Here is a 116,109-nt window from a genome sequence, read left to right as displayed (position 1 = left end):
AGAGGTGGCTGGGAGCCCCCAGGCAAATTAAAGGGTCCAGGGCTCTGGCCGCCACGGAGCTCCGGGCCCTTTAAATCCCGCTCACAGCTCCGGCGGCAGGGCTGGGGCCGGGATTTAAAGGACTCTGGGCTCTTCGCAGTGGCAGGGAGCTCTGAGCCCTTTAAATCCCGGCCCCAGCCCTGCTGCCAGAGCTGCGGGCGGAATTTAAAGGGCTCGGAGCTCCCCACCACTGCGGGGAGCCCAGAGCCCATTTAATCCTGGCCGCGGAAGCCAGTGCGATCCAGCACAGATGGACTGGACCGGCTTACTTTCACCTATGGGGGAGGGACACTTGAACTGCCTGGCAATTGATAGCCTACTGGGCAGCAGCCACACAGGAAACTTAGGGGGGCTGCCAGCCCACCCTGGTTCCAAGCCCCCACCAGCTAGCTCCAACGGGCTGCTCTTCCTGCAAGCAGTGGACAAAGCAGGCAGCTGCCAAACAACGTTATAAGGGAGCATTGCACAACTTTGAATGAGCATGTTCCCTAACTGATCAGCGACATAACTTTAACCAGACGACGTTAAGTGTGGAGTTACTGTAGTCCACATATGCATCCGAAGAAGTGGGCTGTAGTCCACGAAAGCTTATGCTCTAATAAATTTGTTAGTCTCTAAGGATATATGCATCCGAAGAAGTGGGCTGTAGTCCACGAAAGCTTATGCTCTAATAAATTTGTTAGTCTCTAAGGTGCCACAAGTACTCCTGTTCTTCTTTCTGTAGTCCACATAGGGGCAGTCCCTTTTCAGATGTCCTGAGCCCCCACATTGATAAACAATTTGGCAGTTTGTGGGTGGGGTCTCCTTCCTCTTTTCTTCTCCAGCACTTTGTAGTCAGTAGTTCCCCATCTTTCCTCCCCAGGTCATGTTCTTTAAATGAACATGTTGTTTTACTCGGGACACCAGCTTCCATGAACTCAGTGAATTTAACAGTGGCTTCCAGAATAGTGGGTTAATGCCTCCATGCCCAAGACCTAGTGATTTTGGGGAGGCACTGCAAAAGCTGTTCCAAAATAATGAAATCCATCATCTCCCCAATTCCTTAGTCACCTGGCCTCAGCCACCCAGTGATCCATCCAATCCAATAATTTGTGCAAAGCCCCTAGGTCTTGTCCCCTGTGCCCCCCTTGCTGTCTAAAATTCTGGCTTTATCCATCTGCTGACAGACCCATCTGATCTAAAATGGCTGCCTTTATGGTATCATAATCTGAGGCTTGTTCATTGCACAGCACCCTATAAACAGCTTGTTTCTCAGGAGAGATTGATAGGGAGCCCATACTTTATAATCCAAAAGGCAGGGAAAACATTAACCAGAAGGCATCGGGGTCAGGCATATGGCCCATTTTGCACAGCCCTGTGACCGTCGCCCACTTATCACTCCCTATCATGGGACTCCCCAGCTTCTCCAAGAGTTGTTACTGCACCTGCGACTGGCCTGCAATAAATTGCAGTAGGCTTTGTTGCTGGTCTGCTTTGTTTGCTTCCCCAATGCCTGTTGTCCCCGTACCTGCCTGTGATGAATGACTGCAATTAATAACGCACCGTGCCACCCCATGTTTGCTACCCCTGGCCGATTATAACTATCATATTGATAACAATCGATGCTAACTGGGCCAATCCCCCGCTGTTGTAACAGCTCCTCGGGTCCCCGCCTATGTCCCATCTCCCCTGAGCAACTGCGCAATCACCCGCCAGGGGGGCGGCTGCAGACTCCACGTGGTCTAGCGGAGGTCAATGACCGAGGGTTACAGAAGGGGGCGGGGCTACGGCCGCGCGGCGCTCACCCCCCTCCCCCCCCCCTCCTTGGCGGCCGCTGGCGGAAAAACGGCGTCGCTCGCTCCTGGCCCCGCCCTCTCACGAGAGGCGCTTCAGCCAATCGGGCTCGCGCTCCGGGAGGCGGGGGCGCGCGCGGGTCTTTCAAGCGGCACGAGGCGGTGACGCGACCGGGAGGGGATTCGCCCCTCCCCCTTCCCGCGAGCGCTTTAAACTTAAGGCCCCTGATGCCTCCTACCGGCCGCCAGTCAGTGCTGCGCGCGGAGAGGAAGCTCGGCTCGGCTCGGCTCAGCGCGCGCCCACCCCCAGGTAAAGGGACGGGGGCTGCCCCTTCTCCCCCTTCAGGCGGGACTGGCCCTGCCCCCGTCAGGTACTGGGGTGGGGTGGGGCTGCCCCCCTCAGGGGATGGGGGGCGATGGCGGGGCTGCCCCTGCCCCCCTCAGGGGATGGGGGGCGATGGCGGGGCTGCCCCTGCCCCCCTCAGGGGATGGGGGGCGATGGCGGGGCTGCCCCTGCCCCCCTCAGGGGATGGGGGGCGATGGGGCTGGCCCCCCAGGGACGGAGCTGCCTCCTGGGGGGCGATGGCGGGGCTGCCCCTGCTCTCAGGCACTGGGGCGGGATGTGACTGGCCCCGCAGGTGGGGCGGTGATGGAGGAAGGAGCTGCTCTTCCCTCCCCCCTCAGGTACGGCTGGTGATGGAGAAGCTGCTCTCCCCCCCCCCCCCCCCGGAGGATGGGCTGGTCGGGGAGACGCGGGGGGGGGGGGGTCCCTGCTCCCTTCCTCTCCTCTCGTGGGCAGGAGTTGGGGCGGGGGCAGCGTGCGGGGCTCTGGTGACCCCCCGCCCCGCCCGGGTGTAGCCCGAGGGGCTGAGACGTGCCGCGGGCGGGAAGCTGTGCAGCGGCGAGCGCTGCCCCCCCCAGCCCTGCCTGGTCGCTACGGCTCTACAAAGGCTTGGCTCGGAGCGGGGCTGGCGAGGCAGGTGCCTCGCCTCCCCCAGCGGAGTCAGGGCGTTGGCGGGCAGACACTTCCCCCGTGCGCTCGGGGCGGGATGGAAAAGCGCTGTAGCCGTGCCACGTGGTCGGGGGTCGGGGGGGGGGGGGGGGGCTGACCTCCTCTGGGGCTCTTGAGGGTTTGTGTGTCTAATGGGAGAACGAGAAATTTCTATTTTCTCTTTTGTTTCCCTTCTTCCCCCAATGGCGCAAACAGTGAGCGTTTGGCAGCTTATTAGGCGTGCCCTACACTTGTTCTGAAGGTACAAGCTCTCCTAGCTACAAGAACAGTAGTCTGTAGCCTTACAGTTGAAACCTGCCAGGATGTTTGCCGTTGGCACAGGTTTATAAGCTTCTAGACCTTTGTTTTGTTGACATTTTCTTATGCAAATATTAAAACAAAGCTATGCCCGGGTGAGGTCGAATAACTTATGTGGCTCAGGTGTCGCTCTAAAGGTGTGACACCGTTGTTTAAAAGGACTTTATGTATTTCTCTAATGGCTGAACTAAACTCTAAAATCTTAATGTATCCCATAGTCATAATTGGTACTGACCTCATCAAATGTGATATTGGATCAGATTTGGAAAATTCAGTCTGTTTTTAAAATGGAGGGTTAGCAATGGTAACTGACCAATGCTGAGGAAGTTCCTGCTCCAAAAATGGTGTAGGTTAGGGGTAGGCAATCTGTGGCACGCATGCCGAAGGTGGCTTGTGAGCTGATTTTCAGTGGCACTCACACTGGCCCAGGTTGTGGCCACTGGTCCAGAGGGCTCTGCATTTTAATTTAATTTTAAATGAGGCTTCTTAAACATTTTAAAAACCTTATTTACTTTACATACAACAATAGTTTAGTTATATTAGACCTATAGAAAAAGACCTTCTAAAAACGTTAAAATGTATTACTGGCACTCAAACTTAAATTAGAGTGCATAAATGAAGACTTGGCACACCACTTCTGAAAGATTGCCAACCCCTGAGGTAGGTTGTGCTTTGTATATGTTATACCCTTTCTTCTGTAGCTGTCTTGTGAAAACTATTGCCAGTATACTTAAAAAGTTGCACCAGTTTCTGAAGTTCAACTGCCTATTTCTAGTTCTGGATGAAAATGTGTTGAGCTTTGTTAGTCCCTAGAGGAGAGATCTCATCTGCCTATATTAAAGCTAAATAGATATTGTTTCATGTTAAAGAATCACCAGTAGACTTCCTGCCACATACATAGCTTCCTGTGGAAAAAGCTGATGGCTATAAACAGTGCTTCATATGTTCATCAGTATTAAACTGTTATCAGTGTTTGTTTCCTTCTGTGTGAGTAACTCATGGTACTTCTGCTGTCTGCCTCTTCAGGAAGAAGTGCACTTGTGACATCTACAACAGGTTAATGTTCTCTGATAACATTTAGTCTCCAGAAACTGAATGAATAAGCTTATCATGTGACACAGTGATGACTTGTAAGATGTCTATTGGCTGAAATAATCAGGTTACACTTGCATGATGCTGCAGAAGGCGCCTGCAGTGTTAGTCATTTCAGCACTGTTTTCCTAAAATTGGTACAAGACTTCAGAACATTCTGCAACAACCATAAATAGTTCATTCCAGTATTTTACCAGGAGTTTTGAAATGTCCTCTGTGCATTCAGTAACAAACTCCACGTTTTTCTAAACTATTATTTGGCAGCTAAATCCAGATGTCAAGGAGGATCACTATATAGAATGTTCACAGTACTAGCTAACTCAGGGTTTCTGAATTTTTCATGATGTGGCTCCCCTCATAATTGTGCCGTAGGGAACACCACCCCTTCTGTTTTGTGGTAACATGGACTGCCATCTCTGCCAGTAACTATAATAAAACATCCCTGGGGCAAATATAGAAACTGCTATTCTAACATTGTTCTGTGTAAGCAAGGTGGCTTAGCAGATGATTACAAAGGAAGTCGGAAACCTGTGACTATGCAGTCTCAACAGATCACTAGTGTTCCATGGACCACAACTGTTGATTTAGATTATTTATGAGAGATTAGACTTATAAATTAAAGCTAAAAACTAAAGTTAAATGAGAAAAAGGAATCTTATCTTAACCAGCTCCTACTAATTAATTTAACTGCAGTGTAGCCTTAACTAGTGAACAAAAATTACTACACTTGCAGTGATGGCTCACCAAATTTCACTGGTTGGGAGTTCAGGCTGCATATCTAGCCAGTTCCCCTTGTGTTCTGGATATCTGCAGTAAATTCTGTCCTTTTCAACCTATAGTTCTCATGTACAATAAATGTATGCATTTTTCAATACAGAATCTTTGGGAGAGTAGGCAGAGAGAACAGAGGCTTTAGCATCTGGTCAGAAGTCCATTGGGAATTCTGGCACCCAAAAGGGATAAATAAATTTCAAGTTCCTGTTTTGGGCAGGAATAAAGGAGATTAAATTTTTAGAGGGGGGAAGAGAGGTTTACATCTATTACTCTTCCCTAAGCAGCAACTAGTTGCCTACCTATATTTCCCCATCTCATAATCTATAATTACTGTTTAGTAGAAACTGAAATGATCAGTAGTGAAATAGCTTAAGATTACCTTAAAGACTCAGTAGGGGGTACCATTGACTTGAAATTCAGTTAGTTTAAAAATTCAGGTTAAAGGGATAGTCTTGAATACTACACCAACATACTATGGTGGTCCTCAACTTTTGTGGTTTTAAAATTACAGCTTCATGCTTCAAAAAGTTGCTTCTGAGGGTGGGGGGAAACCCCATTCAAACAAAAAGGGAAACTGACCGTATAGTCAAATTTAGGTTCCCCTGTCTAATGTGCTGTCAAATGCACAAACTGAAAATAGCCTACTGGTAAAGCTGTGCTGGTAGGGAATTTTACCAAAGTTTCCCATGTAGATGCTGTCTCTTTAACGTGAACCTTAGCTTTTCAAATATAATTATGTTGAAATGTCAACTATAATTATGGTCACAAAACAATCTGTTTGACACCCCTGCTGTAAATCAACAAAACCTTTGAGAGAGAGAGAGATAGTGAGGAAGCTGTAGTAACTGTCACACTATTTCCCATATGTCATGAAATTGCAGGAAAAATCATCTGAAATCCATGCTTCCCTTCCTCCACCCATTAGGGTCACGTTCACGAAAACAAAGGCTTACTTAACTTCCTCTAATTCAGTGCCTTCTGCACAAGGCGATCAAGAGTTAAAATCATAAACCTAAAGTACTTCTGCACTAGTAACAAAATGTAATCTGAAACCTCTATTCCCTGCCTTTTGTTAAGGTACAGCCTGCTCTAAACCTTAAGGCCAAATTAATTTTAATACAATCACCAAATAGTCCCTTTCTTGTTCAAATAGTACAGTCTCTGAAGTGGTGTTCCTGAAATATTATCCATACTAAAGTTCCAATACTTAGACTAAGAGACATCAGTTAGCTTCTCTCAGCCAAAACTGAACCGATTTGCTGAAATTACCTGTCTGGTGCAGCTACAATTGTGTGTGTTCAAATTGTTTCAGAATTATTTCTGGGGTACTTCTTAAAGTTAGACTTTCTGCTCCAGCATCCAGTGTTGTAGCTGTGTCAATCCCAGGATATTAAGAGAGACTCTCCCCTACCTAGTCCCAGGCCACATTGGGGTCCTGACTCTCAATTTGAGAACCCCTGACTTACACTGCCCTAAACATCAGTGTGGACCACGCTATATCAGCAGGAAAGCTGCTACTGCCTCTCACGGAGGTGGATTTATTATGCCAATGGGAGAACTCTCTCATCTGCATAGAGCAGGGGTGGCCAGACTTACTGACTCTGAGCCACCTACAACCATCTTCAGAAGTTTGAGAACCAGGGCACACCAGCCAAGGCTTAGGGCTTCAGCTTCATGGGCGACACCTGATGGGTCTTCAGCCTCGCTCCTGCTGAAGCCCTGAGCCCCAGTAGGTGTGCCCTGTGGGGCAGAAGCCCTGAGACTCCCACTCCCTGCTGGGCAGAAGTCCCTACCTCGTCACCTCACTGAAAAGCAGAGGTCCCAACCTGCTCCCCCGATCTGGTAGGTGGGGGGTCGGGGTCTGCAAGCCGCACTTTAATGGTAAAAGAGCCACATGTGGCTATGAGCCACAGTTTGGCCACCCCTGGCATAGAGCATCTTCACCAGATGCACTACAGCTGCACTGATGCTGATGTAGCACTTAGTGTAGACACCCCCCTAAGCGATGCAAGTTTCAGTGCTGTAAAGTGGCAGCGTAGACCCTGCTACAGCACTGGAGCCATTCCCCTTGCAGAGGTGGCTTTATTACAGCGTCGGCAGAGCTCTCTCCCAGTGCTGGAGCTGCGACTACATAGCCACGTTAAAGCGCTCGGCAGCGCTTTAACATCATCTGTGTAGACAGCCTAGAGCTGGGAAACTTAATCCAAGTGACACAGCTAAATACAAGGTGGACCATAAGCATGAGTAGTTAACACATTTCAAGGGACTATACAAGGTGAAAAAGTGACTTGTTAACACTCTTCCAGTCAGAGGTGGGGCAGCAAAGTAAGTAGACTATTGAACCATAAATCCAGCCTTGACAACTGTGACCCATGGCCAGAAAGGGTTAAACATCCTGCAAAATGAATAACCCACAGAAGACATGTGAGGAGATATTTGTGTATTTACAGATGTATGAGTAGGGTGGACAATGTGATCAACAGTCCCTGTCTATGCTGTATTCTGATAATTCAGAGGTCAAAAAAATCCTATCATGTAAATGGATTGTAAACATGGGATATCTCTGTATTTATCTCTTTGAAATGCACTGTGAATGGCCTTATGTTAATTTGTATAGCTAAGTACTGGTGATGGACCTCCTTCAAAGTCATCCCAATTACCTTTTGTTCCCTGAGGAATTCCAACTTGTTAAGACATGAAATTGTATGAAAGATCCTTGGGTCCTGATTCTGTCATCTCAGATCTACTTAGACTTCATCAGGGGAAGTTTGAGTCGCAAGACTGAGGTCCCAGTTATGCTGGTACACCCTGAATGTGAGATTTGGATGTTGGACTATGAACTGAATTCTAAAGGAACTCTTTGCAACTACAAAGCACAGCATCTCTGCTGTGAATCTGAAACTCAATGAATTGAACTCATGTCTGTATGTATATTGATCTTTTAACCATACTCTTGTTGTTTTAATACATTTTAGTTTCTGTAATAAGAATTACAGAAATTTTCCATCACATTTGTCGTGGGGGGCCTGAGGCTGGATCATTTTAAGGGAACTGTTTGGACTTCTGAGTAACCATTAACGTAATAAAGAGGCTGTCTGTGCTGGTTTGGTGAATCTAAGTATTGGAATATCCACTAGCTTTTGGGGGATTGTCTGCCCCATTCTTTGCAATTCACCATAATTGAGTGACCACAGCTGGCTCCCCACTAGGACCCCGGTAACAGTGGTATAGTTGTGCTTAGATACATACTACGTACCACAGGTTAAGTGGGCTTTTGGATCCGAACCACACGCTCGTCAAAATTTAATTTTGATATTGGAGAGTTTAATGGTTAAAAATCAGTGAGTGACCCATGATCAAGATCCTGACAGGAAAAAGCCTCAAAACTGTGCTTACAGAGAGGGTTGTATTTTAAACAAAAGGCCCCAGAGCAGGAACTGAAAAATCTGTTAATTGCCAGTGATAAGGAAGCAGACCCAGTGAAAATGCTTGCGGTGAGAAACCAGCAGCTAGAACTTGAACAAAAGCAAAAAAAAAAAAAAAAGGCTGATACGGAAGGAGAAGCTGCTGAGAAAGAACGCCTCTGTTTTGAACATGAACAAAAAAAGGCATATATTTGATCGCAGGAACTAGAAGCTAAGGCAAAAGTGGACAGACTTAAGCTCCAGTTCAAGAGAATAAAGGAACAGGAACTGTATTATACTGAAACCAGTTCCTCTCCCCAACCAATATGGGGATAGAATCTATCCAGTTTGTGACAATATTGGTATGTTTGACTGTGTGTGCGTGTAAAACCAAATTTACCCCAACACTGCCCCTTTTATGTAAATACTTTTACTGTGAGCTCAGGTGAAGGTAACCCCATAACTTGTGCAAAAAATGTAAAAGTCAATAGTAAAAGCTGTTTAGGGCAAATAACAAGAGTGCTGTTAAAAGTTGTAAAAACAGATTTTGTCAGAGGAAGATGATTTACCAAATCAGTGTGAATACTGTAATCCTCTGGGTTTACTTTTAAGTGTGCCTTTTAACCAGAATCCATATTGAATAGGATGGTGTTAAACATTAGGCAATAGAGTCCTTACACCAGCTATAACTTAATTTGATTGGGGATGATATTAAAACTTTGTTCAGTCAAGTTGACGACATAAACCAGTCACAGGAAAGAAATAATCCTGAACCTGTGTCTATTAAGGGCAAGGATTTGCCTAGGGAGGGTTTCTCCAAACGTTTGTCCGAGGAAGATGTGCAAAGAAGCAGTGTATATGTGGAAAAAATTCCTACATGTCTGTCTGGTATCTCAGAAGTGAATCTGGCATTAGATAAGGAAATGTTTCTCTAAAGCAGATTAAAGTTGGTGATCAGGTTAAAGCCCTAACTGAGGAAGGAAAGGGTACAGTGATGGATTGTTGACCAGGTTAGTGGAACACAAGTACCCCCATACCTTACGTGTTACCAGTGTGGAGAATTGTGACAGTGAAGGATACAATTAAAGCCCAGGAAGGAAGTGGTCCTAAGTTTGTGTCTGCTAGGGATGATATTGCAACTAGGTTGTATCCAGTTGTCATAATAGCTCCCAGAGACCAAGCAATTCTGGTGCTTCTATTTTGCCTTTTGCTAGTGTGTTGCTGGGTAAAGATATGACAACCTTGTCTGATCAGGGTGATGTGATATAGCTACGGCACAAGGAAATCATGAAGGTAATTTGACTGTTACCTACTGACAGTGTAGAAATTTGTAGCAAGAAAGAGTGCTTTTAATCTTGTGACTATGAAGTCTAGCAGTTTTTTTTGTTTTTTCCCTGTTGTGGACATAAATAAAGCTCAGAACCTGTTGCAGTACATGATATTGCAGAAGGAAATGAATTTCTGGGTGAAGTCTTTGAAAAGGAACAGGAGTACTTGTGGCACCTTAGAGACTAACAAATTTATTAGACTACAGCCCACTTCGTCCACGAAAGCTTATGCTCTAATAAATTTGTTAGTCTCTAAGGTGCCACAAGTACTCCTGTTCTTTTTGCGGATACAGACTAACACGGCTTCTACTCCGAAATCTTTGAAAAGGAATTGTTTTCCACTGACTCTTAATGGGCCATTGTTGATAGTAAACCGTCTCTTCTAAGGAAAGTGTGTTGGTACTTAATGGCCAAAATCTTTCAGATGTGTATAAATCCACTGGCCACAAAGGCCCGGTGTGGATAGCTTTGAAAAGATTTGAAATGAAATAAAAGTTGTTAGGGAGTTTAAACAGCCCAATAAACTTAACCAGTTTGTTGGGAAAACAGTGCTGTTGGAACATGAATGTCTCCATGTTGATTATTTAAATAAGCAGTCTGTGACTCAGGTACTGGGGAAAGATCCAGTTACTGGCTTTTTTCCCCCAGAGCAGAACAGCCTTGTAACTGAACTCACACAGATGCAGGAGAGAACAGGCAAACTCTCATCTCTAGATATTTTGGATATGACTTGTCTCTTAGTGGACTTGACATCTGATTCCATGTGGAAACAGAGGTTGGTAATGGAAGGACAAAATAATCTTGAGTCTAACATGCTAGTGAAAATGGATGGCATCTCTTTAAGACAGAGTCCAGCCTTGGAATTGGTAAAGATTGAGGATCTGAAAACTGGTGAACTGTGATGCAAATTACCTAACTGACTGGGGGGAGAAAGACTTGCCTGTTCCTGTTAGCGAAAGGGACACACCCAGCCAGCCAGTGGATTCTCTTATGCCAAAGAGTTCAGATCTCCCCCCTACTGGACAGGGGGACAAGAATGATTAAACCTGGCAAATAAAAGCCACAGGTTAACCCTAAAATACCAAAACACCAAGGAAATGGTTAAATTGAAAGTCTATGTTAAGGAAGACCCTGAGGTCAAAAAAAGCTACAAAGATTCAAAGGGATATTGAACAAGCTGTCCTAAAGAATGAATTGCCTAAACCAAAGGCTTGGCATGACAAAAATAATTGTAAATGTACACTTGTGATAAAACTGATGTTATTGCTTATGATTGTAACTAACTCGTTGCTGATACAAAAAACTAAACCTACAATGTGCAGGGCTTTTTGAAAAACCCTTGAACATGTTGGGAGTAATACATAAGAACTCATTATGTTGTAAAAGGCTTCATGGTTATACTGTTTCATTTTCATTACATGACAACACACACTATGTTAAAAGGCCTGGTGATACTGATATTTCACTGTTGGTGCCTGTATCTAATCTTGAAAGTGTACACAGCAGAAAAACCACTACAAGTTTGAATTGTTGTGCACAAAGGGAAACTGAGGTACAACAGCTCATAGCCTTCATGGCTGAATGGCAGAGTAAGTGCTCTCTGGAGAACATTAATGGCTGTTAACTTAACACACAGACCAAAACCCTGGAATCACTAAAGTGTTTAACAAAATATGGACGAAGTTTTTAACTGGGGCCAAAGCATGCATCAATAATTTTAGCCTTACAAAGAATTCAGTATAAACACAAAAACAATGAGGAGTCCGGTGGCACCTTCAAGACTAACAAATTTATTTGGGTATAAGCCTTCGTGGGTAAAAAAAACCCTTCTTCAGATGCATGGAGTCTTATTCCCAAATAAATCTGTTAGCCTTGAAGGTGCCACCGGACTCCTCACTGTTTCTGTGGATACAGACTAACACGGCTACCCCCGATACTTGAATATAAACATAGCTCATATCAATGCTGGAAGGTCCTTAAATTGTATACAGGAGCTCTAATTTCACCCTTCCACCCCAGTCTCCTGTTAGGGGTGTGACTCATGGCTAGAAAGGGTTAAACATCCTGCAAAATAAATAACCCTCAAAAGACATGTAGGGAGATAATGTTTTTTTTTTGTGTATTTACATATGTATGAGTAGGGTGGACAATGTAATCAACAGTCCCTGTTCTGATAATTTGGAGGTCAAAAGAACATCCTATCACTTAAATGAATTGTAAACGCAGGATATTTCAGCCAGATTCTTCCATGAAAACTCCTTGCCCAACTTTATTTCACTTACTCTATGTGCTCAGATGGGGTGTGTGGCTTAGAAACCCCAGACACTTATGACTGCTGGCAAAGTAGATTCATCCCAGTGAAAACATACAGGGAGCAAAGACTTTATAATGCTGCTTGTGTTGAGGCTCTTCCTCTTACGTTATGGAATCGCATGGTCTGGTCTAGGTCCAGCCAGTAACCAGTCTCCTGGGAGTGACCCTGTCTAGTGTGCCACATGGGCCTGCCTCTGTGGAACTAAGTACTCAAGACTGGGCCTTCTTCCATGGCTCCCTGCAGCAAATCCAGCCAAGCCAAACTACTGCAGGAGGCTTATATTGTGCCCTTTTGGGGTGCAGTGCTGAGGGGGTGTGGTGTGGTGTTTACAGTAACACAGGCAGCCTTTCCAAAAACAACGTAACTGTTTGTTAGTCACCTGGCATAGACAATCCTGTAATCCTTGATTTTCTTCTAAGCAAATAAAGCCCAACCCAATGATCCTGAGTTTGAGGTCTATGTACTGACTAATGCACAGCTCAAGTAAAACTGACACTTCTAGCATTAGGTTAATTTTAGATGAAGAACAAACTCAACCTTTAAGACAAAATAGTGATACATTCACTTAATGCTGACTAGTAGCTGCCTTCTTCCTGAGTGGGTTTCATAAACTGTGATTATTACAAAAATGAATTGTGACACTTTGTGTTCAAATGTAATAGATGCTTTGCAAGCAAGTGCCCTCTTGACTGCCTATAGTACAGTAACCCTGTTGCTGTGACCACATCACAGCTGTTGTGGACATGTTCCAGGCAGGAAAAAGGAAAGTATCCAGCATCCTCTAAGAAAGTAATTGCATGTGCTGGTGTTGCGGGGGGGGGGGAGGAACAAACACATGATCAGCCTTTCCATATAAGGAGAAAAGTGGGGTGATGGGCTACTTCCAATTGCAATGCAGAGAACACATGACATAAGATGCTATAGCTCTTCCTGGTGGGCGCTAGTTTAAAAATAAAGGATGTTACACATCTGTGCTCATGCGGACAGACTGCAGAGGAGAAGGACTGGACAAAGGCACAGACAGTGCACTGTGTGACTCTAAACCTTAACTCTCTGATGGTTGGGGTTTTGGGGGGTTAAGATCTAAATTCAGTATTTCTGGCTAAACAGTGTAAGATATAAATGGGGGGAACCTTTTTATGAAATGTTCAAAATTGTAAGCAGTTCAACTAAAGACTATTCTTTTAAAAATGAATGGGGGGAGGATCTAACAACTCTTAACAAATCTCATAGAATATATTCTATAGTGCCATCCTACTACTGGACAAGATAAAGAATCTTATTTTATCTTTGCAAATACAAATACTGCTGCCTTCAGTGACAGTTGTTTGAATTGGCTTGTTCAGATAACACAATGTTGAGGAGAACTGGTTTCCTTAAAGCTGTTTTAAACTATCACTTTGTCATTTTAATCTCTTGCAGAGACCATGCTGTCTGAATCAGAAATGGGTACTGTATTGGCAGATTCGGCCTCTAACTTGGATGTTCCAGTGCCGTGTGAGGTGTCTCTTAGTGATGTCATGGTGAACTCTCCATCCAGGTTTGTCCAGTTTCTTTAAAAAAAATTCTACTTGGATTATTTCCCATTTGATTAACAACTATGATAGTTTCCATGATCATCTACATTAACATGGGTTTGTACTATAAAATCTAATGCTGTGAGGAAGTAAAAGAGCAGAATAGAACTTGCTTTATATAGTGCAGTGACTAGCTTCTGAAATAAACCAAATGCATAGTGTATGTTCAAAAAGCATTCTGTACAGGCAGACTGAACTTAACATTAAATTCATACTTTTTTTATAAAAGTGAACTCTCTCTGGCAGAATTTAAATTTGTCTGTAGAAAGGCATTGGCCATTTGTGTCTAATACCTCGCACTTCTATATTACAGAATGTTGCTATACTGCAAACAGAATATTGGCTGTCTGCAGAGAAATTTCCAAATGTAGGAAAGTACTTCTTGTTTGTCCCTCATGAGGGAAGTCAGGGGGATCTTTGTCAAAGTAGGCAATGTGTAGCCATGTATCTCTTAAACTCTATGGGAAAACTAAAAGTAAAGATTGGCTGCACAGAGGTGGGAGATCACTGTGCCGCTCCCACCGAGGACACAGACTCAGTGGTGAGGCTGCACCCAATCTTGACACAGCGGAAGGACCGGGCCTGCCCCAGAAACACCCCAGGCCCTGCCCCTCTGTGCTAGGTGTGCGCAGGCAGACTTAGCAAGGCAGGATCCAGGAGTGGACCTGCTTAGTGGGGGGGCAGGGGGGGATCTAGGTGTGGGTTGAGAGGCTTCTGTGTGGGGGATCCAGGTGTGGGGGGGATTTGGGTGCTTGTTGGGGCAGGGGTCTGGGTGCAAAGGTGATGACTCTGCAGGGGGTCCAGGTGAAGGTGGCTCAACTGGGTGGTCCAGGTGCAGGGGGAATGGAGCTTATTGGGGGGGGGGGGGGATTGTGTGGGGGAGGGGTGAGGCTCAGCAGGGGGGTCTGGTTATGAGGGTCTGGATGCATGCGGGGGGGGCAGATGGGGGCGCATTTCCCTATACAGGGATCCCTCCCCTTGCAGCTGAGGAATGATGGGTGCAGGAAACAGGAAGTTTGCAGAGCTTCCTGCAGCTGGATGAGAAATCGTGGGGTGGGTGTGACCCAGCCCTGGATGCCATGTAGGGGAAGAGGAAGTCCCGTCCTCCCCAGCCCAGTCAGGACTAGCAGCTGAGCCAGGCGCAGCATAAGAGCTACCAGCCGGGTCTTCCCCAGTCCCGTCCCCTGCCCCTACATCTCTGATGGCTGCCCTGAAACATACTGCTAGGGAGGGTCACATGTCCACTCTTGTGGCTTCCCTGTCAGTCACTTTTCTGTGGTGTTTGGTGAGGAGAGAACTGTATAGCTGGTCAGGTGAACCTATGGTCTGCTAGGACTCCCTGGCCCATAAAAACCTCCCTAACGTAGATGGCCTGGAACAAAGATTTATAGCCTTGAGCCCTAGCCAATGGGGAAGTGCCTGGCAAAAGATTAAGCTATCTTCAGTTGAGGCTGATTTAAGCAGAAGATTATATTTCATTCACACTTGCTTCTGCATAATTATAGCATAAGGTCCTTGTCAAACCAACTGCTGCTGGAGAAGAATTCTGACTGAATCAGGAACAGAAACATGCCTGGGACCAACATTCTCTTGTACCAAAGCCAACAGGGGGAGGGATAGCTCAGTGGTTTGAGCATTGGCCTGCTAAACCCGGGGTTGTGAGTTCAATCCTTGAAGGGACTATTGGGGAATTTAGTTGGGGATTAGTCCTGCTTTGAGCAACAGGTTGGACTAGAGGTCCCTTCCAACCCTGATATTCTATGATAAAATGAGGGTGGAAAAAATAAAAAAAACAGAACTACAAGCTAAAACTACAGACCTATCTACAGCCAATCATGTGCCAGGACTCTTGTATGTCACAATGATCTAGCTAAGATTTGCTATTTCTGTAGCAACAGTTAGTGTCCTAGTGACCCTGCCTGCCTGTAGGGTCAAAGTTGATACCTAGGGCTAGGGACAGCCTAGAATTCAGAAGTCAGTGATGTCATAAGAACTTAGTGAGTTCTAGAAGACTGGCACTTGCTCAGAAAATTCTCAGTAAGTGGACATTGAGGGATACCCTCACTCGAACCGTGGATCATTACTTAACAGAACAAAAGGTGGGACTCTTCCCCCTACCTGAGTTCTCATGGAGAAGACTGAAGGTTCAGTACTGACATGAAGTGCTCACCTGCCCATCAGCCCACAGTGATGTCAAAGAGTGACGGACTTTAGAGAAACAGGAAGGCAAATTGGGAAGGCAAGGTAGAAGGGAATATTCAATCCTTATGGGGTGGAAAATAACCTTTATTTAGATTATCTGGCAGTCATGGCTGACTAATGAGTTAAGGGGACTGTATGAATGGCATGTTGTAGAGTGCAGGGGGGTAAGCACCATCCATTTGAATACTAGGAGAGCAGGACAGTTACACTTGTAGCTCAAGGAATCTCATTCTAGTGAGTGGTGCATGGGTCCCCAAAGGCCAGGCCGGAGTACAGTTAGCTTATCTGGAAGGTGAGGTATGTGACTGCTGGCAGATTTTTCATTATGCCAAACATACCTGGCTAATGAAGGCAGAGAATGAAGGTCTGATGAATAAACCTGTCTTGGAGAGGAAGAATACCACATCTCTCCATTCCTCTCAGCAGCCAAGAGGGTACAGTGGAGTTCAGTTGCTCCCCATCTTCTACAAAAGTTGTCTTCCAGCAAGATTAAAACTGGAGGAGAGATGTTGCCCAGCACCATGATGGGATGATCCCTTAACTATTATGTTGATGACTCAAATAACTATAGTTAAGGCAACCTTTTAGTCCCTTATATTTTTAGTAAAAGTCAGACAGGTCACGGCTGAGGGTGCAGACTCCGGGATGGGGCCAAGAATGAGGAGCTTGGGGTGTAGGCTGTCCCAGGGCTACGGCAGGGGGAGAGGACTCCCCCGCCCCCCCCCCACTTCCCTCTGGGGCTAGGGGGAAGGAATCTCTCCCCACTGCAGCCCTAAGCACCTGCATGGCACTTAATAGGCTGTTGCGTAGCTTAGAGAGAACTTGGCCTGTGACCTGTCCATGACTTGTACTATACCCCGACTAAATATTGGGGGAGGGGGAACCATGGGTGCTGTTGGGGGAGTTAGTGGGACTGGCAGGTTCCCTACCCAGCTTCTCAGAAGCAGCAACATGTCCCTCCCATAGCTTCTAGCTCTGCACTGCCAGCACAACAGCTCCCATTGGCCAGGAATTACAGTCAATGGGAGTTGCAGGGGCAGTGCCTGTGGGCGGAGGCAGCACACATTGCTAGGAGCTGAGGGAGGAAGGGACATGTTGCCACTTCTGGGGAGCGCCCCCCCCCCCCCAAGGTAAGTGCTGCCCAGAGCCTTCACCCCCTCCCTCACCGAATCTCCTGCTGCTGCTGGGGGGTGGGCAGTGGCCTGAGACTGCCCCAGCAGCAGCTGGTGCAAATGCCCCATGGGCTGCCTGAGCTTGGGCTGCCCCAGAGCCAGCCGCACCAGCTGCTACAGAGGTCACGGAAAGTCATGACCAACTCACAGCCTTAACTATATAGTTTGCATGACTCACTTGAGCTCTGATCACTGCCTCAAAGTTATGTCTAGGACTAAGTCGACCATAAAAATGGTGAAACACTAGTTAGGTGGCTATTTCAGCCACACAACACAGGTATCAAACATTGTATGACTTGTGAAAAGCTACTTCCATGGCTTTTTGGAGGAGGTGGGGTGAGGGGGGTAATGGGCTAAAAAAGGGTCTGGAGATGCATGGTGGGCTAGGAAGAGACCTCAAGACACTATTGAGGCAAACAGCTTAGTAGGAGTCAAAACTAACTTTTATGTGACTCAGAGGATCTCTTGCATTCCATCTTATGGACCTGTGGGATATAAACCTTCATGCTTTGAGAGAAAAGCCGCCCATTAACTGATAAGTGTTTAGGAAACCTTCCCTTAATGGACTAACCAGACCAGAAGGGGTTTCTTTCACCTTCCTTTGACGCATCTGGCGTAATGTGGTGGTTTTTGTTGACTACTGGTGGCTGAAGCGTACTAGAGTTTGTGCAAAAGCCGTGTTGGAAGTTGTGAAAATTGACCGACTTTCAGGCTGCTGAATCCTTCTGGGCCTCTTAGGGACTTTCCTGAGAGAGTGCTGGGTGACCGCTCATCTGAGTGGTAAGGAGGAAAAGCTGCTGGGGCCAAGTGTCCTGGATTGGCTCTCTGTGGCAGTGAGCAGGGAAGACCCGTTCCCTAGAAGGAGCAGAAGAGCACTCCTCCACTTCTGGCATCTGCTTTAAGTCCACAACTTGGGAAGCTGTTTGGCTTGTGTGTGTGTTTTCCCCCAGTTGTGCCAGTCTTCCTAGCTGCCAGTGCATGCCAAGCTTATGAGTTCAGGCTCAGCTTGCCTCGCAATGCAAGTAATCAGTTCATGTTCGGGTCCAAACTGTGTTCAAACTTGTGTTAACAAAAACACTTTGGATTTAGATTGTAAAGTTTTTGAGGCTGGGACTGTCTTGCTATGTTAGCCCCATATAGACTGTCAGTAAAAGGAACAACAGACTCAAATCCAGAATATTGGGGACCAACAATAGAGTAGGAAAATCCCCCTCCTGACATCAAGGGATTAGCATAACTAAATGATGAAACTGTGAAAATATCTGAGAACTGTGATGAAAATATGCTGTACACTTAGGTCAGTGTACTAAAATAACATCCAATACTTAGTGCTTGCAGAACCGTTGAGGACCATAACGCTGAAATAACCGAAGAGACCAAGACTGAGGAATCTCAGCTAGATATGTTTAGATCCAAAGGTAAGCAAAAAGGAATCAGTTTATAACAAAAGATAATTATAACCATCAAATAAGTTGCTTTAAACTTCTTTAAATTGTTGCCTTCCAAAATTGTATGCTATAAAACAAAGAAACTTAACCTGCAGAATTGTCTCCTGAGAAACCATGCTGAATTTAGCTTGGGTTGCAGTGGTGGTGGCCCTCAGGGAGGGGTAAATGTTACACTATGCTGTGTGCCAGTGGATAAGCCCCTTGGGGCAGAGGCACTGAATGAGTTTGGCCTCCACAGAAGGGTACCAGCTGGTCCTGTATAAGCATCTTCTGTCAGAATAGCACCCTCCTTGTTAGAGGGCACGTGGTGGTGGTAGTAGTAGTGGGAGGGAGAGGTTTCAGGTTCCCCGTTTTTGTTCTTTTGTACAGTTTGAATATAGTTCAGGTTTCAGCAAAACTCCAGTCTCAAAATAGAATCTGACCTACCTGCCAACTTGCCCAAAATGACAATTCACATTACATCTTGGGTACAATCTCTCAGATTTGACACCACTTATTTCATAGTGGCAGAAGGAAAAAATCTAAATGCAAGGCATTACACTAACACCTTGTTTATTTTAAATACTAGGTTCATCCCCTGCCTCAGGCCTATGGACAACACGACGGGATGGAGAAGTTAAACTAAGGCTAGAGCAACAGGGTATTGGTAGTGAGACACCAAAGACTGTTCCTGAACTATTACAGGAAGCTGTTAAAAAATATGGTGACTATTTTGCCCTTGCATCAAAGAAGGGTGACCAGTGGATAAAGCAAACTTATAAGCAATACTATGAGGAATGTCGGAAGGCAGCAAAAAGCTTTATAAAGGTATGTCTTGTAGAACTTTTATTCACCCATCCACTGTCACTCTGATTGCACTAATGTCCATATTCAGTCACTGAAACTTAAACATTTTCTAAGTATGCCCTAATTTTACAGGAAGAGGGGTGGGGCACAGTGGAAACTGTGGCTCAGTATCATGGAGTCTTAATGAGATACATTTGCTAACTGAATTGTTCTGTCTGAAACTTCTCATGTGCTCATGCCAGAGGATGACTCTTCAGGAGGCTTGTGAGTTGGGGTTTTTTCCTCATCTTGGATATACCTAACATTCCTCAAAGGAATTTAAACTTAGACTCTAAACCTGGCTTATTCTGTTGTGTAACTTAACTCTAAAAGTGTGGGTTAATTCTGGACACATTTATTATTTAAATGTTTAATTTCCCTCCCCGCCCATCTTGAAAAATTCAAGACAACCTTACAGAACTCTCACTTACCAGCCAAGCCTCGTTCTATTTGTATACTCTCTGCTGCAATAACTAATGAGACCCAAGGATGTGATTATACTCTCCAGAAAAATCTTTCAAGTCTGGCTCCAAGAGGTCAGTCTATTCTTAGACTTCTCAGCAACTGGCAGGGGCTGCTGCTTGACAATGCTATTACTATACGCGAGTGTCTCCTACTGTCCATGAAATGTTCGGTCTGTTTATTAAAATATCTCAAAACTAAGGAAATGGCCAAACTGGAAAAAGTGACCTTTGAATAAGAGTGAAAAGTTGCTTCAAAACTTTCTGCTTGGCTTTTCACTAGCCTAGAAAGTCTTGTGTGCCACCCTCTTGCAGGAACTCTATGGCTGAATATATTGGACCTTTTGTCCAGGTTTCACTCATGACTAGAGAGGATTTGTCAAACTAAAAATCACATGTGCTTTCTGTTAGAGCAATAGACTAACTTAAAGAAGCTCTGAAATCCCAGACTCCTGCCCTTTCAATTGTGTAGTAGGAGTTCCTGCAGCAGAACCAGGAGGATCTGATGTGAAATCCTGGTCCAATTGAAGTCCATAGCAAACCAGCCCTGGGCTTCAATGGAGTCAGGATGGATGCCCTTGATATTACTGATAAGTCACATTTTAAATTAAAATATGACTAACCTAACCTTCAAAGTAACTATGAAAGGTACTAAATACAACTGTCTCCTACTAACTTTCTCTTTCTGCCATTTTTAAATTTTGCCTAAGTCCACAGAGGGAGCTGATATCTGTCTAGATTAAGCTCATGAGTTTAGATTCCTGATCTTGTCTTAAACTATAATGTATTACTTCATGCCAATGAAATGGTCTTATTGCACTTGCTGGGAGTCTGCATTTGCACTTTGAACAAAACAGAGCAATGTCTTGAGACTAAATTTTAACAACTTGTATGTTGGTTCTGTGCAGGGCTGGTGCAAGGAAGTTTTGCGCCCTAGGCGAAACTTCCACCTTGCATACCCCCCCCCCCCCGCCCCCAAGCCCTGCAGCGGCAGCTTCCTCCCCCGGGGAGCCGTGCAGCAGCTCTCCACCCCAGCTCACCTCTGCTCTGCCTCCTGCCTGAGCATGCCCCCCTGCTCTAATTCTCCTCCCCTCCTGGGCTTGTGGTGCCAGGGAGGTGGGAGAAGTGGAGCGGCGACCACGCACTCTGGGAGGGGGCGTAGGAACTCTGTGTGGTTTTTTATTTTTAAATTGGGGGCACCGCTTTTTGGCGCCCCCAAATCTTGGCACCCTAGGCAACTGCCTAGTTTGCCTAAATGGTAGCACTGTCCCTGGTTCTGTGCTAATCCTTAAGGGAATTTCTTTAATGCAAATCCTTTTGTATGCTGGGTGGGGTTTTTCTTGATGTTTATGCTCAAAGTATGTGGCAAGATGTTCAGCAAACTAAGGCCTATACTACCACTTTATGTTGGAAAAACTGTTGCTCAGAAAAAACACTCAAGCAACCTACATTTATTTCACTGGCAAAAGTGGTGGTGTGCACAGGGCTATGTCAGTGGGAAAGTTTCTCCCACCAACATAGCTACCACTGCTTGTTGAGGTGGTTTTATGTCAACAGGAGAGCTTTCTCCTGTCAGCCTAGAGCAGCTACACAAGTCATCTTACAGCTGCACCAGTACAGCTGTGCCACTGTAAGCTCGCTAGTGTATACATGGCTTAACTCATTTTAAGGCATTTAATTTTCCAAGAGAAATAAATCCTATCCTATCTGATCTTTGTTTACAGTTGGGATTGGAGCGTTTCCATGGCGTGGGCATTTTGGGATTTAATTCTGCAGAGTGGTTTATTGCTGACATTGGAGCTATTCTTGCTGGGTAAGAAACCAATTTAGTTTGCACTGGCACTTTAAAGACTATTACATTTTCAGATGCCAATAGATGTTAAAAACATGATGAAACTATTGATGTCAAAGGCTCTACTCTTTATTTGTGGCTAAAAATTTGTTTAGACTCTAGATATATCTTTTTAACGATCATTAGTACTTCTAATAACAAATGAACAAGGCAGACTAGAGGGATCTATCTATTGCTTGATTAGAGCAGGGGTTCTCAACCTTTTTTCTTTGAGTCCCCTCTCCCCCCAACATGCTGTTTAAAAACTACACGGCCCACCTGTGCCACAACTGGTTTTCTGCATATAAAAACCAGGGCCAGTGTTAGGGGATAGCAAGCAGGGCAACTGCCTGGGGCCCCCCACCACAGGGAGCCCCACAAAGCCAAGATGCTCGGGCTTTGGCTTCCACCCTGGAGGGTGGGGCTCAGGGACTCGGACTTCAGCCCCATGCGGTTGGGCTTCAGCTTTCTGCCCTGGGTCCCAGTGAGTCTAATGCTTGGCGGACTCCCTGAAACCTGCTCATGACCTCTGGTTGAGATCCACTGGATTAAAGGATGTTGTGCTTCCAGAACGCTGAGCTGAAGCAATAATACGCTAGTCTGAAAGAAAGTTTCATTGCACTTCATGGTGGGGTGGGGACGACGACTGCAGAACCTCAGCTCCGTTACAGGCCTAGTAAAGACAATCTAGTATATTGTATATTCTTGCATCTGAAGAAGTGAGGTTCTTACCCACGAAAGCTTATGCTCCCAGTACTTCTGTTAGTCTCAAAGGTGCCACAGGACCCTCTGTTGCTTTTTAGTATATTGTGGCTCCTGAAAAACACACGTTATAAATCTTCATTAATGGAATCTCAGTTTCTAGAACTTAACACACAGGAGGTATCCTCATTACAAAAAAGGAATTTAGATTCATCTGTCTTTACATCGCGGAGCACTTTTCCAGGTGGGAAGGCTCTTCTGTAGAGAGGCCAACTTCTGAGACTGAAATCCTTGACTAGTTACCCTCGAACTCTGATTTATTTATAGTGGTTTTGCTGTTGGCATCTACACCACAAACTCTCCTGAAGCCTGCCAGTATGTAGCAGAGAACTGTGGCGCTAATATCCTGGTTGTGGAGAATCATAAACAGCTGCAGAAAATCCTAGAAGTAAGTATCTTTTTATAGAGTTGTTTAGGGGTGGCAGTGGCATATGGAAAGCATTTGGCTGGGTTAGATAGTCAAGCAAGTATTTAAATTACATCCCTAGCTCTACTCTAGGGTGTGTTCCCTCTCCTGTTCGTTTATTCTGTCAAACCAAGAGATGTCTGTTTCTGGGCTGGGAATGGAAGGGGACTTGACAGTATGGCAGAACTGCCCCTTTCCCCCTGCGATTTCAAACCACACTGGTGTGTGCGTGGCACTCTAAAGGGATACGGTGGAGTACAAACACTCACTAATGCTTGCAAGCCTTCCTGTGAGTGGGCAGGGAAGACCAATTGGGACTAGAGTGAAAAGGTGATTGCAATGTTAAATATGAAGACTGGAATCTCATTAAAACTGAAATCAAACAATCCAACCTGTGCTCTTGCCCATCAGAGGTGGATGGGTGGGGGCTGGTAGCCAAAGCACTTTTCCAGGTGGAAAGTTGAAGTTATAAACGCACGGTTTACACTCCTAGTCAAGGCTCTTGAAATCATCAAGGAATACCACAAGCAAAAATAAAGCGTCACTACAAATTCCATGATGCTTTCTGGAAATCAAGGTGTTCCTGTAAAACTTCAGTCTGGATAATTACTTTCTAACTACCTGAAGTTCCTCCAGTTCAAATAGTCTGAGAATCCTGTTGGATTCTCTGACTATCATTAAATAGCATTAATATTCTCCACTCCAAAGGTGGCGGTGTTTTCAGTTGTGGGGGAAGCTATCTTCAGACTACATCAGAAAGTTCTGTTGCATATCTCAAGCTAAAAGGAAGGCGCAAGAAACACTAGTTTACTCTGATACCTTGCTTCCTCTTTACTGCAGGTTCAGCACAAGCTCCCTCTTCTGAAAGCAATCATCCAGTACAATGGAGAGCTTAAGGAGAAAAGACCAAATCTCTACACTGTAAGTAATGATACTTATGTAACATTTGAGGTGTTGCTTGCATATTACAAACACCTCTGAATAACTAGCTACAGTTTGTGGTGATGCTGCAAGTACACCTCTCTTGACATGCAGCTTTAGTGAGTAATACTGACAAACTGTCCCACTGCCATCTCTCAGGCATGGCTCACCTGTGGAGGGGCCCTACTTTGTTCATCAGGGAACAGTTTGGGGTGGGGAAAGAGTTCTTGATATTCTATTATGTTCTTTCATAAATTGCTTACACTTATACACAGTGGATGGAGGTGGGGGGAATACTACAAGATAAGAATTCTCCACTCACACAAGTGGTAACTTCACAGCTGTGTAGCGTGGATGTAATGACTACACAAAAGCCATGGAGAAGTAGGTCCTTATCTCTCAAACTCTCCTGGAGGGTCACCATTTCCAATAAAGCACAAAAATGGCTTTTCTGGAAGTGTTCCCAGTCCTATTTTTAAAAAAGTCCTTAGACAAGACACAAGCAAGACTCAATGACAACATCACTACCAGCCCAGGAAGCTCCCTTAAAACTACACCCACAAAACATGTCTTCCTTCTCCATGTGTCAGTAGAACAAAATCACAGCGCTAGGGCCACCCCCTCCATATTCCACACACCCATATCCACCTCTTAATACACTGTATTGTAATTGAAGTGAATTCTTGATGGAAAGACCTCCATGGACTAAGTGAAGATATAATTAGATGTGTAAACCTGTGAAATCTCACTGGAAAAACAATCATGGTCTTCACCAATTTAAATACCTCCACCCACCCCAGCCCTTCCAGACAGCTTAGTTGCATATGTGAAAGAAGGTGTAAAGCCTGACCAAGCTTTTTACTTTTGAATGCAGTGGAGTGAATTTATGAGCCTTGGCAGTGATGTTCCAGATTCCCAGCTTGATAAGATCATTGAGTCCCAGAAGCCTAACCAATGCTGTACGCTGATCTATACCTCAGGAACAACTGGACAGCCAAAGGGCGTTATGCTCAGTCATGATAATGTAAGTATTCTTGCCTACAAGTAAAAAAGAGAACTGCTTTTGGCTTTCAGATTTCTGGGATGCACTATTTTAAATAGTGTTGAGTTTGGAAGAATGGCCAAATATTTTAACACTAGGACATAATTGAAATGAACACAAATTAACTTTGGAACGGTTTCTCTTTTCAAGACCACATTTATTTATTTATTTTTATTTAAAGCAAGATTTGTCAAAATTCATTCACTCTGACCAGAAGTAAGGCAAATCTTGCCTACGTTGTCATGTCCCACAAGTGTATGTCCAGAGCACCCATGGCTTGGTCAGAATAGATCTCTAGGAAAAGAATTATTAGACATATTTTGTCCTCCAAATACAGAGAACCATTTGTCACATTAGTGACAGACTAACTTCAACAAGGGCAGTACTCTTCCATGACCCGGATCAGGACACTGAAACTGCTGCTGGGTTTCTTGTAGACTTGGGCCCTACTGTTCGTTACTGCTATAATGGCTAGCTCTTATGTCTCTTCTTAGATCTCAATGCAATTTACAAATGATCAGTATCTCATTTTACAAAGCTTAACCTTGGCCAGCATTCATGGGGGGGGCTATTTAATGAAACAAGACTAGAACCCTCACCTTCCATCAAATGGGCTGGCAGAGCCACCACTAACCTAGACACTCCTCCCCATGATGGCCTCCGCATAGAGGTGACTCAAGTAGTTTGGGATAACTTGTTTCCCTAGTATTACTAATGCTGTTTTACACACCTTATGTAGTTTGAGACTAGACAGCCAGCAAAAATGTCAAATTAGGAGCATCTCATGAATCTGTTTTGAGGTTATGCTCTTTGTTCAGCTGGTGAATCTCTTAAGATACCAAGAGAGCCTCTGAAAAGCGCAGTCCTTGGACTGAAGGGCCACACCTAATGTGTGTGAGACGAAAACCGAGGCTTAACCTCACCCCAAAAGCACAAACCAAACCTGTCCAATGGTCATGACTGTCTTCTGTGGATGCAAGTTCATACAGTTTGCTTTTTGAAACCCTTCTTAAGCTCTAAGTGTACAATCTCCCAGACAGTGACTGTAGATTGAAAGCGGAGTAGTATTGGCCACTGGGACTAAGGCAATTGAGGAGAAAGTGACTGAGATGCCCTGGCAGGTCTAATCTTCACTTTCTCTTTATAAGTAGCTTCTGCATACACAGTGTCTTTACTGAATTCGTTTTGATCAAGAGATTTGGGTACTGGACCCAGGATGCTTTCCTAGTGCCTGAGCAGACCCAACAGGGAACATGAGAATTTCCAGACCAGTGCTCCATCTAGTCAATAGCCTGTCAGAAGGTGCAAGACTGCCCTGCTGTGAGCAATGATGGAAATACCTGCCCATAAGTGACATTTCTTCTCCGCTTCCTCAGAGTATAAATGGCATATGCCTTCAGTCACCCCTGAGAAGGGGGAAGACCTACTGCTGCCCTTCCAGTAGCAGGGGGCTGAACATCTACTTGAAGCATACATCTAGGAACTACAGAAGTAGACCATAACACCAGATGGGGGACTCTAGTTACCATGACCCCCAAATGTGAGTCATTGCTTCCTGGGATAATCAGCTGAACATGAACTCCAGTGAGACACTGATCCTTGGATGCATAAATAGGAGATTCTTGAGTAAGACTAGAGGGGTTTTTACATTTTTAAATTGTTCACTACTGTGACCATGGCTGGACTACTGTTTCCACAATTCAAAAATAGGGAAGGGATAGACTCAAGGTGTGGGATCCACAAAACTACTCAAGTGCCTAAGTCCCAGTTTTGGCTCCACTGTGATCCATACAACTCCTGCTGAATTCTGTAGGCACTGAAACTCACTTGGTGCCTAAGCTTGTTCAGGGTAAAAGTTCCCTCAGCGTCTGTTTCATGCTCTGGACATGTGCACTGCTGCCTCCATCTAGGCATCCGGATGCCTATCTCCCACCTAAGCCCGGCCTAGACAGTGACTCTCAAATCAAGGAAAGACTGGCTTTCAGCCACTATAGCTGCATGCAGAGCCTGATCTCATAAGTGGCCTCCAAGCAAGCCCACTGGAGCAGCTCTTACTCAAAATCTGGCTGGAGGAAGGGATAGTGGTGGTGCCTACTCTAGCTTTGTGCCCCAATAGCTAGAGCACTCACCTGGATTATGGGAGACCCAGGTGCAATTCCCACCACTGAGGTGGGCTCTACCACTGAGCTATAGGACATTCTGATGTGGGGCAGTCGCTGGACAAGAGAGTGGGAATGACTGTGTAGCCCAGCGTTTAGGGCACTCACCTCCTGGGTCCCGTCACTCATTATTTACACACAGTGGAACAGCTTCCTCAGGAGAAATGGAGGGAGCCCCACATCAAAATATCCCAGACCTCAGTGGCTAGGGCACACTCCTGAGAGAGAGACCCCTGTCCACATGCTCCCTTCTCCTCCTCTGCCAAAGAGGGGGAATTGAACCTGGAGCTCCTATTTCCCAGGTGCATGCTCTAACCTCTGAGCTAGGAACTGTTTGTAAGGTGGGCATCACCCCCTCCAGCCACTATGTGTAGAGTGGGGCAGAGTCTAACTCCTTCTCGTGAGAAGTGACTTCGGTTCCTAAGCTGCCTGACTCCAGATGGCTGGTTCCCATTCATGGGTTGCTAAGCAGAGATAGGCACCTATCACAGAGGGGCAGGGTTAGGACACACCCCTCTGGTGAGCATCTCCCACTGGCTGTCTTAGTGGGCTTCCCGCCTAACATGGCTTTTGTGAATTGCATTCTTAGGTGCCTCTCTCTCCCCATTTGTTACAGAGGAAGCCTAACTTGGCATTGTGGATATCTGTGTTTCCTGTGACTTTCTAGATGCCTAAAAGTTAGGTGCCATGATGCTCAGCATTGCAACAGCTGAGTGCCTTCCTGAATCCCACCCAAGGAGCACTGTCTAGTTAGCCTCACAGAGAAGGTTAAGGGATGACTCGGTCAGCCTACAAGTACCTACAGGGGAACACATACTTGATTATTGTCTCTTCAGTCTAGCAGACCAAAGTATAAGATCCAGTGTCTGGAAACTGAAGCTGGAGACGTTCAGACTGGAAATAAGGTGTAAATTTTGAAGAGGGCAATTAACCACTGAAACAATTTACCAAGAGTCATAGTAGATTCTTAGTCCATGGCAACTAGTAAATTAAGATCAGATCTTCTAGAAAAATATTTGTAGTTCAAAAGGAATTATTTGGGGAATTCTATGGCTTGTGTTCTACAGAAGGTAGATTAGATGATCAGTGGTCATTTCTGGCCTTGGAATCTAGTAATCTAATTGTTACCCACTTAACCTTAACTGATAGGGCTCGTTCGGTTTTCACCCCAAATTGATTAAGTTAAACACAAGTTTCAAACTAGCCAAAGAGACCAGGAAAAGGGAGAAACTCCCAAAGTGAAATGTTTAGTGGATTTAAAACACACAAAGCATACTTGTTTAGATACTCTGCAGTTCACAACATTAAATAACATCTGTGTTGTGCCTTGCAAACTTGTTCAGAACCACTAGTGTGAATGGTAACCATGAGGTGCTTCTGTTCTCAGATAACTTGGACTTCGCTATCAGCAGGGCGCTACGTGCAACTGACCGAAGCTACCGAACAACAGGAGCTGGTGATCAGCTATCTTCCCCTCAGTCATATTGCTGCCCAAATGATTGATATTTGGCTGCCAATAACCTTTGGTGCACAAGTTTTCTTTGCTCAGCCAGATGCACTGAAGGTAAAGACCATGCTACTTAATCTAGATGCTTATAGACAGTAACAGGGCTGTGTAGCTCAGTGTTTTTTAGCAGTTGTGTCACAAGAGGAAACCTAGGTTGGCTATGAACAAAGCTGACAAAATCCTGAGAAACTCAGATTACGCTTATCCAAGTAATAGTAAATAACACTGGTTTTGTAACCTAAAACAGACCCTTAAACTCGACACACTAGCAAGTAACTGACATCTATTCACCTTTCTGCTCTGTATTGTACAAAGATGGATAAGGTGACCATGACTCTGAATCTATATGAATATATTGGGTCCTTGAATGTCATTTCAGACACTATATATTCTGCAACTTCCCTTTCTAATAGAGGGGTAGTGCAGTGGGTTTACTGGCCATACTCCAAAATCTCCCCAGGAGAAAATCTCTACCCGGTCATGTGAAGGGCCAGGTTTTTTGCCCTTGATGCATAGTTGGCACATGTGCATCTGGAGTCAAAGCAAGGGGCATTAACATGCCCTGGCCTTTGAAAACCAGAGTTTGTGACTAGCACTCAGAAAGCAAACTCCTCTCCACGCTGCTAGCCATACAAAAAGGCAAGGTGGCTAGTATGAATGTTCCAGGGCTAGACTAATTGCTGAGCACAAGAGGCTGGTTTCTGGGGGCACCTAGCTTTTGACACTAATCTGGAGTCCACAGTGTAGTGGCACTATGGCATATTGTGAGTTGGATTCCTGCAAGTTGAAATGGGTGCTGATTCTGGGTTTGTGCCCCTTGAAGATGGGAGTGTATTGTAGGAATGGAGTACTCTACTCATTAGTAATCAGTGTTGACTCAATCATCATCGGTGGCTTTTGGAAGGAAATCTAGGTGTCAACTAGAAACAAAACCTCTTCTGAACAAAAGTGGTTTTAAACGTTAAAATTCTACTTCACTTAGGGCAGCCTGATAGACACCTTACGGGAGGTGAGACCAACAGCTTTTATGGGAGTGCCTCGTGTCTGGGAGAAAATACAAGAAAAAATGAAATCTGTGGGTGCAAAATCATCTGCTCTCAGAAGAAAAGTGGCAGCATGGGCTAAGGAAGTAGGATTACAAACTAACCTGAAACGGATGAACGGGTAAATTTTTTTTTTTTTTAAAAGCAATTTAAATGCAGTCTGTAGATCCTAATAGCATATTATGCCCTAATCTGATGGGATGCTAGCAAGTGTAATATGCAGGATTGTCTTTAATGTATGGTCTGTAGTAAAAAGTTCAGAGTATCTTCTTCTGAAACTAAGTAAAGCTTGGCTGTCTAGGATGACAAGATAGACTAACCTGAGCCTCTTTCAATTCTTCTCTTAAAGGGCTTCTGAACTCCCAATGAACTTCCGTCTAGCCAGGCAGTTGGTGTATAAAAAAGTTCGGAAGGGTCTTGGACTGGATCGATGCACAAAATGCTACACTGGGGCTGCCCCAATTACTAGAGAGACTCTGGAGTTTTTCCTGAGTCTTGACATTCCTGTGTATGAGTTGTATGGCATGAGTGAGAGCTCTGGACCTCACACAATCTCTCTTCCAGACGCGTTCAGAATCACTAGGTATGTATTCCTCATTGTGGAGAAGAACTAGATAGCTGACTCTTGCATAAAGAACAACTTAATTAGTATTTCTCTCATACCAGAAACTCTCATACAACTTGGATCACTGCTGCCCTTCGCTGAGACAGGCAGCTCCCCTCCTTCAGCCTGTACCAGCATCAGCTAGCCACCAGTAAGAGGGGCTTGGCAGCGAGCTCTTCTCAACTGTGAGGCTGAGGTACAGGAAAGGTGGAACTTGCCAGTGGCCTATAGAACAGGAGCTCTGTTTTAAAGCCTAAATCATCCAGGCTCTCTAGGAGGCACAACTGAGAAATGGAGGGATCGAGAGAAACCAATAAAAGGTGTCAAGTATCAAAGGAGTAGCTGTGTTAGTCTGGAGCTGTAAAAGCAGCAAAGAGTCCCGTGGCACCTTATAGACTAACAACCATATAGTAGCATGAGCTTTCGTGGGTGAATACTCACTACTTTGGATGCATGCAGTGGGAATTTCCAGGGAATTGCCCCTGGAAATTCCCACTACATGCATCCAAAGTAGTGAGTATTCACCCACGAAAGCTCATGCTACTATATGGTGGTTAGTCTATAAGGTGCCACGGGACCCTTTACTGCTAATAAGAGGAATTGTCATTTGTTTCTCATGACTTCTACTCTGGCACACAATCATTCTTCATGATAGTTTAATATATCCAGTAACTTAGGGAAGATCAAGGTGAATATATTACCATCTTTGAAATCACAAGCCAGGGTATTTAGTGTTTGGAATTAAATAGTTTAATTGTATTACAAATTTTCTAAACCTCAGGGATTCTAGAACAGTATTTCGAAAACACCAAAGGCAGATCTATGCTTAAAATGCTGTAGTGGCACTTCAGTGAAGAGGCTAGCTGTGCCAATAGGAGGGCTTCTTCCATCAGTGTAGTAGTCCACCTCCCTGAGAGGCGGTAGCTAGGTCAATGGGAGAATTCTGTCTACACTGGGGGCTAGGTCTGTTTAACTGAGTCGCTCAGGGGATCTGGATTTTTTTCATATTCCTGAGCAACATAGTTATAGTGACTTAATTTCCTAGTGTAGACCTGGTCTAAATGTCTAGTACGAGGGTGGCCAAACTTGCTGAAGCCTTGAACTCTGGCAGGCACTTCCCATGGGGGTGAAGCCCCAAGCCCTGGCAGATGCACCCAGCTCTCGAACTTCTGAAGATTATTGTATGCGGCTCGTAGCGTCAAAAGTTTGGCCACCCATGGTCTAGTAGGTACTAATCTCTCTGGTTAATATCAGATCCGTTTTTAGGTCTTGTTACACTACACTGACAGGCAGCTTATAAACAAATGAATTCCTTGCTGAAAGAGACGTGATACCACAACCAGAATGTCTCATGACTTTGTGCAAATGCTTAAATTTAAAAATGGTACTGATAGGAATCTAACAATTCATAGCTTTTTAGCATACTGAATCTTAAGGAGAATGTCCCTCTTTTAGCTGCGGAAAAGAGATTACAGGCTGCCGGACAATGATTTACAAGCCAGACAGCGATGGCAGTGGAGAGATCTGTTTCTCAGGAAGACACATCTTTATGGGCTATTTGAACATGGAAGATAAAACCAAAGAGGCAATTCATGAAGAAGGCTGGCTACATTCAGGTGATCTTGGCAAGCATGACAGAAATGGATTCCTTTACATCACTGGAAGAATTAAAGGTAATACCTCATCCTTTGGTTTGAACTGTCTGGCTGCACCATCCTGTGCTATGAACTTTTAAATCTTGCAAGCTAAGCAGGCCTCTATCATAGCTTGGTATCTACTAAGTGGCATAACTCCTCCTGAGGTACTTATGACCTAGCATGGCATCTAGGTGATATGCTAACAGTGGTAGAGTATTCTAAATGTGGTGTAAAAACGCTGCAAAACTAGAGAACACATTGCAGAACTCAAGCATTCAAACAGTGGGGGCTAAAGAGCCAGTGGCCTGCTCTGCAACATGATAGTTGTCGAAAGCTGACTCTTGCTAGCTATAGTCTGACTTGAGGGAATCTAGCTTGGCAAAGTCACTTTTCTAATTTCAACAGGCTATGGTAGCATTAGCTCTTACCGCATCATCAGTCTTCACAGTCAGATGAGCCAGCTATTCAGATATAAAATTTTATATCCAGTGAAGCAGTTCTTGGGAGTGGCCTGTATATACAACTCCTTGCTATAAAGGACACCTACTTAAATCAAGTTACTATAGGACAGATACAAAAGCAGATCAGCGATCTATTTAGTGTGTCCTCTTCAGAGACATAGTTGATCCTTCCACCTTTGTGCTCTCGCTAGCACAAGCATACTTGGGTCAGTCGGGAGGCAGTGGGGTAAAGGATTAGCATTTTCCTCATGGGGGTGGGAGGGAAACTCTCTGGCAGCAGAACATTTATAATGCTAAAAATAGTGTAGATGTGGAAGGCACTGGTTGGCCATATAGGGTCCCTCTCCTAGGGTTTGGATGTGTACGTACTCCCCCATCTAAACTTTTTGCCTCCTCCATACAGCTATTTATACCCATACTAGCTGGGCATGTGCTAGCTGTACCCCTACATGCTACTGTAAGGGAAGAACTAGCCTTGTCCCCTGTAGGCCCTCTGCCCTTTTCCCAAAGGGTCTGAAACTGCCTAGTTCTGAGCCACTGTAGAAATGTCCCCCTCATGTCTCTCAGCATCAGTCTGAAGTGCCCTGGAGCTATCTACCCCTATCCAAATGTGCATGGATGGTCTTGAGTCTCTTGGGTACTGAATAGGCACCCTTCTGCATTGGCATAGACAGGGAAGAATCTGCCTCTGGGTCCCCCTCCAGTGCTGATGCCTGGCTACCAGCACTAGAATTCTGGTAAGGACTGGGTTAAATAGGGTCCCTCCCTGCCTGGGGTGTAGAAGTATGGCCCAAGACCCTTTCTTCAAGGGAAAGGGTGGTGAACAGTCAGGTACCAACAGCTTCATGGCTCCCAATGACCCCTACAGCAAGAGCCCAAACTCCATAATCTCAGATGGTGGATTCTGCTCAGGTCCTGAGCACAAATAAGGCCAAGGGAGGGGATGGGGAAGAGAACAATTAATGATGGATGGGGCTGAAGACCTTTTTGTTCTTTGCATGCAAAGGAACAGCTAGTCTGTTTGCTCTTGGGGTGGGTGCTGGTTCCTCTCTGGGCTTTCCTAATGTGCAGATCCAACTAGGATGGGGAGAATCTTCCCAAGTCAGGATGACTGTTGTCCCAGGGAATCTTGCAGTACTAAGCTGTTAAAAGGTTCACAGAAATAACTTGATATTCATGGCCCCATGTACTATGTCATAAACTGTACCTAAATTCTGCAGAGTCCTAGGTTCTCCAGTGCATGGTGAAAAACCTCCGCTCTACAGCAGTTATTCACGTGTATATTTTAATTGCACAGTAAACCATGTATGTCTTTATTAAATTGACTTTTAGGGACACATTTATATCATTTGTGGCTACAAGACAAATTGGCTAACATGTGCAAGTGCTGTAATCTTTGCCCATCAATTTCTCTGAAACCTACACATCACAAAAAGCACAACTGGAACTGCAGTGAACGATCGCATTTTCATAGTTATGCCTAACTGTCTTCTAGAGCTCATCATTACTGCTGGAGGGGAGAATATCCCTCCCGTTCCAATTGAAGATGCTGTAAAGGAGGCTGTTCCTATAATTAGTAATGCTATGTTAGTTGGAGACAAAGCAAAATTCCTTGCTATGCTTCTAACTCTGAAGGTATGGTTCTTTCCATTATCTCCTGATATGTAGCCAGAAAATAAGATGAGCTATCACCTTAGCCAGAATGGCTGTATTCTGGAAGTAGAAGAGTTAAGAGGGCTTGTCATGGTCAAATGAAAGATTTGAAATTTGTATCCAATACCTGCAAATAAGCATTTCACAAACCTAATCTTCTACCAAATCTAAGCAACACCAAACAGCATGTCCTGCTGTAACCTTAAATTACAAGGACCTGACTATAAGAAGTACATGGGAGCAACTCTTGACTTCATGTTTAGATTCTATGGCTATAGTTTGGTTATGAAGCGGTGCAATTCCTCCCTCTGAATATACATATTCAGCAAAATAGAAGGGAGTTGAAGTTGAGGACATGGAAGCAGTAAGAAGCAAGAGGGAAAATGTGGTTCTCACTTCTATTTCCTCCCAAACCTCTCCCACCATACCAGTAACAAGCTGTAGCTTCTTTGTTTAAATCTGATTTGCTTTAAAAGTTTCCCAGGTTGGTAATGACAAGCTGAACATCCTGCAAAATACCTGTTTTGATCTTTTTGCCAAGGAAGATGGAGCTCTAGATTTCTGGAGGCCAGTTCCCACTCTCCATAATAAGAGCTGTTGGGTGCAGAGCTGTTAAGAGACCTTGACAAATCAGTATAGGAAGCTTGTGCTCCATTGTCTGTCAGTACTTCAGTGCTGCTTACCTCTCCCAGATTCAATGCATTTCTTTTTCTAACTCTAGAAATGCCCCCAATAATTTAATTGGGAGGGAGGGAAGCACTAACCACAACTGTAGCTATAACAAACTAGTCCTAGAAATTCTCTACCAACTTCTAGAGCAGCCCAAGTGCTGAACAAACTTTTCTCAGCATGCTGAGATCTGAGGGGTTTAACGTGAACATAATCTCCTTCAACTACCAGGCTTTCAGTGAATTGGTAAACTATTGCATCAAGGTGATGTGATTCTGGCTGTCTGCTTAGGATCAGCCAAGGTAATAGAAAATAACTTTGCTGGGTTAAATAACAATGATACTGTAGAAAAGAACTTACTCTTTTCTACGGTGTAGTTAATATATTAACTGTTGAACCAGTGAAGTAATGTTCTGTCCTTCCTCTTGCAGTGCAATGTAAATGAAGAAACGGGGGAACCACAGGATGACCTTACTCCAGAAGCCATAGCATACTGCCTCAGATTAGGCAGCAAAGCTACAAAAGTCTCAGACATTGTAGGTGGCAAAGACAAAGCTGTTGATGCTGCTATCCAGAAGGGAATTGCATTAGTCAATGAGAAAGCAATCTCAAATGCACAGAAAGTACAGAAGTGGGTCCTTCTAGAAAAGGACTTCTCAGTCGCTGGTGGAGAGCTAGGTAAGTGACCTGGGCTACTGCATATTGAAACAAATGCAGGACTCCTGATTTCAAATTAGGTGGTGGCATGTCTGCTCATTTCCCTAACGTCCTGTGTGATGTGATCCCTTGCATGTGTTAGACTAAAGGTGGTCTTAAACTGCTCTGAGAGTGTACAGTGTGTGCTCCATGGTGCTAGATACTCAAGCAAGTGAACTGCAGGAGCCGAAAAGCTGGGTAGGTTGGACAGTAGCCACTTTTGGCACTCTGCAAGTCTGATGTGGTAACCAGAGGTTTCTGGTTGACAGGAGTGAGGGGAGGAGATGCTGTCTGTCTTGTGGGTGGAACGGGATGTGACTTTAGTCTTGGAGCGAGGGATGGATTGAATGTTTCATTCCAACTCAAGCAAGCCTTCCTGGTAACCACCTGCATCCTGTTGCTACATCTGCAGTGGTTGAACAAATCAAAGATTTGGATACTAATGTCCAAGCTTCAAAGTGAACATCTCTTCCTCCCCCCAGGCATGGAAATAATTTGCACTTGTTGGAGTTAAGTAGGAGCAGGTCCAGAAATAATTAGGTCCAAAAGGGTAGACTACTCTGAGGGGCACAAGCAGGTGGCCATTTGCATGGCTGCTTAATTGCACCATGTGAGGGGGACCTGGTTAATCTCAATAATGAGGGACTACAGGAACCCTCTTCTCTTAATGAATGGGCCAGAGCCTCAACTCTTTCCTTGAGGATTGCAGTAAGTTGCAATGCACCTCCCCCTTTTTGTGGTGCCCTCTCACCAAGAATCCTTCAATTCTTGTCCTGCCAAATGACTGTGGTGGCTGGTAGGCTGGAGCCCAAGACCAGGCATTTCAGGTCACTTCAGCCCCTGGACAGTATAGATGGTGTGGGAAGCCAGGGCTGACACTTTCTCTCCCTAGCTCTGAGGCTGGCAGCCTTGCTCCTTCCTTCCACCTGTACAGACTGCCCCAGGCAGCAGTTTTCTTGTGCCTTCCACCCTGCATATGAAGTTGATGTCAAGTGATTGCCTCCTTCCAAGATGAGAAACCATAGTAACTAAGGGAGACTTTCCAAGTTGGATGCCCAACTGCCCTTTGTGCCTTCCTCTAGACTCAGCAGACAGCCTTGCTTCAAGAGAGTAAACTTTGGAATTGGCCTTGTTAGTAGGATAAACAACAGTTAAAATACTACTACTACTACCCTCTTCTTACAGGTCCAACGATGAAACTGAAGAGGCCTGTTGTAGCAAAAATGTATAAAGACCAAATAGACCACTTCTACACTGATGGGGAAACCACATCAGCAAATCCTCTTTCAAAGTAACCTTGGAACACTGCAGGTTTCAACATCCAGTTCTCCAACTCTTCCTCTGCTGTGTAAGTGTGCGTGCTGTTCATTGCTTCAACTCCCAAATGAAGGAATAAATGGGTCTCTGAAAAGCCAGGTTTAATGTTGTTGTAGCCCTGCAATCACTGAATATTTGTATACATTCCTGACTCTCGTTATTGGTGCTGCTGCACTAATATTCTCGTTTCTCTTTGGATGGACTTTTTCTAATGTCCATGGTCATCTCAAAATCAGTTGTGCATTGTATATGGGCAAATAGAATCTCAGCAAAAGTTAGTTAAAATTATTTAAATAGTACCATGGCACTTTTTATTGTAAAAACCATGCTGTAACTTATTTTTCAACCAAAGTGTTTTGTCTGAAAATGAATGTAAAACACAAGCAGGAACCTTGGTTTCTTTGTAGTGTTGCACTTGAGGGCTGGGGTACTTTTTTAATAGCAATGACATTTGTAAGGAAATTATACACAGAGCATATAAAGGATTTCTATATAGTATGCATACAAAATACAGGTTTACTTGGTTCATTGTTTGTGTAATACTGGCTCTTAGACTTTTTTGGTTGGGATCTCACAAAGCCATAAACTCGTTGAAACTATACTCTGCATGTGTTGTAAGAAGCATTCCAGCAAAGGGAGTCCGATAGAGCTCTCAAAATCCTGTCCCTTCGGACTTGTTCCTCAGTTGTCCTACAATCGTAGAATGTGTCTTGAACTTCTAGGTTTTTATGGCATAGCACACTGGGGGGGGTTGAGAAGAAGTCTTAATGACTTCTTGAAAGTACACTTTTAGGACAGTAATGGACTGAACTGTTTTAAAGGTTAATTGTCTTTTGAAAAGAGAAATTAATGCATGTATTAGAAAACTAGGAAATGCTCCAGCAACTGGAATTGCCTCTTCTGGCAAAAGGGTTAATTTATTAGGGGGGAGGTTCCACTTCTGGTGGGGGGGGAGGGTGTGCGTGTGTGGAGGGAATTAGGTATCTACATGGTGTGCTGTACTTCCAGAACTTCAAGCTGTCTTGCACTGTAGGCCCCTCTGCAGCAGCAAGCAAATGTTACTGAATTCATGGATGTTTATAGTAAACTACTGCAGAACCTGTTCACATCTGGCAAGGGGCCCCTGAGCAGAACAGGCATATCAGTTCATTCCTCCAGGCATAGAGTAGAGAAGATAACTGATTACCCCCTCCTGTTAGCCAGTTAGGATACAGTAGTCCTACAGAAATTTATCATTGTATGAAGGCCGAACTCCAACTCAGTTTCAGGGAGCTTAAATGTTTTAAAGGTCTATCTTTTTTGAGAAACTTGTATTTAACTGATCATGAACACCACTGTATGAACCATGTATGAGACTGAAGGATTGAACAAAAGTGCAATCATTCTAGCTACTTTCAAACTTTACTCTTACTGATGTCTCTAGTTCATTACCTTTTTGTCAAGTGCCTGGAGTGGATGTCATGCAGAGGAATGTGTATATGAATAAATTACTGTAAGGCATCTCAAAAGGCTGAGTAATACTTCAGCAAACAAGGATTAAATGGCTATTCTGATTTTGTATGTTAAACATAACTTTGCCATCCCTTGAGCTACAGCAGGGTTTGTTATTGTGTTAAACCTCTTATCTGTAAGATGGCTAGTAGAGGGGGCTAGGGAAGGAATTTAAAGCACTTGTCAATTTTTGTATAAGTAATTGGAATTATCAATGAAGATGCCACATCTGTACATAAGTTTGTAATCTGATACAAGTGCTATGCACTATTACCATTGACTGGTCTTCTGTAACTATGTTCTTTATGGGACAAGTGTGAAATGTCTGAACTTTGTTAATGAATGCTTAATAAACATCTGAAAACTTCATTTGTCTTTTAAATAGCATTTCAGTAACTTGCCACAAGTTACATTTTAGGTAAATGTCACTAAATGAAGCTTGTGTGTTTCAACTATCTTGGACCAGCACACTAGTGGTGAAGGGGAAGTTGAGTATCTGTCTTGGTTCATAGGATAGTAAATGATGTAGAACAGATGTACAGAGCAAGTTCTCATAAAATCTGAAGTGAGGTGACTTAACCCCTATAGGAACACCACCTGTACTATTCATCCTGTTTGGCTATAGTGCTGGCATTCTGCCAAGATTTGCTCAGGTAGAGAAACTGAGTCCCTTAAACTGTCAGGTTTTAGAACTTAACTGCAAGGACCAGTGCCTCTCCTGCAGAACTAATTCCTGCTCTAGGGAGGGGGAAGCCTAAAAGCAAGCAGTGGACAATGACTAGCCCAAACTCATGGGGCCCTATAGCGGACTCTGAACTAGTAGAAGCAGAGCAAACCCAAAGCACTGGACAATTGAGTATTGTTTAATGGACAATACATTGAACTTGCCCATTTTCATCTAGCTCCATCAGCCCTACAATTAAAATACCACATTTGACCACCTGTGCCAGGTGACTTGGACTTAGGCTAAGGGGCTGTTTAATTGTGGTGTAGATGTTCAGGCTCTGGCTGCAGCCTGAGATCTGAGACCCTCCTACGTCAGGCTCCTAGATCACCAGTTCTAGCTAAGCTTGAACAGCTACAGTGCAATTCAACAGTCCCTTAACTAAAGTCCCAGTCACTGGGCAAAGGTCAGCTGTGGGTCTTTAATTGCAGTGTAGAGACTAGGGCTGTTAAGAGTGGATTAACTCTCACACTTGAATTTTTTAATTGCAGTTAATTTGCATTATGATAACTCAAATTCTTTACATTTGAAAATGTAGTGATATTTATTACAAATATTTGCACTGTAAATGAACTTTTTCAATTCACCTCATACAAAATACTGTAGGACTTTCACATGAAAGACTGCAATTTAGATTTTTTTGTTGCATAACTGCAAACACTGTAAAACTTGAGCCTGTAAGTCCAGTCGTCCTCCTTGTTCAGCCAACTGCTAAGACAAACAGCTTTTTGTTTACATTTACAGGAGATACTGCTGACTGATCATTTGTCACCTGAAAATGAGAACAGGTGTTTGCATGGCACTTTTGTAGCCAGCATTGCAAGGTATTTACAGGCCAGATATGCTAAACATCTGTGTGCTTTGGCCACCATTCCAGAGGATATGCTTTTTTTAAAAAAAAAAAAAGTCAAATTTAATTAATGCTTAAACACCTGGGGGGAGAACTTTATGTCTCCTGTTCTGTTTTACCCACATTGTCACATTTCATGTTATACCTTGGATAATGATCCAGCCCATGTTTGTTCTAAAACACATTTTATCAAATCTGCTGTGAAAGTAAGAGGTACCAATGTGAGATTTCTAAGGCTAGATACAGCACTTGACCCAAGGTTCAGGAATCTGAAGTGCCTTCCAAAATCTGCAAGGGACAAGATGTGGAACATGCTTTCAGATGTCTTAAAAGAACACTCCACTGCAGAAACTACAGAACCCAAACCACCAAAAAAGAGTTAACCTTCTGCTGGTGGCAGCTGACTGAGATGACAAACATGCATCTGTCTGCTCTGGATCACTATCAGCATGGACACGTCTTCGGGAATGGTGGTTGAAGTATGAAGGGATATGAATCTTCAGTGCAACACTGGCTACAACAGGGCAATGCAAACACCTGTTCTCACTTTCAGATGACATTGTAAACGAGATGTGGGCAGCAGCATCTCCTGCAGATTGTAACCAACCTTGTTTGTCTGAGTGATTGGCTGACCAAGGAGTAGGACTGAAGGTTCTAAAGTTTTACATTTTATTTTTTGAATGCAGTTACTTTTTGTACATAATTCTACATTTGTAAGTTCAACTTTCATAAATTTCTTGTTTTTTAGAGTGCAAATATTTAGTTAATTATAAAGTGAGCACTGGACACTTTGATTTCAATTACAACACAGAATACAATATCTGAAAATGTAGAAAACATCCAAAAATTGTATTTAATTGCACTAATACCATTTAATCACACTTTTTTAAAGTGCATGACAGCCCTAGTAGAGATGTGTGTTATAGGGTCTATAGAAGCAGGTTCCAGCCTAAAGAAGGGGTGGTGGGGGTATTTAATAGCCACCTTGTGTAAAAGGATAATAGAAACAACTCATACAAACCAGTAGTTGAGTCTTTTCCTATTAAGAGGGCAGTTCAGGACTCAAGTCTCTCAGGGAGGGGGAGAGAGAAGGTATCTGCTTAGTTCCAGTAGCAAAGAAATTGCTACCTTACAGACAAGGGTGATATGACCAATACAGAAAGTACATGTGGCACCTTAGACTAAAATTTATTTTGGCATAAGCTTTTGGGGGTTAAAACCCACTTCATGAGATGCAAGGACGCCTTCTTTTTGGAGATACAGACTAACACAGCTACCACTCTGAAACCTAGGCCCATTACACTAACTGCCCTAAGTTTGGGGTGGAATAGGATGTATTCATATTGTAAACAAACTCCATTCAAATACCATCCTAAAGAGTTTGTGCCTTATTTTAAGTGTCCTTTCTCCCTTGAAGTGCAGCAAGAGATCTTGGACCTACTCCAGACTTGCAACTCAACTACCTTGAAATACTAGCTTTAGAAAGTGATGTAAGAGTCACTTATGAACTCCAGGACAGAACAATGACAGGATTGTTTTTTGAAAGGCAATTAATTCCTTTGAGTGGAATTTAATTGCATAAGTCCATCTAGTCCAATACAGGGGCCACTACCAGCTCTTTGCAGAAGGTAGAAGAGAACCTCCCCCCCAAGGAAAGAGGCTGGGTTTCTCTTCTAAACCATAAGCCTTAGCTCTCTATAGATACTTATCCATCTAAAACCTCTTTGAAACATATGCTCATGGCCTTATCCTGGAGTGGTATGTTCTGTCACATTTACAAAATGTCACCTTACTCTAGAAGTGCTTGATCTACCTTTCACACTTCATTTATCTTTTTACATGGATCAAGGAAGAGAGTGGGACTCTTTCCCCCTCAGCCCCTCCTCGCTCCTGGTGACAATTCTACTACTACCACTCCCCCTCTTACTGGAAGAGGAAATAGAGCCCTGGACACCAAAAATCTCTGCTGCAAAACCCTTCTCCTGGGGTTGCTTGAATGTCAAGTGCAGAATGCACTTTAACTCAGCCATGCTCCCAGTGATGTTCCCAAACTGTGGTGCTCAATGCTGATAAGGCAGCAGGGAGAATTCTGTACACTTGAACTACTGTTTGTAGCTAAACATGTGTCAAAGGGGTTGAGGTAGCACACATAGTAATTCTTCTGTGACTACACACTAAGCAACTCTTGGAAAAATTCAAGATCATAGAGCAGGCTTCCTGGTCATACACTCAAAGTCCAGGGGACTTGAATCTACAGAAAAGGGGGAAACTTTTCCACATGTACTATCCAACCTAATGAGAGCCACAATAGTTGAGTGTTACCTTAAGTCAATGTTTTTTAAAGCCATGTAGGAAATTGGGTCTTAATGCATTGTACTGTCTCCAGCAGCCTGTAACCTGCAGTCAGGGAGACCGTGAGTGTGTTAGATTAGATCAGTGGTTCCAACCTATTTACCACTGTGGGCTGCATCCACCCAATATATATATATGCACTACCTGTATGGCCCCTCAGGATGTCACATGGGCCACATCAGTGTGCTGATTGGGTAGCAAGTTGAGAACCACTGGAATAGAGACAGGCAGTGTCCTGCCATCATGGAGAATTCTGTTTGAGATCATGAGCCAGCCACCCTGTAACCAACCTGCTACCAGTGCTGTTAAATCTGATGGACAAGTCACAGGGCAGGTTGCCTCCTGCAATTATTTATTATGCATTGCTAAGAGGGTGTGGTCACTGCCCATGAACAAAGAGGACAAAGTTAGTATCATATGGCAGAAGCAGAGATAAACACTGGTGTGCAGTGCTTAATCTGGCAGTGTGTTCTAATACTTAATACTATATTGAACACACCTGTTAGGGGAATTTTAGTAACACTGTTCTTAATTTCAGCCAGAAACAGTATCCTTACACATTCAAAAACATTCAAACCCCATAGAAAATAATGGTCTAGTGTCACTGATTACAAGAGATTTTACAGTAGAATAAACACTGAATGTTCACCATAAAATTCTACTACCGTACCTGCCAACATACAGTTTCAAATCCATGCAAATACTTTAACTTCCAAGGTAAAAGTGTAGTGAGATCTTTAAATGGTGACCTGGAAAGGAAAGACAATTGGGTTTTATTCCATCTCATTTTTGTGTTGTATAAAGGCAGCCAAAGGCTGGGGGAGTTTTCCTGCTTGTTTTGGTACCTTAAATATCAACTTTGGACTTCACTGGTTTTGCTGAAAGACACTGGGGGTGTGAGAAGGGGTAGGGAAGCCTGAACCTCTAACAAAATGGGACAAATATAGTCCTGAGGTTAAGATGCTGACTTGGGAACTCTGGAGGCCTGGTTTGATTACAAGCTTTGACAGACTCTGACCTTGGACAAGTCAGTTTCCCAACTGTAAAACGGGGATAATTCTTCCCTCTTTAGGGGTCACGTGAGCATAAATTCCTAAGTCTGAGGTAGTCTTATTGCAGTGATGGGGGGAAGCTGTTGGTTCCTAGATAGCTTTTCTTTCACATGGGTGAAATTTTTGAATGTTGAAATTTGAATTCTTTTAAACTCTCTTCCTTCTCATTCAGATTTCCCTTCCTTGATACCTAGTATCATAATCACAAGTTCCTGTATCCCATAGCCTCTTCCAGAGCAGATAAGACCTGCATTTCTCATCAAAATAAGCAGAAAGCATTTTTAAAAAGCAGAAGCTGTCTGGACAGTAGAGTGCTCACTGACAGCAAGTTGCTCCTTATGGCCAATACAGGTCAGATCAGAACGCACTACACACACACACACACACACCACACTGGTGAAGATCAGTTTCACGTGAGTGGTGAACAGTGCAACTCAGAAGTGTGATCACATTTAGCACTTGTGCCCTTTTCCATTTGTCAAGTAGTTACTGTTCTGTGTTTAATGGAGCAGATGACAAGGCGCTTGAATAGTTAATATTTGTTCCAAGTATTATTGATACTGCTGTAAGAGCAGAGTTGTAGGCGTCACATTAAGTTGATTATTTCAAGTTTATGCTAAGGCCACTGTTTCCATATTATTTCTCCAGGGGGAAATATTTTCCGAAGCAGAGATTTACAACGTAGAGGTCATTCTCTAACACAGCATCTCCTTTCCAAGTTGGAGGAATGAAATTAAGAGAAACAAAATACCCCTTAATTTTTACTTTTCCATCTTACTTTATTTCACGTTTTTCTAGAAAACTCCTCCATAATTCCACAAATTTAACAAAAAGTTTAAAATTCAGGACAGAAACAATCCTGTAACTTATTACAAACATTATTCTTCTCTCTTTTAATCTTGGGGGCCAGATGAATTTCTTATAGTTGAGTGAAGAACTCATTTCCCAACACAACCTTTCATATCCTCAAATGACAAGGTATTTAATACCTTGGGTTTCAGAGAGAATACAATTAAAAATCTAGAAGCTGAAGTACTTACACACTTTTAGGAGTGCAAACTCATCTCTTTAGTTCTTGATGGCTATTTCACGCCTCATGAAAGCAATACCCATCTGATTTCAATTTATCTTTAAAAGTAATAACCATTACAAGGTGCACAATGGTTGTGTCTAGTTTTGACACTTCAGAATGTCAACTAGCAAGTGCCAGGCACCTGAAATGATAAAGGAAGCTTCTTTTGAGTGTATCAACTGTGCTATAGTGCATGTAAAGCCATTAGTGGCCATTGGACAACATTACGTTTGAAATTTACTGAACCAATGACGACACAGGTCTCTGCAGGCAGAGACTACGATGGGGCGAGCTCCTTAAGGGGAAGTTTAAATGTTTTACCATCAAAATAAGTTAAAGATCTCTGACAAGAACTGGTCCTAGATTGTTGCATCATAGCTCCTTACTAGTTCTGATGCTCCCACCATGGAGAGCAGTATAAGAACTCGTGCCTAAATCATTGCACTTCCATATATTCAGGCTGACTACATCAAAGCCCGTTTTACACGACTATTGTGTCCAATGTTCTTCCTCACTGGCATTCTGTGATCTGGTCACAACCTTTTGTCCATTTCTACAGTAAATGCCAGTAATGAAAGCCTCAAGGCTTAATACAGATCAGACCAAGACAACTGGACAGTATTCTTGACCCCTATTTTGCCCTTTTATACAAAGACCAAGGGCAAAGGAAAAGCTGTGCCCTGATCTCACATCCACATTACTCTGAAAGCCTTCAGGTTAATCATTACTTGTACCCACCCTTAATACCAAGCTGAAGGACATTTAGAGTAAACTAGAGTTTTGTCCATTTTCCTTGGAAAAATCATTATGGCTAAAACAGTCAGACAATTGCATTTTTTTAAACAATGCAAGTTACTATGCATCGTCATACAGATTTGTAGTGGTACTATCAGTAGCAGTATCAAAATCTCCTTTCTATTTTACAATTATCCATCCATGCTCTCAAGAGTGACACAAGAACAAACACTTTATCCACAAATACTTGTACATGGCATGTTCAGAATACCAGTCAGCCTACTAGAGAATCTACAAGTGGAACTTTTCTTATATGTAACTAAAAGGGGACACAAAGGTTGGGAGGTCCAAGATTTAAACAATTTTTCCTTGTTTGCAGAGTCATTCCTCATGTGGTCCCCAATCCTACCACCACCACCACCCCAAAAAAACTAATGATTTGGTAAAATACCGGCAAAGTACTCGTGAGAAACAAAGTACTGTTAGTAACAAACCAGCAGGTGCACACAAAGGAGAAGACTATCGTTGGGGGAACATTTCCATTTCAGGTTTCCCAGATTATTATAAACAGTCTAAAAAATTCATATGTAAAATACCTTTTATAAAAAAAAGATTCCCATGAAATAGTAAATACTTGTTAAATTTCACAAGTAAAGTAAAAATCCGGGACAAGACGGCGCAGTGGCCATGGGTAGAGCCCTAGGCACTACCACATGGCGCAGCTATGTTCAAGGACAGCCTCAAGACTCTTGCTCCTTGGCCCAGCTGGGGAGCATCACGATGAAGTTTCTGTTTTTAATACGATGGGAAGTGTTTGCGTGCCTCTCTCTAGTCCTTTGTGCTATAGATCTGGAAGCTACTTAGTCCCAAGACCAATACACTAAGTATGGGTGCTAGGGGTGAAGTTGATTTAGAAATGGGATTTGGGAGCAGGGAAGGAAGTTGATCTAGGGAGAAGAGAGGAGGGTGAAAGTCTTAGGGACTTTCCACACAAACAGCTCAGTTAACACTGTTGCTGTTACTGTTTTCTAGAGGGGAAGGCCTCACTCATCCCACATCCCTTGGTTAGAGTCTCTGGAGCGAGGTTATTTTGGGACTTTGAATACCTGGAGCCATTCTCCATACACCCAAAAAGTTTTGGGCGTGGGCTTGGACATAATGCAACATTACAGAATTCACTCCCTCCATCAAAAATAGCTTCAACAAGCACTGACTACTCTTGTAGTTTAAATGTACTCACTAAGCCCTGAACAGCACAAGGGATCTGCAGAACGTTAAAAAGCTAAGTCTCTGGTGCGACTTCCTTCACTTAGCCATATCCAGTTGCCGAGCTTGAGAGAGTCCTGTAGTCTCAGCCTTTCCTGGTAATCCTCTTAACCTTGCCACAGCACATTCTTGTACACGGCTTCTATCCAGGCTTGGCAATGTCCATCAGAAAAAACAAACCAAACAGGTCAGATCACCGTCAGCGTGACGGGGGCTAGACCTAGCACGAGCTTGACGTTTCTATAAAGACATGTGACAGATGGTACAGATAGACAAAATTAACAGGAATCGGGTCAACATGACCCAACTCAAAAAAGCTTATCATTATATTGCCACTTAAATCTGTTAGTTGCAACATTTCCATGATAAAGAAAGGGAACATCCAAAACAAGGGACGACAATTTCATATTGAAAAGTGGGACAGCACATGGGTGAAGCCTTAGAATTATCTTTTCTACCTCACCCAGCTCCCACGTGGATCTTTTAAAGAGGTCTGTTTGTTTGTGTAGAGTTATTCTGAACGGTTGCTTTCCCCAAAGCTCTCTGCCAGCAGCCCATTTGCATCTGACAAAAGCTTAAAACTTGATTGGAAAAGTGAAAATTATTTCTTTAAAAATACTGACTTTAGGAAATAAGAGTTGAATAGATTTCTGAAGACATGACAGGTATTTCCCCCACCTCCCTTTGGAAGTCAATGCTAGTTTAACTAGGATTAGTGTTTGCCATTTCCTGCAATCTTTTGAATAGGTGAGAGAAAAACCTGACTTCACTTGGTCCAAGATCTTTTAGTTTTCTAAAGGTGTCCCAAGATAAAATACTCCCTTGTTTAGGTTTTCCCAGAGTATAGCCACTACTATAGGGGCCACTATAGGAAAAATTCATCCTTGAGAACATAGAACAAGAACCAATGACATATTTTGGCAAAGTTATTCAAACACTGAAGAATGAAAGTGAGACAGGTAAGTCCCTTCCAGAGCACAAAACGCTTTGAAGATCGCTGTTCAGCTTTCATACACTAAAAATTGTTCACAAGAGGCATTTTTAACAAACAAACAAGTCAAATCTTATTAACCACCCCCCTCCCCTGCCATTATCGTTAAAAAAAACATAACAGAAAAAACACACCTTTAAAATCTTAAGACCCAACTAGGCCCTTCTTATACATACAGTACATACATATATATAATATATATATATATATATATATATAAAATATACAGCTTACAGTTTTGTAGTCCTATTACAGTTAAAGCAGACTGAAAGGAGTGAGACTTTGTTTAGGGGCTTGGATCAACAAGAAGTCTCAAAACCCCAGTGGGAGACAGCAGGTTCTGGAGGCCTCTTCAAAGAGCACAAACTCTGTCTCTCTGAGAAGCTGAAACACAGAATAAGGCCCTGCACTCTGCATATGAAACGATGCCTTCCAGGGATCAGGGACCAGATTACAGACAATACGTTGTACCAAACCGCTCTAGAACTTGCAAATGCTCAAAAGCGACAACTATTCACTTCCTCTGCAACAGACCAACAGGACCCATTGGGAAGCATTCTCTGTTGCAAGTCACATGGCTAGCTTTGTAAAAGCCAATCTTGCTTACACAGCACGAACAATTCTTCCCCGAGCTGGGAGAAATCTAACTCAGTTGAGTCTCTCTGCGGGCAAGTTGGTCCCTGGATTTAGCGAAGAAAGCATTGTCCAAATTTCTTCAGCTCTCAGAGACACCTGAAAATGTATTCTTAAAGACACAATTTCTTGAAGTAAAACCAAAAAAGGTCACGCTCTTGTGTAGTTGGGAGCAGCACATCTTTTGCTCTACTCAGTACCTGTGCCCAAGTGTAGTTACGAAGCGAGGGAGGACAGACTCAGCAATATGGGTGCTTGTTGGACAAAAGTGCGGCAGGCTGTGCATTCACAGAGCATGGCTGTTCTCTAAGGCAGTGCTTCGGGTGAATTGAGAGAGTAAAAAGGCCTAGTTCCACGGGTTTATTTCCTGGTACCAAGAGATGGGATTTCTGGTTTCAAAAGCAGCCCGCTTCCGAGGCTAAGCGTCATGTTGCCACGGCTTCCAAATAACTCTGCAGCTTACGGACGGTCGTTTCATCCAAGGAGAAAAGGTCAAAGTCAAAGGTTGTGTTGGTAACGTTAAAATGCCCAGTTTCCTCAATGAGATTGACAATCTGAAGAGAAAGGAACAAGGAGCTCAGGTTCAGTCAGACCTAGTGCACTGGAAGGAAGGGTCGGTTTGGCCCAATCAAACCCCCTCCCTTGCCCTCTCACTCACAAGAGAACTTATCTCCTGGCAGGGACGGATGTCCAGCCACAAAAAAAGGCAACATTTCTCCTGCAGTCTTGCTGGCTCAAGCTGAAAAAAGGCACTGACAGGCCATTTCCTTTTAAATCTCTCGGAGGCAATTTAATTTTCTGGATGCTCCAAGGAGCCCAAGTTGGGTATGGCTCAAACAAGATAGTACACAGGACCCTTCCTATGCCTATATTTCAACCCTTTTTTAATACAAGCACTCGATGTGTATCTGGCTTCTTTCTACACTTTTTTGCTTTAATAAAGAGGGACAACTCACTTGTGGTGAACCACCCATTGCAACGGAAAATTACAGGTGCCACTTAAAACACAAAGGGTCTGGCAGACCAGTGATGTGAGACGATTACCTATGTTACAAGGATCTAGGCTGTAATTTAACACAAAACCGACAGACTCTCTACCTGCTGTAGTACATTGCGTTCCCGCAGCGCCATTAGCCGTCTGTGAAGCTCCACCAGTTCATCCGTGTAGGCCTGTGAAAGAGACAGGTAAAAAGGAATAAAACAATGCATCTGGCATGTTTCCAGTACTGCCGGGGAAGCAAAGCAGTTACTTCCCCAGTGAAGATTTCGGGCAGCTGCTTGAGGGCCTGCTGTCACTTTTTTGTTCCCATTTCTCCCCAAAACCTTCCAGTCCCTTCTCTGTAGTCTAATTCATCAACTATTATCTGCTTGGAAATTAAACTGACTGAAATCCAGCTGCGTTGGGTCCCGTCAGTGCACCACAAAGTGTCTCCCTCCAAACAAATGGCTTGTGAGAAGTGATCTGAACCTCTGAACTTAGAGCACCCCAGCATCAGGCTGAATGTCTCTTGGTGAATTTCCATGTTAGTGCCCTATGAGCAGTCGGTGCTAAATGCTCACCTGTGCCCCCAAAATACAATACCAAGTAGGTGCGTCACCTATGATGGGATTCTAGCAATACACTGACGCTAGTTTGTGTTCATATTAAGCTTCCAACCAAAACTGAGGAAGAAACTTTTTTAAATCATTGTTCCCCAGGAAGTTTCACTGATGCCACATCTGGGAAACGGCGACATTTACACCCTCACCCACTTCCATTTTTAAGACTCAGACCAGACTTTCAGGGAAGCCAGCCAAGAGGGCAAATCTCTGTTAGCACACGCTAGTGCAGTGGTTCTCAACCTGCAGCCCAATCAGCGCACAGCTGCGGCCCATGTGATAGCCTTAGGGCCATAACTAGGATGGGGGGGGGAGGGGCACCTGCAGAGCCAGCAGGGGGCGTGTGCGTGCAAACAATGGGGCGGCGCAGGATCAGGCCCAACAGCATTGGCGGAGGCCAGGGTGCTCGGTGGCCCCGTGACCCTTGCGGGAGCAGGCTGAGCTATGTGCTGCCAAGACAGTAAACCAGCGGGCGCGGGGCGTGGAGGGGGCTGGGGCTGCAGGGCGAGGGTACAGGGGACTAGGGCACAGCCAGTATATGGGGTACAGACTCTAGGCTGGGGAACTGGTGGCTGGGGGCAGTCCCTGGACAGGGGGCTAGATACTGGGGCATAGTCCCTGGATGGGGAGATTGATTGCTGGGGGGCAGTACCTGGGTGGTAGATTGGATGCAGAAGGGGACAGTCCCTGGGGGGGCCATTCTGCCTTGGACAGGGCACTGTCTCTTTAGGGCAAGCATGTATGCCAGCCCAGTGGGGGGGAGGGGGCAGTCCCAGGCTGGTTGGGTGATGATTGGGGGCATTCCCTGGCTGGGGGACAGTCTGGGAAGGGGTTGGGGGCAGCCCCTGCGTGAGGGGGCTGGTGCATGGGGACAGTCCCTGGCTCGGGGGGGCACACCGCACCAGCCAGGGCTCCCCATCTTTGCAGGCAGGCTCCGCAGTCACGCTATCAGCAGCAGCGTGGAAGTGAGGTGGCAATATACCACGCCAGGCCACCCTTACAGTAAATTAATTAATTTTAACAGTTAATGTTTTGTCTTATTTTGCTAATTTAAAATGTTCTTGGTAGACATTTGCCAGTATTGAAATGAATGGTATATATCAATTTGAATCACATTGCTGTCATATGACAAATACTCAACCGGGGTAGGGGCGGGGAGGAGAGAGAAGGTAAGATGCACAGGTAGTACGTATAATTGTGTGGATGTGGCCCACATAACAGAGAGAGCTGCATATGTGGCCCATAATAGGTTGAGAACCACTGTTCTAGTGCTTTCAATCAGAGGACAGATTTTTTACCTGTAAAGCTGTCCCAGAGTTATTCATGCATGTACCAGCAAAACTGAGCTCATTTAAGCAATCCTACCAAGGCAAAGAAATCAGTCATGAGATACACCTTAGCACAGCACCCTGAAGTTTCACCTGGGGACAAGCGTCTCACCCAGAACACTCTACGCTGACCACTGAAAGTGTTTATGCTGACCCTTCTGCTAGCAAGATCACAAGCACACATTGTCTTTAATATTTAAACATTGCCTTTCTTCTAGCTGAATAATACTAAAGCAGAAAAGAAACTGGCTTGCAGTCCAATAGGGAATCCTCATATTGTGATTTTTAGCAATACGATGTGTGGCTCAGAAATGAAGGTATTAAATGGCCATTTGAAGGATTTCTACATAGGAAGAGTTCTCCCACTGAGACCTTTCAGAACAGTGAAGAAATCAGGAAATCACTGTTGACTGTTTAGCATCTCAGTAAGCTAAATAGCGTGTGTGGTTCAAAAAACTTGATTAAGTTGCCCTAGAGGGGAGAAAGAAGGGGCATCCACGGAGATAAATAAAGTTTTCAGGAGTGCAAGGCTCTGAGCAAGCAGAGCGTGAAACAATAATCAAACTGCCATTCTAACATTCTGGCAAAGATCAAACAGCTATAAACTGCCTTGTCACCATGGCCACAATGTTCCTCAAAGGGAACGACAAAGACCAAAGTAAGAGAGAACTATTGTAAGAGGTAACACATGGAAAGGACGTGGGGTTCATTTCTTAAACACTTATAACATTTCTATCACCTCATTTTGAGTCAGTACTTCCAGCATCAGTATTTCAGGGTGCAAGCCTTTAATGGGCCAAAATTGTTTCAACGTGGGGGGCAAGTACTCCTCCTGAGCTCGTTTTCATGGAGAAATGTCCTCCTGTATCCCACAATACTATGCTATGCCTACCCTAAGCAAAAGTACCTTGTCATATGTTCCCTTCTTCAGGATCTTTTCTGGCTTGTTGCAAGATTCTGGACTCTTTCTTCCAGAGGCCTGAAGGGAAAACAAATAGTGGGTTGTGACCAAAAATAATTCAGGCAGGGCAGAACTGTAATGGTTTGGCTGCATAGCATCCAATGGAAGGAAATCCTTGGCTGACCTAGGCAGTGAAGTAGATGAGCTGTGGAGTCCACAGCACCAAGGACAGAACATGATGCAGGGATTGAGGGCAGAGAGGGGAAACGTTTCTCCATCACTAAATATTGATAAAAGACTTGAAACACTTGCTGCCTGGATCGACATGGGCAAAGGGAATGATCACCTCAGTAGCTCTGCAACTTAGAACGACAGCTCTGATTTTTCACTGTGCTGGATAAAGAAGTGAACTGTATAATACGAAAAAAAGCGAAGCTTACAATTAAAAAGTCCTTTACGAATGGCACCCCAGGCAACTGCAAGCTGAGGCAAACTGATTCACACTGCTAACCAGCTACGGAGAAGCCTGTCAGGAAACCATGGCAGTCATGGCCTAAATAGGTCATTAGGCCATTCCCTAGAAGTAGCACTGAATTGTTTCCTACAGGGTATGTCTAGCATTTTGCCCATTTTTCACTGGCTTGCGATTGGGTTTCCATCCCTTGACAATCCACAATTTGAAAGATCTCACTTAGAAAACGGTTTCTGATGTTCAGAATGCACTTTCCACTTATTAGTTTAACAACATTATTTCTAATGGACCTCCCAAAAAATTCTTTTCCATCTTGGTGTTTTTGCTCTGCAGCTAATTGTAAGCAGTCTTTAGTCATCATCTAAGCTGTGTTTAAGAACATGGGAGCGGCGAGACTGGGTCAGACCAAAGGATCATCTAGCCCAGTCTCCCGTCTTCCAACAGTGGCCAATGCCAGGCGCCCCAGAAGGAATGAACAGAACAGGGAATCACCGAGTGATCCATCCCGTCGCCCAATCCCAGCTCCGGCAAACAGAGGCTAGGGACACCATCCCTGCCCATCCTGGCTAATCACCATTGATGGACCTATCCTCCATGAACTTATCTAGTTCTTTTTTTTAACCCTGTTATAGTCTTGGCCTTCACAACATCCTCTGGCAAAGAGTTCCACAGGTTGACAGTACATTGTGTGAAGAAATACACCTCTACCCCGATATAACTCTGTCCTCGGGAGCCAAAAAATCTTACCGTGTTATAGGTGAAACTGCATTATATCGAACTTGCTTTGATCCACCCGAGTGTGCAGTCCCCCCCCGAGCACTGCTTTACCGCGTTATATCCAAATTCGTGTTATATCGGGTCGCGTTATATCAGGGTAGAGGTGTACTTCCTTTTGGTTGTTTTAAACCTGCTGCCTATTAATTTCATTTAGTGATCCCTACTACTTATGCTATGAGGAGTAAATAACACTTCCTTATTTACTTTCTCTACACTAGTCATGATTTGATAGACCTCTACCATATCCCTCCTTCGTCATCTCTTCCAAGCTGAAAAGTCCCAGTCTTATTACTCTCTCCTCATATGGAAGCTGTTCCATACTCCTATCATTTTTGTTGCCCTTTTCTGAACCTTTTCCAATTCCAATACATCTTTTTTGAGACGGGGCGACCACATCTGCACATAGTATTCAAGATGTGGGTGTACCATGGATTTATATAGAGGCAATATGACATTTTCTGTCTTATTATCTATCCCTTTCTTAATGATTCCCAACATTCTGTTTGCTTTTTTGACTGCCACTGCACATTGAGTGGATGTTTTCAGAGAACTATCCACAATGCCTCCAAGATCTCTTTCTTGAGTGGTAACAGCTAATTTAGACCATCATTTTATATGTATAGTTGGGATTATGTTTTCCAATGTGCATTACTTTGCATTTATCAACATGGAATTTCATCTGCCATTTTGTTGCCCAGTCACCCAGTTTTGAGAGATCCTTTTGCAGCTCTTCGCAGTCTGCCTGGGACTTAACTATCTTGAGTAGTTATGTATCATCTGCAAATTTTGCCACCTCACTGTTTACCCCTTTTTCCAGACCATTTCAGAATATGTTAAATAAGACTGGGCCCAGTACAGACCCCTGGGGGACACCACTATTTACCTCTCTCCATTCTGAAAACTGACCATTTATTCCTACCCTTTGTTTCCTGAGGGGAACATTAAACAATTATTTACTGAGGGGACAGAGAGATTTGCTTACAATATTAAAAAATTAATCTGTTCTTTTCTGAATTCCATCCACTTTGTTGCCCTTTAGCTGGCAATATGCCAAGAACTGTATGCACTATACTACGGTCTTCTCATTGCTGCAATGAGACAGGTTGCAACCCAAAATTCTGACATCTCTGGCTGGCAACTCACATGAACGGTTGTACCCAATTTACTCTCATCACCACACAGTTCTCTTGGCATCACTGAGTTCCAAGGAGCCATATTTCACTGTGTTAAAGAGACACTGTACAACCAATCACTTCTGACTCAAAATACTTTATCAACGACTGTTACAATTGACTTCAGATTACTGTAATGGAAAGATACTAGAGTAAAAGTTATTCCTGTTTTCCAGTTTGCTTACTTTGTATGTAGTCAGTTTGTCTTGGGGAGAACACAAAATTAAGAAGTCGGAAAATGTGAATGTCAAACCAGGGATATGTGCAGGGAGTCTCACAAGCAGGTGTAGCACCTGGAATTCTGAACTCTGAAATTGACTAGATGTCAAGTTGATAGCGTCCCCCCCTCAATTAACATGAGCCCTTCAAGGGCCTAATCCTGAAGTTCCTTCCACAGGCAAAGCTTCCAAGGTGTTCAGTCTTGTCTGTTTAGGAGATGCAGATCCAAGCCAAAGCCAATAAAGGAGCATTGTGTCGATACCCACGTTGCAAGTACCTTATTATTAGTTGGGGGTAGTTTCTGACTGGGAGGGGGTTCTCGACTTGGCAGGCAGGAGTCCGCGCTGTTGTCACTGTCACTGTCGCTAAGACTCAATCTGAGAAGCAAGTAGCATAGAATTAACATCACCAGTTACTAGGAAACTGCTATTTAGCTATAAGAGAAATACACGGATCAAAAATAATCTTTGTAGTTTAGGTTGCAGTTCTGTTTTGGTCAACATGCGGTTCCAATCCAGCACATTTCGATATAATTCAGAATGAATAATATATTCCAAATGATGACCTGCTACTGCACTTGTTCCCATACAGAAGCTCAAGGTTTTGCAATGCTGTTGGTACTGTACACAAGTAGCACTAAACATTTACAATGAATAAGGAGGAAAATCATGAAATTTCCACTGAAGGCTCATCCTCAGTGTATAAACATGCAAAAGCACCACAATTTCAACTGTTTTTAAATACAGGTTGACTATAAATGACAGACCCTTAAAAAGCTCCACACTCCTTTTTGGTCACTATGATATAGACAGAAGCTAATCCAAGTAGTATATTTTTGTGGTGGATAGAGGGCCCCATTCAAAACCTACAGCTGCTGCTTGGGCTAAATCAAGGGTTCTCAAACTGGGGGTCGGGACCCTTCAGGGGGTCATGAGGTTATTACATGGGGGGTCACGAGCTGTCAGACTCCACCCCAAACCCCGCTTTGCCTCCAGCATTTATAATGGTGTTAAATATATTAAAAAGTGTTTAATTTATAAGGGGGGGGGTCACACTCAGAGACTTGCTATGTGAAAAGGGTCACCAGGACAAAAGTTTGAGAACCCCTGGGCTAAATGCTTGATTTCATGTGTCCAACATGACATTCCAGATCTTGGCTACAGCAGCATATCAGTGATGAGCTGCCAAAATATTAACAATCGGTTCCCTCCTCCTCACCCCACAAGGGGGTTGTGCCCCCCTGTCCCCCGGGACCCCTGCCCCATCCAACCCCCTTCCCTGTCCCCTAACTGCCCCCTGCTGCCCCATCCAACCCTTCCTCTCACTGCTGATGGCCCCCCGGGGACCCCTGCCCCATCCAACCACCCGTTCTCCCTGTCCCCTGACCACCCCTGGAACCCCTGCCCCTGACTACCCCGTCACCCCATCCAACCCCGCTCCTTCCTGACTGCCCCCCCCAGGACCCTTGCCCCCATTCAATTCCCGTTCCCTGCCCTCTGACCGCCCCGAGTCCCAACCCTAATCCACCCCCCCCCGCCCTCTATCCAACACCCCCTCCCTGCTTCCTGCCCCCCTTACCGCGCTGCCCGGAGTCGGTGCCGGGAGCCGCGGGCGCCGGGCCAAAGTCGGGGGCTGGAGCCGCGGGCCAGCCTAGAGCTGCTGGCCGGCCTGAAGGCGGGGGCCGGGCCGGAGGTACTGGCCAGCCCGGAGCTGCTGGCCGGGCCGAAGTCGGGGGCTGGAGCTGTGGGCCAGCCCAGAGCCGCTGGCCGGCCCAGAGTCGGGGCCGCCTGGAGCCACGCGGCACCTGGAGCCCTCCTTGCGCGCCCCCCTACCCCCCAGCTCACCTGCAGGAAGCTGCTGCTTCCTTCTCAGTCCTCCCAGGCTTCCCGCGCTAACAGCTGATTCGCGGGAACCCGGGAGGGGGAGACTTCACAGGAGGAGGCAGAGACGGAGACGGAGCCAGGTGAGCTGGGGCCGGGAGCAGGGCAGGTCAGGGAGCTGCTGGAGCTTTTGTTAAATTTAAAAGCCCTTTTAGAACCGGGACAACCAGTTCTAAAAGGTGGGAACCGGCTCCAGCTCACCACTGAGCATATCCTGAGGGGAGACAGACAAAACCCAACTATTTCCATTGACTAAAGCAGGAAACTGCTTTTGGCCAAGTCCTGCAGGAGCACCATCTAATCGGCGAGCATCAGCAGCAGCAATTAGAATCACTTCTGGGCTGTGTATCGGTAACCTGAGGTAAGGAGAAGATTACACAGCCAGCCAGCCAGCCTCGCCATTTCTCTAGTCTCTCCAGATCAAACTCATTCAGTGGAAAGAGATGAATTTCATATTCAATTACGGTTCCTGAGTCATGGTTTGAGTGTAGGATGAATTACTGCTTCCAGTCCACAGCAGGGCCGCCGCCATGGTCACAGGCTAGAATATGCTGTTAAATAATAAAGTTTAGGAGAAGATTTTTCAAAGCCACCTAAGGAAGTTAGGAGCACAAATCCCATTGGAAGTCAACTGGGCTTGTGCTTCTAAAGCCTGTACGCTCCCCCTTCGTTAATGACAGTTTATCATCTGGTATATTTAGGGTGTAAGTCCCACACAGGCCACAGACGGTCTCTTTTCTGTGTTTCTACAACATCCAGCCCAATGGGACCCCAATCCTGATTGTGTGTTACCATAAAAATAAATATTTACTACTGCTACTACTAATAATAATCCGTTCATTACCTTAGTCATTTCCAGCATCACTCCATGGAAAGCTACGCTTCCCTTTGGGATCTTTACTATTTCTACTCCATCTCTTCTTTGATCTGTATACCCCCACCCCATCCCTTCTGCATTTTCTTCTCTGCAGCATCTCCAAGTTCCCAATGCCACCCCCCTATGCCCACAGGCTTCATGCTACCTCTACGGCATCCCCTCCACTAAAACCATCAGCAATTAAATAGTCAGTGCTGACATTTAAAATATCATTAGGCTTTGGAACCTGAAGAAGAGCTCTGTGTGGCTCGAAATCTTGTCTCTTTCACCCACAGAAGTCGGTCCAATAAAAGATATTATCTCACTCACCTTGTCTCTCTAATATCCTGGGACCAACAAGGCTACAACACCACCACAAATATTAGGCCTTAGTATCAACACTCCAGTGAGATTAAAGGGAAAGGTGAGAGAGGGGAGTTTATTTTGTTTGTACAGTGCCTAGCACTGCAGGGCCATTGTCCATGGCTGGAGCTCCTATGTGCTACTGCAATGCAAAGCAAATAAGAACACCACAGGCTGCCTGCAGCCTCAGTAGGACAACACTGGAAGGTTTAAAGGTTTCCCAACTATGAGGACTAGCAGCTTTCATTAAAAAAGCCTAGATGCTGCAGACGTCTTCAGTCAACCTCTATTTCTCATTGTCTTGTCGCTCAGGTCTTTATTTCCAAGCACCCTGACCGCCTCCCCTTCATCTCTCTCCTCTAATTCTTCCAGCTCAACTTCTGTCCTCCGTATTCCAGTGAAACGGCTCCCACAAGACTCTAATGACGTCTTCCTTTTCAATTCCCCTTAGTCACTTCATTGACCTTGAATCTAGCAGCCACATAATACTCCTCAAGGCCCTCTTCTTTAAAACTCCATGAATTTGTTCCTTTCAAAAAAAAAAAAAAAAACAACCCTAGCCCTCATGGCAATGCCCTCGTTTCCTTTCTCTTACAAAATTATGGTCATAGACGTTACATAGACATATAAACATAAGCAAAATGAAGAGGTGGCTAAGCATCTTTCATCCCCTTATCACCTGGAATCCCGGCTGACCGGGTTAGCTTTGACTGCCTCTTCCTCAGAAGAGGTGTCATCATCGTCCGATTCCTCCGACTGTAGATCCTCTACCATGGAGCGCAGTGGGCCTAAGATTAGAGATAAGGGAGGAAAAGGGAGAAAAGCAGTTTAACGCAGATGCAAAATGTCTTCAGTATGATTGCTACAGAATCCTATTTGACTGCTACAAACTAAACTTGGCTTAGTTTATCCCTAAGGTAACCCAGAAGAGTCACGATTTATTAGACAGATGTCACACATGTTTAAAGTTCTATCCAACGATATGTCAGCTTGTATTTCTCAAGACTGAAGAAGTGTTTGAAATTCAGTTTTCTAACATAGTTTACTGGAAAAAGGACACTGAAGTATAAAAAGGTTTTTAAAAGTTAAAGGGTTTTTCCTACTCCCCCTGCTCGTGTTAAAATAAAAACAGACTTTTCAGAGTGCGTGTGCCAGGCAAGTTTTAAGCATCACCCAAGAAGTGGCATCCGCAGCATCACAGTGCTTGTTATGACTGCTGAAAGTAGAGGTGGATGCTCCATCTCCGAGTAATTAAAGCTGGACAGAACAAACCACTGGAAATGTAATAAAGGGAACACGCCTGCATTGGCAAGGGGATGAACTTGATATAATAAATAGGTCTTTTCCATCTCTAATTTCTATTAATTGGGACAAATTGAGTTTGTGGGATAAAGTCAAATGCCTGGTGATGCCATGAGATTTTAGTCAGCACTGAACAAATTTACAAACTAAAACCTCTTAAACTGAACAGATCACAAAAATCTTAAAAGATTAAATAAAAGCAGAAGCCAACACATTGTGCAGGAAAAAGCCAGTTCCAGAGATATTCAGTGCCCAGAGATTAACTACCGAAGCAACAAATATTTGCTTATGGCAAATACATAAGGTACACCTCTACCCCGATATAACGTGACCCGATAGAATACGAATTCAGATATAACGCGGTAAAGCAGCGCTCCAGGGGGACGGGGCTGTGCATGCCGGTGGATCAAAGCAAGTTCGATATAATGCGGTTTCACCTATAACGCGGTAAGATTTTTTGACTCCCGGGGACAGCGTTATATCGAGGTAAAGGTGTACAATTTTTTCCCTTGCATAAAAATCACATAGTAAATTCAACATGTATCAATTCCATTCAGCAAAATCAAGCTACATCCTTGGCCTTAGATAGTCTTTAGGAAGCAGGTTTAACTTCTGCCTGTTGAATGGTGGTGTAAAAAGGATAACATAAGAATGTCCATGTTGGGTCAAACCAATGGTCCATCTAGCCCTGTATCCTGTCTTCCAGCAGTGGCCAATGCCAGATGCTTCAGAGGGAATGACAGAACAGGGCAACCATCAAGTGATCCATCCCATCATCCGGCAATCAAAGGCTTAAGGATACCCAGAGCATGGGGCTTCATCCCTGACCATCTTGGCTAACAGCCGTTGATGGATTTATCCTCCATGGACTTATCCAACTTATTTAATCTAATTCTTTTTTGAATTCAGTTATACTTCTGGCCTTCACAACATCCCTGGCAACAAATTCCACAGGTTGACTGGACATTGTGTGAAGAAGTATTTCCTTCTGTTTTAAACCTGCTGCCTATTAATTTCATTGGGTACCTCTGGTTTGTGTGTTATGTGAAGGGGTAAATAACACTTCCCTATTCACTTACTCCACATCATTCATGATTTTATAAATCTCTATCATATCCCCCCTTAGCCTCAATTATATCCCCCTTGGGAATTTCTGGACGGTAACATATGGTAAAAAACACTTTATACAAATCAAGCGAGGTTTTTGAAGAATATCACTTCTTGCAACACACCTTGACTGTGTTTCTGAGATGGTTCAAAATCCGAGTCAGAACTGGAGTCTGAGCTGGAACTGGAGTTGGAAGGACTGGAGTGGACAGACTTCACCCCCCATAGAAGGTAAAAAGAAAAAAAGAAAAGAAAAAAAAAAAGAAAGAAAAAAATCTTAACCTTTCAATCCACAGAAAAGAATGCAACATGGTCTAGCAGTGATCAAGAACATCATAACATCATTCCATTCTACATCATTTTATCTACAGCACTGCTCACTAATTTTTAAAAAACATAAAAGATGTAATTTCAATTAATTAATATTAGTGAAAGGTTCTGGACTAGCTAGGGTGACCAGATGTTCCAATATTAGGGGTTTTGTTTTATATAGCCAACTATATACCCCACACCCCTTAAAAAAAGAGAGGGTCCCGATTTTTCACACTTGCTCTCTGGTCACCCTATTCTGGGCTGATAGTTTTTGGGATTATGTAGCCCCAGGACAGCTGAAACCGCAGCAGCACCCTCGCTAATGAGTCTCAAACCATCTCAAAAGGCATGAAATGGTATGTGACAACCTGGAAGTGAAATTGGATACAAAGTCTATTTTCACTGTGAAAGATGAAGTGCAAAAAGTACACAACTAGCATAAATCATGAAAAATAAATTAAATGTTTAAAATTACTTTAATCCTCATACCCTAAATTGCTCTTTAAACTAAGAATATTTCTATTTAGAACTATGTATTTTAAACTGACAGTACACATCTTTAAACTAAGCAATCCTAGCAGTGACTGCTTTACAAGACAACTGAGGTTTGGCTCCAGTTTAGATTTTTACAGAAATTGTAACAAAAGCCAAGATCAATAAAAATGTTTTAGTCTTTACAAAATCCCAAGGAAAACAATTAAATATTCCCTTGAATTGTTTGCCACTCCAACACTGAAAACCTGAAAATGAAACTGACCAAACAGGCGAAATCTACTTCACTGACACTCCTCCAAGCAGAAATACAAGCAGCAAACAGTATAAAATTGTGACAAGTAAATAGGAGTTTTAATAGGTGCTATTAGTAACATATGGAAATTCAGTGTTTCATGTAGCATCAGATATTTGCAGAGCTTTCCCATTCTTTAGTACCAGAGACCACAAGGTGGCAGTCAAGGCTAAATCAAGTATTCTAGTCCAAAACAGCAGAAAGTAAAAAGCTAATTAAAATTATTTGTTGTAAGGATTATTGTAAAATTTGGGGGTCTAGATTTACTTAACGTTCCTCTATGTAACAGAATGCAGTGCTATTTCTTGGTAGTTCTCCCAGGTAACAGCATTTTAATTTGTGCATACTCCTAGAAAGCCAATGGTTATTATTTCATGCAGTGGAATACTGAGTCTGAAAGTCCTGCTTGTCTATTGGTTAATATATTTTATATACTAGGAAACATTAATACTATATAGAAGCGTGCTGTGGACTCGGCAACATGCATGTCAGCTTTTAACATTAGCAAAAGAAGGCAATGACGGCATTTTCTTTCTATATTTTTATGTTGTAGGTTTATTATCTAGCGCGCCAGAGATGCAAGTATCTCATACCAAAACCAGGGAAATACAAGTGTTAAATAAGATCTTTCTACAGTTACAACTTATTCCATAGCAAAGTAAACATTTTAACACTGGGTATATTTGATACATTGGCATATAGCAGCAAGGGTTAGAGAGTTCACAAGACACTTATTTGCCCATGAGGCTTAAACCTATTAAGCAGAAGCAGATACCAAAGAACTACAGCAGAGCTCCTTCAGGATTGCTGGGAACAGGAAGTGCTGCTACTCTCCCCAAGGTGCTGCTTTTGAACTGGGAGCCACCCTGATAACTCTGGTACCTGACCAATTAACAGGTGTTCTTCCCCTGCACTGCACCTTCTTGGCCCCATAAACAACTAACTACTTAGGGGAGGGGGTCATTCATTAGCATCCATTTATTTCAAACACTTGGAAGGCATCCAGCACTCCAGTTGCTGGGCACACTTTGCACAGCTTAGATTACAAACAACATTTCCCCAAGAATAAGGAGACAACAACAAAAACCCCACACTACTCCCACTGCCCCCTGCTTCCTTGGGCCTCCCTGGGACTGTTAACTGAAGCATTCCGGGTGAACAAAGAGGTGTGCTTAGGGTTGCCAACTTTCTAATTTCTGAAATCCGGACACTATAGCAGAAGCACTGGAACCTCCCCCTTGCTCCTCCTCTTCCCTTGAGGCCCCACCCCACTCACTCCTCTTCCTTCTCCCCCGTCACTCGAGCCTCCCCACATCCCTCCCCTCCCCCAGGCTGGGTTTCCTTTGCTCCGGGGCTGGGTCAGAAGCTTCAGCCCCTGATGCAGAGCCTGCCTTCCCATGAGATGCTGGTAGGAGGCGGCACCGGCTGAGTAGGGGCTAGTGTGGTTGATGACCCAGCACCCCTCCCCAACCCAGGCAACCTGACTTTTGTGTCCGGTCAGTACATCTGACCAGACACTGTACAGGACCCTTTCGACCGGACTTCCCAGCAACCCTAGCTGTGCTGAGTCACAGGGAAAACCTGCTTGAGGTACATGGGCTACAAGCTATTTAGAAATGTATAGATGGTAAAACCAACATCTGGAATGTACCCAGGCGACTGGCACCCAGTGAAGAGTGCACAGCACAGGTGTTACATGGTCTCCCTGGTCCATCCCACTTTACTAAGGCAGGCAGCCACACTCTGCACACCACTTTGCTACAGTTTACTCTACTCCTTGCAGAATATCAAAGAAATATGCTTAAAATGCTTCACTCAGTGGGAAGCTCTTGTCCTGAATGACAAGGTCTTTTTGCCTTGCATTTACAGTTTTAAATTACCCTAGGTTAAGGGGTCTCTGTTTTATGACACGGGATCATATAAGCTAGTTTCAGCCAATACCTATCCAGTCAATAGTTTTGGGCACACAAAAATACCAAACTATTGACTAAAGGGTGACTACGGCAAAGCTATTTTCCAATTACATGGCCTCTTCTCAGACAAGGAGATCGTTTTTGGAGTGCGTTTATGACTACGGGATGAGGTTCTACTTGTCATATTATTGTAAGCATGGACAATCTAAAGTTGGGCTGAAGTTAACAGCTGAGTGAAATATTTGTCTTTGTAGAACTGATTAGACTAATTTCCTCCTGCAATATTCCTCAGCATCTGTCACCTGCTGCATCTGAGATCTACTCCTTTACCACCTAAAGCAGTCTTTCCCCACCCCATCCAGGGTGGAATTGTGTGTGTTTCTAACTATCTATGTTTGTGTATCTGGAATAAAGCATCCCCAATTCATAGAAAGGTCGTGGTTTTGAAGTTTCCTAAACTTGTGAAAGCTGAACTTTCACTAAGGAAAAATGAAGCCAATCTCACACATCGTCCCCTGCAACTCTGCTACATGTTGTTAAAAGACCTACACGTCTTCTACATCTTCCATTCCCCTGCCTCCCAGCTAGTCCTTCATGCCATGCTCTCCCACAACTTCAGAAAATGCTGGCATAGACCTTAATAATATACTTCTTTTTCTCTCTTCCATAGAGGAGCAGTGAAATAGTGTCAACATCTGAAATATTATCGTAATCTGATTTAGTACCCACCAGTTTAAATAGGGAAATTCACACCTCAAAACTGTTGTTTCAGGCTCTTTGCAAATTCAGGCAGACACCACTGTATGTTACACTTGTCGTCAGGTTTTGAAGATTTTCTGCTCAACCATAACCGCTTTAAATTTTTTTTCCTTATATAAAAGCTCAGACTCAAGAACAAATGAGAGGCCTATCCAAGTACCCTTCACATGCCCCATATTTTGGGAGCCACTGGTCTACAGAGTCACTGGAACACCTCACCCATACAGAAGAATGTCATATTAAGTCTGGAAGGAGAGGAATCTTTACTTTTAGAACAATCTGACCCAACTCTTATTTGTCTATTTTGAGATTTCCACTTCATGTCATTCCAGATTGTGGGAGTGATTTCTCCTTCACCTTTACACATGCTCTTAAAATAGATATCAGTTCATTAGTACGTGTTTTAGCAGCTTTAACATTTAAACAGTTCAGAGTTTGCATTATGAATAAGACTGAATAATTTTCCTGCAATTCACTGTAGCCAATCTAAAATGTTGATTGTTTATATTTCCAAAAATCATTGATGGAATAGTCATTCCCTGCTATACACATGCATATTGTACATAACCTATATATACTGCATAGGTAGCTCTACATGCACACTGACACCTGAACAGGTTTTCTGAATCTGCAAGCTATACCTGTTTCAGTTAAGCTTGTAGATTTCTTGAACAGGGACTTCTTGACTCACAGAATGTACAAATTCCATTAATGGAGCTTGGAATTTCTTTAGCCCCAAACAGAACAAAGACCACCAGCAATTTGACTTTCAGAGTTTACAAATTCTAAAAGATGTGCAGTGAATTTATAGGTTCATTGAACAAGACCCATTTACTTCAAGTTTACCATTTTTTTATATTTTTGCTTAGCCACTAGAGTTTATAAATGATCAGGGACTGACTGAGCTCTCAGCTTCAATTTTGTGTAATGAGAAACTCAACTTTGCCCCTAGCCTTTGTAAATATAATGTGATGCATTTAGCTGCATTCAAGTTGACTGAATAAAACTAACCCGAAACTTCTGGACTAAGATATTTAGGATATTTATGCATCTGAAGAAGTGGGCTGTAGTCCACGAAAGCTTATGCTCTAATAAATTTGTTAGTCTCTAAGGTGCCGCAAGTACTCCTGTTCTTTTTGCGGATACAGACTAACACGGCTGCTACTCAGAAACCTGTCATATTTAGGATGCTATTTTACAAACTAACTTTGGAACACATTTTGAAACCTGACAAACACATTGCTTTCCCAAACTTCTATATATTAAATATTTCCTCCAACTCATCAGAAAAAGTCAGACAGTTTATGGTAATAAATATGAGACTGATAATGGAAATCATCTTACAACCTTAATTATAGAGTCACAACTGGGGCTCCTTCATTATGGAAGTGCAACAAAAAAACCCGCCTGCAATAGTAGCTCAAGGTTCCAAACAGGACTGGTGCACCAATGTGTGCCAGGCACACAGTGCCACATGCAAACACACAGTAAGAAGCAATCCCTGCCCCCAAGAGCTTAATATCTAAACAGACAAGGGATAGAAGAAAGGGACAACACATCCAACCAGAATAAAAGACGTTATGGTGGGAAAATGTCATTAGTGCCATGATTTGTTTTTCTTGTTTGTAATTTCTATGGGGCGCTTGGTTTATTTTACTCGATTTGCTCATATATCCTGTAGTAAGGGGCAGTGGTGGCATTAGGAGGAAAGGCAAGTGATTAATAGCCAAAGGGAAAGGGATACTAAGCAGAGAGCAGTAATGAGAAAAGCACGGAGGGTTCAGCAAAGTGACTCAGAGAAGGGGGGGGAAGGGGAATGTAGCACAGAGCTAAGCAGCAGAGAAGATAGTGTGTCCAGAATGGAAACAGTAGACGGCATGGTCAGATGATGTCCCAGAGACCACAGATACCTGCTGCTGTTGCTGCTTCTGATGGCTTGGTTCGATGACTGACTCTACCCTGGGCGTGTCTCCTTTCCCTGAGCCCACATGGCTGAGGGAAGGAGTTGCCTAGATTGGACCCAGTGCCCTGGAGGAGAGATGATCTCTGCACGGATCCGTTCTGAGGGCACTAGGGAAGGGGAAGCCCTCCCCTTCATACACACCGTGCACATTAATATTGCTACAAGTTACATCAACACAAGAAATGAGAAAATTACACCCAAAGGATTTTTCAATGGCTATAACAACATTCAAGTAGCTCAAAAACTTGTCTCTTTCACCAACAGAAGTTGGTCCAAGAAAAGATTTTACCTCACCCACGTTGAATCTCCGACATTCATACTGATTTGCCAGGAATTGAAAGTTACTTTGGCAAGGGGTTCAGTCTTAGATCGGTGCCAAAAAAGTACTGTTTTTCCAAGTGGCTAGTGAGAATTTGAGGACAGCTACTCCAATTTGGGCTAGAAACAATGCCACATTCCATTGGAAAAACAGTATTCTAGTTGTGAGTCATGACCAGCCAGAGCTGGAGATTATTAGGCTTAGTCAGGTTATCATGATGACTGTCTTGCTTTCTCTTGTCACAACCCTCACTTTTGGTGGCCACTGTTTCAAGACCTGCTGAAGTCAGAAACCAATGTGTTGTAGCTTCTGAATGCTGTGAATCTCAGAGATTAAGGTTTTAGACTATTAAAAAAGGTAATTCCAGTGGTTTGGTTGATAAAAATCATGCTAAAGGCCTTTCAGCACACTACCTGCCAGGACTGCTTTCAGGACCTGTAAGCCTTTTCAGGCATGGGTCCTCAGTTGATTGGGACGGTGGGAGGAACGGGGAGTAGCCTGGAAAGAACTTCCTCCAGGACAAATTAGCTGGAGTCTTTTCTGCCTTTTCCTGGGATGGCAGGGATTATTCATGAACATCAGGTGATCATATCACACATGATCTTATAACCACATCCTATTTCTTATGTCTATATGTGAAGCATGCAGTGTTGGTCCCAGGATACCAGAGAGACAAGGAGAGTGAGGTTAATATCTTGTATTGGACCAACTTCTGTTGGTGAGAGAGACAAGCTTGTGAAGCACAAATAAGTGATGATGGGTAACAATGCTTTTTTTTTTATTTTTATTTTTTATTAAACAATAATCTCTATTTGGCAGGTAAGTCAACATTTCACTCCTGAAGTCCCTCTCTATCTATATCCTCCTCAGATGGATATTGTACATTATGACTGACATAGCCATGATAAAAAAATGAGAAAAAAATTAGAGTATTTTAACTAATGTGATCACAGTTACAAATGAATAAAATCAATTGTGACTGGCTGAATTACTTTTGCCAATTTCCACTGCTCAAAGAACACGTTTCATAACCGCACCCACATTTAAAATAACAATAGCTACACCTGTCTCAATTTTGTGCATATGGACTGTAGCCCTTAGTCTTCTGGCAAATGTCCAGAAGCGGACCAAAATTTGGGCTCAGATTATTTTACAGACCAGTGTCAACACCAATGCTAACTTAGCAACAAGCCTCTCCAGCTGTTTATTTGTAAGTATCACCTCTCATTGAGACTGTTATAAAAACAATGGAGTTTAAAATCATAACTCTTATTTAGATCCAAGCATTGTATTATGTACTGCTGTGGGTCAGACCACTGTCCTGCCACAGTGAGGGAAGCTAAACCATTTTGTACTCCATTCTAAACAGGAAGGAGGGAGTTCTTTTGATACCAGCTTCATCCGGAGCACCAGGGTGCATGGACATTCTACCAGGAAACTGAGTGGACACTCAGAATGCCGCTCTCTTTGTACATACCATGCACTTCTCACCAAGGCATCCAAGGCCCTTCCTGAGTTTAATGCTGAATCAAAGTATTGAGGAAAAGATATGCAATGGGCAGGGCTTGGAAAAAATGCCCTCTGCCACAGCCAGCCAAATTGGCAAGAGGGTACGTGACGTCCTGTCCATAGTCCAGTCCTCTAGGGCTCTCTGCCTGAATTACACAGGTAGAAAAGCAAATCACAGAATACACCAACGGAGCACTCCACTTGAGCACGCCAAGGGCAAAAGAGGAGTGCTCCTGTGATTCAATGCAGAATAGGTAAACCACCATCCTTGAGGGAGAAAGTGGCTTTTCGCCTCTCCCAGCAGCCATCAAAGATAGGGGAGAGAGAATGAATGAATGGAACTCTCAGTTTACTAAGGCTACATCTACACTATGAGCTCGGGGTGTGATTCCCAGTTCACACAGATATACTCATTCTACCTCTCATCTGAGCTAGCGTGCTAAAAATAGTAATGTAGATGAGCCGGCACAGGCAGCGGCAGCATGAGCTAAGCTGTGCCGAGTACGTACCTTTGGGATTCAGACCGGTTTGTACTCGGTACTGCTAGCCCTGTGCCACTGCTGCCCATGCTTCCCCAGCTATTTTTAGCACACTCGCTCAGATGAGACCTAGCACCAGTATGTCTACATGAGCAGGGAATCGCACCCTAGCTCATAGAGAGAGGCAGTAGGAAAAGAGGGAGTAGAGCAGCTGTACCCAAACTTTTCTTCTTGTGCTCCCCCCCCTTACCAGTAATGGAGTGTGTTTGCACCCGCCCTGGCTGGTAGCGGAGTTGCGGCCGGGCAGGGGGCCATGGCCAGGGAGTGGAGCCGCAGCCCGGAGTGGGGGCTGTGGGCCGGCAGCTGAGAATGGGGGCCAGAGGCAGGGCCAGAGTGGAGCTGGGGGAGAGAGAGGCTGGGAGGTCCCCCTCCACGTCCACCATGGGGGGCTGGACAAGGCCCTGCTGCGCTCCCCCACCCCCATTATTACAAGGCTTTGTGATGATCCTGGAGCCACTGCAGGTGCCTATCTGTAGAAGAACCCTTCGCTTAGTAAGTTTGGTCCTCTGGCTAGGCTAGCAAGCATCAGGTAGTGTTTCTGAGGTCTGCCTAATGGTACTATATTCTCTGTTCTTGCCATCAGCCTCAGACAAGTCACTACATTCTATTTTTACATTTATGATGCTTTTCCAAAAGAAAAATTATTTACTCAATTCTTTAACTGGGACCAGGGCACAAAATCATGATGTTATCACCAAAGAAGTTGAAGGAATATTCAGGTCTGCACCATGTACCATAAATGTCACTGCAAAGAAACTAAATCTGAATGACAGACCATAACTTAGACACATGGGCGGTGGGTGAACCATGGGCTCGGGGAGGCTAGCCCCCGGGCCCAGCTCACCCCTTCCATCTGAGGCCCCACTATCACGCATTAATAGTTCATTATCGCACTTTCATCTAGTCCTCTCTGAAATAAGACTAGATCAAAGACTATATCTAGTTTGCACTTTTTCCATGAAGAAACCCAAGCAACATGCCCACCAGGCCAGGTAGGAGAAAAACCCTCTCTCACCTCTGATTTAAAAGAAGTTTCATCCTCTGAATTTGACTCCTCCATCTCCACGGGTTTTTTGATCTCCTTGGCTTCACTTTCAGATTTTACTTTCTCCACTTTGGCATTCATCTTCTCCTTGGTTTGTTTCTTCTCTGGATATGAGGAAGACGCGGTTCGGGGAGAAGTTCCTGGGATGTTCTTCACCCCTTTGGAGCTGCTCTTTTTTTGCTTTTTGGCGCTAGGCTTTGGTGACTCCACATTGGAGGGCCTCTTGCTGGAAGATTTTGGCTCCGGCTGTGGTCCACCTTTTGGAGAAGTGTTCTCCAGTTTGGTCTCCTTCAGGGCCAGTTTTGGTTCCTTGAAAGCAGCTTTAGGAGGTGCTTTCTCATCCTTAGGCAGTTTGTTCTCAGCTGGTTTTCTGGAGGAATCTTTCAAAGGCTTGCTTTGTTCTCGTTCGAGGTCTTTGGAGGAGTTTTTGCTCTCAGAGTCTTTCCTTGGCCTCTCTCTATGCTCCTTGGTTACTTTGTGTGGTTTGGATGCTTTACTACTGTCCTTGTTTGCATCCTAAAATTTAGGGACAGAAACACAGAAGCTACGTAAAAACCTGAAACTCAGTACAGCACTATAATCCAAATTTGCACAGACTATGGTGAAGACTATATTACTTCATGTAAGTGTTAAACATAAGGTGAACTTTTATACCAAGCTGTCCTTATAACAGAGACATTTTAGAAACAAAACAATTCAATGGAAGAGACTTATTAGATCTTTTACCCTGCCAGGGTAAGCTGTGATCATACTATCCCCCTCCAAAAATGCCTTATCTATCAAGCATTAAACTAATACTATGTTGGATCTTAGGAAAATGACTGAGGCCTCTGACACTTGTATCAGAGCCAAGGCTTCCTGCCACAGCAGATCTTTAGCTTAACAAGCAGTACAAAAAACACACCTCAGTAGGGACCTGCCTATTTCAAGGGATAGAAATGCATAATGAGGAGTCATTTTCCTTTGCCACTTTTGGATGACAGTTAGTGCGCACACGCTGCTCTGCCATCATGGAAGCAGGAGAGAGAGGAATGTATGGAATGACTGCATGGAATGAGACAGAGGAAGCATCTCTAATTTAGGCCATGTCTACATTACCCCTTTTGTCGGCAAAACTTATGTCACTCAGGGGTGTGAAAAAACCCCACCCATCTGAGCGACATAAATTTCGCCAGCCTAAGTGCTCGTGCACACAGCACTACGCGGGGGAAGACACTCTCCTGCCGACAAAGCTACCGCTGCTCGTTTAGGTGGTTTTACTATGTCCATAGGAGAGCTCTCTCCTGTCGGCATAGAGCAGTTATATGAGCAATCTTACAGCGGCACAGTTGTATTGGGACATCTGCGCCACTGTAAGCTTGTTAGCGTGGCCATGGCCATAGTCATTCTTCCCGATTCAGCATTTTCTATCTAATACCTGTCCAAAAATCAAATCAGCCACTATTAGACAAGCAATACATGATTCAAAGTCATTTTTCCCTGTTGCAGCCTATAAGAACCTGGACACAGCCAAAATACAATAACTTTAGAAGAATGGAGAAAACACAGTAGGACTGGATTACAGCATGGAATAAACTCCTTGGTCACTAGAGAGACAAGGTGGATGAGGTAATAGCTTTTATTGGACCAACTTCTGTTGATGAAAGAGACAAGCTTTCGAACTTAGACATTAATTTTTGTAGCTATGCAGACTGACAGAATATTGCCTGTGGGGATCATGAGAGAATTGCCCTTGCTATGTAAAAAACCTACACAAGGTCAGCTGCATTAGGCTGGTTCAGGCTGAAGGTGAATTTCACCTTCTACTGGAGCCTCTGGGAATTAGTTATTGCTGCAGGCAGCATATCAAAATCTTCAAACCACTGGCTTGATCAGATACAGCACGTCTTGTGCTCTTTACATGGCCACCCCAAGCATTCACACTGCTAGAGTAAGTTTTGATTCTCTAGTCAACCTCTCCTTCCTGCTGGGAGGTTGAATTCCTCAGGGACTCTGACCACAGCTATTGCATGAGACAGGGAGCAAAAGTTGAATTCAATTACTCTATATCCAGTTATATGGAAACAAGTTATAACAACTGGAAATGACTTTAAAAGAAAGCTTTACTAGCCTCAGTTAAAGACATCCGCTCTAGCAATTGAGCATGTAGGCTTAGCTCACAAATATTCACAAATCCTCTCAGCTTTAATTTTTCAAAATCTCTTCAGAGAGGCCAGGAAGTCACAAGAATTCTAAAGGCCTTCTGGACTTGAGAGAGAGAGAGAGAGAGAGAGAGAGAGAGAAACAGGAGCAGTGGACTCAATGGGACTCCACTAGGGACATGTTCATCTATGAATTTCCAAAGCATTTGTCACTATACTAGGTAGGGATTAAATAATAGCCTGTGTAGGTGAGCTACTAGAAAGGAAACCGAGGCTCCTAGGAGGCATTTAAAGGGTTCTCAACATGTCAGGTACAGAGGATGACAACAATGGTTACAGAGTGCGGCACTCCTCCATTAAAAGCTGAGGAAATTGCAATGCTGTTGCTTGGAAGGGAATCCTACAGAGCAAACACCACAAATTGCTGGGGACACTAGAAGAAATCCCAGATGCTCAGAGTAAGTAACCAGAATTAGTTACTACAGAGGAAACTTCATTTTTGGGTGCATTTCCAGCAACAGAGCCCTGTACTCCAATGCTCCAAAATAAATGCAGCAACCTCACTGACCTTTGACCCATGGGATGGTTTGGTCTTCTTGGGATCAGAGAAGGCAGAGAGCGGTATTGTGGGTAACATAGGGTAGTCAGGACTTGGCCTGGACACCGTTTCTGCTCCTTCTGGCATTACCATCACCTAGTAATAAAGAAGAGAAATGATATACAAGTAAGGAGAAATGCCGACTCTTAACATAATTACTCTTCAGCAAGTGATTTTTGATCATTTCTGGCTACCATTATTTAGGTCTTTTTTCCCTTTAAAGATGTAAGATATCTCCTGAATAATTCCAGTTAAGATTCCCAGCTCCAATGACAATGTTTAAATAGAGAACATTCAAACAGATGAGTTAGAGAGCTAAGATGCAATGCCAAGTTTCAGCTCCACCAAGGGGAACTTCCACACCCTATGTAAAAGTAGGATGCATAACTCTGGCTATGACCAAGAGAGGCTGGAGACACCAAGAGTAAAATGCACCAGCCTCTCTTATGCCCTAAACAGTTTGGGGGTCAGGGAGACCAAGATTTCACAGAATATGAGATAGTTTGATTCTTTCAGCTAAAAAACATCCATGAAAAACAATTTATTGGCAAGATCAGAAGCGCAACATGTGGACAGCCATGAGAGGCCAGAATGTCTCTAGGTTCCTCTCTATGTAGATAAAGTAATTCCCCTGAGAATTTGGGGCTGAAAGAAATCTCTTCCACATTTTTTGCCAATGAGCTATGGGACCAATAAGATTTTTGATGTGTCATATCAGACGTGACACACAGCTGATCTACCCAGTTTCTAACTAATGGCCCAAATATGATGTTACTCCAATATCTGATGATCCTAAAGATGTGCAAGAAAAATGCATGACTAAAATCCTAAAAAGTACAAATGGCAAAAAGCAAATAGCGCTCAGCACCATCCTATGGCTGAAATAAGCCTCTTCCTCTTCATCCTCATTGCAGGAGGATGTGGGACTTGTGGGGAAGTTCTGGATAGACTGACTTAGAATTTAGTCAAGTAAATTAATAGTTCCACTTCTGGGATCTTCTGCTTACAAACTTCCTCATGGAACAAGACTATTTCTACCATCCCAGGCCAGAAAGATGGTTTTAGGTAGACAACCTTTTTGCAATTAATTTAGGAATACCTGGAATAGTAAGGTGCTTGATTGGACTGGAGTCATGTATCAGGTGTAGCCTAAAACCCTGTCAAATTACAACCTTAGCTGAAAAAGACTAAGGGAAAGACTTACTGTCAATTATTAGAACCCTGACTGCAAATTTGCCAGATCTCACAGGGAATGTGGGCCAAGGTAACTTGCGTAGACCTTATACAACTATCTGGCAATATCCAGTGAATGATTCTTCGGTACCAATTTCCACAGAACCCACTGTGGCTTCCCAGGTCTTCATTATTGCAGCTTTTCAAGGCTCTATCTAGCCTTTTCTCCATAACTTTACTTTTACTATTTACTTCCACTTTTTCCTTTCTCACCTGCTTTCACTTCTTTTTACCACTATTTGCCTCCATTCTCCATCACACAAACTTGATCCCCCATATTTCCTATTTTCCTTTCACTCAGTTTCCTTCATTTTCTGCTTCTCCTGGCATTTAGTGTCTCTCTCCATTTCCTTCTTCTCTTTTCCTTTCATTCTAATTCAGTCTCTATTTCTCCAACTTTATGTTTCTAATCTCTCCGCAGACATACCAGCTTTAAGAAAGCAGACATGATGAAATGGTTCCTCTCTCCTCCGCAACTGGTGGCCCCCACCAGCATGTGCAGAGAGAGAATGTTTTCTCACATGCAGAGGCGTGTTCTCCTCTTAGCCCTGCTCTAAACAATCTGGCACCCAGAACTTCTCCCTGGTTCTGCTTCCTATGTGATAGGCAGCTGATGCCAGGAATAGGGAACACTTACTGCCAGAAGTGCCAACTACTAAGCCTGCTTGTGGGAAAGAGGAATAGGGACACTGTAGGATGTCTTTTTTCTTGAGCCTCCTTCCATATATTGGTACATTTGGAGGAAGTTAATGACACCAACCAGTTCACAAAAGGAACTCACACAATCTAAAAAACAGCCAGATGGACAAAAAAAAGTCACCATCCACAGACTGATACCTGCAGCCACAAGTTTATGGCCTTGGCACAGTGTACAGACAAATGTATACTGAAATTACAAGTGCATCAGTGATCCACACAAGAACATCTTGCAGCTGCTAGCATTTCAGTTAGGTCACCAGAACCTGAATCTGGGCTGGCCCCAAGACAAACGCAGCAAGTGTCCAGTTGAGATTGCTTATAATAAGGGTATCTAACTAGCTAAATTAATCAGAAAACAGCAGGGTCTCAAGTAAAGAGAGAACCCCCAGAATAGAATTAGTAGGCTACACCTTTTCACTAAAAGTCTCTTCGCATCCCTGGTTCTTCCGGCACTCACCCCTCCAGCCTTAATAAGTTTGTGTCTGAATTCCTTGGTGGGGTTGTTGAATGTCAGTTTCTCGCAGCGAAGATGGTTCACGGGTGGGTTTCCCTCCAGATTCAGGAAAAGGTCATATGTGAAGCAAACTTTCTTCGGTTCCTCCTAAAACCAAGAAAGCAGAAGATTCATGAAGGGTTTTGGCAAGTGTGCTAGGTTAAGAGGTTTCAAATGGTCAGTCCTAGGAATGCTGAATCAACTCTTGAACGAATGCCATATTCATAAGAGTTTTTCATCTTGGGATTACAGAGTTTTCAAAACCTAGGTACAAATATCTCATTTTCTAAAATGCCTGCAATGATTGCAGTTCCCCATACCTCACACCAAAAAACTCAGAACTGAATTTCCCCTAGAGTGACAATCTATAGATAAGGATATTGACGGACACCTGCCAAAACCAATTGTTTACAGGGATGCTGGTCTTTGTAAGGCATCCAAGGTCCAAGAAAGAAGGTGCAAATTTTATCCATTCCACTCTTTGGTACAAACACACAGTCTATCTAGTCAGCCTCTTTGGAGAATAATGGAACTATAGTCATCACCATTAGAAACATATTTTGCTTTATTATTTAGGGAAAGGACAACTCCTGGACTCCAAAAGGGTGTGGGTTCTAGAAAGATTAGCCACTGTGAGGGAAGGAGTGCTAGATATGCAAAATCCCTTTTGAAATAAAAACTGAATGAGTTGGGTGGAAGCTGATGAATGGGCAGATGCCCTAGTCCTTTCAGCTTTCCAAGTACCATAAATGAGCCATCTTTATCTGATGAAGTCTGGGATTTGTATACAAGTCAGACTGTTTTCCTATTTGTGGCCAACTGATTCTGTTCCACCTGCCGCATCAGTGAAGAGAGTTCTCATGCATTTGCTGTGCGGGACAGACAGACAGTATGGGGCAGAGCACTGCTGGAACTCTTTCCACACAGGTAGACAATTCCTTAATCTTCTTCAGAAAAAGCAGGAGTGACATCTCCTCAGTCACCCAGCCTTGTAATATCAAGGAACTAGGAGAATTGATAATACTATGTTAGCAAATGGACAGACATTTACTAGTTTTAGTTCCCAGGTTTATATTGTTAAAGGTTTTACAAAAGATAATATGAATATTGTTTGTCTTCAGTGCTATGAAGAAAAAAAAAAAAAAAAAAAAACCATGTCTCCTGCAATTGATTCCTTGTACTAGGTCAGGAGAACCAGAAAATGAAGATGTACATAAAAGTGAAACTGATTAGTTTCTTTCTGTCATCCAGCCATAAGACAATTGGAGAAAATAAACAACGTAAGTGGTGTAAAACAAACCAGGTGTTTAAAACCGAGTTAGTAATCCAAGTGAGGCTAGTAACAGAAATAAGGGTTTTAAATATGAGTTTTTGCTGACTGCATCCCTTTCACGTATCACTGGGTGCTAGTTTTTTGGCTGCTACTAACGTAAGTGCAACCATTAGTGAGGGGAATTCTCAGCCATTGTGATGCTTTATCAGTCTCTAAGCATATGTCAGTGCAGTGTCTAGTTCTACTGCTAATGGAAGGACTCCGCTTGCTGCAGGAGTATCACATGACACACCCAGAGAAGTGTAAGGGTATGTCTACAATACAATCACTGCTGGGAACAGATGCAGTGCTGCAGATATGCCGCTGTAGTACAGACATCACTATAATAACAGAAAGGGTTTTTCTGTCAATGCAGTTAATGCATCTCTCCGTCTTCTGTCAACATAGCTGCATCTACAGCGGGGGTTAGGTCAGCCTAACTACATCACACAGGGCGTGACATGTTTCACAGCCCTGAGTGAGGTAGCAAGAAAGTTCTCCTAACTCAGATGATGATCCTTAAAATAGCACACAGCGCTACTAGGGCGGTGTGCAATGATAACAGATTTCACTAGAAAAATAAAATGAATGCCCATCCGGCCCAATTTCCATCCCAGGCAGTGGTAATAAGTGAAAGAACTGGTTTAGTTGTCAAATTGCATGGGTAATGGTCTCTAGGAAGAGAAACCTTCCTCTATTTGCCTACTTAAGGCTATGTATCACCTTTAAAACTATAATTTCAAGCGCTTTTCTCCTCTCTGGAGATTTGCTGCCCATGTGTCCCCATGACACCACTGAAATTAGACATGTCCTATTTATTACAACAGGGAAAAGCCTCAAGGACCAGGGTGAACCAGTATTGCCTTCTTTCTTACAAACACAGGGAGCACAGAAGCTTGCTTCAGACCAACTGTTTGTTCCTATTTTAAGGAGAGGGAAGGGAGATTCTGGCTCCCTAGACCATGGGCGGGCAAACTTTTTGGCCTAAGGGCCGCATCGGGTTTTGTAAATTGTATGGAGGGCTGGTTAGGGGAGGAGGTCGTGGGCCGGCCCCCACCTCCTATCTGCCCCATCCAAGTCCCCCTGTTCCCTGACGGCCCCTCGGGATCCCTGCCCCATCCAACCACCCCTTCTCCCTGTCCCAACTGCCCCCTGCCGCCCCATCCAACCCCCCCTCCTTCCTGACTGCCCCCCTAGGACCCCTGACCCCATTCAACCTCCTGACCACCACTCTGAACTCCCCTGCCCTCTATCCAACCCCCCCCGCTCCTTGCCCCCTTATCGTGCTGCCTGGAGCGCCAGTGGCTAGCGGGGAGCCAGGCCCACGCCGCTGCCGCCACCACGCAGCACAGAGCATCGGGGTCAGGCCGGGCTCTGCAGCTGCGCTGCCCCAGGAGCTCACAGCCCCGCCGCCCAGAGCATTGCGCCGGAGTGAGGCTGAGGCTGCAGGGGAAGGGGGACAGCAGGGGAGGGGCCGGGGGCTAGCCTCCCGGGCCAGGAGCTCGGGGGCTGGGCAGGATGGTCCCGCGGGCAGGATGTGGGCCGCGGGCTGTAGTTTGCCCAACTCTGCCCTAGACAGTTAAGCTTGAGTCCTCTTCTCCCTAGTCCTTTTGTTTTACCCTACCCCTTTGTTTAGGTACTACAGTCATCACCCTGATAAGCTCTTACTACTTAAATCCCTTTCAAAGCCCTTCAAAATGAATGCTGCTGAACATGGCCAGAAGATGACATTTGCCAGTGACTCAGCTATAGCGTCACACCCAACATTCTTGGAGGCCAAGTAGACACCCTCTGATGTTTCTGACCGTAGGAAAACTTCCTGATCTTCTCCTATGTAACAATGAATTGTTTGGTCACAAGATCAGGCTTGGTATGGCTGGAAGCTGCATTTCCATTATGTCAGATTTCATTAGTGAGTATGCCACAGGGATTGCCCCATAGCTACCAAAGCATTCTGCAAAAACAACGAGGAGTCCGGTGGCACCTTAAAGACTAACGGATTTATTTGGGCAATCCATTTCACCATTGTACACACCTTGTCCATCACCCAGTATATTGATATTCCATTTCCTAGGATCATCCCAGAAAGCAATGCTTCAAGAAATGCTACTGAGCATAGCAAAGGGGACCCTTCTGAAGCTATGTGAGGCGTTTCAGAAGATCCCATACTTGCATGCATGCATCCCATGCATGTTGCATTCAGTCCATAACATTCAGCAACTTCACAGCAGTCTTCCTTACTACAGATCACGTCCTGCAATTTCATTTCCCAGTATAGTGCAGCTGTTATACAAGAACAGAAGCCCTGGGCTTCTAGCCCAAGTCAACTTATTTTCAGCAGATCTAATGAAGCACCGGCAATTCTCAGACCACACAGATTCTGGAAGTTTGCCATAGAGATACTAGTGTGTGTGTGTGTGTGTGTGTGTGTGTGTGTGTGTGTGTGTGTGTGTGTGTGTGTGTGTGTGTGTGGGGAAGCCACTCCCCTTAAGAGCTAAGCCACTGTTAACCTTAAAACAAACATCTGTGACCATAGCTGGCCTTTCATCAGAAGGAGTACCTATGAGAGAGCTTGGGAGTCAAGTTTTTAGTCTCTAGCTTCCCAGGCCAGAAGAGGACGAACGTGCAGGTGATTGTGCTACAGCACAAAGGTTTTGGGGCTCTCAGGTAAACAGAGTGTGACATACTGCATACAAATTACATGGATTTTAGAGACCTTATCTTCATCCAAGGAACCCCTAAGGTAAGTTTTGGAAAATCCAGTTTCTCAGTGCTATGTTAAAGAGCCACTGGTACATCTTAATTAATTAGCCTCTTAGAGTGGATATGGCTACTTCCACCTTTTCATGGTGTGTGTGTGTGTGTGTACACACATACATACATTATATATACATATATATATATACACATATATATACACACACACACACACTTACTATATGTTCCATTCTATGCATCTGAAGAAGTGGGCTGTAGCCCACGAAAGCTTATGCTCCAATAAATGTGTTAGTCTCTAAGGTGCCACAAGGACTCCTGTTCTTTTTGCGGATACAGACAAACACGGCTGCTACTCTGGGACCTCACAGGTTTTCAACTCTAGAAAAAAAGCATTTTTAAATTAAAAAAAAAAAAAAAAAAAAGGTGTTGTACCAGAGAAATAACTGCAAGCAGCCTTAAACCAGAGAGCTGCTAGCAAGTATTTGTTTCTTCAGTGCTGTGTTCACTGACCACTAGAGCTTAGAACCCTGTGGGTCCCAAAAGGTTAAGATCAACCAGTTTCTCCCCCAGGGCTCTCCAAACACACACCTAGGAAAGTCCAGGAGCACCTCCACAACATGATTTATTACAGGCTACTCACCCTTCAATTCTAAAGTGAAAGTCCCAGTACGTCTACAAGGCCAGACTTCAAAGCCACTCTAAATAAGAAACTAGGTTTTCCATTCTTCCTGTCTGAAACTGCCTTAGGTGCACAGTTGCAAGCAGTATTGCTCTTCTCCCAGGCCTCATCGACATGAGGACTCAGCACAGTTATTTACTTGAGTTGTTGAGATAAGGGCTGGTAACTGTTGTAGGCTCAAATGATCCCACTATATAGAGCCCAACCTCTGGTGCTGATAAGTATGCCAAGAAAGGAAGAGCCAACTAAGCACATTCAAATAGATATGTGGCAAGATTAATTTCTAAGAAGTGACAAACAGATGCATAAGGGGAACGGCAAAACGTTTGCAGAGTCCAAGTCCCTTTTTAAAGGGACAGATCTAACTCGCCAAGAAGGCAGTTAGCGGGGATGTTTCAGCAGTGTCTCTGCAATGCTAAAACTTAAGTTCAAGTCTAAGGGTTAACGCAGCCCTTCATGCTGTTAATCTTGTATGGATCTTTTCAATTAGAGGGCTTGGAAACTGAGGTTCTGTTCACTCCACGTGGACAATAATCCCTTAATCCTGACGCACCGTTAAAGAAGTAGACCTGGAAAAGCCTACTGCAAAGCTTAAGACATGTCCTAACCAATTTGCAACCACTTTGAGTCCCATGCAATGGACACCTCTACCCCCCCCCACCTGTCACCTATCGGATCACCTTATGCTTGATTCCTCACTATTCTAGCATCCATTTGCACCCCGTCAATTACCGCCGCCTACTCCTCATTAGTTACTGACATTTTAAAATTTTAATAAAGGGTTAAAGTTCTTGTGACAGTTTTATATGTCCTCGGTCAAAATTCCCCCTTCCCTCCAGTTGGGCAAGGCACCACATAACTCCTTGAGCACCAAACTGCAAGACCTATGAAAGGCAGCAAGACACACAAGAAAACTTAGGCTGAGGAAACATAGGCTTGGTCTACACTACGAGTTTAGGCCAAATTTAGCAGCGTTAGATTGATTTTACCCTGCACCCGTCCACACGACGCAGCCATTTCTGTCGACTTAAAGGGCTCTTAAAATCGATTTCGGTACTCCTACTCGATGAGGGGATTAGCGCTGAAATCAACCTTGCTGGGTCAAATTTAGGGTAGTGTGGACACAATTTGACAGTATTGGCCTCAGGGAGCTATCCCAGAGTGCTCCGTTGTGACCGCTCTGGACAGCGCTCTCAAATCCAATGCACTGGCCAGGTAGACAGGAAAAGCCCCGCGAACTTTTGAATTTAATTTCCTGTTTGCCCAGCGTGGAGAGCTGATCAGCATAGGTGACCATGCAGAGCTCATCAGCAAAGGTGACCATGGAGTCCCAGAATCGCAAAAGAGCTCCAGTATGGACCGAACGGGAGGTACTGGATCTGATCGCTGTACGGGGAGACAAATCTGGGCTATCCGAACTCCGTTCCAAAAGACGAAATGCAGGGATATTTGAAAAAAATCTCAAAGGGTATGAAGGACAGAGGCCATAACAGGGACCCACAGAAGTGCAGCATGAAATTTAAGGAACTGAGGCAAGCCTACCAAAAAACCAGAGAGGCAAACGGCCGCTCCGGGTCAGAGCCCCAGACATGTCGCTTCTATGATGAGCTGCATGCCATTCTAGGGGATGCCCCTACAACTACCCCACCCCTGTGCTTTGACTCCGTCAATGGACTCTCATGCAACAGGGATGTGGATTTAGGGAACGAGGAGGACGACATTGAAGTTAGCGCACAGCAAGGAAGTGGAGAAACTGATTTCCCTGACAGCCAGGAACTGTTTATCACCCTGGAGCCAGTACCCTCCCAAGGCGGACTCACGGACCTTGAAGGCAGCGAAGGCACCTCTGGTGAGTGTACCTTTGTAAATGATCTCTCACACCAAACCGTCAGGCCCTCAATATAAGAGTCAAAATGCGACCTTGTAAAGAAAGCACACGTGCTATGTAATGTTAACAGCTTTGTTCACCATGAAAGACTCTACCCATTGTTCTCTAAAATGTGTCTTTTTAAATACTACTCTCCCTTTTTCTTCCCTCCCTCAGGTGCAAATGTTTCAACGCTCCCCCTATCATCTCCATCCCAGAGGCTAGCGAAGATTAGAAGGCGAAAAAAATGCACTCGCGATGACATGTTCTCTGAGCTCATGCAATCCTCCCACACTGAAAGAGCCCAGCAGAATGCGTGGAGGCAGACAATGTCAGGGTGCAGGAAAGCACAAAATGAGCGCGAGGACAGGAGGGACGCGCGCGAGGACAGGAGGGACGCGCGCGAGGACAGGAGGGACGCGCGCGAGGACAGGAGGGACGCGCGCGAGGACAGGAGGGACGCGCGCGAGGACAGGAGGGACGCGCGCGAGGACAGGAGGGACGCGCGCGAGGACAGGAGGGACGCGCGCGAGGACAGGAGGGACGCGCGCAAGGAGATGTGGTGTCAGCGTGATGAAAGGAGGCATGAAGCAATGCTCAGGCTACCTGAGGATCAAACTCATATTCTCCGGTGTATTGTTGAGCAGGACAGGCAGCAGGAGGAACACAGACCACCGCTGCAGCCCATGTGACCAACCGCTCTCCTCCCCAAGTTCCATAGCCTTCTCACCCAGACGCCCAAGAACGTGGTGGTGGGGGGCGCCTCCGGCCACCCAACCACTCCACCCCAGAGGGCTGCCCAAGCAACAGAAAGCTGGCATTCAATACGTTTTGAAGTGCAGTGTGGCCTTGTCCTTCCCTCCTCCCCCACCCCACCCGGTGCTTCCCTCCTCCCCCACCCCTCCTGCGCTACCTTGGCAGTTATCCCCCCCATTTGTGTGACAAAGTAATAAAGAATCCATGAATTTTGAACAACAATGACTTTATTGCCTCTGCAAGTGGTGATCAAAGGGGGGAGGAGAGGGCGGTTTATTTACAAGGAAGTGGAGTGAACCAAGGGGGTAGGTTTTTATCAAGGAGAAACAAACAGAACTTTCACACCGTAGGCCCCTGACCAGTCATGAAACTGGTTTTCAAAGCTTCTCTGATGCGCACTGCTGTGCTCTTCTAATCGCCCTGGTGTCTGGCTACACATAATCAGCAGCCAGGCGATTTGCCTCAACCTCCCACCCTGCCATAAACGTCTCCCCCTTACCCTCACAGATATTGTGGAGCACACAGCAAGCACTAATAACGATGGGAATATTGGTTTCGCTGAGGTCTAACCGAGTCACTAAACTGCGCCAGTGCGCTTTTAAATGTCCAAAGGCACATTCTACCACCATTCTGCACTTGCTCAGCCTATAGTTGAACAGCTCCGGACTACTGTCCAGGCTGCCTGTGTATGGCTTCATGAGCCATGGCATTAAGGGGTAGGCTGGGTCCCCAAGGATAACTATAGGCATTTCAACATCCTCAACGGTTATTTTCTGGTTTGGAAAGTAAGTCCCTTGCTCCAGCCGTTGACACAGACCAGAGTTCCTAAAGATGCGAGCATCATGTACCTTTCCCGGTCATCCCACGTTGATGTTGGTGAAACGTCCCTTATGATCTACCAGTGCTTGCAGCACCATTGAAAAGTACCCCTTTCAGTTTATGTACTCGCTGCCTTGGTGCTCTGGTCCCAAGATAGGGATATGGGTTCCGTCTATCGCCCCACCACAGTTAGGGAATCCCATTGCAGCAAAGCCATCCACTATGGCCTGCACATTTCCCAGAATCACTACCCTTGATAGCAGCAGGTCAAAGATCGCTTTGGCTACTTGGATCACAGCAGCCCCCACAGTAGATTTGCCCACTCCAAATTGATTCCTGACTGACCGGTAGCTGTCTGGCGTTGCAAACTTCCACAGGGCTATTGCCACTCGCTTGTGAACTGTCAGGGAAGCTCTCATCTTGGTATTCTTGCGCGTCAGGGCAGGGGAAAACAAGTCACGAAGTTCCATGAAAGTTTTGCAGCCACTGTGAATCATCCCAGACTTGCAACACTATGCGGTCCCACCAGTCTGTGCTTGTTTCCCAGGCCCGGAATCGGCATTCCATGGCATGAGCCTGCCCCATTGTCACCAGGATGGACAAACTGCCGTGGCCCGTGCTTTTAGAGAAGTCTGTGTCCACGTCCTCATCACTCTCGTGACCGCCCTGCCGTCGCTTCCTTGCCTACCTTTGCAGGTTCTGGTACTGCACATACTGCAGGATAATGCGCGTGCTGTTTACAGTGCTCATAACTGCCGTGACGATCTGAGCGGGCTCCATGCTTGCCGTGCTATGGCGTCTGCGCGGGCGAAAAAGGTGCAAAACGATTGTCTGCAGTTGCTCTCACAGAAGGAGGGCGACTGACGACTGTAACTATCCCACAGTTCCCGCCGTCTCCGCCAACCATTTGAATTCTGGGTTGAGCTCCCAATGCCTGATGGGTCAAAAACACTGTCGCGGGTGGTTCTGGGTACATGTCGTCAAGCTGTCCCCCTCCGTGAAAGCAACGGGAAAAAATCGTTTCTCGCCTTTTTTCACTGTCACCGTATGTCTCTTGAGTGCTGCTGGCAGACGCAGTATTGCAGGGCTACACCGCAGCATCCCCTTGCCTTGCGGACAGCAGACAGTACAGTATGACTGGTAGCCGTCATCGTCGTCCCGTGGGTGCTCCTGGCTGGCCTTGGTGAGGTTGGTCGGGGGTGCCTGGGCAGACATGGGTGCTCCTGGCCGGCCTCAGTGAGGTCGGTTGGGGGCGCCCGGACAAAAATGGGAATGACTCCAGGTCATTCTCTCTAAGTTTTGTGTAATGGAGATTCAGTCCTGCCTGGAATATCATGCCAGCTGGAGGCTTCTGCCTCAGGCTGCTCTCCCAGTCGGCAGCACCATGTGGTCGCACCTACCCCAAGTGCAGAATGGTGGTTCACTCTAGTTCCCTGTAAGCCAACCGCCCTCCCCTCCCCCCTTTGATCTCTGCTTGCAGAGGCAATAAAGTCAGTGTTGTTTCAAATTCATGCATTCTTTATTACTTTATCACACAAATGGGGGGATAACTGCCAAGGTAGCCCAGGAGGGGTGGGGAAGGTGGGAAGCAATGGGTGAGGTTGTTGTAGGGGCACCCCCTAGAATGGCATGCAGCTCATCATTTCTGTGGGATGTCTGGGGCTCTGACCCAGAGCGGCTGTTTGCCTGATATTCCAGGCAGGATTGAATCTCCATTAGACAAAACTTAAAGAAGAGAATGACCTGGGGAGTCATTCCCATTTTTGTCCAAGTGCCCCCGACCGAGGCCGGCCAGGAGCACCCATGACAGCACCAGATGGTACAGTATGACTGGTAACCGTCTTTGCCAACTTGCAAAGGCAGGAGCTGCTGCTGTGTAGCACTGCAGTACTGCATCTGTCAGCAGCACCCAGGAGACTTATGGTGACAGTGAGCTGAGCGGGCTCCATGCTTGCCGTGGTATGTCATCTGCACGGGTAACCCAGGAAAAAAAGCGAGAAATGATTTTTTGCCGTTGCTTTCATGGGGTTAGGAGGGAGGCTGACGACATGTACCCAGAACCACCCGCAACAATGTTTTTGCCCCATCAGGCATTGGGAGTGCAACCCAGAATTCCAATGGGGGGCGGAGACTGCGGGAACTGTGGGATAGCTACCACAGTGCAATGCTCCAAAAGTAGATGCTAGCCTCGGTACTGTGGACGCACCCCGCCGACTTAATGCGCTTAGTGGGGACACACACAAACGACAGTATCAAATCGATTTCTAAAATATCGACTTCTATTAAATCGAACTAATTTCATAGCGTAGACATACCCATACTGAACAAACTCCAGTCCATCCAAAAAGAAAATGGCTAAAACAAAGCAACAAATATGAATTTAAGATGAATGCAAAAGTACAAATATTTCTCTGTTCATCAGCAGCCCACTAGAAAATGTTGCAGGGCTGATTAAGAAACAGAAAAGGAATGCTATTGAAAAATGCAAGATCACAGTGTGTTCAGATTTAAAGCATGAACCAAATAAATAGTAAACTAAATTCTTGTTTTTTTCAGCATACTACGATTAAATAACAGATGAAAGGGGTCAAATCTATCCCTTCTCACCCCCAATCGGTGCAGGAATTTTCCCCTACGTCACCTTAAAAGTGCTTTCTTCAGTAAAGTTTTAAGTGTTTCCGGTAAAATGGGTTCTCCACAATTTCCCTGGAAGACGATTCCACAAATTAATATATCTCACTGACAGGAAGATTCCTGCTATTTAGCCTAAGTTTTCCTTCGCTCATTCCATCCCTTTTCTCCTAGTTATACTCTTTTGGATCACCATAAACAATTAACTCAAACCCTGAAGGAGACTTGCTAATGCAAAAGAAGTTTTCTTCCAAAACAAATATTCGACAAAGTAAAAAAAGCTCTTAAATAAAAGCAAAATGTTGGATAAGAACCAAATTGGTATCTCTCCTTCCCCACCCATCTCCCTTCTTAATTTATTCTCCATTAAGAAGTTTCACTGTATGTATTCCATTATGTAAATACTGAAAATCATCTCTCTTTTTAACACTGCAGTTTGAAGATGGTAAACTTTATTTAGGTCTTAATGCAATATTTTTTGATACCTATCACATTAATATCTTCTGTCTGATCTTGGTATAACATGAAACTGTATTTGGTTCTTTAGGTTTGATAGTTTATAATCATTTGGTCAGTGTCCACAATGTAATAATAGTGGTTGAAAACCACAAACCGTACCTATATTTTATGTTGTAGATTTAAGTGGGTGCTGTTCCGATATATGTATTTGGAAACAAGCAGCAGGCTGTGAGAAATTTCAATACCACCAGATTTCTGGGGAAGGAGTAGGAGAAAGATTGCAATGCATTTACTGTAACCAGTTCATACTGATCCAATTACAGGAAGAAATAGAAAGGGTTTAAAAATAGAAGTGGGCAAGCTAACATTTTCAGTCAAACAGTCCCAAATGAATTGGCAGTTACTATTAGTCAATTTCACTTTCACAAAACTGCTTTTCACAAAATCTGCTGAGAACCTTCCATTTTATTTTCAGGCTTGATTCCAGAGGCAGGCGCTCTAGCTGGCCACCAGCATTAGATTAGCCAATGAAAGGATCCCCCCCATCTTTATGGTATGAAAGTCTTATTGCCCACATAGACTACTCTGACATTGTGGAAGACTCAAATCATTTGCCTTCAGATCATTAGGATCTTTTTCCAAGTCAAAAGGACAAAAATTTAAGCATTCACCCACCCATGATGAACCAAATTACGGTATAGTGAAGGTGAACACACAGAGTCAAGGCAGGGCCACATGGGGTGGGGGGTAAGAACAGCTCCCAACAACACCTTCAGAACTCTGCCATCTCTGCCTTCTCAGAGAGGCACCAGAATTAAACATGCTCCAGCTATGGTGGTGCTGGGGCTGCTGACTCTCCCAACTCCAACTGGGCAGTGAGACAATGCAGAGGACAGAGTTGACTGGCAGCGTTATACCAGGCTGCCCAGAAGAACCCGAAGAAGCTCATTGAAGATACTCTCAAAGTAAGATTCTCCACTAGTACTAGAAAGCAACATGCTTCATTACTCAAAAGATAAAGACGACACTGGCTCCAACCACCACTACCTTCCCCTCTTAGCAACCATTCAGAAACTAACCAAATGGGAAAGTGGAAGAGTTAGAGGAGAGACTAAAACCTTGGAATTAAAAATTAATTTAAGCAAACCATGAAAAAGATGTACCCTCGTGGATTAGGGGTCCACTGCCACTTCAGTTTGTTTCCACCCTCCTACCCCTCAACCTTTCAAAAGGCTATTAAAAGTGGTATTGTTACAGGGCCTAAACCCTTTGTAATTCTCAATTCACCTACAGGAACACAATATGAGGGTCAAAACTGACGAACACCTCTGAGTCACCACATGGACACATTTCAACCATACACCAAAACTGTCGAAATTCAGAGATTTTAAGACCGGAAGGGACTAGTGTGATCATCTAGTCCAGGGGTAGGCAACCTATGGCACGCGTGCCAAAGACGGCATGCGAGCTGATTTTCAGTGGCACTCACACTGCCCACGTCCTGGCCACCGGTCCTGGGGGCTCTGCATTTTAATTTAATTTAAAGGAAGCTTCTTAAACATTTTAAAAACCTTATTTACTTTACATACAACAATAGTTTAGTTATATATTATAGACTTATAGAAAGAGACCTTCCAAAAACGTTAAAATGTATGACTGGCACGCGAAACCTTAAATCAGAGTGAATAAATTAAGACTTGGCACACCACTTCTGAAAGGTTGCCAACCCCTGATCTAGTCTGACCTCCTGCACAGATACAGGCTACAGAGCATTTCACTAACTGATTGTTGTATCAAATCCAAAACTTCTAACTAAGCTAAAGCAGGGGCATCAAACTCATTTGGAAGTGAGGGCCAAGTTCCATATTTAATTATGGCCCATGAACTGTGATATAAATTCAGGACTATATGTGCTCACAATATATAGCAGGCCTGCCGCTGACATCAGTAGGTTTGCACACAGATCTTGGGGAGGATACAGCCTTTAAGTAATAAACATTTATTTATTTATTTATTCAATGCCTTAATGTCACTTTCATCACTCAGCGAGAAAGCACGCTCCCCTATAAGCCAACAGTAATCCTTAGAGCCATGCATGGACACAAAATTTGTATCTGCATCTGATCTGCAAACATGGTCCATGGATATAAAGCAGATATCCGCAGATTTGCAGGACTCTAGTAAGCCTGCCCTCTCTCTTCCTTATCTTCTTTTCTGTTTCTCCTCCACTTCCAGATCTTTGGGATTTTCCTCTCTTCTCCTCCTCCCCTCTTCGCATTTCCTTCTCTGCAAAGACCCTCAAAATGACTACCGCCTCCCATTGTTCTCAATGGGAAAGAGAGCACCCCTGCTTTATCAGTTAAGATGGACACCATGTCCCTAATATCTGTGAAGGAGGAGATTTAAGTAGTCTTTTGCAATGATGGCCACCACCTCCCATTGTTCCCCAAAAGGGTGAAACCAAGCTATATTCAGGGAAGGTGGCAGCCCTATATGCCATTAGGTGGCAAAGAGGGGACATGGACGAGCATGTGAATAGGGGAGGAAGACAGGGAAAGCAAGAGAATATGGAGGGCAGGAAGGACAATCGAGTGTGGGTGCAGGAGAGAGAATGTGGGGAGATGGGAGACTGAGGGCATGTGAAAGACAGGTGATTATAAGGTAGCATGGAGGAAGAATGCAAGTGGGGCAAAAGAATGGGAGGAAAATGGAAGAGAGGAAAAGACAGTGATGGGGAGAGAAGTGAAGAGCAAGTGAATGACTGTTCACCCACACCAGGGATTAGGAGAGTCCCCTCCCAGCTGCCAAAGGGAAGAGGATCACATTTTTTGTTTGGGTATTTAAAGGTGAATTCTGAACCTGAAGTGAGTGCAGGAAGGGGGAGGTGTGGCTTTCACCTAAAAGCTTTCAAAAAATCAGAAGGAAGTCACAAACTTTCTCTATTTAAAATCTCATTACTTTTGTGGGTCTGGGCAAAGCTGCTTCTATCACCCACCCTCATGCCCCAGACATTGCAACCCCCACTTTTCTTTACATGCCTTGGGCTCCCCCATGTCCCAGCCTCAGAACGATGGCAATCTTAGGCCTGGTCCCCACTAGCCCCCCACTTCGGACTAAGGTACGCAAATTCAGCTACGTTAATAACGTAGCTGAATTCGAAGTACCTTAGTCCAAACTTACTGCGGGTCCAGACGTGGCAGGGAGGCTCCCCCGTCGATGCCGCGTACTCCTCTCGCCGAGCTGGAGTACCGGCGTCGACGGCGAGCACTTCCGGGATCGATTTATCGCGTCTAAACCAGACGCGATAAATCGATCCCAGAACATCGATTGCCTGCCGCCGGACCCTCCGGTAAGTGTAGACGTACCCTTAGGCAAAAAAAAGCTTCCAATGCTATGTCAGAGGTGCTCCCTCTGTGGCAAAACATTGGAAATTTATTGGACTTGCTCACCAGCTCATTACTGCTTCAGTAATAAAGGTGAGAGCTCCACAAGCTACAAAGGGAAAACAGACAAACACACCGAACATTCACTGGCCATCACCTACAGTCCTCAGCTTAAACCTCTCTAACGCATCATCAGTGATCTACAACCCATCCTGGACAATGATCCCTCACTTTCACAGACCTTGGGAGGCAGGCCAGTCCTCGCCCACAGACAACCCGCCAACCTGAAGCATATTCTCACCAGCAACCACGCACTGCACCAGGAACCAACTCATGCAACAAACCTCCCCACATATCTACACCAGCAGCACCATCACAGGACCTAACCAGATCAACTACATCATCACCGGCTCATTCACCTGCACGTCCACCAATGTTATATATGCCATCATGTGCCAGCAATGCCCCTCTGCTATGTACATTGGCCAAACTGGACAGTCACTACGCAAGAGGATAAATGGACACAAGTCAGATATCAGGATTGGCAATATACAAAAACCTGTAGGAGAACACTTCAGCCTCCCTGGCCACACAATAGCAGATTTAAAGGTAGCCATCTTACAGCAAAAAAACTTCAGGACCAGACTCCAAAGAGAAACTGCTGAGCTCCAGTTCATTTGCAAATTTGACACCATCAGATCAGGATTAAACAAAGACTGTGAATGGCTATCCAACTACAGAAGCAGTTTCTCCTCCCTTGGTGTTCACATCTCAACTGCTAGCACAGCACCTCACCCTCCCTGATTGAACTAACCTCGTTATCTCCATACTGATTTATACCTGCCTCTGGAAATTTCCATTACTTGTGTCTGATGAAGTGGGCATTCACCCACGAAAGCTTATGCTCCAATACTTCTGTTAGTCTTAAAGGTGCCACAGGACCCTCTGTTGCTTTTTATTAAATTTTTTGTGTAGTAACCAAAAGAAGGGAACGCTCAGTACTCAATCACAACAAAGAGTTAATTTGAAATTGAATATACAACCAGCGAGTGCAAAATTGGTTTGACAAATCCCTTCTCTGTAACTTTCTTCAAGTCATGTGGCATGGGACTTTGGAGACAGAACTAAACTTTATCTTCACTGTATGCAGCTAATACTGTACTACATTTTAACTTTCACATTGTTATTGTTGAATCTTAAGATTTATAGTCGTTAGCATTTTCTTTTGGGGTGAACATAAACTCAGACCTATAGTATCTATTGTGAATTACTATGTCCAAGACACACAAGTCTTAGGTTTGTGTCTACACACCATATTAATACTGGTATAACGATTTAGGTTAAGGGTGTGAGTTTTTAAAAAAAAAATTAATAGCAGTACAATCCTTAGTGTGGAAGACATTAAACCAATATAAAAAGGTGCTTATAGTTTACTCCTGTACGGCAAGACAAATACGTTATTCTGGTATACACACCTTTATATTAATATAACTGCACCCCCACTTGGAGATCTGTACAACTATACCAACTTGTGTTTAGACAAGCCCATAACTTGCTACACTATCCTTATATTACCTTTCTATATAACATTCTCTCTACCAGACAGGAGTGTTTCCTTTCAAAGTCTGGCAGAAAGCTTGCTATAACTTCCAACAATCAGAGTCATTTTCTGTTTATCAGAGCAATAAAAACCACACAAAATAGTCATATAATTTAGCACATTTTTGCCAAGTAGTTTAACTGTCTGGTGCAGTTCAAAGCAATCAAAACAATTAGGCGAATACAACTCTACCTTATTTTTGAAGTATACTTCAATGGGCATAATGAAACCAGCATAGCCGGACTCCTCCACTTTGTAAGGAGGCTCCTTGCACACTAAGAAGAAAAAAGCAAAACAAACATTAGCTTCAGACATCATGTAACAATATCCAAGATCAGAGCAATTACAAGGAAGAGAAATGAGCCTCTGACAATGCAGGGCAAACCTTTAACCTTTATAACACAGAAAAAGATCATATGCTTAATTAGGGGTAGGAAAACTGCTCGCCCGCTACCCTCAAAAATAAAAGGTTACTCACTTTGTGCAGTAACTGTGGTTCTTGGAGATGTGCACCCTATGGGTGCTCGCTTCAGGTGCAAGTGGGTCTCTTGAGCCCTCAATCAGAGATTTTCTGTTAGTAGTGTCTGTTCGGCCTGCGCATGCACCCTATACAATCTCATGCTGCGCTGCAAAGGTATACAGGGCTGCATGGGGGAAACCACACTCACTTCCTTCTCTAGCTGAGCATCCAATAAGAACAGTCCGAAGCACAGGGGAAAGAGGGCAGGTAGTGGACCACCCACAAGGACACGCATCTCAAAGAACCACAGTTACTGCACAAAGTGAGTAACAACTACGTCTTCGTCTTCTTCAAGTAGTGTCCCTAGGGCTTCTCCACTTCAGTTGACTCCCGAACAGTATCCTCACAGGGAGAAGCGAGCTTCGGAATCAAGTACAAAAGACTGAAGACAGTACACCAGAACAGACTCACTAGATCTGGCAGCATGGACTAAGGCATAATATTTAGAAAAGGTATGCACTGAAGCCCAAGTAGGAGCTCCGCACATCTCAGACACTGGAATGTTTTTGAGTAACACCATGGAAATTGCCTGTGATTTGATAAAGTGTGCCATAGTTCTTTGGGGAGGCAAAACACCAGCTGCATCACAGAAAGCAGTAATACACCCAGAGATCCAGTTTGACAGTCTCTGTGAAGAGGTCATGGATCTCTTTGATTTTTCTGCAATAAGAGTCTAGGTGATTTCCAAAACTGCTTGGTCCTATCCAGATAAAAGACCAATGCCTATCATACATCTATGGGAAGGGAAGTTTCCCACTGAGATTTATATGGTTTAGGAAAAAATACTGGTGGATAAACAGAGTGGTTAAAATGGAAAACCTTATGTAAGAACTTTGGGTGCAGTCATAGGGACATCTTGTTCTTGAAAAAAATATCATAAATGAAGGGTCTGCTGCCATCAAGGCTCCAAATTCTCCAACCCTGTGGGCTGACGTGATAGCTACTAGAAAGGCCATTTTCATAGATAAGTGAAGTAAGAAGCAGATCAAACCTTATGCAGCCTCCATATCTGTGTACAAGGTTGAGATCCCATGTTGGAGTAGGATTCTTAACCTGGGGAAAAGGTTCCCCAGACCCTTAATAAATCTCAATGACAAAGGGTGAGTAAAAATAGAAAACCATTCTAGTGGGGAATAAAATCCTGATATCAAGTCAAGATGAACCTTAATAGTTAAAAAAATTGGGTTTATTAAATAAGTCCAGTGGACAACTGAGAGCAGAGAAGATTCTGGCACAAGGCATGAGGTTGACACCAGTGGTTGAACCTCTTCCATTTCTTAAGGTAAGTAATTCAAGTTGACTGCCTTCTACCATTTAGTAACACTTGTCCATCTGTTTGATAGGAGTACTCTAATCCTGGGAACCATGTAAGAGCCATACTTGGAGACAGAAGACCCCTAAGCTGGGGTGAAGCACACGACCCGCATCCTGGAAGAGGAATGAGGGAAGGTCGGAAGCTTGAGTGCCGATTGGACACACAGGTGAAGCAAGTAAGGATACCAAGCTTGCCTCAGTCTGGTCAGTATAACAAGGATAACCCTGGCCTTTTCCTGCCTGATATTGTTCATCACTCTGAGAATTAGTGGTATTGGAGGGAAATGGGTAGAACAAGCCCCCTTTGTCCAAGGAAGGAGAAAGGGTCTCCCAAAAGAAAGGCAATCTAGACCTCCTCTTGAGCAGAATAAGGGGCACTTCCACAGGTACACCTATTCTCCACATCCAGCAACAGGAAGTCCCCACCTCTGGAATATCCCATGAAGGATGTGAGAGTCCAACTCCCATTCATAGTCCTGGAAGAAGCACCTGCTGAGCATATCGGCTGTGGCATTCTGAACTCCAGGAAGGTAAACAGCAATCTGATGGGCTAATACACCAGTTCCATAACTTCATAACTTTGGCACACAGAGAGATGGACCTTGTTCTTCCTTGTTTGTTCATCATGATTCTGATTGATTTGCCCTTGATGAGGGACAGGAACTGAAGGCAGGCATTCCTGACTGCCCTGAGTTTTAATAAGTTGATCTGAAGACCAGTTTCCTCAGGTGACCATCTGCCCTGAGTTGTGAGTATGTTGAGGTGTGCTTCCCACAATAACAGTGATGCATCTGTTGTCACTGTTATTGTTGGAGCTGGGTGGATAAATGGACGCCTGTGCAGACATTGAATTGGTCTTTCAACCAACCCAGGGAGTTCTTCATCTAGAGGAATGGTAACCTGTTTGTCCAAGCTGTCTCTGGTTGAGGAATAGGTCCCCCTAAACCAGCCCTGAAAACAGCAGAGGCATAATCTTGCATGCTCCATCACAAAGGTGCAAGCTGCCATATGACCCAGGAGTTGCAAACAGTTCCTTAATGTAGTATGGGGGATTCCTTGAATTGTCCCAACCAGATTTGACAAAGTTATGAATCTGTCTGTGGGAAGGAAGGCCTGCTATCAATGAATCCAAATATGCACTCTATGAACTGTATTCTCTGTACAGGGGCTAAGTTGGATTTTTTTACATTTAACTGGAGATCCAACTCCTAGAAGAGGGAGAGAGCCATCTGAGTGGAAGTTAGTACTGCTTCATAAAATTAGCCCTTGAGGAACCAGGCATTGAGATACAGGAAGACTAAAATTACATCTTTATGAAGTATCAGAGGGGTAGCCGTGTTAGTCTGGATCTGTAAAAAGCAACAGAGAGTCCTGTGGCACCTTTAAGACTAACAGACGTATTGGAGCATAAGCTTTCATGGGTGCATGCATCTGATGAAGTGGGCATTCACCCACGAAAGCTTATGCTCCAATATATCTGTTAGTCCTAAAGGTGCCACAGGACTCTCTGTTGTTCTTTATGAAGGTAAGCAGCCACTACCGTTAAAGCCTTCAAGAACAGCTTCAGGGCTGAAAAGAGACTGAAGGGAAGTACTCAGTATTGAAGATGATCCTGGCCCCTGGTGAAATGCAGGTATTTCCTGTGTGGTGGGATGTATCACTACATGGAAATAGGGCTCCTGTAGGCTGAGGGCCAAAACTAATCTCCTGCCTCTAGAGAAGAGATTTCTTCAGTTGTCTTAGATCTACATCAGCCTCCACCCTCCATCCTTCTTTGGCACAAGAAAATACTTTGATTAAAACCCTTTCCACCTGTGAGGGGATGGGACCCGTTCATTAGCTTCTAAACAAAGGAGGGAGCATACATCTTGACTCAATCTTGGCCTTGGCTACACTCAGGACTTCCCAGCGCTGCCGCGGGAAGTGTAGTCGCGCCGCCAGCACTGCGAGAGCTCTCTCACAGCGCTGTAGGTACTCCACCTCTCCGAGGGGAATAGCTTGCAGTGCTGTGAGCGAACGTGCAGCGCTGCAGGCTCTGATTACACTGGTGCTTTACAGCGCTGTACTTGCTGCGCTCGGGGGGGGGGGGGGTGCACACACCCCTGAGCGCAGCAAGTTGCAGCACTGAACAGCGCCAGCGTAGCCAAGGCCATAGTCTCCTGAAAGGGGTCTCTGAGGAGAAACGTGAAGCAGATGGTGTAGCGCGATGTTATAACCACTATGACCAACTTGTCTGTTGTACTATGCTGCCAGGCCTGTTGGAAATAGGAAAGGCAGCCTCCAGAAGTGGGGAGGTAGGCAAAACGTTGCGGCTTGCAAACTAGAGGTGAGGGAAGAGTTGAGCTCTCAATCAACCTGTGGAAATTTCTGTTTCAATGATAACTAGGTAGTAGCTGAAGGAGGGTGGGAAGCTCTTTTCCTCTGGAATCTCTTTTCCTGGTGTGTTCGGTGGTTCTGTAAAAAATCAGAGAACTGTACTGGGTGCAATCTCTGAGCAGTTTGAGATCTACAAATAAGAGGACATTTAGCAGGACTGTATACACTGAAAGACCTCAATGTGGCCCTGGAGTCCTTCAGGGTGTGCATGGACACGTCCAAAGTTCCTGAAAAGAGTTTCTAACCATTGAACAGGAGGGTCTCAACTATATTCTGAACCTCTCTCAGAAATCCTGGCAACTGGAGCCACAATGCCTTGCACATAACTGCTGTGGAGATGCATCTAGCAGCAGCGTCTCCAGCATCCAAAGATGCTTGGAGAGAGGATCTGGCTAATAACAGACCCTCCCTTAAGACAGCCTGGAAGCATTCTCTATGCTCCTCTGGAAGATGCTCAATAAAGGATGCAAACTTGTTGCAATTCACGTAGTCATACCTGGCCATGACAGTTTGCGATTCAAAACTGGAGGATTACAGATGAGTAGGCCTTCTGTTCAAAAAGGACCTTTTCTGGTCCTTGTCATAAGGAGCAGACCTAGAGTAATGCTGAATGCCATAAATGAGCAGTGTAGAGAGCACCAGGGAATTAGGTGGGGATGGGTAAACAAAAATTCTGAGTCTCGAGGGTGGGGGGATAGTATGTTATCGTCCATTTACAAGTTGCCAAAATGGTGGCAGGAGTTTTCTGCACGGTTTCTGCTGTATCCAGGAGAACTTGTGCTCGTGTAGAGCGTGCTGTGACTCCATCAGGTGGGGCGGGGGTACGCTGGATTGTGTGTAGCATGTGTGGATGCACCCCGAGACCCCTTTGGAGATTCACTGGGAGGAGAGCGCTTGGCCCTTGGATCAGTCACAATGGCCACAAATAGTTTTGGCAATGTGCAAAAGGAGCGAGTCCTGTAGAGGCAGAATGCCAGTGGACAGCAGATATCCAGGGAATGCAGGACCCTCTCTGCGTAGGAGGCGTGTGGTTTGGGGAAGAAAACAGGTAGGAGGATGCACCAATGTAGGTGGAACTCTGACACTACTTTTGGGAGGAATTTAGGGTGTAGTCGTAAGGACATTTTGTCCTTGTGGAATACAGTGTGTGTGTTGGGGGGGGGAGGGGTCTGCCATCCTAGCCACCAGTTCACTGTCCCATCTAGCTGAGGTAATGGCTACCAAGAATATCACCTTCTGGGAGAGGTGGGAAAGGGAGCACATTGCCAGCAGCTCAAAGGGTGGCTTCAAGAGGGTGGAGAGAACAAGGTTAAGGTCCCATGCGGGTGTGGGTTTGACTACTGGCGGGAAGGTATTAAGTAAACCCTTCATGAAACAGATGGTGGTCGGGTGTGTAAACAGAGCGGTGCCACCCATGGGAGGAAGAAAGGCACTGAGCACTGCCGACGTTTTGAGATTGAGAAGGTAGTCAAGGACGACAGGTATAGATATTGTACTCACTGGTGTTGATTGTGGTGAGCCCGTGATGTGGAGCATCTCCATTCAGCTCAGCAGCAGGCCCTGGTGGATGCCCGCCTGCTCTGGTTAAAAATGTGTTGCGCTGGGCTGGAGCATGCCCTATCTACCCTCGAGCCTCATCCAAACACCAGCCCATGAGGTGAAGAGGGCCCAGATTGGGGTTCCAGATCTGGCCCCAATCTTGTGTGAGGAGATCCAGGAGTGCTCGGAGGCAGAGTGGTGCGTGGATGGAGAGTCTGAGGAGGTCCATGCATCAGAACTGACAGGGCCAGGACAAAGCTACGAGTCCCAAGGGTTCTCACGTATCACTTGTGGGAGGAGGGGAATGGGGGGAAGGCATAGCAGAGGTCGCCTGGCCAGGGAAGGAGGATAGTGTCACCCTGCGAGTCCTCTCCTATTACTCCCCTAGAACAATAAAGGGGAGCTTTTGGTTCTCGTAAGTGGCAAAGAGGTCCCACTGAAGGGTGCTCCATTTGTCAAAGAGGTACCAGAGTGTGGCGTCGTGCAACTCCCACTCGTGGTTGAGGTAGAGAGTCCTGCTGAGCGTGTCGGCTAGTGAATTCTGGATGTCTGGGATGTACATGGCTTGGAGCCTCATATGGTGCTTGATGCACCAGTTCCAAAGGTAAACGGAGTTGGAGCAGAGGGAGGGAGCCTTGGCGCTGGCCTACTTGTTGATGTACACAACTGCTGAACTGTTGTCGGAGAGCAACTGAACGTGGTGGGACTGGATGAGAGGAAGAAATGCCTGGCATGCAAAACAGACCGCCCACAGTTCTAGTATGTTTATATGCATCCTGGCTTCCCATTAGTATCCACACTCCCTAGGCTGTGTGATGGTTTAGATGGGCTCCCCAACCCACGAGAAAGGAGTCTGTTGTGATGGTGGCCTGTGGGGTGGGAGGGATGAAGGGGGTGCCAACCATGACCTTGGAAGGATCGGTCCACCATGTGAGAGAGAGAGTTCAGCACAATCTGGGGAACAATATGGTCCATAGATGGAGAGGAGCCACATCTGGAGGCAATGTATGTGCAGACATGTGTGGTGTCACATAGGTGCAGGCTGCCATACGCCCACGGAGAGAGAGACAACATCAGACTGTGGTGCAGGCCCATGACAATGGTCGTCAGTGTTGTGAATCAGTCCGCTGGAAGAAAGGCCATGATGGAGTTGAGCCACGCTCCAATAAAGTGGATTGTCTGTGTAGGTATCAACAATGACTTTTCCTCATTGACGCAAATATCTAGAGACTCCAGGAGAGCGCAAAGGGCAAGGATGGCTGAGGTGAGTTCCCATCAGCATAGCACGACAAGGAGCCAGTGGTCTAGGTAGGGGGTATACCAAACAGCCAAGGTGGTGCATTTGTGCTGCTGCCACAGTGAAGAACTTTGTGAAGACTCGCGGAGCCGTCACTATGCCGAAAAGACCCGGAATTGGTAGTGGTTGTGTCCTACCCAAAAACAGAGAAATTTGCAGTGGGCTGGGGGAACAGCCACATGGAATTAGGCATCCTTTATGTTGAGAGCCACAGGGGAAGAGATGGGATAATCAATGCCAGCTTCACAATACGGAATTTGGACTTTCTGATAAAGGTGTTCAGCACCCGAAGATCAAGAATGGGGCGGCGCCCTCTGCCCTTCTTCCGGATGAGGAAGTATGGTGAGTAGAAGCCTCATCCCATGTACTAAAGTAGGACATGTTCTATGGCTCCCTGGAATAGGGAAGTGAGCTGATGTGGGGCGGGGAATGAGAAATTCTATGGAGCATCCATGGTGGATGATCTCCAGTACCTAAATGTTCATGTTGATCTTGCCCCAATTGGAGGCAAACAGAGCAAGACGATCCCCAAAGACAACATGAGGCACCACAGGTGGCGTCAGGGGAGGTTCTCAGGTGTCGATCGGTATGTCAAAACTGAGCTTTTGACTGCTGGTGGGAGAAAGTCGAGGAGGTGGTTGTGGCAGAGGCAGCTGTGGAAGAGATGGGGAAGAGAGGTTGTTGAGAGCAGTGCTGCCTATGTGGGGAAGCTAGTAGTTGGCTGAGTAGGAAGTGGGGGGGGGGCAAGCACAGAACTGCTGGCTCTGTTGTCTGCATCATGGCGCCAGAATATATATACACACCAAGGGATGGTAACGTGGCCCTGGAATCCTTCAAAGAGTGAAGGGATTCATCCATTTTGTCGTGTAACAATCTGTTCTCATCAAAGGGGAGGTCCTCAATTGTATTTTGGACCTCCCTGGGCAAGCCGGATGACTGGGCCCATGAATCTCATCGCATGACGACCCCAGTTGTGAGAGAGCGAGGGGACTTATCAGCCACGTCCACAGCCACTTATAGGCCTACCTTGGTCACTAGGCACCCCTTGTCTAGCCGCGACTGAAACTGCCGCTGTTGGCAGCTTGTCCCGGAACTCTACTAGCCTCACGTAGTTATTAAAATTGTACATGGCTAGCAGAGCCTGATAGTTCGCAATCCGGAACTGTAGTGCTGCTGAAGACTATACTTTTCTCCCCAGCAGGTCCATGTGGTTTGCTGCCTGGTCTGGAGGAGTCGACGTCTGTGGGTGCTGGCATGCATGCGCTGCTGCGGTGTGGACGACGAGAGCTGGGGGGTGGATGGGAAAAAAGAAAATCCCTTAGCAGGTCCAAAAACCTCCTCTCTGCCCGCTTCGGTGTGGGGGCACAGGAGGCAGGGGTCTGCCACACTGCCCACACTGGTTGCAGGATGGCCTCATCAATAGGTAGTGCCACGCTAGAGGGCCCCTGAGGTTGGAGAATGTCCAGGAGCTGAATCTGTTGGTCCTGAATCTCCTCCAAGGGAATTCCCAGGTCTGCTGCTACCCTGATATCCCGATATTGCCAGTGGTTGTCCGGCAGAGACAGCGAGAGGGAAATAAGCGCCTCATCCAGGGAAGAGCGAGCAGCAGTTGGGACCGGCGGAGCAGATGGTTTCAGTTCAACGTCTGCCTCTTCCTCAGAGATCAACAGTGCTGGTGGAGGAGCAGGGGCGGCACGATAGGATGCCAGGAAGGGTGCATGCTGTTGGCAGTAGGGGTGCGAGGGTCCCCAGGATAGCCAAGGGGAAAGGTCCTGCGGATGCGGTAGATAATGGTACCAGACCCTTGCTGCTGGATCATATGCTGGTGGGGATACAAGTCTGAACTGCAGCGCGACCTCAGGGAGAACGAGGGTTCTGGCTCCAAAAACTCCTCCGACTCCAAGGATAGTTCTGGCAGTGGGGGAACCGGTGACACAGGAGGGCTGCAGTGTGGGGTCTGTCCGGCAACAGCAGAAGAGGTGGGACATCTTAGGCAAGTGAGGGTCCAGAGAGGAGAGGAAATGGCGGGTATGGGAGCATCAGCTCTGCTGCTGACAAGAGAGGCTCCAAGCAGCCAGGAGTCCTTGGTGTGCCCGTGGAGATACCAGAGGGCCCTGGTAGCATCTGCAGGGCCAGCTTCTCCAGGAGCCATGGGGACAATGGCAGGATAGGTGGTGCGCGTGCCAGTGAGCACTCCGGACACACAGATACCAGGGTCACCATTGAATCCTGTTTGCACTGAGCTTCACCCTCCATCCAGGGAAGCCTGTGTGCTGGTCCAGCCAGATTCGTGTGCAACATCTCGTCCAACCTGGCCCAGCTCAGGTAGGAAAAGCTGCGCATGGGAACAGTCTGCAGCAAAGATCTGCTCTTGTGCCCATGAGAGTGTCTCATGTTGGAGCTTGTTTGTCTTGGATATCGCTGGACCTCGGGCTTGCAAGATGCTGGTGACAGCCACTGTACAGGGGATCCAATGGTCCCGGATCCGAGCGTGCATGTGGTCGCACAGCTTACTCCATTAGGAACCTACGGAGGCGGAGCTCCTGAGCTTCCCAGGTCTGGGGCGGGAAGAACTTAAAAATGGAGCAGCAAGGCATGATGTGAGCCTCGCCAAGGCAACAAAGGCATCTCTGGTGCTTGTCGCCCACAGAGAATGGGTGAGGGCAAGAGAGACAGTTTTTAAAACCCAGAATCCAGGGCATAGTCCTAGGGAGGGAGGACACTCCCCAAACAGGGGAAAAACATCACTAACTAAATTATCTACTCTAAAACTACAATCTACAACTATATACGACTATCTACAACAAATGGACAGAAGTAACTCTTTTTGCAAAAACTAAGAGCACAAAGGAACAGGGGTTCCAACTCAAGCCATGCAGCAGTAAGAGGGAACTGGAGAAAGGTCAACCCACACAGCCTATTATACCCTCAGCCGCAAGCAGGAGGGGACGCACTACACACGTGCGGGTCAAAGGACACTGCTACCAAACACTTCCAAACTCAGGCGCATGCCACACATGTGGACCCACATATGGAATACATATAGGGACCATCACTCAAAGAATTTTAAATTATTAGCTTGATTAGGAAATGGCAATTTCCTCAGACCTAACACCATGCAAGTTAATTTCCCCACTTCCAAACTCTTACTCCATAGTAAAGGTGCCAATAGATGTAACCCAACAATTCCCTGCATTCTCAACAATAAAAAAGCCATTTTGAAATAAGAGTCAATTGACTTGATTTTAACTCTGGTTTCACATTAAAATCCTACCATGAAATGATTTCAGATTTTTAGACTATATGGCAGGCAGCCTTTTTTATTTTACTAAACTGTTTCTACAATATTTTAAAGTTGTTAAAATAACCTGTTAGCAGTGCAGTCCAGCCCTTGTCAACAATCTCTTGCTCCGGGTTAGGGAAAGAGTCATTTGAAACAACCCTTCAGGCCAATCTAGGAATAGCATAGATGGACTGCAAAATCCCTCTATTCCAACCTCTCTCTGATGAAAAGCCGGTTGGCATGATGGTGAACCTTAAGGTAAGTGAATCAAGAAGGGGAAAACAAACAAACTACCATTTTCAGTGCTGGGTGACACAGTAATCTGGTTAGCAAAGATGTATAGTCATCATAAAGATGTTTGTTATAAGGTAATTATGCTGGCTGACAAGGATCCCAGCACAGCAAACTGCAACTTTTATTCAAGTCTTTCTATAAATTTGTTTCTAGTTCAGCAGTCCAGTTTCCTACCATACATCAATTTTATTGCCACCAACTTGTGACAGACAATCATTATATGTATCACCTGCACAGGTTTAAGACAGAACAATAAGCTTTCAAGTTGCTTTTCACAGCATGAGAGTCTCACAAATAACCATGACAAGTGTATACCCTTAAGACAGCTGCATAACCACCAGTGGCACTTCCCACCATGTAACATGATAGTCATTTGTCCCCATTCTCTCGGCATTAAGTGCTCTGAAAACACGCATATACTAATGCTTCAGTAACAAAAAAGAGAGGGAGGAAACATTTCACCTTTGACCCTTTCATTAGAGGAAAGGTCACATTCTCTCTAATCTTCCTCAAACAAAAGTGGCAAAGCTCAAGACTCAAGTGTATGCAATGTGTGTTTTGTTTCTCCTTAAGAAAATGTTCCACAGAAACAACAGTGCAATGCCAGATCTAGACTGCATGACTATCCCCCAGAGAAAGGAGACTGCATGATGGTTAACATGCACACTCACCACGTTTGGGTTTAGGGAAGCTCTCATGTAGCCGAAAGACCACCTTCTCCACGAAGTGCTGGATGTCGCATTGTTCTGGGCCACGGACAAATACCATCCAGTCATGAGTAAACCCTTCGGTGGTGGGCTTTTTCCGGAGTTGGGCTCGGTGCCCCAGCTCCAGCTTCACTTGCACCGTGCACTGGAAAGGGAGAGAGATGTGGGACACTGGTCAATATAGGCCAGATGACATTGTTTTACAGAGCTTTGAGATCTACAGACAGAAGGTACTAAGTATCAGAAGGACAAGAAGAAAATTAAGTGTCTATCACAATGAAACTAAGTTGCCACAGAAGATCATGGTGATTCTTTAAAATTAAATTGTGGTCAGTAAGAAAAGTGACTGAGAAAATGGTTTCTAACATCATAAATCTATTGTGTGTGCCAGAGTCACACCTAACTCTGCAGAGTCAATACAGCTATAGAAGAGAGATACATCAACTAAGCTGTAAGCTAAGTTCTGACTCCACAATCTTTATCATTCAGGAAGACAGAGGCAGAACAACTGGATTCTCAGAGCCCAATAGTTTACAGCACTTGCAGTTAGTAAAATAATCTAAAGAGTATTACACATTTGCTCACTGGGTGAGAATATTATGAAAGCCCACACAAAATTGTATAGTACTGCTTTTTTATAACACTTGAGTTAGTAAAGTTCCAGGACACAAGTATCATGTATTTTCATAGTTGCATTATAAGTTTCATACATTAGTTGATTTACATGTCCTATGCTTACATGGACTTATACAGACAATACACTATTGTGTGTTTGCTAGTAGAAGAATTGTGTAATTTACCAAAAAATGTAACTATGATGTTCTGTGTATTTACCAAATAATGTATGTAACCTCTTTCAAAGAAAGGATCACAAGACTCTTTAAGGGCAGAGACTGTGTTTTTGCATGTATTTGTGCACTATGGGGGCCTAGTCCTGATTAAAGTTTCTGAAGTTTAGTCTAAATAATATTAAACAGATAACACTAGAAAAAAAATGGGTATAGTGCCCCATACAAGTAGGAAAAAAGCCCACTATGTAGAGTAAAAAAACAGCTGAAATTAAATTAAGATGCATAGATTACTGCAGACAATTTATATCTTGGAGACAGTGGAAGGAGATAGGTGAATGAAGGAGAGGGAAGGCAAGTGTTAATTACACAAAAACTAAAGCACACCGAAAGGGTTCAGGAGAGATTTGAAGATCCAGAGACTCACCTGAGAATATGTACCATGTACGTACTACTCTAGTTTGAAGTATGTGCCCTATACAAACTAACGTAGTTGCCTAGACCACCTGATCATTTTATTAAATTTAGTGTAAGATTAACCAAGTAGAAGTCAAACCCACATGAAAGTTGGCAGTGCTTGGTTCTGATCCCCACTCAACTAAGATTTATGAGGAATAAGGGATTTGATTTCACTAATAAATTGTGTGCGTAACCTAGTCAAGTCTCAGATGGGCATTTTTAAGGGGAATGTTATTATTTGTATTACAGCTGCATGCAGGGGCCCCAAATGAGATCAGGGTATTTTCTCCATATGTGAAATGGTGAACTGAGAGTATGATAATAGTGATTTAGAATGTCCAAACTTGACACACTTTGAAGGGGCTTGGTTTTCAGAAGGTGTTTTATCAGAAATTGCTGATAATCTAGACCAGGGGTGGACAAACTGTGGCTCATGAGACACATGCAGCTCTTTTATCGTTAAAGTGCGGCTCTCAGAGCTCCCCATGCTCCTGCCCATTTCTCCACCTACCAGACTTGTGGGGAGGGATGCCTCAGGACCTCTTCCTTGCAATGGAGTGGTGGGACTAGAGCTTCTGCCCAGAAGGAAGGGGAGTCTCGGGGCTTCAGCCCTGCAGGGTGCACCTGCCAGGGCTTCAGCCGGAGCTGGGCTGAAGCCCTGAACCCTGGCAGGCGCTTCCCACGGAGCTGAAGCCCCGAGCCTTGACAGGTGCGCCTCAGCTCTCGAACTTCTGAAGATTGTCATATGCAGCTCAGCGGGTCAGTAAGTTTCACCACCCCTGATCTAGACCCTTTAAGGAGTCTTAATTAGAGCAGCCAAAAATCAGAGTGCTTTCTGAAATCTTGGCCTAAGCTACTTGCTGAAGATCACACAGGAAATCTATAGCAGAGCCAGGAATTTAACTTTGATCTCCTGAGTCCCAGTCTAGTATCTCAACCACAAAACCAACCTTCAAAATTGTTTCTCCATGGCAAAAAGATTTTTTAAATTTTTCTTCCAAGCTGTCATCTGCACCATCAAATACTTTCAAAGATCAGCAGTTCATGCAACAACCATGAAACTGAGGAACCAGCTCTTCTAATTAACTGCTTAATCCATTCTATCAATGTCTGTCTCTTGAGTCTCCTTTCCTCTTAAAGTTATCTTGCTCGGTCATTTTCTTCTTCTGCACGTTGGGACCTGTCATTTCCATGGGCTACACCTCTGTATTAAAGTTGAAGGTGCTCTGTTGTCAGATATTTCTGTTTCCTAACAAATGCTTCCCTTTCTTTAGGCTTAAAAATCATGAAGGTCCAAGAAAAAACACAAACTGAGTTTTAATCAACACACAGGAACCTAGTACATGGTGATGCACCATTGTGTAGATCAGGGGTAAGCAACCTATAGCACGCATGCCGAAAGCGGCACACGAGCTGATTTTCAGAGGCACTCACACTGCCGGGTCCTGGCCACCAGTCCGGGGGGCACTGCATTTTAATTTAATTTTAAATGATGCTTCTTAAACATTTTAAAAACCTTATTTACTTTACATACAACAATAGTTTAGTTATATATTATAGACTTATAGAAAGAGACCTTCTAAAAACGTTAAAATGTATGACTGGCACGCGAAACCTTAAATCAGAGTGAATAAATGAAGACTCGGCACACCACTTCTGAAAGGTTGCCCGACCCCTGGTGTAGATAGTCTACCTAAATTCTGACATCCATGGGGGAAACCTCTTGAAAGCAAGTTTATCTGGGATATTTCCCATGATGTTCAAACAGGAATTCTTTACAGCAGATTCATTTTATTCTGTATCTTCAATTACACCTTAAATTTTCATACTGCATCCAACACGCTCTACTCTTCAGAGAAGTATAAATGGCTATCACCTTATGGAGGTTCCTCAATTTCAGTGGGGAAGAAGTCCCATGCAGTTCTCAGCTAAAACTATATGGATGAGGGGAAAATTAAATATAGAAAAGAACTGCTTCAAGTGGGAATTATTCTCGACATTCTCTTCAGGTCCAGTTAATAGCTAAAAGGAAATCCAAATAAAACCTCCCTGCCTAAAATATCTGAATTTGCCCCATCTGAAATTTTGGAGGAAGAGATTCCTTTCATGCCCCCAGGAAATAAAATCCCTGTTCAACTGGTGATGGTGGGGATGAATATACGCTACAATATTTTACTGAAAGTCTTCAATCCTCCCCTCTAGTTTTCTTTTGATGTACCAATTGTTTTCAAGTCACCAAATCTACCTATTCTCTCTTCCTTTTGGATTATCAATCAAGCACTAACTGAGCCTCCCGTATTACTTCATAAGCCTGTACTTGTGCAGATATGTTACACTCCAGTCAAAATACATACATGGACGCACAGAACAAGACTAGGGAAAAATGATGATCTGAAATAAAAAAGATGATCTGAAATAAAGCCCTGACCTCCCACTTGGCCGAGCATGGTAATATCTGTTCTGAGAATGCAGGGCCTCCCCCCATGTCCAGGGCCAGCAATAGCCCTGTTGATAACACCTCTTCTCCCTCTGCGCTCCCCCCCATGTCTGACAAGGGGCAATAGCACTCCTGCTGACATGACTTCCTTTCAAGCAGGCCTGAGTGAAGGAGAGTTGCAGGGCAATAACCTTAATGCTGACACTGGTCCTCCCGCAAACAATGTCTAGAGAAGGCAATGCCCCTTCAGATGCAGTCGCTCTGCTCACCCATTGTGGGAGGGGACAGTATACAGAGCCCTGCTACTGATATTGTCCTTCTTCCCTCATGTCTGAGTGAGGGAACAACAGGCCTGCTGCTATCCATCATACCCCTCTTCCCATGTCCGGGTGTGTGGGTAGATTGTGAGCTGGCTACAGGCCAGCTGAATTATCCCCCCCATGTCTCTGAAGGGGCAGAGGGGCAACAGCCCCACTGCTTCCCCTCTCCCCAATTATGCCTGAGAGAGCAGGGGAAGGCAACAGCTCCCCACTGTTGCCCCTGCCCCACCCATTACGCCTCTGAGGGGACGGGAGGAGACAATAACCCCACTGGCCTTTTTTGTCCCCTTATGCCTTTGAGGGGGGGGGGGACAGCCCCACCGCATGGTCCCCCTAATGCTTCTGTGGAGGCAGAAGGTAAACAGCCCCACTGCTGCACCCCCATTATAACTTTGAGGGAATGGGAGGGCTCCTGCTCCTCACTCCCATTATGCCACTGGGTGGGCACACAAGAGCACTGCTGTCACTCCTGCCCCCCCATTATGCCACTGGGTAAGGGAAGGGGGGTGGCAACAGCCCTGCTACCGATCCTCCCATTACTCCTCTGGAGCAGGCAACAGCCCTACTGCCACTCCTCTGCCCTCCCATTATGGCTCTCGGGGAACAGGGAGGGGAGAACACCCCTGCTGCCGCCCTTCTCCTTTATGCCTCTGAGGGGGCAACCAGAGCTTAATTTGTAATGAAAGAGGTGCCAGGCCTCAAGCCATATTTTTACATTCATAACTGATGCAGCAAGCTCAGAGGGGCTGGGGCGCTGAACGGCCAAGCCGAAAAGTGCCAGGGTTTAGCCCTAGCAAGCCCTAGAACAAATTAAGCACTGGATGAGAGGAGTAAGAACCCCACTGCTGCCCCTCCCCCCTTTATGAGTCTGAAGGAGGGGCAACAACGCCACTGCTGCTCCTCCCCCTAAATATAACTCTGAAGGGATGGGGAGCAACAGTCCCGCTCCTGCCCCTCCTCCCAATTATGACTCTGAGGGGAGGGGGGAGCAACAGCCCCGCTCCTGCCCCTCCCCCCCAATTATGACTCTGAGGGGAGGGGGGGCACCAGCCCCGCTCCTGCCCCTCCCCCCAATTATGACTCTGAGGGGAGGGGGGGCACCAGCCCCGCTCCTGCCCCTCCCCCCAATTATGACTCTGAGGGGAGGAGGGGCACCAGCCCCGCTCCTGCCCCTCCCCCCAATTATGACTCTGAGGGGAGGGGGGAGCAACAGCCCCGCTCCTGCCCCTCCCCCCCAATTATGACTCTGAGGGGAGGGGGGGCACCAGCCCCGCTCCTGCCCCTCCCCCCCAATTATGACTCTGAGGGGAAGGGGGAGCAACAGCCCCGCTCCTGCCCCTCCCCCCCAATTATGACTCTGAGAGGAGGGGGGGGCACCAGCCCGGCTGCTGCCCCTCCCCCCAATTATGACTCTGAGGGGAGGGGGGAGCAACAGCCCCGCTCCTGCCCCTCCCCCCCAATTATGACTCTGAGGGGAGGGGGGGCACCAGCCCCGCTCCTGCCCCTCCCCCCCAATTATGACTCTGAGGGGAGGGGGGAGCAACAGCCCCGCTCCTGCCCCTCCCCCCAATTATGACTCTGAGGGGAGGGGGGGGCACCAGCCCCGCTCCTGCCCCTCCCCCCAATTATGACTCTGAGAGGAGGGGGGGGCACCAGCCCCGCTCCTGCCCCTCCCCCCCAATTATGACTCTGAGGGGAGGGGGGGCACCTGCCCCGCTCCTGCCCCTCCCCCCAATTATGACTCTGAGGGGAGGGGGGGCACCAGCCCCTCCCCCCATGCCGCTGAGGGGGCGAGGGGCCTATCGCCCCTTCACTCTCCCGGTGCCTGGGAAGCCGGACTTCCTCCTCCTCACCTGATTGTCCATGGCTGGGCCCGCTGCTTCCCCCGCTCGGTCCCGGCCCCTCACGGCCCCGCCGCGGCCCCTCGCCTCATTGTGTGTCACTCACAGGCAGAGTCCCTGCCTCTCCCCCCTCCAGCCCGCCCCGCGGATCCGGAAACAGACGCGCCCGGACGGGCAGCCTCCGCCGCCAATGGGAGCTCCGCTCGCCTCCAGGAGGCGGCGCTTCCGTCGGGAATCGCCCGCCCCGCTCTGCCGCCCGCTGACTGGCCGGCGCTGCGGCCAATAGGAGGCGCGTGGGGGCGGGGCCAGCCGGCGCATTGCTGGGGTCAGGCGGCAGGAGGCGCCGCCGGGGACTGGCGGCAGCGTGGAGCTGAGGGGGCTGGGCCCGGTGTCGGGGCGCCAGGCGGGAGGGCGGCTGCTCTCGTGGGGCCTGGGGCCGAGGGAGCGACTCACCCGGGAGGCCCGGCCCGGCCCATGGCTCCCGCCCCCCCGGCTCCCGGCCGTGCCCCACGCCAGCCCCTGGCACCGCTGCGCCCAGTGCAAAATGCCTCCACCCCCCCGAGGGCCACAGCTCCGCGGGGCCCGGGGCCCCCAGCACAGCACCCGCACCAGCCCTGCAGGGCCCGTGGCTCCCACCACACCACCCCACACGGGGCCTGTGGCTCCCAGCACAGCACCCGTGGCTCCCAACACAGCACCCACACCAGCCCTGCAGGGCCCGTGGCTCCCACCACACCACCCCACACGGGGCCTGTGGCTCCCAGCACAGCACCCGTGGCTCCCAACACAGCACCCACACCAGCCCTGCAGGGCCCGGGGCCCCCACCACACCACCCCACGGGGCCCGTGGCTCCCAGCATACCGCCCGCACCAGCCCTGCAGGGCCCATGGCCCACGCCAGCCCTGCGGGGCCCGTGGCTCCCAGCACTCAGTCCACGCCACCCCTGCGGGGCCCATGGCTCCCACCACACCACCCGCACGGGGCCAGTGGCTTCCAGCTCACCACTCGTGCCGGCCCTGCATGGCCCACGCGGGCCCTGCGGTGCCCGTGGCTCCCAGCACTTGGTCCGCGCCACCCCTGCAGGGCCCGGGGCTCCCACCACAGCACCCCACGGGGCCCGTGGCTCCCAGCATACCGCCTGCACCAGCCCTGCAGGGCCCATGGCCCACGCTGGCCCTGCGGGGCCCATGGCTCCCACCACACCACCCGCACGGGGCCCGTGGCTTCCAGCTCACCGCTCGTGCCGGCCCTGCAGGGCCCATGGCTCCCAGCAGGCCCCATCACACCATAGGTGCTGGAACTGGGGGTGCTGTTGCACGCCCTGGGTTGAAGTGGTTTCCATCATATGCAGGGTGCACAGTTTGATTTAATAGCTCTCAGCCCCCCCACTACACAAATTGTTCCAGCACCCCTGCCTGCACCAGCCTGTGGTCCCATCACACCAGGGCAAGAGCTACAGCTCCTAACATGAATCACCCCAGTTCAGCCAGCTGGAGGCGGAGGATCTCCAGAACACGGTGCACCAGAAACAGTACAGCCCCCTACATGCCCCACGTGCTGGTCTCATAGCATGGAGTGTGTCATCTTGATCTAAACTGCCCTTCATGTTCCATGGAGACAGATGATTCCAGTATAGGAAAGGGCAATGTGCTGCTGATTATCGTGCATGAGAAAAATGGCACAGAAAAGTTGATTGCACGTTTTCAGTTGTACATCAAGAAGCCTTGGCAATGCAACATCATACGAAGTGACTCCTGCAAAATGAATGGTTATTAGCCACAGGCCCAGCTGTGCTATAAGATGCAGCAGTTACTAGCCACCTGCCACCAGCCCAGCTGTGGTTGAGGCTCCTGAAAGGAACTGTTGTCTGTAGCATACAATTCACTGAGAAAAGCTGCTCAGATGTGGTTCTCAGCGCTGCTGGTGAGTTTGAGTGTCACGTTTACAACCAAAAAAACAAAAGTTTTTAATTTTTTTAAGCCTTGAAGACAAGTTATTTTCCTCAGTTGTGTAAGGCTCCAAATAAGCCCCTGACTGTCGTCACATTTTGAAAGTTTGTTGAAGTCTGTAGGGGAACATACAAAAATACATGTCATCCATTAACATAGTATGTGTAGCCAACTCATAGGGAAGAGGCAGGGACGAAAATGAGGGTAAGTTAGTGACATCTGCAAAAAATTAACCAAGATCCTAAATTATTCTAGACACAGAAACAGTTTCATTAGCCTGATGTCAGATGTTTGCAGAGCAAAATGGACTAGAAGTGTATAATTTCAGTTGTCAAAGTAACAGCAATGACTCCATCACCGTCCCCTGGTTTGAATTTCACTGCTAACTGTTACCCTTAAACTTTGCTCCCAAAACAAGTCATTTGTGTCATTCTTCCTCTTGAACTGTTCATCCTACATCTTCCTTCTCTGTAAATTGTCAACTTCTCAGTTTATCTGTATGTGAATATTATCAGGATACTTCTTTTCTTTGAGCCTGCTCCCGTCAAAAATATTTTAATCCCTTAATCTTTCTTTATATCAAATATTACCGTTCTTTCTTTAACACTTTTCCTAAATTACCACCCTCTAAACTCCAGGGAGCCCACAATGCAATGTCCAGACTATTCTCTCACTTCAGAATGTGGGACTGTCTCTCTCCGGTCTTTGATCACCTCCGTTGGCTTTGAATACAAGTTTCCCTTCTGGCTTTCAGTTGTTCCTGGACTCAGTGCTCACTACAACTCAGCCATTTTCTCTTCTGACCTTTTGCCGGTGACCTTTCTGGCTCTCATTTTATTAAAGACCTCTCTCTACTCTGCCCCAGGCCATTTTGAATTTTCAAAAAACATACACCAAGGACTCAGTACAGAGCCACTCTAGCTAGCACAGTTAAAACTATTGCCATCTGAAATGACTGGAGAATGACGAAGATTTCAGCAGTGAAAATGTATGTAGCACATACAACATGAACATTCCCTCATCTAAAGTGAGGTCTAAGGAGGTGATAAATTAATGAGTGGGGTGATTCTAAATACATTTTTGATTTTTGACATACTCCGATGCTCTGCTCCCATACTAGTCAGGAATATATGCTTCAAAGCCAGGTCTGGGGGTAATAAATTGCATCCAGTCGTCTCCCTGGTAAAGTTTGTGTGCAAAATGATGGTGTTTTGAATAAATTCATACCAGAACCTGAAAGCTAATGTTAGAGAGATGCACAGGTTGGGTTATAATAGTCAACTTTTGAGAAAGAAAATTTCTTCTTAAAGTATGGTTCTAATCTATGTAAAAATGGCACTGTGTTACTCCATAGATCTTGTACTTCCGATTCGTATTTGTGGCTTTAGTGATTAAAATAAGGTTTCATTGATTTTTACTCCAGATAGCCCTACATGATCAGTGTAGCTAGGGTCTTGTATTCTTTTAACATGGAGTGGCTAACGTATTAACTCGCCAATTAAAATCCTTGTGTATGTAAAACAAGTTGTAGTTTTAATACGTCTTAGCTGGTCAGTGTAAACTCTAGGTTCCTGTAGACATCTCTCCACTGCTACAATGATCAGCACCCCCACAACATACTTTTGAAGATCCAAGGGTCCTACTCATGCCTGTCACAACATGTTGTGTACCTTATCCAGTGCATTAAAAGCCCTGATAGCAACTGTCTGGGTGAAACAGACAATCACTATACTGTAGAATGAACTCACATAGGAAAATGATAAAAGACAAAAACTCTGCATCACCTATGGGTGAACACTTTTCACAAAGCGATCACTCTATATCTGACCAATCAGTCCTCATCCTCAAAGGAAACGTGCACCACACTTTCAAAAGAAGAACCTGTGAGCTAAAATTAATGACTTTGCTAGACACTAAAAATTATGAACTGAATAAAGAATCTGAATTTATGACATTACAACAATCTATAACCCACTCCAAACCCTGCTCCCACAGGCTGCTTTTCCCTTCCTTCCTTTCCTCCTATGACTGGAGGGGTATTAATGGGCCACTTCATCTTGAATGGTCCCTTGAAATATATGATAACTACTTATGCTAAACAATCTGTTCTACCTTGTATTTAGCTGTGACACTCTGAAGCCTGGTCTACACTACAGAGTTAGGTTGACATAAGGCAGCTTACGTTGACCTAACTCTGTGTCTACACTAAAATGTAGCTCCCACTGATGTAACTTGCCCACTACGCCAACTTAATAACTCCACCTCTGCGAGAGGCATAGAGCTTAGGTTGATGTAGTTAGGTCGATGCAGGGTCAGTGTAGACACTGCATTGCTTACATCAACTGTTGCTGCCTTTCAGAAGCTGCCCCACACTGACAGTTAAATTAGTGCGAGCGCCCCTGGTGTGGACATGCACCGCCGACACGAGCATAGTGTGGACATGCAAAAGCGATGTAATTACTGTGATGGCTGTACGTCAGCGGAACTTAGGTCGACTTAATTTTGTTGTGTAGACTTCCCCTGAGTTAGTTCCCTAGCCTGAAGAAGAGCTCCGTGTAAGCTTGAAAACTTGTCTCTCTCACTACCAGCAGTTGGTCCAATAAAAGATATTACCTCACTTACCTCCGGGTTCGGCGGTAAGCAATCGATCTTCTGGGATCGATTTATCGCGTCTTGTCTAGACGCGATAAATCAATCCCGGAAGTGCTCGCCGTCGACGCCGGTACTCCTGCTCCGCGAGAGGAGTACATGGAGTCAACGGGGGAGCCTGCCTGCCGCGTGTGGACCCGCGGTAAGTACTTTGTAGTTCGAACTAAGATACTTCGACTTCAGCTACGTTATTCACGTAGCTGAAGTTGCGTATCTTAATTCGAACTGGGGGGTTAGTGTGGACCAGCCCTGGGTTGTCTACACTAGGCATTTAAAACCAGTTGGCTAACTTGTGTTAGCTGACACATTAAAAATACACCTTTTTTCCTCATGTAGGTATGGCTACTTTCTTGTGAACTGACTTTCTTGTGATCTGGAGTCACAGAACCCCGTGAAGCCAGAGGCCGCGTAACTTTTCAGAGTAGAACTACATTTCAAGGGAAACCTTTAAAAATTCCCTTCAGGAAAATTTTGTGGTGCATTTAAAATTATATTCTACATCATTGAACAAGGGAAGTGGGCAGAACAATTTGCTGCACAAATTCAAATTAATTACACTTTCTAGAATCTTTGTAGATTGGAAAATGCATGAGTATTTTGATAGGATAGTGCTAAGAAAGGTATGAGAGACCCTTCTTACCTAGGTCCTGATCCAACTCCCACTGAAATTAATTTGACAGTCTTTCCCTTAACTTTCAGGGGACTTGGCTCAGGCCCTTTGGGAGGAGCGTAAGAGAGGAAAGGATCCTTGCCAAGACCAACCAATCCTTAATGTGGGATCAAGTCCAAAAACTGCATGCCGAGGAAGGAAAATACACGTCATTTGAGGATAGCTAGAATGATCTGACATCAAGTAACGGTCACATAATGCTCACACTGTGGGAATGACAAAATTCCCAGTATGACAGTGGGAACACAATATCTTCCCTGCAGCTGTTTATTTAAAGGAGCACCGTCGACATGTTTAGGTTCTAAAATATACGTGCAAAAATCTAACATTACTCCTTCAGTGTAACTACTGTGCATAATCTCCCCTCTCCCTCAACAGAAGCTGCAGACCATGAGGTTCGCCATGTTTCTCCTGCAACACATGGGGTAAGTTTACACTACAGTCAGAAGTGTGACTACAGCATGCCATACCTGTACTAGCTTTAATCTAGCTAGCATTGCTAAAACTAGCATGAAGGACCCTGAGTACTTATTTGCATTGCTAGGCTGCAAATGGTGTAACCATGTCTTCACGGCTGTTTTTAGCTGTTCTAGCTAGATGAAAGCTAGCATGAGTATGCCTACTCAAGCCAATCACACCTTCAGTTGCAATGTAGATACACCCATGGTTACAGCAGCACCATGATTTGTCACAAGGGACAGGAGTACATTGCAGAAGTGGGAGAGAATGGAAAATATGGAGAAAATTATGGGGATTTTGCAGAGATTTTCCTCAGTTTTTGCTGACATTTCTCCTGATTAGGAGGAATTATCTACCTTTCTGAGGTACATCCACCCTTATGTTGCAGTCTAATGGTAAAGCATATAGCTAGGACTAGTAGAGAATCTATCAATTTATCTGTTTTAAGGTTCTGTACATCTACCTACCACTGTAGTTTATGAGCACCTCCCACATAAAATAGACTGGCAATAGCAAAATCCAGTGTGGCCTTCTTGGAGTCTCTGGCACACCAATTATGGATTATAGAAATCTTTCTGCATGGGGAGGGAAGGGTGGAGATTTCTGGTGGGGGAAGTGGGGTGGCTGATGTTGTAATACCATTCTGGTTATGATGGAAAAACTTTATCAAAAAGGAGGATTGTCCAGCATTTCCTTCAGGTGGTCAGACTCTGGTTTAATCTGATCTCCTCTGGAAGTTCATTCCATAGCTGGATTCCCTCAACCAAGAATATTTTGTAGAGTTGGGTGGGAAACAATTTTCCATCTTGTGAGAGTTTTCAAGATTTTGAAATGTTTCCTGTCCAAAATAGGATAAAATGTCCAAATCTCAAAAATATTAATGAACCAGTAATCTGACAAATGTTGGAACCGATCAATCAAAACATTTCTTTTGGTAAATTTTTGAAACATTTTATTTGTACCTTTTAAAATATAAATGAATTAAGATTTCAAAACAAAAAGTCATTTGAAATAAAAAAAATGATTTCCCCTCCCCCTAAAATGTCAGAATGGGATGTTTCAACAATCTTGACTTTTTTTTTTCTTCAAAAACTGTTCAATTTGAAAGATTCATCAAAACTGACCCTTTCTTGTAAACAGTTTTGGTTCCAACAAGTCGACATTTTCTGATATAAAACCATTTCACCAGGACATTCCCCACCAGCTCAAGTCCTCAGTGTTTCGTTCTGCATTGTCTCATAACTGCCTTGGTGATTCATAGATTGAAATGTGGTCTCTAATGTAGCTTGAACCTGATCCATTAATTGTTTTGGAGATTAGGATTTAAACTGGCAGCAGCAGAAGGAGCCAGTGGTAGGACTGGAGCAAAGGCTAAATGGATTCATGGAGCTGGAGCAAAGGTTTACTGTATTCAGGCTAAGCCAGAAAGGAAGTGGGCAACTGCATTTGTATCAGCTGGAGTCTTTGCAGAGGTTTCACAGTCAGCTCGAGATACACCACTATACAGCAGTTTCATTTATGAAGAGAAAGAGAATACTTCATTTTGTTGAAACTGTGGAGGGAGTTTAGGAGGTTGAAAGCAGTTACCCAAATTAGAATTTGGCCAGGACACTGTGATTAACCTTGTGAAAAATATCTGAGGATGTTAAATGACCACAAGGGCAGCTATCCTTTGAATACATCTTCATTATTTAGTTACAAAGGAAAGCAGGATTCTAAATGATTGTATGCTACAATTACGGCCACACAAATGAACTGATAACATATCTATCTATCTAAGAGTTTTATACTGCCTCCTATCATCATAGTCTCTGAGCACCTTCCATGTAAAATCAATAGCAATAGAAAAGTCCCTAGTAGACTTCATGGACTCTGTAGCTCCTCCTGCCTTTTTGTGGTAAAACCGCTGCTTGAAGTGGTTTGCGATGGGTGTTTTTGTTTTATTTTGTTTTGGTTTTTTGTTTGGTTGTTATCGGGTTTTTCTGGGGAGGGGGCGTTGTGGGACGTCAGCATTTGTGAGTGACAATTTTGCTATGGTGGAAATGTGTTTTTCAAGAGGAAGGTTTTACGTAGGGTGACCAGATGTCCTGATAAAATTGGGACGTCCCGATTTTTAGCTGTTTGTCCCGCATCCCAACCAATCTCTGGTTGGGATGCAATTTGTCCCAATATTTTGCTCGGCCGGCAGCACTCGACTATTTATTTATTTTTGCTTTCGCGTTCCCCCCCGCCCCGGCATCCCGATATTGTCTTCATCTCATCTAGTCACCCTAGTTTTACGGCATTTCCTAATGGTGGTTAACCCTCCGTATTCGCTTGATTTCTGGAAGTTTGTTCCACAGCCTCACCCCCTTGACTGTCCCCTGCTCTCATGTACTTCGTTCTTGGGTCTGTGATCCCCATTGTCCCAGGAGAGTGTAACTGTCTCAGTAGTCCAAAGATCAAAATTCGATCTATAATGTAGCTAGTGCTTGATCCAGGAATCATGTTGAATATTAGGACCAAGGCCTTGAACTGGCATCAGTTGAATTGATATCTTAATGCTGGAACTTTCCACTGTGGCCATATTGTAGATAGAGGCAGGTACACCAAATGTACTATAGAACGTATCTGTTGGCTCACTGTATAATATACATCACATCACAAACTAAATAGGTGTGTATGGAAAAGGGACAAATTCTACCCTCAGTTAAACGGTTGTAAATCTGGACTAATTCCAGACTTATCGCAGAATTTAGCCCAAAGTTTATACTAAATTGAGCTTTCAGAATGTTTTTTGTTATTCATTGTCGTTCTTATTGCAAAACTTGCTCTACCACTTACATGTAATGACATCTGAAACCCATAACAAATCTACATAATATGCCAACTCATTACATATTCATAATATAGAGCAATGTGAACTCTTAGGCCTTGTCTAGACTGGAGAGATCAATTGAATTGTTCTTCATTCAGTAGGATGTGCCCGTCACACACACACATTTGTTACAGTTGACTTTTCACTTGTTATCAAGTCTGTTCAAGTTATCCCGATTTCTTGTAGGGGTTAACCTTAACTGGAATTAGCTCAATCAACTGCTTGCTTGTGTGAACCCATCTCACTAC

The 116,109-nt window shown here is 45.2% G+C and overlaps 2 protein-coding genes across 6 annotated transcripts; one reads left to right on the top strand and one right to left on the bottom strand.

Annotated features, from left to right (window-relative positions):
* The first annotated feature begins 2,015 nt into the window (after positions 1-2,015).
* On the top strand, positions 2,016-38,285 carry ACSBG2 (acyl-CoA synthetase bubblegum family member 2). 2 transcript variants are annotated; one of them, XM_054013690.1, is made up of 15 exons: positions 2,016-2,121; positions 13,455-13,572; positions 18,313-18,401; positions 19,000-19,238; positions 21,442-21,530; positions 22,578-22,698; positions 23,557-23,637; positions 24,512-24,661; positions 28,226-28,402; positions 29,328-29,509; positions 29,738-29,971; positions 31,448-31,665; positions 33,586-33,725; positions 34,844-35,090; positions 36,294-38,285. In XM_054013690.1, exons 1-15 carry the CDS (start codon positions 2,040-2,042, stop codon positions 36,401-36,403), a joined length of 2,277 nt encoding a protein of 758 aa, XP_053869665.1. In that variant the 5' UTR covers positions 2,016-2,039; the 3' UTR covers positions 36,404-38,285. The 2 variants fall into 2 exon arrangements, with proteins under 2 accessions (XP_053869665.1, XP_053869667.1); XM_054013692.1 differs by lacking the exon at positions 2,016-2,121 and adding an exon at positions 12,961-13,062.
* A 5,363-nt stretch (positions 38,286-43,648) lies between these two features.
* On the bottom strand, positions 43,649-107,372 carry MLLT1 (MLLT1 super elongation complex subunit). 4 transcript variants are annotated; one of them, XM_054013734.1, is made up of 13 exons: positions 107,289-107,372; positions 101,396-101,576; positions 90,294-90,376; positions 73,842-73,985; positions 71,423-71,548; positions 68,684-69,229; positions 59,693-59,780; positions 57,838-57,946; positions 54,337-54,436; positions 51,426-51,497; positions 50,489-50,551; positions 48,690-48,761; positions 43,649-48,145 (listed from the first exon to the last, which is right to left on the bottom strand). In XM_054013734.1, exons 1-13 carry the CDS (start codon positions 107,298-107,300, stop codon positions 48,017-48,019), a joined length of 1,725 nt encoding a protein of 574 aa, XP_053869709.1. In that variant the 5' UTR covers positions 107,301-107,372; the 3' UTR covers positions 43,649-48,016. The 4 variants fall into 4 exon arrangements, with proteins under 4 accessions (XP_053869709.1, XP_053869708.1, XP_053869711.1 ...); XM_054013733.1 differs by having other exon boundaries at positions 59,693-59,790; positions 68,685-69,229; XM_054013736.1 differs by lacking the exon at positions 50,489-50,551.
* Between the last annotated feature and the right edge of the window lie 8,737 nt (positions 107,373-116,109).

Source organism: Malaclemys terrapin, chromosome 24 (assembly GCF_027887155.1).
Source record: "Malaclemys terrapin pileata isolate rMalTer1 chromosome 24, rMalTer1.hap1, whole genome shotgun sequence".
In the NCBI taxonomy this organism is placed as follows: Eukaryota; Metazoa; Chordata; order Testudines; family Emydidae; genus Malaclemys; species Malaclemys terrapin.
This window is presented reverse-complemented; position numbering and strand designations above follow the sequence as displayed.

Bases quoted from the DNA above. Each gene is read 5' to 3' on its own strand.
- ACSBG2 (XM_054013690.1), top strand. From the start codon at position 2,040: ATGCCTCCTACCGGCCGCCAGTCAGTGCTGCGCGCGGAGAGGAAGCTC. The intron at 21,531-22,577 runs GTAAGAAACCAA...ATTTATTTATAG, and splicing joins ATTGGAGCTATTCTTGCTGG to TGGTTTTGCTGTTGGCATCT. The intron at 22,699-23,556 runs GTAAGTATCTTT...TCTTTACTGCAG, and splicing joins AGCTGCAGAAAATCCTAGAA to GTTCAGCACAAGCTCCCTCT.
- MLLT1 (XM_054013733.1), bottom strand. The intron at 57,947-59,692 runs GTGTGTTGCAAG...CTCTAATCTTAG, and splicing joins ATCTCAGAAACACAGTCAAG to GCCCACTGCGCTCCATGGTA. The intron at 50,552-51,425 runs GTACTTTTGCTT...TTGCCTTGGTAG, and splicing joins AGAAGGGAACATATGACAAG to GATTGCTTAAATGAGCTCAG.